The sequence below is a fragment of the Temnothorax longispinosus genome, chromosome 8 (assembly GCF_030848805.1).
Source record: "Temnothorax longispinosus isolate EJ_2023e chromosome 8, Tlon_JGU_v1, whole genome shotgun sequence".
Classification (NCBI taxonomy): Eukaryota; Metazoa; Arthropoda; class Insecta; order Hymenoptera; family Formicidae; genus Temnothorax; species Temnothorax longispinosus.
In genome coordinates this window covers 6,135,784-6,279,377 of record NC_092365.1, presented here as the reverse complement: position 1 = coordinate 6,279,377, position 143,594 = coordinate 6,135,784, and the positions used below count along the sequence as shown (strand labels likewise).

Here is a 143,594-nt window from a genome sequence, read left to right as displayed (position 1 = left end):
CTCAATTCTCCGTATTCTTTTCTCGTTATCCGCCGTTTTTCCCCGCTCGTATCATCCCCCTTTCCCGCGCCACTCGATAACTCCTACGCACTCGAAAACGCGTGTCATTAACTCGCCAATAAAGCCGCGATCGAGCGAATCTGCCGCGCGCGATTACGCGGCGGAATCGAGTCGGGATCGTTTGTCAGCATCAAGTTGTCGGAAAGAAATCGCGATGACGTCCCGCTTCTTCCGGAGGGGGAGCTTTAAAGGCCGAATAATCGTAAAGTATTTATGAATTACAGACGCAGAAGCTCGGATACATTGTTAAATTTGCGATGTGAAATTATGCTCAATTTGAGTTATTTTAATCATTGCTATCATTCCTGTTGCTAAATCATTCTTATATAGGTCGTCACTGCCCCTACTCAATATGTCGTTAATTTAACTAAAACATTAGAGTTGAAATAATACTGTTTTGTGTTAAAATAATAAATTTTAACACACACGTGGTAGTTAAAAGTAACAAAATGTTACTTAACTCAAGGGATTTGTTTAAATACCATCCTTTAATATTTAACAGTATATTTCAGACTATTTCATCGTGCTGCCGCTTTACCCCCCGTCCCTTTATGCACGTTAGGTGACGCAAAGTGCTAGCCAGATGAACCATGCATTTTTATGTGACTGAGACTTTGAACGGAGTTTCTTTTGTTTTCTTTCTATCCTTTTCACTTGCGCAAATGTAGCTTTGCTACTGGATTTGAGATAGAGCTGATTGGGTTTTCGATATTTTATAGTGAATATGCAGAATGGTGAATACCCGAATGGTGTCTTAGAAGTCGATCCTTTGACCGATTTTAAATAAAATGAAGGTCTCATCGTCTGTAGCGATCTTTCAATGTTTTGTATTCAAAGTTCTTAGGAAGAGAACTAACCGCACAATCTCTGCCAAAGTTTTTTATCTCTCGCATTCCATTATTTCCAACATAAAATTGTCTCTAAACTTCAAAGGATCCTTTCTCTAAAATCTTCCTCGTCGGAGGCAAATAAATTTCGATGATATTTTTCTCCGCGTTTTTCTTGTTTCGATGATAACAATCGTTGTAAAATACTTGATTCGCATACTTACATCGCATAAGTAAAAGCGCAATAGTGCGTTATCGTGCCAGGGAAAAAAAATCAATTTATTACTGTTTTGCGAACGCGAAACACGTCTGCAAAATAATCAAATTCACTTAAGGGAGGAAATGTTGTTTTCGAAAACGGAATACGAGAGAAAAATTTATTTCCCCGCAGCACTGCGAAGAAATAACCCACCGCGACGACGGAAGACGAGCGTAATGGCCTCATAAATTACAAAGTGCAAAACGAAACAATATATCGGCTGAGATATGCATCGCGGAGGAGAAAAGTGCAATTGAACTTATGCGGCGCGAAAACAACGCGTTGGCGGTAATCCCCCGCGGCCGCGTAAAACGTCGGCATTTAATGCCGCGGGTAAGCCCGAAAGCCGCCAATGAAATTGTATCAATTTCCGCACTTCGCTTTACAAATCAGCTTTCGCGGGCCGGGCGCGTGCGGCTTCACTGCCATTAGCATGCACAAACAGTGGATAGGGTTCCCCCGAAAATAACGAGGGTTATAATTCGTACGCGCGCCGATCTACCGACCTTGGTAATTGATATCGCCGCAAAGAAGCAACAAGCGGGCGAATAAAAAAAGCAGTATGTAAAAAAAAACGCACCCCCTGTACACACACATCTGTCCGATATTGAAGTCTGCGGAGTTTGGAGAAAGAGTAAAAGATACAGCCCGTCGATAAAATTAATTTTTCACTCGTGAAAAATCACAAATTGGTTATCAGCATATTCTGGGATATTATTAAAAGAAGGAAAGCAAGATCGGTTTAATTTTTTAAAACTATATCGCGATAAAATGTGGAGAAATTCTAGATTGAAATTATATCAAGAAGCCTCAGAGAGGAATTTTCGTCCTTCTGTAATAAGGGGGATACAGATATTAGTATTTTCACATATTGGTAAGTTGATATTAGTATTTTGATGTTATAGTATTGTATTTTTGATCTGTCTCAATGTCATATTTGATTAATTGTTGATTTAATTCGCGGTTTATTGAGAAGCTGCTTATTATTGCCAAATATATGCATTATTATTCATCTATTTACAATTCATTCGAGACCTGTGTGCAGCAAATTGTTCTATATATATGTTACTGTTTACATTTTACATATACAGCATAATACCTAATCAGACTGTGACTTTCGACAGTACTTGCATAATTAATGATAGATTAATGACTTGCGTAGGACCGAATTCGTATCAAGCTTTCTCAAATGTCGCTTATTTCGAAATTATTGTGCTGTATTATTAATAAGTGCGGCGAGATGGAAAACGTGATAATGTTAATTATATTAGTCAGTATATCTTCCATTATATTCAAAACACTTCTTTTTGCGGCTCAACATGCTTAATTTTGTAACAATCTATTACTTGATAAAATAACTGGGGAAATACACAAAAAGAAAAAGACAAATTGATAAGAAGCGTAGAAAATTGTAATTGGTGAACGTGCGCTGTTATCAGTGGCGCACTTTTTACGAATTGATAACAGTATCGCGTTGAAACTCGAACACCTGTTTTCGTACGGTGATTATACCGCTGAAATCATTACTAGTTTACGATCGTATTTCGTCCATTCGATAATTATAATTGTCTCTTGGGCGGATAACATAAATTATTCGCCGGTGATTGAAAGATACCCACATACCGCGTGTTCATTGTTGACCTTTTGACAAAGAACAAATGTTGTCCCAAATCGTCCCACGCGATTTCTGCCTGCGTCGCTGCAAAATGTTGCGCCAAACGAGCTAAACAAGACTTGCCGGGGAATTATAAGGTTGCGCTGTTTTCAAAAATGAGATCATGTCCCGTGCAGCCGGATTAACAAGAATGAGTGGTCGAAACTCGACATCGTACCTATCCGTAAACGAAGACGGATGCGAGTTAAGGTTGCCAACGCACGACATGTTGCTTAATAATTAATATCATCCTCAAGGCTGAAGTATCGCGAATATCGTGATTGTGTCATCGCGTTAGTTCGTATTTGTCTTCATTTATACGCGACTCACGAGCTCTAATAACGCGCAGCATTCTTTAGTCGTGTAATCCCTTGACAAACGTTGCTTTCTAATTAAGTTAACAATACAGGATGTTCTTGGCACAACCAGACGATCCGCATTCCATATTTTGCTATTCCAATTATTTATATATTTAAGATAACGTTAGTAATTTCTCATTGAAATTAACTAATTTTTAATTAACTTCGTTTTTGTTTTATACTTACATTATAAATTTTGTATTATTTATTATTCGCTATAAAATCGGCGTTTTGCTTGTATTTGCCTTATGTTTCAAATTAATTAACATTAAAAACTCCTAAGACGTTTTCAAATTTATTTATTTTGTGAAGTCAACGGTCTGTATAACACGATATCATCAATAAAGAAGTTAATGTATTTAATTTCTTTATTATAATTTTGTTGGGAGTTACGATTTTCTTAGGTGAAAAGATATATGGTTCCCGATGTTTGAGTTTGTCACGTGTAATCGAATCGATTTTCGAGTTACGAGAACCGGAGCCTTATTAAACGCGTATATAGCAATCCATTTGCATAATTTCCGCAATTACGATAGCCGCCAATTAACTAAAATCGGCTGTGTGCACGACATTATGATCGTGCCGGCCGCGTGTCGTCGGCGCGCTGCCTACTCCCGCCGAATGGGCTCTTTGATAAATTTTGTGTTAATACGCGCGAATATCAAGTTTATATTTCCACACATTCATATACGCGGATCAAATGACAAAACATGAATGAACGCGTGCGTCGTTTTCAGATATTAACAATGTTCCCAAACAATGTTATTTAATGATAACGAGATGCGGGAATATGAGTAGATTACCGCAAAATTTGCACAATTTATCAAGCGTTATATCGATTTAATTATCTAAACATTGCTAGAAATATTTCAAGTTGATGAACGAGAAGTCAAAAGGAATAAATCCTCGCAAAAAAAAGAAAAAACGCAGTTTTCTGCGTCGGCTACTTTATCGCAACTCTCTTCAACTTATTAAGGACGTTTTCACGAAGATTTAATATTTTAAATACTTCGAAAACGTGCGCACGCGCTTCACTGTCCCATATTTTATGTTGAACGATAGGGGCAACATACCCTAAGAGGAAACATACCTGGAAGCGATATTATTAACTGTATCGTTTATCGGGATAGCATAAACTGTCATTCGCGCTAAACTGTTATTATACAGTGAAACTTCTCGCGCGATAACATAATCGGGAACTTTCGAATATGCCTTCGTATCACTCCCCCGTACGAGGCCTATGTGGAGCTACACATCGATTACAATCAGGTTAAATGGCAAGCGAACATCAGTAACTCGCGTTTAATCAAAGTACTTTTTAATTAGATGGTTGTAGGCTTAGGAGGTAGAAACTTGGGATATGTTTACCGAATGCGGTAGAAAAATTCTTGACATTTTCTCTATAAAGTTTATGGGATACAATTTGGAATTTTTTGTAATCTCAAATTATACTCAATTTGAGTCATTTTTAACCATTCTTGTAGATCGCCACTGCTTCTACTCAATATGTCGGTAATTTAACTGAAACAATGTTAATTTTTTTTAAAATAAATTTTTTTGGGAAAATTTTTAAAAATAATAATTTAAAAAAAATGTAAAAAAAAGAATTTCATTGTGGTTAAATGTTTTATGGTTACAATCGGAGCGACTATCGCACGACTCTGATCGCCACTCTGATCGCAACCATAAAACATTTGTTTAACCATAATGAAATTCTTTTTTTTTTCTTTGAAATATCTCAAAAAATGCCTCAATCTTTTGATCCTTTACGAATCTTAAGCCTTGCAGATTGTGAATCCTTTCCGATTCCCAATCGTGCAGACCATTAATCCATAAGGATCTTAATCGGGAAAAATTTCTTAACGAAGTATATATGGGACGAAGGCCGGGTCGGATTCGAACCACGGACCTTGGTGTTTGTAATCATTCGCGTAGGCACTGAGCCACGCGTCATCTCAACAATGTTAATTTAATTAAACTAATAGAATTAAAATAATACTATTTTGTGTTAAAACAATAAATTTCGACACACATGATAGTTAAAAATAACAAAATATTATTTAACTCAAGGTATTGCTTTAAACATTTAATATTTAATATTTAATATTTAACAGTGTACAATGCTTAAAAATGTACATAGAAAAATTAAAGTAGGATAGGTACGCATATATTGAATTAAAAATTAAAAATTGTATAGTGGGAAGCGGCTGGTCTGAAAGTATAAACAGAAGAAAAAGAACGCGAGTATCGATAACGAATTAAAATACTTTACACTAGCAAAGGACTTTAAGAGAAGGCAGAAATCTCTGAAGGGCTGGATTTCTACTGACGCACGCAATTGGAAATAATTTAATTGCCGTTTGCCAGTGTACTTGATGATGATTGCATATTCGCGTACGGAAACATTCCGTCTTCGTTTTGCATTTGTTAAACATTTAATTATTGAATTACGGACGTTTCTCTTCATGCTCTCTCTTACCACGAAATAATTTTAAGAGAATAAAATTCACACAAACTTCAATCATCAAAATCTTTTTACCATGCGTCGAAAGATTCTCATTTCGAATTACTTATTAGCGGAAGAAACAGAAAAGGAAATATCTTTGCGTACTCTATAAACACACTTGATTCGCAGCTAAGAAAAACGTTCGCGCTCGAGATATTCCATTGTAAGGTACGGATAAAAGTTTCTTGAGAAAGAGGGAGAGAGAGAGAGAGAGAGAGAGAGAGAGAGAGAGAGAGAGAGAAAAAGGCGGAGAGAAAGAGAAATTAATATACGTGCCGTTCGCAGATGCAACCTATTTATTTATTGATCCACATTATAAACGAATACCGGGAAATAATCTCGGCGATGTTTATGCCGGAGTTTCTTCCGGGGAACGAGGGAAATTCATTCTCGTACCTATGACGTATTCTAAAAACAAAATTCTTATAAAACATCTATTTACGGCATGTATGCTACGTGATCGGTTCAACTTCGTTCAATCACGTCGAGGATTGACACGGCGACTCGGTCGCCGATGGAGAAAAAGATGTATTAAAATAAATAAGCGTTAACACGGCTATTCCTGCCGTGGAAAAACACTTTTTATCCCGCCGTATCGCATCTTTTAATTTTTATTAGTTTTTTTTTATTTATCAATTTCTTTCTATTAAAGGAATAGATAACATTAACAAGTAAAAAATGTATCTATTTTTTTCGAATTTAACATTTCATAATTAATATTTATATCAAATCAAATACTCAGAATTTTTTATTTCTTATATATTTAATTTAAAATAATAAGATCTATTTTTTCGCTTGTCAAGGTTGTTTATCCCCTTAGTATCATTAGCCAGGGAAGTTTGTTTAGAAAATCTGGAAAGATTGTAAATAAAATTAAGTGTCTTTTCTTAGAAACTCTCGAAATAAAAATTCTCTCTATTTGGTGTTTTTTAAGGAAAATTTCGAAAGCTGGTCTTCTCCGCATATTTTGCGAGATCGAGATTCAGGCTTGAATTTACAGAGCTACAATGTTGTTTTACGAACTTTTGCAATTACCGAAACTTCTTAATGCGGAGAAAAATTCAGATATTGTTTGAAGTCTATTATATATAGCTTTAAACGCTTGCTTAAATACTATTAAATGACAGCTATAAATACCGTGCTTGCAGATAAGAATTCTGTTGCAAGAGAGACCCCGAGAGTTCCCCGTTATAAAAGAGGCCCCGAAGTCACAGCCGTGATAAATATAGATTACATCGTCGGCTAAATTGGAATCGAACAATTTTCCGATCTGATGGCGAACTTTACGCAACGATCAAGGTCCGCATCGGCTGCTCTATTACGTAACGCACGCGCGGGCAAAACGCCTCTCGTTTCGTCGCCGTCGGCGTCGGCGTTTAGCGGTAAAACGTAAAACGCGGTCGAACGCGATATCGTTTGATTATACGATATCGCGCAAATATTAGACCGATTTACGCTTGGCATTGGATAAACGAAATTCAAAATTAGACCCGGGCTTTGTACCGCGGCACGCCTTCAAAATTCATCCGACACAACTTTATCGCTCCGGCGCCGACCTTTCCCCTTTGTCGCCGCGTGCGGAAAATCGAGTAAAGTCCAGGAAGCGTGGGCAAAACCTTTGCCGGCCCTCGCAATAACCGAGAATGTCTCTCCGGTGAAAATAATAATACGACGCTGCAAATTGGCCGCGGCGCAAATGGTGGTGTTTCTCGCGTCGTTTTCGTCGCATCGGCAAATAAATAGCTGCGCGAATATCGATTTCGCGGAAGAACGGCAGCTATTTGACCATGGTGACCAAACGAAATGACCTTTCGTCGTGGTTCTGTCACTCATTAGGACGAGTCCTGTGTTTTTTTTGTTTCCTCGTAAAGATGCTTTTCCATATATAGTGTCGCGTAAAAATCTGCTGTACTTCATCGGCGAACGATCCGCTGCTTGCGCGAAAGGAGAGGAAGCCCTCTTCTATAACTCCTTATTCGTGTCGTCGATGCCAATTTGGCCACGTCGAACCAGTTAAAAAGGCTTAGCGTTGATTGCCGCGCACTTTGCGCTGCAAGCTCATTATGAGTTCATTAAAATTTTGTCGATAACTTAGCGCGAATCATTCTTCCCTTGGCACTCCCGATTATCCTTACGTACACCCTGACCTTTTAGTTAGACGGATAATTAATAACTTGGGAGTTATTAATAAATGGAAGGGCTATATGCGATTCGAAAACAACGCAGAAACGCAAGGAATCGCAAAAGTGTTCCTGTGACAAATTCATAATTCACGCGAGATAATATCTTAATTCTTTTTCAGACGTTTGTGCAGCGATCTTTAATTATCTTCGCCGTTCTCCTGTGCTACCACCAGTCCTGGGTCGGCGCGGTGAACTGCGAGTAAGTGTCCGTATTCATAAGCTTCTTTCTTCTCCCCGTGTCGCTGGAAGATAAACGGAACTGTAGGATATAAATCGCGGGGTCACTGTTGCAGGGACGAACCCTATCACCCGTCATGCCGAGGTTCACAGGCGAGGAAGCGCTTGGTACCCTTACCTGTTATGCGCGCTATAAACTGCGAGGAAGGAGACTGCAGGTTCCCCAGGATGAAATTCTTGATCGCGATTCTCGACGACGTAAGTAAAAGCTATCGTCATTCGGAGCTGGCGAAGTTGGAACATTCGTAAATGAGAGAGAGAGAGAGAGAGAGAGAGAGAGAGAGAGAGAGAGAGAAAAGAAGAATCTTAATAATTTAACCATTTCTCTCCAATTCAATCAATCTGTTTCTTCTCATTTTGCAATATTTCTGCTAAAATATAAAAATATAACTAAGCCAATATTTTAAAACTTTAAAATACTCGGCGAGAAAATTAAAATTTGTTGAATATTTAAAAAGTTTTACCCATTAATAATTAAATAGACGATTAAAATCAAATCCAAAAAAGGATGTTACAAAATCTGTCTCTTTTTCTCTCTTCCGTCTTCGTTCCTCTATTGAAGATCGTTTAATTAGGATTTGGATTTTCCATTTATTTCATAAATTTTAATAAGACTAATGCTTATTAACTCAGATATAATTAATTTATGGGGCTTTCTCGTTTATTCTAGACTCCCTATAGGAACAATGAAGTTCATCCTTCCAACTCCGAAGCCAACTCTGTCCATTCGCGCAAGAACAGGTTGCGGGTGGAGGACTCGAAGGATGCGTATCTGGACGACTATTGATTCGACGATCACTGAATATTATGTCGGCGTGATTCGCACAGAGATGACTGACCGATCGCAACTTTTCAGACATATTACTCGTCCGTTCGATTACTTTTTATTGTATTATCCAGCTTTATTCTCTCTCCACACACACACACACACACACACACACACACACACACACACACACACACACACACACACACACCGTGTTTTCCCTGATACATCATCTCTTCTCCTTTTTCCTTGTTTCCTCGCAAATCTGGCAGCGATAAATTTACGTGCGTACACGCATGTTGTTAGCACATTCTTGACATTCTGACTGTTTCGATAATAAACACTTGAACTCGCACAACGGAAAAGGCCAATTTACTGTCTCGATCTTGTAGAAAAGTAATTATAACATCCGCATGTGAAACAATTTGCGATGTCTTTCGCGTCTTAACCCTTTAAGCATCCCGTTAATATTCTTAAATGTGGCGTAGAAAGATGAACGTTTTAAAATATAGTGTCGAACGATTTCGATTCGATCGATTTCACGGGAATTAATTAGGCGGGAGTACACACAACTTGTCACTTAATCCCTTGCCCTTTTAATGACATATATATATTTCAGCTCGCCGTGCATTCTATCAATAATTTTGGAGACTGAGCGAGATTAAATTACCGAGCGTTATTAAATTTCAAACTGTCCTCCTGCGATTGTTATATATATTTCGGCGGATATTTAATTCACGCGCTGGGAAGGATCAAAGATCGTAAGGCTAATTGACTTGTATGTGCTCATCCGTGTACTTGTGTGCGTAAAAGGCGCGTGCATAATAAAATATACCGCAGGTGAGATCGGCCATACAAATCGAGTTATTGTACATAAAGAGATTATATGTAAAAGGATAATTATATATATATGTTGTTCCAAATTGTGTTTCGATTATATTTCAAATAAAGTATATGTACATACTTGATAAAAAACAAAAGGAGGCTTGTTACATTATGCGCTATATACTTTCGGCAGCTGAACGTGTGTATTCATTGCATCGCACAACACCCAATAAACTTCGATCACGGCATCGATATATTTATTGCTGTGGAAATTGTGAGTCTTTTTGGAGAAACGGAGCCTGCGATGTTATTGCGTTAATTGCTGTCTATATTTCTGCACGTATTACTTTCATTATTTTATTAATATGGCGATCCTCATTAAATTGAGGATTAATCAGACAGGAAGTCGTTTTGCAATATTTTATATGATTTCTACGATGTTGCATTATTATTTTTATTATCTTATATTATTTAATATAAGTAAATAAGATAATGAAATAAGGGTTAATCGGATATATTAAAGTTTTTTGTAAAGTTTTTTGAATTTGAGCTCTTCGAACTTGAAGATTTGAGTTTATTGTGATGCGATTCTCATCCATTATTTACTTTTCACAAAACATAATTATCTTTTTCCTAAAATTGAAATATATTCTTATAAAAAAAAGAAAATATTTTTATAAGATGGTATCCTTTTTATGACAATTGAAATTATTTTCTGCGAAAGAGGAAGCCGCATATATTATTTTATGTGCTGTGGAAATTGTAAAGAAATAAAGTCAGCGATATTAGCGATTGCTATTAGCTATTATTTTCACAGATTACATTATTACATTATGTTTATTATCTTTTTTATATAATAAATTAAGAATTAATCGGAAAGCTATTTTAAAATTAAAAAATCAGAAATTGCGTTTGAAATCCAAGATGGATGCGCGATCATCACAAGTTTAATTCAAATTTCACGTACAAGATGTCAGGTCGAGAGTTTTCCACGAGTGACGTACCCTAACCTCAAATTTTTAACGATGCAAGAGGTTAGAGGTTTGCTATAAAACCAAACAGATTGAAAGCACCTTGACTTAACCTCCACCAACCGGTGGAAAACGGAGTAAAAAAGAAAGAAAGGGAGAACCTGCTTCTAAAAATTCGTGATCGAATGGAAGGGTGAGTCCCTTTCAACAATAAACGCGTCAGTCAAAGCATCCGCGGCGAATAACGTCCTTGTCTCTCGCGATGAGCGTGCTCGTGCAGGGACTAGGTCGCCTGCGGGGTGCGTACCCGGCGTTGTTGAGGTTGAGGTTAGGCTGCGACAATTGCAACCGCCTGGATCGGGTGTTCAACGCCCTGCTGAAGCGTAAGCGCAGCAGCACCTCGAGCGCGGCGTGGATCGACCCTCGGGTCGTTAGGGCCCAGGGGTTCGTGGTCCCCGCCAACGTCGCCAATAGACCTGTCAACAAGGACGGCGTCGAAATCAGTCCGGACAGGATCCCGGAGAACACGTACGCCCACAATCTCTTCCTGAGCTCGACGAAGTACGCGGATATCGTGATGCGGCCGAGCACCACGTACGCTTACGTGACGAACAAGGAGGCCCTGGAGATCCTGGAGCAGGATTGGGGCTCGATGACCAGCGCCGAGTCGGCGTCCGCCGTCAAGAAGCTGTCCTACAACGTTTGCCACAACGACGATGAAGAGAAGATCGATCCACTCAAATACGCGAAGTCCTTCAGCACGTTGAACACGCAAAACTTGACGGACGACGATCTGATGACAATAATGAAGCACCTGGTACCGTTGAGAAGTCACATGGAGAAGTGTGATTTCTACAACAGTCTCTGCGGACGGATAGACAGAGAGTGCATAGTACGTTTCTCGCGGCTGCCCAGAGAAAAGATGTTGTATCTCTGTGACGTGATATATCAGATGGTGCCCAAGGTCTTTCAGCAATTCTATTCCCAATATATATGGAATTCCATTAGGCAACTAGGCAACAAACCTCATAAGCTTAGTCCCCAACAATTGGTCCAGATTCTGTTCTTTCTAAATATATACCGGAAGCCGCCTATAAACATGTACGAGCTCGAATTCCAATTGGAACGCTGCATGGAAGACTTGTCGATCAACGAGCTGGCTGTAGCGGCGTTGGGTTTCTTCAAGACCAGCACGAAAATCAGAAGCAATGACTTCTTGAAGCGTATCATCCGGAGGACCATAGACGAAATTGATACGGTGGAGACCGTGAGCATCGCGGGCATCATAAAATTAGTGCGGTAAGATAAATGCGACGTGCCGAGTACTCGCTAACTTGCAAACATCTATTTTTAGTCTATTTCACTTCCAGGTACAGCATGATGCTTGCAGAGGTCAGAACATTTGTAGAGTTACTGAAAGCTCTGACGCCGTACGAGCCGCGTTACACGTTGATGTCCCTAGCGCACATTGCGCAAGCATGCGGAAGGGTCGCCGTGTACGACAAAGAGCTCATGGACCGAATAATCGGGAGGTAAATTTTAATCCTGCTTTCGCTATTCTGCCATCGATATTCGTGGTAAATGATGCTGACGATTGATACAATTTCAGATTAAATAGGGAATTAAAAACCGCGAGGTTGAAGGACTTTGAAAGATTCTTTTATACTTTCTCTATTTTTAATATCGATTCGAAAACCAATGACGTCTACGAGAACGTGATCGAAGAATTAAGGGCCACTTGGGACACCACTCGAGCGGCCGAGATAGCAAAGTAATTATTATCCAAACACGATTTTATTTTAAAGTTGCTTTATTTAAACTACAAATCCATATTTTTCGTTTTCTGCTTCTTAAAAAGTGAGAGTTCTATCTCAAAGATATTCACGAGATTTTCCCACGATAGGTTTCCACATGTAGCTTCACGTATTCTAGGATTTTTGACGACACAAAATGTATATCCCATAGACCTGATCAAACTCGTCATGGCGCCCGAACACGTGAACAAGACATGCTCTGGCAATTACCATCATCTCTCGCGTGAATACTGCATGCTGGATTACGGCCTTCGGGTGGAGGTACCCGAGTACGATGGTCCATTGCTTAAACCCAGTATAAGTAGTTTTCTAGAGAAGGTACGCAAAGAAATCGATCGCTTACGATCGAATGGTTTGTCACGTATCGTGTAAGTTCGATGAAAAATAATACGTATTAATACATTTTATAATCCTAGAAATATTACGAATTGTATCTGAAGACTGGCTCGGCGGACTCGACTCGGGCAAATTTACTTTTCACGGACGTGCTGACAACATGTCAGGTATGTATATATGTATTGTCGCATAAAAGCTCATCTTTTTCTTTACGTGTATATTTTCTCATAAAGTTTTCTACCTTCTAACAGGAGTTGTTCAACACCACGTCGGAGATATCGGTTATTCGTGCGTTACCGCATTTTGTGACGCAAGACATTGTCTTCTGTATAGACGAGCAAAACCAGCTTGTACCATCAGAGACGTATTGGTCGCAGTTTGAATCGAGCGATATTAAATATGTGAACAAGCAGAATTCGAATATCAGGTGGATCGCCCTCGTCATGGGTCATCATGGATTATTGATACGGAATTGTCTTACGCCTACTGGATCCTTAGCCGCAAAAATGAGGCAATTATCCAAAATTGGCTACACGCCGATCATGGTAAGTTTTAGTGAGAAATAAATCAATCTGTGCTAAGAACGATAACGCAAAAATACAAAGCGCTATCTTTGTAATTTTCTGAACAAAAATACAAGTCTTAAGTTAAAAATTGATTCTACATTGATTAAATTAAATTCTACATATTATAAGCAATCTTGTTTTTTTTATTATATAATATATAATACAAATGTAGTGATATTGTGTAATTTAGCTAACACAATTGACGCTAATGCTTGTAAAATTGGTCTGATAATGTTTTTAATTAGAATAATTTAAATAGTGTAATCATAACAGTAACGTAAGAAAGTTTTAATTCTTTTTGCAGATATCATATGTTTCTTGGGACGCACACAAATCACCGCAGGAGAAACGTAATTACATCAAAAAGCTTGTGTTTCGAGATAATGCGTTAAAACTGTCCAATATTACATAATAGCGCGCAAAACACGTCGCAAATGGATATCTTGTACATCTTTTATTAGGAAAAATATTTCTTGTAATATAAAATATTTCTCATATTACATTATTGTCGGCGCGTATATACATCAATTTTCCTTATATTTACAAATACAGACGACATTGAAATCGCGCGAAGCACGATTCTACATATCGGTCAGAACAAATGCTTTCGTACGTAGGATATTTGTGGGGTATCAGGTCACGTAAGAACACGGAAATGTTGAAACAGATTTTTAGAAATAATTGTGCATAACTTTCTTCGTGTATTCGACAGTAACGAACAGTGTCGCGGTCGCTGGTACCGTTCTGATTAAAGTCGGCGTCAATCCGTTATACAGCGCGCCGATGCCTTCTTGCCGCGCGATATCCTTGAAAACTATCAAGGCGGGCGTTCTCAAGTTCTGCACCTATTTCAAACAAAACACAATTTCGTTGTAAGAAACGAGAAATATTGAGAAACGTCTCTCTAGATCTACAGCTTTATTACGACACCTCGGCTTTTCAGCGTCGAAGACGTACCTGTATCCTACTTTTAACGACGTCGGCTGGAAATATTGCTAGCCAGAGCATCGCGCCACCGACCGCACCAGCTACCATTGTCTTTTGCCAGCCAATATCATCGCTATTCTGACCCTTCGCAGCTAGCAGCTCCCTCGTGGCCTCGTAGCCGCCGAAGAAGAAGAAATAGCCCGGCATTTCGCGGGCTATCGTCGACGAGAGACCTGTAAACATTCCTTTTACACCTTGCTCTCTCAGAATCTGCCTCGTCAAACTCCACGGTCCTATGCGAGGTTGCTAAGGAATAACGGACGGTGTTACTAAAAAATTGCCATCGAAATATTTAAAACAACGTTCACCGGATTATTTACCGTGGATTTTTCCTTGCCAGTTGTCGCTTGCATCTGTTCAACTTCCCTCATAGCCTGTAGCTTGCACTTTATCAACTCCGTTGGGCACAGCGTCAGCGAGGAGAAGAACGCGGCGAAGAAGCCGGCCCAGGCGTTGCTGAAGGAGCTGAGCTCCTTTACGCTCTGTACACCTATAAAAAGAAAGAAGATTAAATTGGCTTAAAAATTCATATTCACATATAACAAATTTTACTGGGGATCGGTAAGTTTTTTTTTTTATAAATGTTTGATATAATTGGATTAATTATAGTGAGTTATTCCATCATAGTTCACGATTTACCTGATAAATGAGCGATTGCTTTTTGACATCCGCCGTATGCCGCGAACAACACCGAGTTCTCGGCTACATTGGCGACTACCGCCGGGATCGTTCCGGCGTACAAACCCCTTGCGATACCATCTGTCCTTAACGTACGCAGAAAACAATTTACCATGCCTTTGTACATGGACGGGAAGGTTTGCATCTTTACCTTCACCGTGTCCAACGGCTGGCCCACGTAGACAAGTGCTACACCGCCTATTAAATAGCAGTAGAATAATTTGCTTGTGTACGAAAACATATAGAGATCTTTATGTAGTGTCCCAAAACGGTCTCGCAAAAATTATTACTCTACTGACAATTAACAAGTAATCCTTTATTTTAAATATTTTTTCACATTTGATACGGTTGAAGTGCATTAAAATATATTTACTGTAAAGATCAGTAAACCGTTATCTTAATGTAAATTCTAGACTTGTTTACATAATTGATAAATAATTAACATAGTGATATTGATTTTTTGTAAGAATTTATCGGTCTATATCAATAAGCGAACATTTCTTGATAACGTTGGCGAATTGAACACGAGTATAAAACAATTTTCTTGGAAAGATTGCGACAGTTTGCGAATCATGCAAAAATATCAGATATATAATTTCTATAATAATGCAAAGTTTTTCGTTTTTCAGTGTTAGAAAATGTAAGAACGCGTCGTAGTGATTAGAAATTTATATGATTTAGCTGGGGTTTATCAGTCGGTATTTACGTGAAAGATAACATTGCAGGACTGATACTACCGTTATCTTTTCCCATCGAATTTACTACAGACAAATGTATATATGTATTGTTTATCTAAATATTAAGTAGATTATAGAATTTCACGATAAGCAGATAAACAACATTAGGCAATCAATTAATTACTGTGATAAATGCAAGTTGCAGCCAAATGATTAATTTTAGATTCGTCAATGAGAGAGAGAGACAGATAATCCAGGTTTTATACATATATTTATTAACGTTGAAAATGTTAATATAAATTTTAGATAAAACTTCCTTCTCTGAGAAACGAAGTTTCCAAAAGTTCTCATTATTAAATTTCGAAACTTTTTTATTCTTATATACTTTATAATCTTCCATCTTTACGTCAATCAATTCTATAAGCATCTTTTTTTTAAGACATCCGCGACTTTGTTCCTCTCGACTTTAGAAATGCTTTGCCGCGAGAGGAAAATTCATCTCCGCGAAGCATGACGCAATTTCCGCGTACGATCGAGTAAATTCCGATTAATTTAATCGATGATCGACTTGTCAGTCTGTACTATTTTGTTAGCATCACTGGAACAATCGATCTTTTGTTGTTTAACACATCGAGAGGAAGATTAGGGGTGACTTCAACCAAACTTCCGATCGACCCAATTAAGTCGACCAGATTATTGCACCAAAATTTCGAACTATTTAATTCGTCATCCTAAATCTTTTTCTTCGCGTCTTTATCAATTAAAAAGAATTAAATAAACAAAGATTTTATAATTTTTTTTTAGTAGGAAATTATAACTTGCATGTATTGCATGTTACTTGGTATTTGCTGGGGCTTTGCTCAAGTTAATCGCTGATTAAGCTAATCACTCTAATCGGAGCTTGGTTGGAGTCGCTCCGAATTAGGAAATTAACGAATTATGTATATTTCTCTATCAATGCAAATTATTAACTTTAATTTCGGTTTAATTTACTCTTATCCTTTTCTAATTCTTAGAATTTAGAAACATATAAAAAGTGAGTTGAACCGAAATTAAAGTTAATTTACATTGGTAAGTAATTGAAAAACAATTGAAAAATAAGATATGTTACGGACCCTTAATTATTGATATACAATAATGCCGTAACTAGCCTGCGTTGCGCCCGGTGCGAGCTCGACATTTTGCGGTCTCCTTCCAAATACTTTTAATTAAAAAACATTAATATAAAACTTTAAAAAAGAAAACAATCGCACAAAATATAAAACTAAATGTTATCTAATATAAAAAATAATGAATATAAATAAACATTAGAAATGCATTCAGAAATTTTGCAGCAGACAGTTCTGCCGGTCGAATTAATTGCCGTTTAAGTTAGACGGGTTTTGGTCGAAGTCTTGAATGCTATCTCGGCAGTAGGATCGGGGATCGTAAACGGAGAGATATCGGGAACCACGCGTGTGTGTGGCCAGACAGCCGCGGAGACGTTTACCGAGCGAACCGGCCAAGAAATCGATCGCGCCGTCCTTGATGCTTCCGCGGTCGCGTTCCGTCGACACGTGGACCACTTCCGCGCCGATCGGCCCGGCGACGCTGCTTGTCGTCATCGTCCGGGAGGGAAATTTCTTCGGCGCGGCCACGTGCTCTCGTCTTGAGCACGATAAAACAGACGCGATCGCCAGCCAGCCGCGCGCAACGAAGCGATACTGACGAATCGAGCGTCTCGCAAAGCGATATATACGTATGTATCTCTGTGGAAAAGAAGCTATTGATATCGTCGCCCTGTCGTTCACGTCTTGTCTTCAACGAGCAGGCTCGGCTCGAGAAATCGTCGGACCCTAGAAATCCCTGAAAGAATTTCCGTGATTCCGTCAAATCTCACATTTTATTCTTGTTTCGACGAAAGAGAGAGAGAGAGAGAGAGAGAGAGAGAGAGAGAGAGAGAGAGAATTATTGCGCCTTTATATTTTAGTATAGAAAAAAATCCAGAGTTGCAATAAAACTACCGCTATTATACAGTTTAAAATAATAAAATATTTTTAACAGCAAAAATAAATACATAATATAGATTGAAATAAAATTTAAAATTCTTGGAAAGAGAGAGAGAGAGAGAGAGAGAGAGAGAGAGAGAGAGAGAGAGAGAGAGAGAGAGAAGAATGTCGAAAACTGCTAAGATCAGCGTGTAAATCGGGCCCAGTTTCTCGCGCATGCGCGGTGAATACAGTAACAATGAAGTAGCTAATACAAGAAAAAAGATGTACATACCGTACATAATTAATAGCCTGTATATATAAAAATTTTTGAATTTAAGAAAATAGTAAAAAATATATAATTATAAAAAGTTTAATAATCTATAGTCAATAATAAAATTAAAGATACACTGAAAGAGAAAAAGAATACTAAAATAATGTCAAATAAAACATATTATGACTCAAAATAAGGTTTTATTTCGTAAAAATATTCAAGAATACCAGCGTACCTCTATTTTCTACCAGGATGAGGAGCTAATCATCCTTTAAAAATATTTTCATCCAGCCAAACATTCTAAAATTTTCTAATTCTACTTTTCTTAATAGTCCTTTCCATCACGCACAAATTTAAATAAATGTTACACTTACCTAATATTTAATCTATTTTCCTTCGACGATCGTGACAACGTCAAGATTTTCGCGCTCATTAATCCCATCATTTATACGTCACTGTTTTGCTACTCCTATCGCCGCGCATGCGCTAAAAATCTGACCCAGGATACGCGGCGGGTCGCCATGGAGACGCAGGGTCGCGTTCCACAATCATAAAAAGTCCCTAGACAAACATAACGGCTCGAATCCCTAGACTGTGGAGCGACGCGGATGATTTCGCGGCCGTCAGCGGAATCCCGAGTCCCGTCGATCCGCGATCGTTTCATGCGGGACGGTAGATCGCGCCGATCGCGGTAGATCGGATTTCCGCGAGATCGTATTCGTACAACGACGAGCGGAGCGTCGCGACACTCGCGACGCGAGGAGAGGGAGAAAAAGAAAAACAGAAAAGAAATCACCAGGGCGTCGCGGATCGCGGCCTGGTTCGCGGGCAGTTCCGGGTAGCGGAGAGACGCGGCCTCCCCCCCCCCCTCCGACGAACTCGACGTCGCGACGACATCCCAAAACATGAATTCGCTCCGCAGCCGCGATTGACATCCGACCTCTCTCTTTCTCCTACTTTTCTCTATTTCTGTCTAATCTCTCTCTCTTTCCCCCTCGTCTCTCGCACGAGGAAACGAAAGCGGAGTCGAGATCGCGTCGTCGCCGTCGCCGTCGTCGGAGGCCGGAGTCGCGCGGCCGACGGCTCCGTCGTTCGTCGTTGTCGTCGGTCGTCGTCGAGTCGCGAGAGCGCACATACCGAGAGTGGGCACCGTGCGAACGCGGAGAACGCATCGCGCGTTCACGTTGCGTACGCACAGTACGCACACGCCACGGACCGGGCACGGGCACAGGGTAGAAGCCGCAGAGGGAAAGTGCGCGCTGTCCGTCGGTCGCGGTCTCGGCGTCTCGCGTCGCGTCGCACTGTGTGCCGCTGTGCCGTCGTGTGCCGTGGCGATCCTCCCGAGCCTCCTCGTTCGGATACTGCCCAGCCATGATAGCTACCGCGAGCGCGTCTCCGCCGCGACGCGAGAGGCACGTCGCCGCGCCGCTCTAGCTTTAGGGGCCCGACCGACCGCAAGATGCGAGAGGTCCGTTCTTGGGAGAGCATCCTCGCGGTAAGTAACGGCGTCGTCTTCGTCGCCCGTCGTCGTCGTCGTCGACAACGACGGGCCACCCCGCGTCGTCCTGAGGAAAAAAAAAAGAAAGAAAGAACATCGCGCGGCTAGTACGCCTGGCCTCCTCTTCCGCCCCCGCCATTAGTCCCGTGTTCTCGCGTACGGCGTTCCGTCGCGCCGTCGACGTTCTCGGGCCTTCTCGGACGACGGCGGCGTCCTCCTCCGAGAGGAAGAGGACCGTTATGTTGACGCGCGCCCGCAAGGCAGTCCGCCCATAGGCCGCCACCACCGCCGCCGCCGTTGCCGTGTCCCGTCCTGGTCGATACGAAGGGACCCGACGAAGGCCTCGTCTCGTCCGTGGCGCTGACTTCCGAGGGGGGGATCTTCCAAAACCCCGATGCTCCGAGTGCTCCGAGCGCAAGGCGACGCCGTCGTCGCCGCCGCGGGGGATCGTTCGGCAGGACAGCGTGTTTAAAGAACCCACCCGCGACGGAGACACTCGAGCATCGGTGAACATTCCCCCCCCTCCCCCCATCTTCCACGACGTGGTGGCGCGGTGGAGTTTCGGTGGGTTTGGTTCGCCCCCGCGGAGGTTCAGGTTCAGGTTCAGGGTCAGGTTCGGGTCCGGGTGGCGCGCGAGGGTGCCCCCTCGCCCTCCCGTTTGCCGAGGGGAGCAACGTGGACGCGGCGCAGCGTCGCGAGGGGGAACTCGGGCGTGTGCGTTTAAAGGGCGGAGGGGGCGGCGGGGAGGGGAAAGGGATACAGAGTCGCTCTTGTCGGTGAGCCGTGCGGTGTTTTTGACACCAATGACACCTGAGTAACAGCTGGTAACAGCTGAGTAGGTTACGACTAGGCGAGGCGAGATGGTCGTTCCCTTCGAGAAACGTCGCTAGATCGCTCCGTACTCCGGAGTCCGGAAAGGGGGGACGGAGGGGGGGACCGAGTCGTCGGTCGGGAACCGGACAATGCCGCGCGTCCGTATGGCGTAGCGTCTTGGATCCTATACTTACGTTCCGTTTCTCGCTCGAGTGTGGACCTATAGGGAGTCATTCATAGACTCCGAGATTCTAATGGCGTTTTGCCAATTAAGTCGGTTCGCTCGCTCCGGAAAGTCGCGCGGAACAATAACGATGCAAGGTGCACCACCGAGCCTGACGTCCCAGTAGAGCTTGATCTGGGGTACATTAACCTTCAATATGTTAAAAATGCATTAAGGATACATCGAATGTGCATTAACCTTAAATCCGCTTGGGGAAAACCTGCTTAACCTATTAATGCGGTTAATTAGAGGAAGGGAAAAAGTCTCTTTGTCGCGCAGAAGCGCCCTCTTTTTTTTCGTCATCATGTTTCATTGTATTTGATTGTATTGTCTTTCTTTTCCAGTGAAAGTCAGCGTCGCAGAATGGTGGTGGACTACTGCGAGTCGATTCAGGCCTCAGCAACTGCAGTAAGAAAGCAGGAGCGAAGGTTAGGTGGCACGGTGGGTGCTGCAAAGATGCAGCCCAACAGCGGTGGAGGATGTGGAATGACACCTAAAGAGCTCTCCGACAATGACGACCTGGCTACGTCCCTCGTGCTGGATCCCTACCTAGGATTTACCACCCATAAGATGAACATCAGGTATACTGTCGTTCGACCAATTCGAATGTACAAACGTACAAGTTATCCAAATTATTTGCTAAAATTCCATTCCGTCTGACAGGTACAGGCCGTTAAAGGCGAACAAGGAAGAGCTGCGAAAGATCATCCGTGAATTTAAGGAAACTCAAAATTACGAGAAGGCGTACAAGAAGTTGATGGGTGGTGATTGGGGCGCGCGGCTACCCCACACAAAGTCCAAACAGCAGCAAATCAATCTGGAGAATCACGTAAGTTATTCTGCACATTGACAGATGCACATTGATGCCGCTTTCAAATCGCATTGTTTTATTTTAGCGAGAAACTTGCATCACTTTTTGATACAAGTAATAAATCGTGTGTGTGTGTGTGTGTGTGTGTGTGTGTAATAGTTATTGATTTTTACAGATCAAACGATACCTGCGAGTTTTCGATAAGGATTCCGGCTTTGCCATAGCGCCGTGCTACAGATACAGCTTAGAGGGACAAAAGGGTGCTAAGATATGTGCCACCCGTAAATGGATGAAACATGATAAAATTTCCTGCCTCGTCGGTTGCATAGCGGAGCTTAGTGAGAAGGTTTGAGCTTTGCAAAGTGTATAAAAAAGAAAATTTTGATGGAATTTTTCTCATTTTTTTTCCATTTAATACATATTATCTTTATTTATTGTATGTCTTTAGGAGGAAGCTGCGTTGCTGCATCCTGGGAAAAATGACTTCTCTGTGATGTTTAGTTGTCGAAAGAATTGCGCTCAATTGTGGTTGGGACCAGCCGCATACATAAACCATGACTGTAGAGCGAATTGCAAGGTAAATAATGGACACTCGACGAAATTCGAACGTGATTGCGTAAGAATTATTATGTAAACGCGAGAGTTATTATTTTCGCAGTTTGTGCCGACGGGAAGAGACACGGCGTGCGTCAAGGTGTTGCGCGATATCGAGGTGGGCGAGGAAATCACCTGCTTCTACGGGGAGGATTTCTTCGGCGATGGCAACTGTTACTGCGAGTGTGAGACCTGCGAGAGGCGAGGGACCGGCGCATTCGCGAGCCAGAAGCCGGGCGAGGAGCTGTCGTCTGGTATGCTACACGCGACATTTAAGGCACAAAGGCCGTTTGTCAGCTTCGTTCACTTATCTTCTCTTTTATTTTCTATTTTCGTAGGTTATCGTTTGAGGGAAACAGATAATCGAATCAATCGAACTAAACATCGGCAGCAGCCATTGAACAGGAACAAACAGCAAGTCGATACCGCTCTCACCGAGCGAAACACCGTTCTGGTCGTAAATGCGGCGGTTGCGCCGCAGTCTCTCAGCATGAAGGAGCTGCGACGCAAAGGGATTACAAAGTACGACGCCGAGCTGATCGCGCAAGGCTGCCGTTTCTCCGACATCAATCAGCAGCAGCCGGCGATCAACAACGGCGAGAATATGCTGCAAACTCGTCCCTCTGCAATTGCGACTTCCGTCACGAGGAGTCTCCGTAACAAACAGATGTGCAAGTTTGACGGCAATGCCGGTGACGGAAGTATCATCAAGAATACTCAGTCGCTCAGAGCGTCCAGGTAGCTTATTAGGCTCTTGCGCGCGATTAAATATTTTTCTTCTATTAATTTAATTGTAAATTAATTTTTTCTTCTTGTCTGTAAACGCTGAAGTAATAAATTCTAATTTTAAATTAATTTTTATTTTTTATTTTGTAGACTTCACAAGAGAACGGAATCGAAAAAAGGGAAAGTTGGGGTGAAGTCCGCGTCGTCCTGTCTCAGTAATCCCGCTGTGAAAGACACGGAAGTGGCGGATATCGGTCATCGAAAGGAGGATTCCGACAGACCGGTGCACAAGGAGAATTTGTATTCGCAATTACAAAAGCATCATCTGCCAAACGCATCGGAAATGGACCACGGTTTTTGCATGGAGCAGCCGCGACAGCGCACCGTGGCGGAGGAATCGAATGAAAATGCCTGTCCGCTGCGACTGATGGAGATAGAGGATACTGGTGAATCGAACGGTGATGGCGACTCTGCGGAGGATGAACGGGGAATACCGGATCTCATCGCGGAAGTCGATCCCGAGACAGTAGATAACGTTAATTCTTCCAGTTACAAAAAGGGACATTATAGTACAAATGCCTGTGATTCAATCCGATTAAGTTCCACGTCTCAAACTTATGTACAACGTTTACATACCGCGGAATTTATTCCCGAGGATACGAACTGTCGCTCGAGGGACTACCATCACTCGTCGCCTATGCGGCACAAGGAAGCCGAGAACGATCCTTATGGCGCGGCTGAGCAGGTGAATTGCGTTAACAAACGTTCCAAGTCTCATAGCAATCGGCTTTCTTCGACGGACGAGCAAGACGATCGCAAGACGCCGAACGAGGAGTTGTCTTACGAGTTTGAGGACGATGATTCGTCGCCGCCGTCAATCGAAGAAAAGAAAATGTTGCGGGCTGATTTTCGAGAGAATGACATTTTACACGAGACGAGTTCTCGATCGGATGACGAATGTTGCGATATAAACTCCGCGAAAGTAATCGTGGTGCAGAAATACGATGTGGAGAAAGAAGAGGAAAGTGAAAGTTGCGAGAGTCCGATCACCGTCGACGCGTCGGCGGCGAATCACTCGGACAGTATCGAATTTTGTGGATTGAACTCAGAGGGAGTTGTAGAGGCAGAAGTTGAGAACGATTTAAAATGTTATAGTAGTACAGTTTCGAATCAAGAAGAAGAAGAAGAAGAAGAGGGCGTCGTAACAAAAAGTGATGCGTATGTCGAACCTGGCATTAGATCCGGAATGGCGACGTTATGCGCGACGGAGATGGACTCCAGAATAAATATTACGGAAGGAAATAACACGACGGTCTTCAGTAACGTACAGATCACGAACTATAATAGCGATTTAACCGGCCATATGAATTTAGAGGACAATCGCCATTCTGCGTTAAAGAGATCGACATCCAGGCGGAAAGATCACGCCTTCGACGTGTCCTCGAAGTCATCTCGCAAGTTGCAGAAGAGACTTTCGAACGCCAAGTCCAAGTTCGGGATTTTGATGGAGAGTATGCAGGACGATTCGAAGAGTCACGGTAAGGGCAAGAGCAAGAATAAATCTACCAAGAGTCACAGGAGGGATCGGCAGAGATCGGCGACGGCCGAGATAGGGGAGGCCGACGATGATTCGGGCATCCAGGGCGATATCTACGAGTTCAGCGAAAAGGAGAGCAACCTGGAAGATATCGGTATACTGTCCATAATAAGACGCGGCAAGCACGAATCTCGTCACGCGTCCTCCGCTTCGATAGCGGTGTCGCCTGTGCAGGAGATGCAGTGCAATGACGAGTACAATAAAGCCGAGCCGCCAGTGCTGGTCCGGGAGGAACCGTGGCCTCCGACCGTAGCACAGAGCGAACATGGCGCAGAATCCAATAGTGTTCAGTCAAGAGGAAACTGTGATGTTGCAGTGAGCTTGGAACGGTAAATATGTAATGAATATATGAAGTTTATTTTTGTCATTTAGAACACAAGCGTGAACCAAATCTATAAATATTTTTCGCGAGAGATTTTATAAAGTTACTTTATAAAATTTTCTTTTCTAAACCGGAGGGATCTTTTTTCAGGTTGACAGCCTACGAGAGCAATGGTAGCGCGCGAAAATCAAGCACAACCCCGTCCGAGTGCCGATGGCGAACGAGCAATTCCAGCGATTGTCGAGTTTGTCCTGTCACGCCGGAGAGGACCGGCGGTCGGCTGAAGCTGACGCTGCGAATGAAGCGGTCGCCCGTGCTGGACGACATAGCCGAGTCCGGCACCAGCGGCATGAGCGAGGACAGCTACGAGCCGGAGTACGAGGTGCTGCGCGTCGAGGGATTGGAGAGGCGCAAACGCCGGAAGAAGCACAAGAGCAGGGACCGTGAGAGACGGCATAAGAAGTCGCGCGAATTGAATCTCGATCCGCCGCCGCCGCCCATGAAAAGATTACGCTTGATCCTCGGCAACGAGACACGTACCATCGATCTAACGCATTCTTAACAGCTATAATTCCACCTGTCCCCCGCCCCCGCTCCCTCGACTTGCCCCCCTCCCCTTTTCTCTCCATCGTTCATGACGCGCGTGTAATATCGATTTCATTACGATATATATATAGACTATCTTTTTAAACATAATTAAAAAAAACGAAAGATCATTCAGGAAGTTAAGCCTCCTCGTCCTACGACATGTGACAGCAAGTTCATATCGAACTTGAAGATACTTTTCACGATCAAACTTGATTTATAGTGATAGAACTAGCATCGCCACATTTTCTCCCTATCTTTCTCATTCTCTTTCTCATTCTCTCTCATCTCTCTGTCATCTCTCTGTCTCTCTTTCTCTTTCTCTCTTGTAGTCCACGTTATTTAAATCTTTTAGCAGTATATGTCTTATTCTTATAACAACAACGAATCTCTGAAGGCCTATCGAGATATCGTAAGCGAGAAAACGTGTAGGAAGAAGCTTTAGGTACGCGCACCTACATATTTCTCCCATGTAGAATTAAATTGAATACCGCGTACAAAATCAGAGCCATAGTACGTGAATACTTATCCAAGCGTCATACAGTTCTATAGATTAATAAAGTGCTCTAGCGTACTAAAGAGATAATTCCACTTAACGATTCAATTGGAGTCAAATCGAGCATATTGTTTTTCGAAATTTTTGCTACCCTTAAAGGATATCAGATTGCATGGTTTCCGAAAGGTCTCTTTCCTTTTTCTTGTATTTCTTTTCTTCCAGCTAATCCGTTTCTCGACAAATTGTATACGCAATACATTGTATCAACCTCGTACTTCGTGAGATAAGCATAGTCAAGTTGAATCTTACAAATTGTATCTCTTCTCGTGGAATCGTTTCGTAAAAAAAACATTGCTGCTTTCCATGGTACTCCGGAACGGAGAAGGACGTAGGAGGAGGATCCCTATACTTATACTATGTATAATAATAATTATCTAACTGACTAAAAGGAAATTTAGCTAAATATTAGTTAGCACTTATAATCACTATTCTCGAACGAAAGGTCAAAAATATCATGTGGAGAACCTTGTAAATATTGCTTATACATATATTGTAAGAGGTTTATATATATATTACCATATATATATATATATATTGTATTTCGGTGTATTACAATGTCTTTCGATGCGAGGTGCAGGCAGGCACCGCATTGCATATACCATTGTATACGGAACGCACCGATCACCCGATACTGTAGTAACGAAATATTAATAAGAAAGAGGGTTTCATTCGCGGCAACGTTTTCGTTATATTACGCGCCGTTTAGAATCAGAATGTCCACAATGCAAATGAGGGGACGAAACGCGCGATCACCATCTGTTCCACATCGCTTCTATGTTCGCGGACGAAAGTGTGATATACGTGAGGGTTGGAGAAGCGAAACTTGCGTTACTCGAAATTTTTTCGATATTAAATTAGAGCGCAATTTTATTCTGCAACAGATATAAACCAGATATTTTTTTTCTAATCCAATAACGAAAAAAATGCAGAATACAAGTTTCGCTTCTGTCGAGTTGGAAGGAGAGTAATATTGTTATTTCAAAAGTTTCAGTAAAGAGATCAGGATTTTCAGATAATAATTTAATCGAGATTTAAAAAAATTGTTACAAAGCAATATTACTTTATCTCCAATCCTGGCATCCAGTTTCTCACGTTGTTAAAACACTTACAGTAGAAATCATTGAAATTTTCAAAGTTTTTAAAATGTGATATCGCGTAAGTTTGAAAGAAGTTCCGTATGAAGTAAAAGTTATGCGACGCACACGCAATATTTGTTCATTGTACGCCGAGATTTAGTTAAAATTCTTCGATTTTACTTGACAAATGGGCCGTTACTGTCCAATGCCGTTAATATCCAACGCCGATCATTTGGTGTTTTTAATATGCAAATTATACACGATTAACAAATAATAAAAAAAAAATCTCGTTACGTTCCGAGCGAGCTATAGAGAAACGACTTTGCATTGTGTCGTATATATAGCAATGAAAAAACTCATACTGCATAGAATACAATAGGTTTATTGATTTTTTTTTCTAAAGAAAATTGTTTGAGTGCTCTAAGCTGCCACGCAGAATTATAGAAAAATTATTTATATATTAATTATTTATTGCACATTTAATGATAATAGATTAGTTATACGAGGATGATAAAAATGCATGGTAATTAAATTAAATTCAATTAATATTAGCCATTTTAATTGTTGTTTTCTCAATTAATGTTTACTATTTCACCAAATTTCTGAATGCAATCCTCCCCGAATCGAGCCCTTTTTTCTTATGCAAAGAAAAGAGGGAACTGTATATAGTTGTGATATTCATAAATCCTACAAAAGAGATAATAATCTTACTCCTTTTTTACTTACACGTTATATATAGATATCGAGAAAAAAAATTCTAAAAAAAAAAAAAAAAAATAAATTTACTCCAAGTCGTAATTTTTTTAATGGACAGCATACAGAATCGATTGCACCGTAGCATTAATTAATTAGCGATTGCTTAGCTTATTCCGAATTCTAACTCTGGCACATAGAAAGAAAATTTGACTGGAAAATATGAACTCGTGGAACATTAACCGACAGCAATTGATAAGAGTATTAATAGGAGATATTGATGGATTCGATTAATTAATAATTAGTATACTGATTGACTATTAATTCGTAACCAAATCGGTCAACAAAATTTAACAGCGAATAAAAAGAAATGTGTTTACCTTAAACTTTTTGATTCTCGATTAAAATAATTATTTATATTATATGTAATTGATTCCTATCGCATTAAAATTAAAGAGAATTAGACACCTTTTCATCGTTTAAAGATCACTTGAAACTAAAAAGGTCGAAGATATGTAATACGAATTCATAAATGAACATATGTTATTATCACATAATAAGCGCGATATAATTCGAGGACTATTCGCCGGCGCAGCTTCGCCGTGTAATCATAATGATCCTTTGTCAACGCTGCATGATCGTAGCGGCCCATTTCGAGAACGAGAGATTTTCATTTGACTTTGTCCCTTTACTCGCGATTTGCACAGCAATTGTACAGCCAGTCGTTACGCGATCGACTCGAAGCGTTTTCTTAAGGGAAGAAAATGAAGGAGAAAGGGAACGGGACATTCCCCGAATTTAAGAGAGGGAAATTTCTCGAAGCGTTTCTTCTATTCGCAACAACAGTTTTGCGTCGCAACATTATTTCCCGAATCAGCGATGTCATTTTCTTCGTTTTTCCCCTTTAGACCGTCGCACGCGTCGACGCTTTCTCCCTCATTCGTTATCGGCAGAATTTTTGTCTCACTGCCATTAGAAGAATGATGCTAATTCGTACGTTTCGATTAATCGCGAGAGTGTAAGGAGTGTAAGAAAAATCATAAGTCGCATCCCCCGCGCTGCAAACGATCATTGTTATTAGATGAATTTCGTGTGTGAATCATTGCGAATCGAGGAGGACGATATTTTGCGAGTCTCTCTTCCGAGAGCCGCCCGGCGAAGTAGAAAGAAGAAAAAAAGAAAGGAAGGGAAGAAACGAATTTCTTTTTTTTTCTCGTAGAAGACTCGCGACCGCGCGCGGCGCGTACATTGTAATTATACATATTATCTTATTTGTTGAGCGACAGATATATAGAAATGTACATTGTCATTATTATTTTCTACGGATTAAGGAACCATAATAAATGAATCGCATAAACGTAATTATGGTTTTCTCAATTCTTTCAATCTCTATCTTGGTTTTTTTTCTCTTTCAAAGAAAATATTTGAAAAGCGCCGGCCTTTTCCACTGTAATTGATCTTCTTTTTCCAAGATTAAATGAGAGATTTAAATGAAAGATTGAACCTAGTACAAATCAGATTTTGCATTTTAAACCTTTATAACTCTTTCTTCAAGTCTATTCAAATTTTACGCCTTACAGATAAAGTAAGTAGTAACTTTATGAATGGTTGGTGAAATTAATAGTATTTTACCTAAAAAGTGAAAATTTTTAATCGAATTTGGATCCGATTATTTATTGCAAAGTTTTACAGAAACATATACTCTTTACAATGAAATCCATATAATGAAAACAAATTTTAAACTATTTTATAAAGATGAAACAATATTTATTTCGATATTGTACATTATTGCTTCTCTGTTTCTATTTATCTCAAATTTTGTGGTCTATGCCTGAATTAATTGAGAATCATTATTTTCGTAATCATAGTGTTGTCAGCAATCACATGAACTTCTAAAAGACTATTGATCTTTAATAATATCTTATCGAGTTATATGATCACAATTTTGCTCATAAATGTACATAAATAAAAGAAAGAAATAACAAAGTTCCGATTTTTGAAATTAAAAAGATACACATATTTTTTAATACAATATTGGTAAAGCGTCAGACTCACAACTATGACGAACCAGATTCTCAAGTCCCATTTGATCACAGGAATTTTAATATTCCAAACTGCATCCCTCGCACGAGAAATTAACAACGGGACTCTCGTGCGGAGAAACTGGGCGACTAACTTCTTGCTTGCAATTTGTATTAGTTGATGTTGCCCAAGCATTCGTGTTTATGCAATCGTGTTCGTCCTTCAACTGAGCTAATTTAGCGCCATGTATATTTTTTAATTCTTGAATTTCTTGCAGTGTTATACACGTATCTCGTATATAGTTTTAATTTCTAATAATCCGACCGGCCAATTATCTTCTTTGTCAGTCTCCATCGACTCGGGCCACACCTAGCAACTGGCAACTGCTATCTGTACCCCTCCCTCCATTTGAATTAAGATACCGTGGGCTAATCCCCTGCATATCTGAACTTAAAGTGATTAAAAATAAAAAGCACAGAATACTTTACACCTTCGGATAAAAAAAGATTTTGATGAGTTTTTAGTATGTTATTGTTCTCTGGATAAGGGACACGTATTTTTTTATACGTGCCCATCATACACGTGTTTAAGGGATGAAGCACCACTTTGAAAAAAAATCGGCTTTTCTCTTTCGGGCCGATTATCTCCGAAACTATAAAAGATAAAAAACAATAAAAATAAAAAATAAAATAAAATAAAATAATTATTCTAAAGTGCTCTTCTCAAACCATTCAACTTTTGTTTAAAAAATTTTTTTATCTTTTATAGTTTCGGAGATATTCGGCCCGAAAGAGAAAAACCGATTTTTTTCAAAGAAGTGTTTTATCCGCTAAACACGCGTATGGACACGTATAAAAAAAATACGTGTCCCTTATTTTCATCTAGAGAACAACATAACTAAAATTCATCAAAAAAATCGGAGAGAGGTAGTTCCGTGTGAGTTTCCTTGTAAGAAGAAGAAGAAGATATATACACACACATATACATATATACATATTTACTATTTAACCTGGGAGGAGGAAATATATGTATATAGATTTATTCAACATTTTCTGAAAAAGTAAGGAGAAACAAAAAAAAATTTAATTAGAAAGAAGCAGATAAAAATTACTACGATGTAAACTTTATTTTTTTGATGCTGAGGTATAAGTCACCCCAGTATCGAAAAAATAAAGCTCCACACACACACATCACAGTAATTTTTATCTCAAAATCTCGGGTACTCGCAACTTGTGCGTTTGCGTAAAAGAGTCACGGTGCGGTCTCACTTGGCGCGAGACACTGCCGTGTCTCTTGATGTGCTTCTTTCTAATTAAATATTTTTTTTGTTTCACCTTACTTTTTCAGAAAATGTTAAGTAAATTTATATTCACAAATTGTTCTCAAATATTAATAAATTCTAAGAACAATCAAAAATATACAATATGTAATTAATAACAATGATTTTTAATTGGGGTGTAAAAATCATCCTAGGTGACTATTTATGGAAAAAAAAAAAATCAGGCATTCGTTTCCGGGTTAAACTGTATCATTGATTAAAATCATACATGTCTACAATAAGCGATTCCAAACGAGATGTTTTAAAGACATCTTAAAATAGTTTTAAAGATGTCATAAATTGGATTCTAAGATGTCTTAAAAGTACAAATGTCTTTAAACGTTTATGCGACTTCAAGATATTCTAATATTCTCTAGGGATGTTTCGACAATCTTGCTCAAAATTAGACTCGATCAATCGAGTCCATCGGATGAGTTTGATTCAAGCCACTTACACGCGCTGTCCGTCTCATTTTATCGCGTTTTATTAGTGGGCCAGAAGTGATAAATAACGCTTACCCGGGGGATACTAACAATGTACCGTCATCTACTAAAATACACGGCTCTCGCGCGGCTTTCCGGAAAGTCGATACAGTTCGACCAACTTTTCTCTCTATTATTGCAAAGCGCGCGCGAACAGCGAAGAGCCACGACAGGGCTCGTTCACGGGAATTGACTGCTCATCAGATAGGGAATAAACCCGTGTATGCATTCCGCGCGCGTAATATTCTGCGGGCGCGGATGATGCCTGCGGAGCGGAATTTTAACGCGACTTCCGGACTTCCCTCGCCGGCCCCGATCAAAACGAGAACACGTTACATCACGCGCATATCGCGTTTGTAAATGAGCGATCGCGTGTGCAACGTTGGAAATGCGTGTCGGCTGACGCGTAATACGCCTGACTGTTTGTTGCAACTCCGTATAATTATCTAATTTCGTTGCGCATAAGTAATCTCCGCGAGAGGGAAGGCGGCGCGCTCTCGTGTCGCATTTAAGTTTTTCCAAGTGGGAGCTTATCTCCCATCGCTTCGGGTTGATCTGCTTCCGAGTTTTCCCGGCGCGCGGTTTGAAGGAAATGGCCGAGAACCAATATCGAGATGCGAACTTCTATTTACGAAGAAGAAGAAGAAGAAGAAACGGCTTCGACTTTCCCGCGAGTAAGATCGGCTTCAATTTCGCGCTCTCGCGGTCGACGCGGTAAATTTAATTTCCCTTTCCTCGTTTACGTAGCCCCGAGAGTCGATTGATCTGCAAGGATCCATTCGGTGTCAATCCCGCGGCGGGACCGCGATTAAAAACGCTTTTCAACCGCTTCCTTTGGCGTCAGTGCTCGAGGGATCGAAATGAGAATCGCGCCTGTTTGCCGTCGCGGAAGAGAGGAGACAACGCGCGCGTTCGCTTCTCTTCGTCGGATAATATTAAATCGCCGGCGTGTACGCCTATTATTGCGTGACACTCGGTTATACGGGCGACGTCGCACGGATGCCGTTGTGTTGACACGCACACATCTCGCCGGGTGTGACCTACATGATTCCATTATGCAGCGCGAGTTGTACCGACGTTGTAGATGTAGATAGACGACGCGACGCGCGCAAAGAGGGTCGGTCTCGCGGCGAGTTTTCTCTCTCTCTCTCTCTCTCTCTTTCTCTCTCTCGGCGTAGCGTTTAGCAGTCAGGGACGTTATCCGTCGACCGATCGTATATTTAGGGAAGACCCCGAAGGTGCAGACCGCACAGCTGTCGCGGACCGCCGCGCCGGTAGCCGCTATAGGAAGCGGTTATCGGGGGAATGATTCGCAAATTCTACGTTCCGGACCTAGAAACAATTGCTCCGCCTTCCCTGATGTTGAAATGTTGACAAACTCATTATCGAATGCCAGCGTATTCTCATTGTTGCATTAATAAATTTGAATCAATGGTTAATCAAAATGAAACGTCGCGCCGTTCGGTAACGAACGCTGATATCAATGTTTTTACACTCGGGTTAGACATCGAGACACATTGAAAATGACATCGCGGTAATTACTCGCGTTGATTTTAATTAATTCATTTTCACCGTAGAAATATCTCCCTTTTTACGACCGGCGGAGATACTCTCCATACTTTTTATAACTTTACTGTCTCTAATTGCAATTAATGTACACGCATTTTAATTAGTCGCTCGAAAGTTTTTCCGGTCGTCATATCGATCAATCAAATTCGATATTAATTATTAATGTCTATTCGCCCAGGTTTTTTCCACGGTAAATACTAACGGATATTGGTCGCCAGGCAGTTCTTATTTTATCGCGTGGCCGTTTGCATTGCCAATGTTCTTTTTTTTTACGGATAATATTTCTGTCTCCGCGACTTTACATAATATCGGGAGAGGGAAGCTCAAAACAGAGCCGAAGAGAGACTTAAACTGTCCACAAACTATAATGTTTCTTACGGCGTAATTTCGTGATCGATCGTACACCCTATAAAAATACGCGTCCCTTCGTATACGCGGTATTGTACGCGATAACAACAACCGTAATGTTGAGCGACACTTTTCACTACGTTTTATTCTAATTTCCCTGAGACGTAATGTGTGTGCACTTCTACAAGTAATTATAATCTAATAAATTTTATCGTCTGACAAAAATTCTATTCGTGAAGTTTATATTAAATTCTCAATTTTCTACATTGTGTTTTACTATGATAATAAAAGGTCTGTTTGTTTTCGCTGCACTTCTGAACTAGTGCAAGATAGTGCAATAAGTTAGAATAAAATAAATATATATTTTCTCTTATTCTAACTTATTGCACCAGTTCAGAAGTGCAGCGAAAACGAACAGGCCTAATATCTTCTTCAGCAGTCTTTCTCTGATTTGTCACAAATAGTGCCTTGTTTGAATAAAAAATTATTACTCATTAAGTTTTTATTTAATCTGACATTATATTTATTATTATTTATTATTATTTAATAGAGATGTGCGAATCAAGGATTTTTTATTTTGAATGTAATTTTATGTCTTCTGTCGAATTCGATTCAAGTCGAATCGACAAAATTTCACTCGAATTGAAACGGGTCGAATGATTTCGAATCGAATCGTTGAAATATAATTTTTAATTAAGAATATAATTATTATTAGATTGAATTTTTTAACACGTAGATAATAAGAGAATATTTTAATGTGGAAAAATAATATTGATTATGTAATGTAAATTCTTTTTAAAACAAAAAGCATATTTAAATGTTATAAAATTGACAATATATATATATGTATTTGTATTCGAATCATCTAGATTCAAAATTTTCGAATAGTTATATTCGAATAATTATTTGGATTCGAATCATAGAAATTTGAATTTGAATAGTTCTCACATCTCTATTATTTAAGTAATTATTTGATTATATAGCAACATTTCTTCTTTAATAAAATTTTTACTTAAAGATGGATAGATGCAATTCTTATGAAACGTAAGAGGATCAGAAACGAGGCATTGGCACGTGAAATGAAAACAAAGCAACAAACTTATCTGATTTTTGATCCTCCATTTACCAAATAAATTCTGCTCTCGTGTACCGCTAAACGACGGAATTTGCACCCTTAAAATGGGTCGGACCAGAAAAGGCCAAAACTCGCAGAACGTAAATGGTTATTTCGTTTAAATTTTATCTTTTTTACGAAACTCACCACCATACGCTCTACACGAACCGTTGTATATACCTACAACGTTATATATAAACAATAATTGCACTTTCTGCATTTTGAGAAATCAAGATATACGATTATAAATAAAATTTAGTTATATATCTATACCTTAGAGAGGTAAAGCATCGTATCTCCAATTTATATCGAAACAAAGTTAATTTAATTTTTCTAATATATACCAGGCGCTTAAATTGTATAATATAATGCTAAAGAGTCTTATCCATTATTACTAAGATACAATATTCCTATACAACATTCTTACGGAATTTTCATACGGCTTTTTCTAAACATTGTATTAGTACAATTCAGAGAAAGTCGCATTGAAAATTTTCATAGAAATAATAAACTTTAAACCCTGTTTTCTCTAAATTTATAATAATGGAGATACGATTCTTTATACCTCTAAGGTACAGATATATAATTATATATAAGTTAGATATAAGTTACATATGAGTTGTGTGTATATAAGTTAGATAATAGCTATATATAATATTTATGTTATACAATACTTCGGTTCGATGTCGATCGAAGAAAGTGTAATCGTTGAATTATTAATTGACGGTAGATTTACTTAAACATTAAATAAATAAGTAAGAAAAATAGAAACTTTATATAAGAGCGAGAACTTACAAGTCGCCGAAGAATAAGTTTGGAGCGAAGACAAAAAGAAACGTTTTTACAAATATTCGACGGCGATACCAACAGGAAAATGATACCTCAATTGGCTCGCGCAAAAATATGAACAATTACCTTACGTAATTTACTTATACAGGGTATATCATAAGTCACGCCTTATCTCTGAAGAATAAATTAACGAAGTCAAAATAAATCGAAAATAAAGAATGACAAAATTACGTTTAAGTCTTCTTTAAAGATTTACAATTAAGGATGTATATCGCTTATGTTAAAATAGAGGGATGAAGCTGAAATTTACAGAGATTGTGCATTTACATATTTCAAAAATCTGTGTAAAATTTCCGATCGATTGTCTGACCCGTTTCCGAGAAATTGTACAGAAATTGTACATAAATATATAGATATATTCCCCATGTAAATATCATATTATATAGCTCTGCTCCTGTACAGTAAAAATGAATGGAATTTTTATGGTAAATTCTTCTATGACATCGAGAATTGCAATTATGGTTTTTTTTTTAATTTTTTCTGTTATATTTTTTTCAATTTTTAAATGATTTATTTAAACAATATCAAGTACACAAAAATGGAACAAAATTGCGATTTATACGCTTTTTTCTGTCTGAATGATAACATGTATACTTTAGAAGTTATTTGATTGTAACTTTTTGAATAAGGCTCAAACGTAATTTCGTTATCCCTTATTTCCGACTTATTTCGCTTTTGTTAATTTATTCTCTCAGAGATGATGGGACGTGATTTATGATACACCCTGTATATCTTACGTTAGATCGAAATAATCACGGCTCCCAGACCCCGCGCGGCTTAAGACCTGGGATAGTTGCACGGGGGTGTTTTTTAGCCGGTGCAAACCCGGCATAACCTTGGAGGCCGGCTCCAAGGTATGCGTCAGGCATTTTTCACCTCCAACGCAAAAAAAAAAAAAAAAAAAATCACGTGCGAAAATTTATATCAACAAGAATTCTACTCCAATTAATTTCCGTACTGCCGCCGACATATGTATCTAATTGTATTAATTTTAGTTCTGGCGTCCTCTCTTTTTCTCGCTCTGTCTTCCCCTTACGGGGGAACAACAATAATCGCGTTTCGTTGCGAAGGGCGAGAGGCTTTCGAAGGACGGTGCGCGACAAAGAGCCGGGGCGTTCTTTGCTAAATCATCCGCCTCTGTGTGAGTCTCTGAGAGTAAACTCGGCGGTCTCCCTTCACGTGGCGTGCGCGATCGTGAAAGTGGGTCGACTGAAATGGGTCGAAAATAAATTTTTCCGCCGAACGTCGTCGTCGTTCTACCGAGGAAGTGTTTTCCTTACGCGCGTGGTCCGTCGACTTACGCGTATCCCGATTTTCCTTCTGTCTCGTTCTTCTTGTACCAGCGCCAATCTCGCGTACCCTAATTGAACGAAAATCTCACGGGGGAGAAACACAATGTAAAAAAAAGCTCATAAGAAAGGAACGTTTTTTCGACTATTCTTGTTACTAAAAATATCAAATTATCATAAAAGAAATTACAGTGCGGTAACTTTGTTAACAACATGGTACTGATAATAATAACATCTGATTCAAGGAAAAATTTGCATTAATTATGTAAATTGCATTAAGTTTTGTAATCAGTTTTGCCAACCGCGGGGACCGCATTAGTATATATATACATATCAATTAGAATAAATTTTGTTGTAAACGTTTTTTCTACCGATCTTGATATTTATACAGACTAATAATTAATTTCACACATAAATTAAACAAGTAAATTGTCTGTTAAATCGATAGCGAGGGAAAAAAAATTTCGAATCTAGTTTGTGCGAAACAATATAGATATGTTTTACTACTGCGCCGTGTCTGACTACGAGTGTCACGTGCTACTGGCTACTCCCTATATGGTCCTTACCACTTGTCTGATTTCTACTAGCAATAACTACTGATATACTGGCGACACGGAGAAAAGTATCAAAACGTGAAAATAACGAAGAAGGAAAGGCTTTATGTCGAATTGTAAATTATCGTTGAGAACAACTTGAACAGAAATATAAATTTGACGATTAAAAAAAATGCAAATGAGAACGGTGAGGTCCTCAATTTTCTCCAAGGGTATCCCCGCGTAAAATCCGCCACTGTTTCCGGCACGGGGACTGGCAACACATTCACCACCGCCACCCTCGCCCCGCGCCGTGGTCGGCTATAGCGCTCGCACGCGCTCGCGTCGCCTCGCGGCGTCTCGCACCGGACCGGACGGGAGCGGGGGTGGGCGTCGCGACGCCAGGCGTCGCTGGCGTCGTGCCGGCGGCATATCGTCCGAGTGCGGAGAGCGTGGAGTGCCGTCGTGTGCCCGTTGTCGCCGTCCACAGCCTGTGCGTCGCGCCCGCGGAAAAAAACAGGGTTCTCCGCTCTTCGGCTCGCGCGCTCCGGATCGGACGACGTCGCCGTCGTCGACCCCCGGGATACGCCGGACGGAAGTCGACGTTCGTCGACCGGAATTTCGGGACTACCCTGGCGCGCGCGCCAGCGAGGGGAAACGTGTACGCGGGGCGAGACCCCAACGCGGTGGAATGCGCGTATATATAGGAGAAGGGAGCACTGGCCGTACGGGTGTTCGAGCGAGACAGAGAGCGGTGCAGTGACATCGGGGTTGCTCGCCGTGAGCCGCGAAGGGAGGCGAGGCCGAGGGGGAGAGGCAGCAGCGCAAGAGAGGACAGAAGGGCGAAGAGAGCTCGGGAATCGCGGAGGGAAGGAAGACTCGGGAAAGGGCGAAGGAGAGAGATTTCCCCCCGTCGTCGTCGTCGTCGTCCTCTCGTTGTTGTCACGAGAGCGAAAAGAGCGCGAGGGGGTACTAAAGCAAAAAGGCAGGAAATCCGGGGATCGAATCGTGGACGCCTCTTCGACATCGTCGTCGAGACATCGTCGTCGTCGTCGAGCACCTCTTCTTCTTTCTCTCCGGTACCTATCTCTTCGCGGCCGGAAGTGGTCGAGCGCGCCGGGCGGGAATTTCGTTGCCGGGAATTCCCCATTCGCGCTCCCCGAGACTCCGGTACCACATCGAGGGTGCGTGCCGCTCCTCTCGGGGATGCCGTATATGTAGAGGAAGCGCGTAACGCGCGCGCACGCACGCACGCGGTATCGGTCTTTACCTCTGCGCTCTTTCTCTCTCTCTCTTTCTCTCTTTCTCTTTCTCTCTCTTTTCTCTCCCTCTCGTCGGCGCGAGAAAGAGAACCGCGTATATATAAATATAATAGAACGCACCTAGATATCTATTTATAAGTTTATACGAAGCAGGAGAGGCCGCGAGAGAACTGAGGGACCGAGATAGCAGGAGGCGGCGGGATGGAGATGGAACATTGCGAGAAGAGGAACGGAAAGAGAAACTTGTAAAGATGAAAGGAGAAGAATAAAGAGAAAGAGGGAAAGAGAGAGGGTCAAGCAGAAGGAGAGAGCGAGCTGAATAGAAGAAGCGAAAAGGAGTGGTGGCGGAACGTGTGACGGTGGTGCGCCCGCGCTCGGTTTTCCCCACGTCTTCCATCGTAGTAGTGTACCGGTCGCCGTTCCTGGTGGCGGTGCTGGTGGTGGTGGTGGTGGTGGTCGCGATTGGTGGTGGTGGTGGTGGTGCTGATGGTGGTGCTGGTGGTATTGGTCTTGTAGTACAGTGGGTGCTCTCGCGCTGTGTCCAGGAGGTAGCGAGCGGTCGCGACGTAGCGCCACGAGGGAGGTGTTGTTGGGCGAAGATACACACGCGCGTCGCGCGCGTGCGGAAAGCCGCGGGAAGGGAAGGAGTGAGAGGCTTCTCAGGCGAAGAGGGTGCGTTGCGCCCTGCGTAAACCTCGCGGAAGCGGTGCCGGGTCGACCGAGAGGCCGGCACGATCGAGAGGACCGGAGAGGACCGGAGCAGACCGCAGGGACCGGAAACGGAGACGGAGGAAAAGGGCGAATCTCTCGTCTCTCGCACGGGTATAGAGTGAGGCAGTGAGCCGCGCGGCAGCAGGTCTTGCCGAGCAGCGATCTTGCGGGGCCGCGCGTGAATACGAGTGCGAGTGAACGCGCGGATATGACGAGCGGATACGCCCGGCGGCTCACGTGATACGCAACGCAATCATCGTGCTCCGCCGCCGAGGAAGATATGTGGTAAGTGCGATCCTGCCTCCTCCTTACCCCTCCTACCTTCCGCTTTCTCGAGAGGGTGATCGACGGTGGGATCAGCAGTCGTTTTCTCGGTGTCGAGGATCGACGGAAGTGGTGCTAGAAATTGACGGAAATGATCTTCGTGGGATCGTCGATGAGATTCTTCGAGATGTCGTTTTAATGCTGCTCCGCATGTCGGACGTCACGTTGTGCGTTTGAATCGCTTTGAGGAGACGCGCGAAGATCGGAAAAACTTACGTCGTGATCGATCAATCGCGAAATCCGCGAAGATCGTGATCTAGATGAAGCTTCTTAGACAGCATCATGTCCATAATCGGGACATAAGACGTCTTATGTCCCGATTTTGGACACGCGTGCTATCTGAGTTGTTGCTGAAACTCGTTGACGAATACACCCGATGTGTAATTGGAGGAAGATCGGTATCTTTTTTTTTTAGAATAGTAAAGGTGTTGGTAGGTTTTGAAAGAAATTTGAGATTGATTTGTTAAGTCAGTGTCACGTCATCGGGATGATTCGTTTTTGTTGGAGCGTGAGAAATACAGCGTTACGTCTTTTGGTGATTTTCAAAGGTCGATAAGAATCCCGCTTCATCGGTCACATTCGTTCGATTGTTGCACCGTTCGGAGGAAATTGGTGAGATTATATAAGACGACTATATCTCGTCCTCGCGTATAACATTTTGCGAGGTCGTTTAACTTGGCGGGACTTTACATAAAATAAGCCGGTTATTCTCGAATTTCAATATCGACGTTTCAATTTCTGATTTTTATTTTCGTTTCATATTAAATATTTTCCGAGTGATAAATAGATATATAAAATACAAATTTGAACACCACATGTCAAGAAGATAAAACCGTCTATAAAAAGAGAAAAGAGAATAAAAGTGATACTATATTTTTTATACGTGCTGCATTAAATACGATAATAAAACAATCAAAACCGGCATCCTAAAATAATAGCTCATCATTAAAATCATCTTCAAGTTCGTTAAAAGACGATTAAATCTAATTTTTTCTCAAATTAATATTATTAAAATAAAAATTAACGTTATTAAATTAAAAATAATATTCCTAAAGTTAAAATTAACGTTTTAACCTTTGAATACTCCATATCTATCAATTTTCGTAGATAATTATAGATAAATTGGAAATGCTGTATAAAAATTTAAATTATAAGGAACTTGTTTTTCTGATCACTGATATATATATACATATATCACGTAATCATCACTGACCAACAGATTATTAGCGAAGCAGTCGAATGGCGTGTGCAGAGACAGATTTGTGCACATTCAATACTTGAATCGCTCCGGTGGCGGTGGCAGATGTTTCAGTCAATACACTCGTTTCATAAACAGCGCGGTGAAAAAGTGCCCTGAAAGTTGCAGCTCCGAGAAGAAACGGCGCGTTGGCCCGGTTCTGAAGTTTCGCGCGCCGGTTTTACGGTAAACGTTTACGTTCGACCATACCGCAAAATTTACATCAAGATCCGTTTTTTTAAACTAGATTCCGGTGAACGTCGCTCCTGCTAACGCCGCCGCGCCGGCGAGACAATCGCCTTTCGTCGCGCGTTTGATTAATTCGAACAAAAACTCCAATCTATCATGAAACAAACAGACATTCGACGAAATACACAATGTCGATATCGTTATTTTCTTCCGACGCCGTGACGCTTTATCACGAGTTTTCGATTTCTCGCGTAGAACAAGTCTCGTGAAAATTAAAGAAGCATGTTTGAAAGAAGAATCGCGAGATCGTGTCATATTGGATTATATACAACTGATAAAAGATCAAAGAAGCTAAGCAACCAGGCTCTTGAGAAACGGATTCCAAGATTCATGTTAAGAAAGGATATGATATAACATTTCATGTGATAAGAATAATTCATGATGCGATAATTCTTAATAAATAAATAAATAAATTTAAAAGTACAATAAATGTGCGTGTTGTAACACATAAACATGTTACATATATGCATAAAATTTATGAAGATAATTGTTAATAAGAAATAGTACTTAATTACTTGACACAAACTTTTTGGGGCGTCCAAATACTTCTCAAGTGCAAAACTTTTGAACTGCTTCAAACGTTTAAACGCAATAAGTTACTAAAATTGTATTCAACTTTAAACGTTTCGCATTGGCGAAACTTTAAGCAAAATGCCATCCGTATTATAAGTCCAGCGCGCGAAGACTATATAATGAAGAAAGATCAGGTACGATAAAGCTGTCCACGTCGCGACAGTTTCAAAGGGAGTGAATGGCACTGCCGATTAAAAGGACTATTAAAAGGGGATAAGGAGTCTTCTGTCATCTGAGAAGAACGCTCGCGAGTGCAAATCGCCGAGTGACCTTGTGCCCGCGAGAGTCTCCCCGTGGAATGTGCCGGCTGGATTAATGAATTTCATTAAGTCGGCGGCCGGGCCGGGTGCGAGGTGCCTTAACGAGGGTACGGGCACGAAACAAATTGGCGAATTTCATTATGCTGTCCCCCAACCGCGATAATTTGGATACACAAACAGGGTCTGACAGAATCCCGTGTTTTTCTAGCCTCGCGGTAGTGACGGACGGCAGTGGACAGATGTGTTTTATAAAAGACGGACACACGGGATCCTCGAACTGTATTTTGCGCTCGTTATGTCATGAAGACATTTGTAAGAGTGCCTCAAAGGATTCCCCAGACAGCATCATGTCTAAAATCGGGACATAAGACGTCTTGAAGACGTCTTAGGCTGCGGTCCACTTAACGCTACAAATGCTTCGAAGCATTCCTCTTCTCTTTTCTTTCAATGAAGAAAGAAGGAAAAGAAAAATGCTTCAAAGCATTTGTAGCGTCAAGTGAACCGCAGCCTTAAAGATGTCTTAAAAATGTCTTATGTCCATGCAGATTTTGGACATGCCGCTGTCTGGGCCATATAACGATAGCACATTGGCTGCATATTGAATCAATGTGTGAATCAATGCCCGACAAAATTGAATTTTTATCACTCCTTCCATAAGCACACGCACATGTAATATTTCAACAATTTTTTAAATAACGATAAAGTAATAAATGTCATTTAAAAACCAATGATTAAAAATATTCCTTCTTGGTACACAAAGGGTGGATTTTTCATTTAAAACACTGGCGACCAACGTATTAAATAAACGCAAATATATTTATGATGTAACGGATGTATTCATCCATTTTCGATTGTACAAAAGATTAAAAGATTATTCTGTCGTCGTTTACCTATCGGCGGGAAATCACAGAATTAATTTGCAACGCTCTGCCTCTCTCTCACGGTTGCCTTGCGCCAATCCGGGGATGAAGCGAGTCGCGCGTCTTCTCGGCCAATTCCTGACGAGCTGGCCGATGACGGTAGCGTTTATTTTGCGCTCTAATGACAGATGCATTTACTCGGCTCGCTATGCACCGCCGACACGTGTCGCCGGGATAGAGAGAGAAAGAGAGCGGTATGCGCGCTATCAATATGCAGTTTGTTCGAACTACTACTACGTGCGATGCCAGCAGAGCTTCTTTACATACTCGGCGATACATTACCCGGCCGCCGTCACACAGAACGCAAACTACGTTTTGATTCATCGGTTAAACTCACCGCTCCGTCAGTGTATAGCCGCATCCGTTTAGCGATGCGGCGAAACGGGACACAAAGGACCGAGAAAACTCGGTCGGCTTCTCTCCCTCAGTTCTCCTCACTCGACTCGTGAAAATCAGCTCGCATAATCGCCGCACATTGTAAAAACAGTGGCGACTGTTAGCTGCGAATTTCTTGGCACACGTAGACTTCGCGCAGTTTAATCGACTTTCCATACAGTTAAAATGCGGCGTAACGAATTGCGAGTGAATTTTAAGAATTCAAGAACTTATTCTATGTAAATTATTCTATGTAAATTAGGGATGTACATTTTATTTAGTGGCGGGTTGTAGAAAAATGCTTCGGATTTAACGAGAGAGCGAATAAGGGAGTATTTAAAGAGCGGGGCATGCTTCCGGTAAGCTAAAGTGGCCATTAACGTTTTCGTCTATAGCTATTTGATGCACATTTCAGCAGGCTGCTCGCGCGCTGTGTATACACATTTAGATTTATCTAATAACAGCGAGCCAAAATACGTCGATAGTCTAGTGACTAGGTACGCGCCTGTTTAGTTGCGAATCGCTAGGCAAATTTAGCTTCGAGGTCAATCAACTGAGCCGTTTCGGGCGATCGGGACTGGAGCGCCGATGTCAACCGCATCGTTCCGTCAATTTAATCGAGAATCACGGTCGCCCGAATTTTGCTCGTCTCGCACAAATGCTTATATTTTGATGAAAAAATATAAAAATATAAAAAATATTCGCAACACGAAGAAAAACGATGCATGGTGCATTGGTAAATTGTGCACTCTAAATTTCTTAGAGTAATGATACACTCGAGAAAATTGAGTGACTGGTCCAATCACTCAAATTAGAATGACTTTTCACTCATAGGAATGAATTCTCTCACTTTTTGCTGTTATAGAGTGAAAAATGTACTCTGCAAAATGGAGTAACTATATGTACTCTATTTTGTAAAGCGAATATTTTCACTCTATATAATGTGGAGTGAATATTTTTATTTGTGAACACACACAGTGAGTGAAGCATGCATGGGTCTGTCATTAGCAAAAGGAAAACTGTCGTCTCGTTGTTTCTCAACGTTATTATTTTCCGTTGCGCGTGTACTTATCGGTACGAGACATGTCCGTGTCCCTTCATAAGGATATAAAGATTGTAATCAAGGGATACTTTATATCCTTAAACGTTAAATCGGTAAATGAACAACATAAATTGTTATAAGCATTTACCTCTGGATAGAAACATTGACATTTCTTGATATATTGATATATAGAGGTAAGTGCTTATAACAATTTTATGTAGTTCATTCACCGATTTAATTGCTATATAAAGAATGGTGCTTAGGTTAGATTGTGTTTCTAGAATAGCACGTTCACTTTACGTTCAGAGTTAAACAGTTCACTTTTGTGAAAAATGAATTTTTTTACTAATTAAGAGTGGCGGTATTTTCACTATCGGTTGAAGTGAATACTCACTCGTTTGGAGTTGGATTTTACTCTAAGAAATTTAGAGAGTGGGTGAATTTGAAAAACGTATTTGCTGTAAGCTTGTATTAACAGTTAATTTTTTTGTAGCTAATTATGTCGCGCTTGATTGCGAACGTTACGCGTGGTTACGCATGGCGTAAGCTTCGTCATTTCGGCCGTTTAATTAAGTAAGTAAATTGTTAACGTCATTTTACGCCAGGCAACGTCCTCGGTATCGCGTTCGCAAAGGCGAGTTCTGTTGACCTCGGGAATCGCGAGCCGCATACGGCGCCAGTGGGGTGCACGTGTTATGCATGTAGATCACAATCGTGAATACGTTCTCGCATGCATAATATTGTTACAGCGGCAAAATCATTTCCGCGATTTTTATGTCTCTTTCTCTTTCCCTGTCTCCCCCTCGGTGTCTGACGTCGCGCTCTTCCACGTGAAATGGGATCACGAGCCGCGCGAGTAATTTCGCGACGAGGATAGAGAAACTCCGAAGCTTTCGGAATTTCGCTGAAGAAACTTTGCGGTTAAAATTAATGAAATAAAGAAATACCGGTTTTTTGGTTTATTTAAAGATGCGTAAAAATTTCGTTTTTTTTTTTACGCGAAAGAGCATAAGAGGTTCCTTGCTGCGCAAAAAATATGGATTTGCGCGAAATGTGCAAGTGTGGCGGGTGGCCGAGTTGGGAGGAGCTTTTTCGAGAATAATGGGAATTTATCGTAGCGGCTGACAACAGGAATCGCTAAAAGAAAAAAAGCATTCGCGCAGTACGGTGCGGTAAAAAGGCGCGATATTTTCATACGCAAGTCGGACACGCGACGATAGAATTTTCACGACCCACCCGTTCCTGTTTCTTGACAAATTAATTGCCAACGTGCCGGCGGCGCGGTGACGCAAAGCCATAAAAAAGCCTCCGTCTGATGAATATATCATTAGACATTGAAGATAAGCTAGATGATACGAAAACTGTTTATTCTAAATAGAAGTTTATGAATTTAACGTCTTCGATTAATAGTTCGTGAACTGCTATTAAAATTCATAAAGCAGTTGTTCGATATTTTTTTTACTTCAGCGACGTTTGAAGACATTTATCTTGCTCCCGTTCCGCTTTTTGCTAAGTCTACATTAGGAATCATCATTAGAGAGTGACTTTAATTGAATTAGATTAGACTAAGAAAATGGCGCGCGAGATTGATGACCGAGACTTGCGCGAAGGCCGTATCGGAAGAACCTTTATCACGGTGGTAACCGATACCGCGCGCGCCTTAAGCTCAGTTTCAACGTGATTTAAGAAAGGCAAAGTTAATGGGGTGGATTTTTATAATAGCTCGGTTAACTGCGCGATTAAGTGTCCCATCGGTGTATCCTAACTCGGGACAAGTAAAGTCTCGGGGAGAAAAAAATATGGATGTCTAGGAGGAGAGGATGCGACGTTTAACATAATCCGCCGTTCGCGCAAGGCTGATCCGTGATATTGTACGCGGATGGAATTATGGGACTCTTTTAAATGTTACGGTTATACGACAAGCGACCGAGGAAATTTCAGTGCGGCAATTAAATTCATAATACGGAGATTATAAACTTCCGTCCTTCTTGATGCCTCTTGCCAAGCCATTTATCTTTGGATTATCATTGTGTTTCAACCTCAGAAACAAAGCTGATGTATTTGTTGCGTAGAAGCTATACTGTCTGATACAACGTTGAAAGGTTTTCTGGTTTACAAACATCGATTTTAATACTTAATTTTGGTAAAAGTTTATTTTGTTTCTATCCTCTTTTATATTTTCTTTACTTTCAGACTTTTGATGTAGTTATCCAAATTTTGGACGCTAAATGTATAAAAATAATACTCGAAATTCTGCAAAAGAGCATCAGTTATTGCAATCAAAGAACTTAGAATCTAAGAGTATTTGATTTTGCAATAAAAAGTTATACATGCATAGAGAATTTATACAAAATTATTCGAGACACGCTTGCGTATCTTCCGCTATTTTTACTGCCACTCTCCGTTGTGAAGCGAGTTCAATGTTCAATGCCAGCCAAATTTCGATGCCGACAAAATCGAAGTTTCGATTACAGACATTGCTTGTCTTTCACCTGCGGCCGCCGTCGCTGTCGTCGCGCCGCGCCGCCGCGACGAGCTAATCGAATAGGAAATAGTATTTCCTATTCTGTCAGCGCGATCTGCTACCTCGAGTCCGCCGACATTCCACCTCGGCGATATCGATCGACTTTCGGCGGAAGGAAGTTCTCGTGCCATTGAAGAAGCGGCTCTATTCCGGAAAATCGCCGCTGGGCGACGATGGTATTCGAAAGAAAACTATATATATAAGTAGTGACCAATTTTGCGGAAAGCCAGAAGCAGATGGCAATTCGAGATGGGAAAAAATTCTGGTAGAGTTTAAATTGTTAAACTACACTTTCAAATTGCGCTGCATAATTTTTATCCTCAGGAAATTTGAATCTTTTATTACAAAAATGTTTCACGTTGTTAACAAAATCGTTCGACATGAAACGCTAGAAGATGATGCAGGATAGCATAGGTAGATTGTTTGAAAATTGATTTTAAACCCTGCAGGAAATTAAATTTAGCTAAACTACAAATCGATATTTCCGTACGTAGTTACGCAGTACACATAGTGTCAATACAATGCAATTGTATTGTAATCTATCGCGATTAAAGACAGCAAACTGAACGTGGGAATTGGACATGGAAATGTCGTTGAATTGTTGATTCAATTTATAAGACCACGTAAAAAAAAAACCGGAGAGAAGCTTTACAGCACAAAATGCACGAGGTTTGCCGGGTGCCAATTATGAGAGAAACGATTATTTTCTCTGGCGATAAAAGAAACAGAAGCCTGTGCTTTTTAAAAGAAGAGAAATTGATACATGGAGTTTCTTGCGCAATCAGTGAGGTTTCTTCTGACCTTTTCTCCCACACACACACACATACACACACACACAATGACCTTTCCTTCGCTACGCAATTTGTGAGTTATCTTACAAATCACTTTGAATACGGAAGCCGTGCATTCTCGCTTCGAGAATGACGAAACTCGGTTTCTTGACACGGGAGGACCCACACGCGCGAAAGTAGGTCGAAGCTTCGGGAGGGTTGACAACCGCTGTCAGGGCCGCGACTGCTAAAACGCAAAGCCGAGTCCTTCGCTTCTTCTAAATCTAACTCAAGAACTCTCTACGTTTAATTTCGTCTCTCGTTGTATCGTATTTTCACGTAAGTTGACGCTCGGGGAGTGTAATCTGAAAGAGTAATTCTGTGTGGTAGGAAAAATCGGGGTGAGACAAAGCTATAGGCTTAAAGTTTTTATAGCTAGACTCGGTTGGCACGATAGATAAATGGGAATGTGCGAATAATGGGAAAATGAGACAGACATTCAGATCGGCGATGGGAGAAGGAGAAGGAGGCTCTTGAAACAAGGTCGAGCTATTCCGATAATGCACGTCGTCTATGAACTTTCGGGAGTCCCATTCGGGAGCTAGGTGGCAAGAAGGATTGATTATCTTCTAGAGGGAGAAAAAAAGGAACATTGTGCAATAGTACTTTGACACCCGATCGTTCTGACGAAAAAACAACAACGGCAAAATGATGGAATTTTTTTTAACGGCAAAAAGCGGGGAAGCCGTGCTCTCGGAAAAAAAATTGAAGTCATAGTCGAGAAGTAGCGCATCCTTAATCGTCAACAAATGTTTCAGCAAAATTCACAAATTGAAAAGTATAATAAATTATTGTGCTGGCTGACACGTGATCTTAATTAAAATATTTAAAAAAAACTTACTGCGCAGAGTTAACCCAAGCTTCCTTATCTTTTCAACAAGTTGGAAAACTCGCGCTACAGATTCACTTTTGCGCAAACGTAAGAAAAATAAAGCAGAAGAGGCATTAATATACAGACGTGTATATGTGTGTGCGAGCGCGCGCGCACACACACACATATACTGTTGAATTCATAGTGTTAAATTATACTCAATTTGAGTAATTATTAAGGTCGCCACTGTTCCTAATCAATGTATCATTTATAATTTAATTAAATGGAGTTAAAATAATACTGTTAAAATAATAAATTTTGACACACATGATAGTAAAAAATAATAAAATGTTATTTAACTCCAGGTATTGGTTTAAATTTCATCCTTTAATATTTAACAGTGTACACATATACCTTAGAGGTAAAGGATCGTATATTCCTTTAGAGAAAACAAGGTTTAAAGTTTTAAATAGGGAAATAATATATATTTTTTAGATAAAATAAAAGTAGTAACTTATTGATTTATTAAATCTTTAATAAAGTAATTTATAACTGACATGTTTAATAGTACAACTGCCAATAACACGCTGTACGTGGTTTAAAAATTAGGCACTACAAACATTTTCAATATGACTTTTTCTAAACATTGTATCTTAGGAACTAGTAATAATAGACATAAGTTGCTTTACCATTATACATTTAAGTTCCTGGTTATATTGAAAAATGTATTAACTCCATGTTGATAAAAATCGGTACAGATATAGGTTGATAAATAGATTTTTTTCGACGGATTAGGCGATATTACTCCAAAATAACGGGGAGTACATTTGTGCAAAGGCGATTCGGCTGCCAACATTATGCAAACGTCGGTTGCCAAAATGCAGTTTGCAGTAACGTTCGCTACAAAGTGTGACGGCAAATACCTATAAGGGCCAGCACACGAACATTGCCATAGTCTTACGTGAGAATCTTGCGTTACGCGACACGCAACCCAATCTTACGGCAACGCACAAAGAAAGAACGTAACGTAATTAGTCTTATGTTACGTACGTTACATTAAGCTTTTCTTCGTGCGTTGCCGTTAGATTGGCTTGCGTGTCGCGTAAGGTAAAGGTACCAATACCCGGACACTGCTTAAGCATAGGAAATGTACCAATACCTGGACACGTATCTGTGTGTGTGTCTGGATACCTTTAAAAAATATATAAATTTGTGAAAATAAACGTTTGGATATTATAACTGAAGTTTTAAACTACAAGAAAAAATACTTTTATCTTTGATTTTAATTCGCGTTAACTTATAAATAATAAAGGTGTCCGGATATAGGTACATGTCCGGGTATTGGTACCTTTACCTTAACGCAAGATTCTCACGTAAGGCGTATAAGACGCTACGGCAATGTTCGTGCGCTGGCCCTAACGTCGGCCTCCGTCGATTCGTGGCGGATGAATACTAGCGCGCGGAATGCACTTATCGGCGACCGGCCGAAACGAACTGTGGCCCCGGATCTGCAATTCCGCTGCCACGCGATTTCTTCAATCGCGCGACTAAAGTAAATCCGTGCCTTCCGCTCGACTGAACGAGCGCGAGCTTGTGCTCGCTATACGCCGGAAGCCGAAATCCCCGGGATCGGTCGTCGAGCGTCTGAGCAAACGCGAATTATTTGCGCCCAAATGCGCTGCTACAGCTACACGCCAAATCGCGCTCGTATCGTCGCACGTGACAGAGATTTTCTCGAGCTTAGTGGGATAATCGATTGCTCGTTCACTGGGCGAACTCGACGGAATCTATTTTGTTTTCTTTTTTTTTCAGGTTAAAATGGTTAAAATGGTTAGAACTACCACTTTCAAGGAAAGACCGCGAGAAAGCAAAGCATATCGATCTCTCCTATACGCTTTTATTATACTTTTATGATGCAGTCAAAGTAATGTCAAAATCAGTCATATTAAGCAAATAAAAAAATAACGTAAATCAATTAAAACAACAATTTAAAACGTATGTGCACGTATATATAAAAATAAATTAAATAATAATATAATTAACGTAGGAAAATTTATTTGGAACGTTAAAGTCAACGTCAAATCAATCTTTCGCAACCACGAGGAAGAAGGATGATCGCGGGAAAATTAAAATCACCGCGTTTGAAAGGGTTAATGCATATAATTTACTTGTTTGCCAGGAATATCGAGCCCTATACTTGAATCACGTAAATTAACAATCTTATCGCCGCCCTGTGATTTATTCGACGTCATCCATAGTTTTCTGAGGTTTCGTCATTATCGTTTTCCTTCGCAGGCTCAATCACTCACACCTTAATATACGTATCGTCACGTGTCGTCTCCCTTAGGAAAGGTGAAACGCCCGTTTTCTCGGAGTATCGCAGGCTAAGATCGTCCCAAATGATCTCGGCTTCGTGACCCAGAGTTCGAGCTATTTTTAGACGCCTCCCACTCGGTCTTGTACGTGCACATAGGCGATTCCCCCCCTTTTGCCATCGGCATCCTGTTATTTCACCCGTTCACGACAAACACTGTCGCTTTTTATAGATATTTTTCTTAGAAGCAACGTTAGATCTTTTTTATTCATTATTTCAGATCCACGACTCCGCTTGTTTATTAAGACCGGTCACGTTTTACCGTTTATCAGAAAGCCTGTTTAAATTTCTGGACAATAATTCATTTGCGAGATTTGGATTTGCGAGTTATAAATAAAATGATTCGAGAAAATCGAATCTCTATATTTTTACATTACTAATAATACAAAAATATAACTTGTTTCTTTATTTGTCCCACTTAAAAACAGCTGCTGCAAATGATTTGAACCGTAATATACTGCTAACATTATTTCTGAATAACGCCAAATGTCTCTAAAACTATATAAGTATGTTTGTAAATAAAAGAATAAACATAGCACCTCGAGCGGATCGGTGCAGCTGAAGATTTAAGAAGATAATCCGGTGATCCATCAATCGAACGAAATAAATTTCTCGCGTTGCAAAGATGAGGCGCGGCGTCGTTAAGTGTTTAGCTATTTATGTATACGTGGTGCAAGGTATCAACGTGACATATTATCGCCTCGGATAAACGTCATCGACAAACGGAGATCCTCGAATGAGTTTTCCGATAAAGCGACGGGGGGATGGGAGGGGAGGGGGAATATGTAACGCACCTATACGATATGTAATGCCATAATGCGAATAATACATAACTGCGCGAATATCTTCTCTCTCTTTGCGGCTGCGAAGGAACACACCGTGTGGTTATTTATAATATATCATTACTGCACACCTTTTACTTTGTTTGTCTAAATAAAATATGCAAATGTCACGGTGCCGTAAAGTCGCGCTCCGGTTGACGGAAAGATAAAATTGTCGGAAAATTAGCGGCGACTTTTTTTACCAGAGCTCGTCGCTGTACACTTCTCCGCGCAGCGCGCGCCATCACTATTACCGCAAAGTTTTCAACGATTTATGTTTATTATTAACGTATTTATTATTTGAAATTAAAGAATGGAATTTTATACGCGTAATATCCGTAAAGTCATTTTCGTATTCTCAAAGCGTGTATAATTCCCTGGAGAAATGGAAAGAACAATTTTTATGTTCTTTTCACGTAACTAATTTATACATTCTGTTGCAAGTAAAATATAAAGCTATCGACGTTGATTAAAATCGTCTCCGGTTCAAAATATACAAAACTGCCCGGGATTAAACGTAAATCGAGTTACTAGATCATCGCACGCGCATTTATTCCGACCGCCGCGACGTTGATTGCGATTGTGTCAAAGCGGCGAGGAGATTGTTATACGTAATCAAGAGAGAAAAGGGGGAGGAGAGAAAAGGAAAGAAAGAGATAGAGAAAGTGAATTATAAATCGTACTACGAGTGACAGATAAAAGAGCAGTTCGACGATCTTGACGAATCGCTCGGAGGGGACACGAGGTCTAGGGGTAAAAATATCCGCGGGAGTGCCGCATCGAGAGAGAACTTCTAAACGCGATGCATCGATAGGAGGATAGACATACGGCGACAGGAGGGAGATATACGCGGTTATATATACTATATTGAGCGGCACTTGACCGCGATTGACAGCGTCTCGTTAAAGTGATTTCATCCGGAGCGTATTATTCGTGGAGATGCAAAGACGATCGATCGAACGCCGCTGCCGCGACCGCTTCGGGCGACAGTGTCCGTGGAATTTTTTCGCCGCCGGACGAAAGCTGCGCGCCACGGAAACTGTATTTGTTTCTTAATAGACAGCTCTAGTCAGCGATTTATCATTGCTCTGCACGAAACATTACGATAATCATTATGACAATCAGATTCAAGGCATTTGTGAAGTAAATAAATGTGTAAAGTATCATTTTTATGATATAAACTGTTAAATTCATCGTGTCAAATTATACTCAATTTGAGTCATTTTTACACAGGTCGTTATTACTCCTGTTCAATATATCGTTAATTTAACTAAACCAATGGAGTTAAAATAATGAATTTCGACACACATGGCAATTAAAAATGACAAAATGTTATTTAACTCTATAGATATTGATTTAAATTTCATCCTTTAACAGTAAATAAAATGATATTAAAGTAATAACAACAACGAAATATTAAATAGATTAAATTAAATTGAAATTGCAATAAAAATGTGCTCGAATATCTAAAGTCCTCTCGCCCTGATTGCGATCCAGATATTTAAACATCACTGAAAGCCTATCCATGAGTCATTATCATTTAGCAATAGCTGCAATCTGCTACAACAATCGCGTACGTAAATTACAAAAATACTCGGTTCCCTGTTTCCGTTGCAAGTGTATTACAATTTCTCTGAAACAATAGCTGCTTAAATTAGCAGGTAATCCCGAAATTAGAGCCAAGCTGTCGGCGCAGCTGTGCCTAAATCCGATCGTAGATTTTGACTCTCGATCGTCGTGTCGCGTGAGACATGCAAATCGAGTCGCGCGCGCATTGTATCACGACGTACGGGATGCGCCCGCGGGAATTTACGCGCCTCGACAGCTGCGACAGTTTTCGGTGACTCCGAAACTGTGTTCGCGAATTTTTGGCGAATCATTTATTCGATCGCACGGCCAAAGATTCTCGCTGCATAATTCAGGAAATGCCGAAGTTCGCAGAAGCGACTCTCGAAAGAAGGATGTACGAGTACAGATATATACAGCACGCACGTACATACACACACATACACATACGCACATATATGTATGTGTCGCGTACGGAAGACGCGGAAGATAGGATTAACGGACAATGCGGATCTGCGGATAAACGAAGCCAGTATCAAGGGAATAACGCGAGATCTCGGGATCAATCTTAGTTAAATGCTATACGAACGTCGAGTTGGAAGGGTCGGATAATGACGCTTTGAAGATTTGCCCCATGCACTTTGGATGCGGATTATGCATTAGCTTTGATTGCATGTGTATAAAGGATCTGTATTAATGTTTAATGGTATATGGAATATGTAGGACATATTAATCTCGGATTACTTTGACGCATTAAATTATTGCGAAACTTGTTTTCATCTTTCTATAATTTATATATATATATAATATATGTGTACATCTATAAATAATTTTCAACACGTAAGTAATTGTGCGTCAAAACGGACAAAAAGGAAGCGTATAAGCTTCGCGATTCGTTATGACACAAAGTATACTTTATATTTTAAATACATCACGCTTAAATTGACCGCCGGATTAATATGACACTGATTTAATTATGCGCTTTCACGCGCTTAATTTACATATTTATACGATTGGGTTTATCTGTCCCATTTTATATTGAATAAAATATTAAATATATGATGTTACTGAATTGAAGCTGGATGAATTAATAACAAAAAAAATTGAATTTCTTTCTCTTTCTCTCCCGCATGGATAGAACGATATTACGACTTGCAATCCAAAAGAAATGAACGGCACACACGTCGTCTCGCGGACACTTAGCAGAATTACGCCAAATACTAGAAACTGTATGACTCATCCCTAGTTACGTGCCTCATTGCTATCTATAAATCTACGCGAAGGCACGCCTATTGCACGCTATTTCGTCATTCTGAATCACAGGGGCCCCTCGGCGCGCATCGCGCGAATTTTACGAATCATTGCATGTCGCGAATAACGAATAGAACGAAATCCTCCATCTCATACCGGTTTAAATAATTCGTACAATGATATATATAAGCGCGTTCCCTTTCCCTTTCACGAAGTTGGAGGAGAATTATGCTGCGAGATGCGCCGTTTGCTCCCAAGAACAATGGCCTCGAGAGGACAAAGTGACTGGAACAAAACGCAACGTAACGAGATACGCCGCGGAATATTTCGAGGTGATACAATTCGTTACCGAAGCATCCCGCGGCATTCTCACAGCGAGATCGTATTGTGCGGCTCAAAAGTAGAGAGAGAGATACAGAGACGGTGGAGGCGATTAGATCACAAGACAAGTTCACGATGTGTCGCGACACGGGAGGCAGGGACGAGGCGAGAAACTCGCCCGTAGGTAGAGCTTTCTAGTATTTAGGCACCCTAAATATAGCACGGACTCGGCTATAAATCCCCAGGCCCCCGGTCTCTCTCCCGCGGCCGTTGCGACGTTTCTTTCGGGATGAACGTGTTGCTCGGCGACGAAGGTTGTTTTGGGCATCTGCTGCGGCGACGGATGTGCTTGAAGACGTGAAGCGTTGAATTTCTTCGCGACACTTTCAATGATTTTTCCGAGGTGGCAAACGCAAAACAAGAAGTCAGAGTTTAATGATACTAATAATAAAAAAAGTGTGCAAATTAGAAGCTGCACATTGCTTCCTCAATTTTTTCGCTTATAAAGTTTCCTCTATAAGGAATTAGCAAAATTATTAGCATATAATAAATTGGCTACCTCATAGAGGAAGCCATTTTTTTTATTTTTATATAATCTTCACAGAAAATAAACAATAAATAAAGAAACTTAATTTGAATGAAAATTTGACATTTTCTCAACATATCGTTGTTTAATATATTGAGATTAATTTATTAGTTGGAAAACTCCACTTAGGATATAAAAAAATATTTATAAAAATTTGAAAATACATTTAAAAAAATTTCAATTCAAAATTGAATAAAAAATGAACCCATTTCATCAATTCTCATTAAAATCAAAACCAATCATTCTTCAATGATACTCTGCTCATTAAAAAAAATTTAGCCCGATATCTCAAAATTGTCGAAAGTTAGAACTTCCACAGACATTTTTTGAAAAATTGAAACTGCTTTAAAATATCTAAAACACTGTATGAATTTTTATTAAAAAATACCTATAATACACTGCTCAAAAGTATTTGCCACCTTAAAGAAATTTGATCAGAGATGAGTTTATTAATGCAATTTTAATGAAAAGGCCAATAATTTGCTACATGTCTTTATTGCGTAGGTAGTTTACATGTTATTTAAACAATGTTAAACAATGATTTGACAAGAAAATAACATTGTTTTCAATTTTCGCCTCATCAATGGCCGTCACGTTTTTTTAAATTACGGCTTTACACAGTTTTGACATCTTGTTGATTAATTTTGTAATTGATTTTTGGCTTCTAAATACATCAACGTGACGATCTCGGAAAATATATTTATTATTTGAGATTTTCCGTGCGCAAAATAATTGCATAAAATTAGGATGTAAGGGATACCAACATAACATTAGTTTTGTATAAGATAAGTTAACAATGAGTACATGTAACAATAATCTTCACTTTAAATTAAGTTTACTGCGTACAATCAGAATTTTTTTTTCTATTTTTTTCTGCAAGTGGCAAATACTTTCGAGCGGTAGTGTATGTATCAATATAACAAAATATTGTTTTAATAAAATAAACGTTGATAAAATAAATAAGAGTCTAGCTGTAATGCGCGTGACTCATTTTGTCAAATAATAAAGAGTGCATCAAAATAAAATAATAAACAATTGTATATACTACATTAATAAAATATTTTAATAGAGAAAATTAAAATAAATATACCCATATTTTTATACACGTAAATAAAACGTATTTATTACATTTACATATTTTTAATTGTATAAATTTGTGTAAATTTCTTCCAATTAAATATACGTTGTTATTTTTTGACTCTTGCGCTAACGTTTATCCAGCAAAACGCTGCTTTGAAAATTTGTCGTTTACAGGGACTTTAGACAAACATTTTCACGTGGCCACGTTCATCTCGAAAGAGAGATGGCCCGTCTATTCCAGAATTATCCTATCAGTCGAGGCTCGGCTTCAAAGGACCATTGTGCTTTTGGATTAGCGGTGTGGTCGGCAGAGAATCGCGGATTTACGGGACAGGTCGGCCGAATCAATCATGTCGACTCTTAAACACGCGGGTTTTGCGAGCTTTCCGCGGCAAGAAAATTGCTCGAAAAGCCGAACGCGCGCTCGTTAAATCGCGAAGAATTGTCCGCGGCAACGGCAGCGGTCCTCTCCACGAGCGATTTATTGTATGCGCGATAGCGGGATTACGGGGGTCGGCGAAAGCATCGACCGTTCGTATCGTCGCACGAACGTTACAATAGTATAATCTATTGATTTCTATCGCGAGTAATTGTCGTGTTACCGCGCGCGATTTACGTCCAATTTACGTGGGGATTTATCGTTTCCGACGCGAAAACTTGAAAAGGGTGGAATAAATGTGCCTTTAGATAATGTGTCCAATTTTTTACCGCAATCATGTTTGCTTAATGCGACTGTCTTATTTCCCGCACGCGTCGCGTCGTATAATCAGTAAAACAGCAGGCATACCGCGAGAGAGTTAAGGAGAATTTACGATTTAATCGTGATCCAAAGAATGGAAATAATCAATTGTCGCCGAGAGGTACGAAATATCTCCGACGTAAAGAATGAGAGAGCGGAATGAAATAATCTTTCTATTGTTTGAAAATATAAAAACCGAAGGTATATATAGCCGCGCGAATCTCTCTCGCAGGCGAATTAATCTTATTATTCCATTAGAGGCGCTAACAAATTTTCGGCCGCTCCCAACGTTTCTCTCGCAATCGAGAGAAATAAATGACCAGATTTTCTGCGGAGAATGCGCCCGCGGCTGATAGGTAGCAGCCCCGAGATCGGTAGGAAGGCTGCGCCCGAAATAATCGAGTTCTTTTCATTCGGCAACCCGGTTATCTTTTTATTGCACTCACGGCGCAATCGAAAGCCCGCGTGCGCCGCCCGCTATGCATCTACCCTTCTCGGATCGGGGGCGAGAGCTGCACGACCCCCGACGCATTGTACGCGTCGTTACCGCCGGCGGATTTGTACCGTCAAAGGTATAATTGCGTCGTTTGAGAGTAGCAGATTCTCAAATTACTTGGGATGTTTCGCTTTTTTCCGATAAAGAATGCGTGGGACTGCTAACTTTGCGTGTCTGCTGGGTTTCCTGTTTTTTTTTTCTGTTTTTTTCTATATAATATCTAATATATTTTGTTCTTCACACGCATTACGTCTAGAATCCTAATCTTACCTTATTGCAACATATTAAAACCGTGATAATTATCATATAAATTATATCATGTAAAATTCATATAATATAAATATAAACAATTTCGTAACTTGCCAGTGATGAATAACAATGTATTTCAATTTTTTCGACTTAACTGGCAAACGGGTTTCGTACAATCACGACGTTTCGGCCCTTGGTTTGGGCCCTTATCAAGTGAAAAACTATATCATCTGTAAGACTCGTCGGTTGACATCACAAGACATCCGTAATATATGAAGTTATTCCAGAAAGATCATAAAAATGTCTTGTGTGTCCAATAATAAGATGTACAATAGTCATTTATATCGATCGACCGACTGCGGGCCCACCAGTCGGTCGATCGCTTCCTTACGAACAGCATGTCACTCTCGGCTTTTATAAATGACTATTGTACATCTCATTATTGGACACACAAGACATCTTTTATGATCTTTCTGGAATAACTTCATATATTACGGATGTCTTGTGATGTCAACCGACGAGTCTTACAGATGATATAGTTTTTCACTTGATAAACCAAAGGCCGAAACGTCGTGATTGTACGAAACCCGTTTGCCAGTTAAGTCGAAAAAATTGAAATACATTCATATAATATCATATAAATTATACGATATTATATGATATTATATAATATCAATAATACAATATAATTTATTATATAATATAATATAATATAATATAAATTATTATATAAAAATCATATAATGATAATTATCAGCCGATTTATAAAATATACAAAATAATAAAGTGGCTCGCGAAACTCGCCCTCCTCCACTTACACTCAAATGCTAAAATTATTGCAACGCGAACGCAAAACTAAATGTTATATCTTCGAAAGTATTGATATTTACGCGTGCGTTTCGGGAATGCTTTCATGAGAGTGCACATGGCGCTTGTGAATGCACCGCGGTGTTAGTTCATGAATAATTACAATTTATAGGATACTCGCGATGCACTCGCGGTCGACCGTTACGGTGTCTCTCTTTCTCTCTTTCCCCCTTCCTCTTTATCGTCCCCTTTCATGAACCCCGACCTTTCGTCGCAGGTCACGGAGGGAGCTTCGTAACAGCCCAGTGCCGTAGCATGCCGGCGAGCTGCAGCAGCGCGTGGTGGTGCGCCTCTGAGACACCGCGTCGATCGGCGTCGATCGCCGCCATCTGCGTGGCTAGGCACCAACGATCCCTGGAGCGTCGTCGCCGGAGAAGAAGAAGAGCAACAACGTGTGATTGTCGTCGTAGCACAGGAAGCACGGAGCTCGACACAAGCGACCGATGAGCGCGGGGGGGGATGGGGGCTCGGCGTTGGGCCCGCCTGATCAGCTGCCAGGGGCCCAGCCGATTGCCGCGACCCCCTACATCGCGATCCCCCCCAACGCCGGCCAGCAGCTTGACGTCGGTGGCGCGATGGACGCGACGCAGCTGGCGAATATGCAGCAGCCGCCGCCGTCGCAGACGGGCCCCGGAGCCGCCGGCGGCGCCGCCTCCAAGTCGGCCCAACAGAAGAGGCCCGTCAGACGGGGGGGTAAGCCGCCCCCCGACAGACCGGTACGGGCGCTCTTTTGCCTGGCCCTCACGAACCCTCTTAGGAAGATGTGCATCAGCGTCGTCGAGTGGAAGTATCCTTTTACTATTGCTCTCTCGCACGCTTCTTTCGTAATTAGCGCGATAATTGCCGGCCTCTTGATGCCGGCGCGGCGCGGCGCGACGTGGCAGGAGAATTAAATATCAAAGTTCAGAGATCGCGTCCGATATCAGCGATATTTGCGAAAACACTGCTGACATTAATAACGCGTTTGACATTAAACCGCCTCCTCTCCAGATTGACCCTAATTCCATGTTCGGGCGCGATGTTGATATTAGGGTCAATATTGGCGATAATCTGTGACAAAAGGGTTAACGCACGCGAATAATCGCTCTATGTATTTTCCTTAATCGGTTCGATTTTATCAACGTCATCCCGCAGACCCTTCGAATGGCTCATCCTTATGACGATATTTGCGAACTGCGTCGCTCTGGCCGTTTACACGCCGTATCCTTATGGCGATTCCAATCTGACCAACCAATACTTGGTGAGTATTTAACACGAGTATATTTAGCATTTGTGCATAATTATCACTCTCGTTTTTAACCCTCCACGTTTTTTTTGCACCCTCGGAGTGTATACGTCTGTCACGTTTAATGCTATTATTCCCTACTTTAAAGTATTTAAAAAAATCTCAAAAAATTCACAAAACATCTGTCTTGTAGTTGACGTTTTTATAGTCATTTTGATAAACATTATTTACTTAATATTTTTTGGCAGGCTTGCAAGTTTTACGAGCAGATATTACTTTGGCTCGGACGCCATAGACCCACGTACACAGTCAGAGGGTTAAGAATGCTTAATATCTTGGGTGTTTAAATGCCTAAATAAAATTATAAAATTTTTTCCAGCAAACATAACAAAAAAAAAGTTCCCTTCCTTAATGAAAACCAATTCGATAATGTCCATGTATTGTGCATCGTTTTAACGTGCGTCCTATACGCGCAAAAATAGAAATCTTGAAAAGGACTAAAAATAATCGCGAGCGAATAGCAATCATCTCGTTATAAATGGCGCCGCCGGGAATTCCTTTGTGCGACTTGGCCGAATGTGAAATAAAGCAATTTTACTGATTGTATAATATGTACGTATATGTATATATACGCGCGCGCGTATATATGTGTCTAAATCGAAGGGTGCCTCTTGCAACAATAAGAGTGGCGGTTCCGTTCAACGAACCACACGAACCTCTATCGAGTTATCGATTCCGAGACGGCATGCAGGGTTGCTGGCATGAAACTTATTCGAGCTGAAAGTTCAATAATTGTTCAATCTTGCTCAACATCGGCGTGTATGCTGCCCCGGCGCGGCGCGCCATAATCGGAAAACACAATTCACATGTAGGCCGCTTTAGCGCGAGAATTAATTGAGATTACTCCCCTCGGGCACCTCAAAAGCTCGACATTTCTAATTACCGATATTCGGGAACTGTTCGGAGCTCGTCCGCTGATAAGACTCGTGGAGATTCGCGGTTTGCGACAGAAACTTTATACATGTGGGGATTTGCCCACTCGCCCGTGCGCACAGAGAGGCTGCTCGATAACAACTCGAAATTCAGTTTTGCGTCATATTATGCGCGTGCTAAAGTGGAATCGCGCCGCGCCGTTGTCGTGCCTTGCCAAAGGGTGTGACTTCGTTTTGCGTCACTCAAAGGGCATCCCCCTTGCGCTAATTAGTACCGGGAGGAAACTTTGGAGAGATTAGGCCAATGGGAAATTCGCGGAAAGCCTGTGTAAACTGCCTGTGCAAGCTGCCAAGTCAACTGTGACAGCTTGACGTTCGTTAATTATAATTATCGAACGGAAAAATATCGATTTGTACAAGCTCGTTAATTTAACTTTAAAGAAAGCTTCGATCGAGATTGAGACTGAATATACTTTCAAAATAGCCAAGTGAAAGACATAAAAAACTGTTTCGAAGGTAGAGAGAATCCACAACAAAATCGGGATGTTGTGAAATTAATGAAAATTACACAATCTTACTAGTAATTTTGCAAAACCTTAGGTTCTGTCAGTGAAATTCTCAGTTGAAATTTTTATTAATTTATATTTATAAATATGTTATATAAATTATGTTTATAAATATAAATATAAATATACATAAATATATAATATTTATATTTGTAAATTATATATAGTTATAGTAATAATTTTTATTTATTTTACAAAAACACGGTTTTTTAGATTCTCTAGGGATTTTGCCTCCCCCCCCCCAAAAAAAACGAATTACACGAAAGCCCTGCGACATGTATACATTTAACTTTGATACGTCAGTTGGCATATTGCGTGCAAAATATGACATTCAAATTCTTAATAATTAAATAGCAAATGTCTTTTTCAAGAATTTTTTTTGTAGTCAACTATTTACCGCGTATTGAAATCTTGTAGAATTGTGTTCTATTAATCTATTTTTTTTCACATTGCATGCATTTTCTATACGATGTCACTTTCTTAGCGTCCCCGGAGAAATGGGGGGACGGCGAACAACGCCCGGGAGGAGATTCGAATTCGCAACTCCACAGTCACAAACTCCAAAAAGTCGCAAATCTTGAGATCAATCTCGACTTCTTTCAAAACTTTTTCATTGTCCGCCCGACTCAATCGAGGTAAAACTCCGGCATCGGAGTTCGATATCTTTTATCGCCGCAAGATTATGAAACTATATTAGAAATTCGCAATATTTGTAGCTCCCGAGCGTGGTGAACATTTTCATGAATATCTATTATTTTTTTAAGTATAATAGAGAAAAATCTAACTTTGTAATTTGGTCCGCGTTAATTCACATGTTGAGTTTAAAAATGCAAAATAGCATTCAGCATTTCGGTTAGGAAATCCTATGTCAATTACTTGCCATGACTACTGCGCTATATTAGATAAATTAAATCTGCTATCTTTAGAAAATAGGAGACTATTTTTTGACCTTACATTTGTTTTTAAGCTTCTCAACCACTTTACTGATTGTCCGGATTTGTTGGAACGTTTCTGTTTTAACATCCCGACTAGAGAATTAAGACAGTACTCCATCTTCCACATCGGGTATCACAGTACTTTGTATAGCGCAAATTCTTGTGTAAATAGGCTGATAACATCTGCAAGTAATTTCTTCAATAGGGTTGACTTTTTTGGTGGCTCTGCATCAACTTTTAAACGAAATTTTTCTCGTCTACTCTCGTAACTTAAATGCTCTTCATACTATGTTGTGAAATTTTATTGCTCTTGTACGCTAAAGGGTTTATTACCCGTTAATAAAGTTTATTTATTTATTTATTTCTTGGAAACATTACTTTTTAATTATAATAATTTTAATAAAACAAGCAATTTCGATCGATTGTAATATTTGATTATAAAATAGTTACAATTAAAAGGTTATAAAGTGCCGAAAGTTTCTCTGTCTCTCTCTCTCTCTCTCTCTCTCTCTCTTTCTCCCTCTCTTTCTCCGAAAATATTAACTGTATGTAGAGTAGCGAAATGATACGGGGCAAATCGAACAGTTTAATCTCTTACGGGCAATAAAATATTCGTTAGTTGAACGCGATCTGGCATTTAACATCAGCAGCGACGGATTTATTATTCGGCAAGGTACACTTGCGTAATATCTACCTTCCTGGCCTTGCCACCTGCTCTTCTCATATTTCGCTTATATGACGGGCATGTGTATTAACCCTTGTGTGACCAGGTAGAAAATTGCACGCGGTGCAGATATACTACAACGCATTTTCTAATGAAAAATACTGTCGTAATAACGGAATGTATACGGAAGCATGATTTGAAGAAGAGATAATTAATTAAAGGGGTTTAATTTATGTTTATGGAAACGGACTTTAGAGAATAAAGCTGATGAATGACAGATGAAAAATATAGCCGCATTAATTCTGTTTTCTTTCATTTCTTTTTCAAATAAAGTTATTTAATCATATAATTGCGATGAGGTTTTTTTACATTCATTAAGTTTAGAGTTCAATAAAATAGCGAATGGCGTGTAGTACTTTCCAGTGAAAAAAACGTTACGCAGTAAACGCTTGAAATTCGGGCACAAAGGCAAAGGTCTTTCGAGTTCGTCCGAATGACAGTGCTAGATAATATTTATGCTCCCAAAAGGATAATAAATTCGCAAGTGGAGTAAGTAATAAAGCATACGAGAAGACAACGCGACCGCCATCAAAACTTTCTCGGGAAGAAGGGCTCCTCATACTCTACTTTATATTCTACTTCGCGTCTTCAAAGTGATGTAACGGCTAACGGCGCCCACGTGTCACGCATGGGCGAGCAACACGGGCGGCCGGCGGTATAATGCGCGCTCGAGCCTATTTCAGCGGGCCAATAATCGATCGATTTCGGAAATTAAACGTAATGGATGCTGCGCAGGAAAAGGAGAGAAAGGGAGAGAGAGAGAGAGAGAGAGAGAGAGAGAGAGAGAGAGAGAGAGAGAGAGAGAGAGAGAGAGAGAGAGAGAGAGAGAGAGAGAGATAAAGGATTCGTGTCCTCTCTGTGGCCGTATTCGCGCCTTTCAATTCCCCTTTTAATCATCCACCACCCCTGTGCGCCTTCTCTGCAAAGGCCGCAGCGGTTCTTTTTTCCCCTACCTCCGATGTGTACAAGCGAGAGCGTTCTTCAGCCTTATTTTTAACCCGCCGCTTCTTCCTTTTGTTTCGCCTGTTTTTCTCGCCAAGGCCTGTGCCGTTCTTATACCCCCAAGCCCGCCGCGACCATAACGCCATGCGTCGATTAACCCTTTTGCGCGACGGCCAACGATGCTACTGATACTACTGTCGATGAGTCACGCTGAGGAACGATCGAGATCGAAAAATGAATTCTACACTCGTCAGTGCGTTTTATAAAATGCACGTCTGCTTTCTTTTGTTTTCCGATTAAAATGTATTCTTTATATATATTTCTTTTTGTTACATATCATTCCCTACTTTATAAATCCCATATATTCAGTGAAATTATAATAAATCTTATGTTTGGTAAATAGTTGACTACAAAAGAATTTCTAAGAAAGAAATTTGCTATTTAATTACTTATTAAGAATTTAAATGTCGTATTTTGCGCGCAATACCACACGGAAAAAAAATTTAGCTACTATAGCAAATCTATTCGTATAAAAATATGGGATAAGTAACATTTTTTGCAGCGAGAGCTATAATTTAGCAATAGTAGCAAAATCTTTTTGCAATTATTATTAAATAGCAAAAGGTTCAGCAAAACTTTAACAAAAGGTTTTTCTATTATTGCAAAATTATATAGCTCCCCCTGCAAAAAATATTAATTATCCCATATTTGCTATACTAGCTAATTTTTTCTTCCGTGCAACTATCTCAAAGTCAGATGTGTATTATCAATTTTATCAATCCTGCAAAATCGATCATCTGTCATTAAAAAAAAAAGATACATAAGGACAAGTTCCAGAGTGTTGTACAGTTTTGTATGGCTGACATCATAATTAATGAATTTCGGTGCTCCATATAATGAGTTGGTCAAAGTTTCAAAATTTGCTCAAGTTCTTGCCGGTCTATTCAGCGCCTAATTGCATTAGCGCGAGGTAAGAGATTTTCGAAGAAAGGAGAGAGAGAGAGAGAGAGAGAGAGAGAGAGAGAGAGAGAGAGAGAGAGAGAGACTCGAGAGAGAGAGAGAGAGGACGAGAGATAGAGGAGACGATAGAAGAGAGAGAGAGCGAGAGACGAGGGAGAGAGAGAGAGAGAGAGGAGAGAGAGGAGAGCACGGAGCCTCGAGAGAGAGAGAGAGAGACTCGACTTGCAGACGAGAATCCGTACCAAGAGAGCAGAGAGAGGAGACGCCTGAGAGAGGAGAGAGAGAGAGAGAGAGAGAGAGAGAGAGACGCGAGGGAGATTAAGAGGGAGAGGAGAGAGAGAGGATACGAGAGGAGAGAGAGAGGAGAGAGAGAGAGAGAGAGAGAGAGGAGACGAGAGAGAGAGAGCACGAGAGAAGAGCAACAGGTTTTGCAATGTTCGCGTTTGTAAATATAAAAAAAAAATACCGCGTTCGAGTCCCTGAAAAAAATATCGGATGTCGACACTCCTTTTCTCCTGGTGCGTTTAACAGCGATCACGTTCTTGTCGTAACTCGCCGGTAATCCAACTGCAACCGCAACGCCGCTGTTCGTGCTTTAAATGTTTAACGAAGACGTCCTGTTTACGTGAGCGTGAAACATTGTCTCCGCGGTCTCGTGCGTTTTTAATTGCAGTCCCCGCCGCCATTTGTCTCCGCCGCTTGCTTTTAATTGCCACCTCCGGTTGACGTCGCGCCGACGACGTGTCGTAGGGTCAAAATTGCGAAAGTGTCTTATCGCTCGACGCTTATCAATCAAAGTGGCCTCTTTCCGGCACTAAGACAGCAGCACGCACACATGCACACAGGGGAGGTCTTTCTATATTTGTAACTTTTCCTCAAAGGCTCTTTTAGAGGCGATCGATCTACACCGTCGCATCTCCCATCATATTTTTCACGGCGATTTTTCCTCTGGTGTTGCAGGAGAAGATAGAGTACGTTTTTCTTGTGATTTTTACGGTGGAGTGCGTGATGAAGATCATAGCTTACGGCTTCGTCGCGCATCCAGGCGCTTACCTCCGCAACGGCTGGAACTTGCTGGATTTCACGATAGTCGTGATTGGGTGAGTATGTTAACCTTGGAACTCTCCACGTTTTTTCCCCTTTCTGTCTATAAATAGATCTAGTTCTTCTTTGGATGAATTTTAAAATATATTAATTGAATCTATTAGAACTAAATATATTAAATATGCGAATATAAAGGCTCCCGCACAATCAAAATTATAAGGAACAAGGAACGGATATTAGCGATTAGGACTAAAGAATCAGTAATAAAGCTGGATGTACAATGAAAAACAGAAACGGGGAATAACACAGGCAATAGATTTTTAATCTGTCAAAAGCCGTGCATCAATGCTACACCACTTTATTCCTGATTTCTTATTGCTAATATCTGTTCCTTGTTCCTTATATTTTTCATTGTGCGGGGGCCTTAACTTTTCTCAAATTTTTATTCGCCGCCACATTTCTGGAAAGAGATATTAGCCGGTCATTTCTCCCCAGATTCATCCGTCTTCCCATCTGAATTTTATAATAAGGGGGAAAATTGCTTAAAAATGCACGGCCTTGTGGCATCATAATAATATCCCCGACGTCGTTTTATAATAAACTCACTTTTCCCCAAATTCGACCCAACGGTGGGCGAGGGCCGACGAAGATAGTACCTAACAATCTATATCGAGTGCAAGTTAATTGGATCAATGCCGACGTAATCGATAATGCGTGGCGATCATATACACTTTGACGGCGGATAGTTTACACCTGATGATGCCTTCCCAGTGCACACATTGCCGATGACGTTCGACGAACGCTAAGGCGCACCGACAAGTAGTACAACTTGAGTTTGATGCTCGCTTATCGCGGATATAACATATCGAGCACAACGACGAGCAAGCTACTTCCGTGAAATCTGATATATATTATATATTGAATATGTAATAAAAAACAAGTACTGCCGATATTTTAATTACTCTGTGTGGAATATTAATATACAACAATTTAATATATAATATATATTATATAAATAATATAATTATAAATTACTATTATAATTATAAATATTATAATTTGACACAAAATAATTTCGCTTTACAAAAAACGTGGCGAAAAATATTCGACAGTATTTGTTTTTTGGCAGCCTAAAAAACAAGTACCTTTATCAGTAGAGCTTTTAATATTTATAGGCGTTAAAAGCGAGGCTCATAAATAATAAATAATAAAGTAATTTCGCGTTCGCTCTTTATATATCGATTATACTAGTTGAAAGCATCTAAACGAGGTTATTCTTCGCGGAGTTATTGTATTTTCGTGTTTTTTTGTATACACATTGCATATATTTAAAAAGGCGAACTCTGAAAATTGTAAAACTCGCGCTGCGAACAAACACGGAAGCTGCGTGTCGTATTTATTTCATAAAAACGCGAGTGAGCGTCTGAAGCGGCGGAAATAAAATTGATTTAAAACGCCGAGCTTCAACGAGCGAGTCAGTTCGGCCATGCATTTCGCCGAGTATAAATAAAGTGAAATTGACGGCGCGCCGAACGAGAGAGCGAAGACGGCGGCGGCGCCGGAAGGAAGGAAATATTACACCGAAAATCCGTTCTCCCCGCGTCGTTGGTCGTTTCGACGAACTGACTGAACTGCCGACCGAATTATCGTGAAGCCATAGGTGGGGAAATCAGCGAAATAATTCCACGCGCGTCCGCCGGCCGATCGGTCGACATAATGTCGCGGCTCATGCGTGTAAATTAAATTCAGCCCTGGATATCGGGGATTGAAATTTTACGAGTGCCGCTTAACTTGATAATACCCTAATAGGGTCTGCCCCTTTTCACATGGCCGAGCGCTGATAACTCCCACCACAATTAGTATTTCGCGGACCGGTTCTATGTTCTATAAGTGGGATTTTACATTCGCGATCGCTACATCGCATATGATATTTATCGCATATTTATGCGGAATTTTATGAAACGCGCCTCTTGTTTCCTTGAAAATAATAATATCGTGTTCCGTCAACGTTCAAAAATTTACGGACTCGCTTAACCCTTAAATTTGTGCCACGAATCTTTGTATCCGGCCGATTTTTTTGAAACTTTGTACTCGGGGATTTTTCGAGTCGCTGATTATACGAATCAGAAGTCAGAATTTTTAAATTCTAAGTGGCCGATCTAATATTCCAAAAATTTTTTAATTTTCATAAAAATCAGTATTGACGGAGTTTTTTTAGGTCGTTGAATCTGAAGGATACCATTATAAGAGATATTTAAACTATTTATTTGGATTTACAGTAGAAAATGTTGATTTTTCTATATTTTTCAAAGAATATTAATTTATATAATAAAACAACGTAGCGAAAAAAACTGACAAAAATCTGAAAAATACTTTAGAGTGTTCTAAATATGTGCCTAAATTCGTTTCGATATTGATAACAGTTTAGTAGAGAATCAATTTTTGTCATAAAAAGCATAAATTTTGACTATTTGTTTATTTATAGTAATTATGCAAATAAAAATTTACAATTGTCTACTTTTTTTTACTTGTTTATGTACATACTAGGGACTCTACAAAAACAAGAAAACCGGCATTTAACATTATAAAAAATTCGTTAAAATAATGTAAAACTGAGGAAAAAAGTGGGACGCTGAGCGCAAAGGGTTAAGGCGGCTTCGCGGATGAAAGGCATCAAAAATCATTAAAATGCGATTGCGACATCCCTTGTCACGCAAATGAAACGGTACCATATAAGCCTTCTGAGTTATCGACGCGGGGTCTCGATACGTCCTTACGCAATTATTCCTACCACGATACCGTGTGGCGAACTATATATAGTGACGTAAATAATGGTACCCTATTTACGCGCGATCATCGATTTTTACATAATAAAGAGACGAGAGAGAACCCCGCACGGACGCACGCACGTAACATGCGAGCGTCGCGTAAAACGCCGAGGAGTTTGGCAAATAGAGCATGTCGGGCCACCCCCCCTTCTCCCCCGTTGTTTTCCCGGTTAATGATCCGAGAGAGAGCGATGTGAATTTTATTTTCGCAGCGAGAGAGCGCGCGCGGGATTGTTCGCGAAATCTATCTCAGATTAACGGCGGACTCGGATCGACAGGCGTAACTATAGGTACCTGTTTCGGAAGGGAGCTGTGTATCGCGTATATTATATCCGACTTGCCATCCGATAACTTTATCAATTTCGGTTAACGACACGGCGAATCGATCCATCTTAATGTCCCGCGGGAGAGAGCACATCCGGCACATCTAGTCCCTCCCGCTCGAGAAGCGACCATTACGCCGGGGGCCATTATTCAAATGACATGGAACCTAATGGAAAATGCAGCTGCCGGTGCAACATTTGAAATTGTCTCATCCGATTCGATCGTTTTCTTTCCGGTTGACGGGTCCGCTCTGACGGGCTCGTTTGCGATAACGTCACGCTCGTCAAACGTCGCGTATAATTTGAAGGCGCGAAAGATTGCGCGTATTGGAGGGGGGGGGGGAAAGCTTTTTTCCCTTTTTCAGCGAGTCTTGTTTATTGGGAAAATTTTTTTTCTTTGCCCCTCTCCCCCTCCTCCCGCTTTTTATACCTCGTATAAATGTTCTCGTAAATGCTGCCACACGGTGTTTATAGTGCTATTAGCCTTGGCACATAAAGCTCTTTTCTTCAGGGACAAATTACGTTCCGGGAAAATGACTTTCGCGCGCGCAGCCTTCATTATCTTAAGTCTCCATTTTATCGTCAAGTCATTAATCCCCGTCTGTTGCATAGAAACATTTTTTCTTGCGTTTTTTTTCTTGCAGAATGATAAGCACAGTGTTGACGATACTTATGAAGGAGGGTTTCGACGTCAAGGCCTTAAGGGCGTTTCGTGTTCTGCGTCCTCTCAGGCTGGTTTCCGGCGTTCCAAGTAAGATCTCCCATCAAAACATTAATATAATACACGTGATTGAATGATTTCATTCGTGTGAAATAAACAGAGAGAGAGATTGTACTAAAATTTAACAAAATTTGGACGCAATTTACGAATGTGATGTTAGTAAAATCGTATAAATCGTAATTCTTTCGCATAAATAAAATATATTTTATATAAGCATGGCTCAAGCGCGTGAACAAGTCTGCAATTTAACGTTTTGACTATGCATAACGTTATCACTGAGGATGATCTCAACGAAGATCGAAACGTCTGGTTTTTATGTATATTATTGACTAATTGTAAGATATATATACGCTTTATTTTAATTTTTGAATATGTTTACTTTATATAATATTAAAGATTTTTATGTATTCAGATATATTATATTGCGTTTAAACATATCAAGTTAAGACCTATACCTGCGTTTATTAATATATATTAGACTTTATGGCTCATTCAACAAGTTTTTACTCTTTGAGTTTAATTTTTTGTAAGCCTCTTTACATATTAGCTAGTTATTAGTTTTTAAATATGTTTTAGTTCTTTAAAGGATTAATGAAAACGAATTGATAAAAATAAATTCATTTGCATAGGTCTTCAAGTGGTCCTAAACTCCATTTTGAGGGCGATGGTACCGCTTTTGCACATTGCTTTATTAGTTCTCTTCGTCATCATCATTTACGCCATCATCGGCCTCGAGCTGTTCTCCGGGAAGATGCACAAGACGTGCCGCCACAAAATAACCGGTAAGTGCGTGTCTCAGGATTTCTCCGATAAACATTTAATGGACGATGCAACGTTCTCGTGGCGGCAATCGCGGATCGATCCTCTTAAATTTCTATTATATATCCCGAATCCTTCTGGGAAGCTTAGCTCTTCAAAGGAACTCAGATTTTCTGTCTTTCTAACGTTATTTTGCAACTAATTTATTTGACGTATCATTAAAAATTAACTATTATTATATTCAACATGATTCTGCGTTAAATTCTTCATAAAATTCAAGCTAAAATTATCTTCTGAAATAAATGTTTATCTTCGAAAGATTTTATACATATGTATACAATGATTGTGTGGAAAAAGATATATTATGTATATTTTTATATGTACACTCAGTTCATGTAACTTTTCTAAGAAAAACTACGGTTCTCTTTTCTCATATAAAAAAAAATAGAATGCGTATTTAAAAAGCTACAACGAATTCTTAAGTAATCACAACACCCAATTAATCGAGACTTTTTGATGCTGGCCTTAATATACAAAAAAAATTTATCTGCATTTGGCATTCCCGAGGGATTGTCTCGTGGTGATTGGAACGAAAAAAATCGGATATTGGAACCGGAGAGGAGGGGAATTTGGCGAGGACCCCGGGGGGAACTCCCGGCTTAGCCTCGAAACACACTTTCCGTCGGGACAGCTATTTTAGATATGATTCAACTGTGAAACACAGACGCGAAACTAACGTCTAATTATTATTATTAGCGCGAGAGGCGCGCGCGCGCGCGAGAGGCGCGCGCGCGCGCGAGCGACGAACAGCTGATTCACAGGAATGTGTAAAATAGCGTATGGATGCTGCCGAGCCCGGGCGATACGAAAACTCTGAAAGAAAAAGAGAACAATAATTTGCAATGCCCTCGCCAAACTTCTTTCTTACAAACTTGGAATTCTTTAGTTTCTAGTTTCTATGTCTATACACGAAAACCGTCCAAGTTTAATTTTAATTAAACTAAAAAAATTATTCTACCTATGCAGAATTCACTTGCATTAATTAGTTAATAGTTTATTTATTTGTGTACGTTGTGTTTAATCATTTTTATGTAGACACACAAGATATATCGCAGAGAAGCGAACGTTAATTTTAACAATTAATTAGAATAATTACTTTAACTTATTAAACTTAATTTATATTAATTAATCGGTACTTTATCCGCGCTTTCGATATTTCTCTGTCCCATATTTATGTATTATTAATAGGGAAACCAATTAGCTAGCAAATTATGTCCATTATTTTAATTTGATAGGAGATACAGATACAATTTGCAGGGCTGACGGTATCAGCTCGGTATAATTTAAAGTTTAACAAAGCAACGAGAGTTTAACAGAGCTCCTTTAATCGACCTATGTACACATCGCGAGAAGCGCAAGAAAGGCCGATAAATCGCCTTTAGTAGTAGTGGAGAAAGGTACTAGTCTCAAGCCGCTTTGCATAAGGTGTACGTAGAAAAATGTGCATACATTTTTAAGTGTTATCATGATACGTTAAACTCATTTGCTCGACGAATCGAGCCAATTAAAAGTTTCAGCGCAGAGTGCCGACCTTATTATCGCCCCGCGACCGCCGTTATCGCTGTCGAGAATTAAAAATTCGATTCCCCTTTATATCGCAGGCGAGTTAATGGACGGTCCGATACCATGCGGCCCCGGAGGCTACCAGTGCTCCCGGGTCGGGCCCGACTACGAATGCAGCAAGCGGTACTGGGAGGGCCCCAACAACGGCATCACGAATTTCGACAACTTCGGACTGGCCATGCTCACGGTCTTCCAATGCATCACCCTCGAGGGCTGGACAGAAGTGCTTTATAATGTAAAGTCGCTGCACGAGTAATCTTTCATATGATAATCTTCTCTAATCAAGTATTAAGAAGAAAAATGCAGATGCAGATTACGCTTTCCGATAGCATTCTATACAGTGAGAAAAAAATGTTGTTAACTTGACTAAAATTTTCAACTGATTATAATTTTTTTAATTGAAATATTTATGTATTTAAATTAAATGCGACATATTAAATCTAACATGACGTAATTTGACTCAAATACTTAAATATTTCAATTAAAAAAATAATAATCAGTTGAAAATTTTAGCCAAGTTAACAACATTTTTTTCTCAGTGTATTAATTCGCATTAAATACATTGGTGATTAGATAATTGTTTAAAAATCTGAAGAGGATTCTTGGATTCTAATTTAGAAGACCCAAGCTCAAAATTAAACTGTAGCGCCATACTTTTTTTTATACATTAAATAGCGACTTTATCCATACATCTTTTGCAAAACCTTCAGATATATATACTGCCAATTTTATAAATATATAAAAAAGAGAACAAGCATAATCCTTCGACAAGCTAAAATCTACGTGTTTTGTCTAGATCGAGGATGCGATGGGAAGTTCGTGGCAGTGGATATACTTCATTTCGATGGTCATCCTTGGGGCTTTCTTCGTGATGAATCTAATTCTCGGTGTGTTGTCCGGGTAAGTGTGGAGAAAAATTTTGTTCCACAGACAGCCATTGTCACGGAAGAAAATAAACAAAAATAAATCTGGAAATCCGATAATTGCAGTTCTTATTACTTGATTAATTAAATCTCACGAAATATCGAGAATAATAGATTAATTGAATATCGCGTACTTTATCTACGTTTAGATGCGACATTTACCGATATAACGGGATAATAAGCTTTCGAATTTCCGTGATCCCCGAGCGATTGTTTAAGGAACGCTTTAAGTAATCCGCTGAAGCGGCTTGTGACATCTATCCTCGCGAAGTTCTTGCAATCCTTGATGAAGGGGGGGGGGAAGGGAAAGGCAAGGGAAACGAGATAAAAATATCTCTTTCTTAGGTTGATACCTACATATATACACGCACACACTCCATTGCGTATCGGTAAAGGATGCGCGGCTAATCGAGGCGTGAAAACGGTATCGATGACAAGCGCGATTTAACTTTCTTCCCTTTTTACGTTTTATCCGCTCCTTAACGCCACGCGCGTAAACACTCTTATTATCGGCGAGCATCGCAAAATGCACGTTTGAAATACATTTCGAAGACTGCTCGAAATCAAAATGCCGTGACGTTAAAACGTTAAAACGTTAAAGAAATAGATGTTTTAATTTAAAAAAAATCAGGTAAAAACAGCGCTGATTAATCACGCAATTAAAATTCAGCTTAACAGAATACGAAATTTTACATATTAAAATTCATGTCGGAACGATATCAAACCTTCGATCGAAATACATCTTTTATCAAGAAGCGTTATTCCTAGGATAATTAGATCCTTAGTGTCACGGATCGATTCCGTTCTACTTGGCGCATAAAAGAAGAGAGAGACTATGAATGTCGAAGGAGGCGTGTTTCGCTGGATGTTTCCCGACACGGAATAGACCGTATTTACACCGTCCCCATTCGAGCGAGATCGAAGAAGAGCGCGCGGGCAAATAAAGACTCCCTTTTCACGCGCGTCTCGATTTCCGTTTCATTGCCTTTGAATGTTCCAATTACGCGTCTCGCGCGCGCCGGTACCTCTAATCACAATGCGATACGACGACCGTACGTACATGTGCACTTGTCCCGCTTTCGTGCAGTGAATTTTCCAAGGAGAGAGAGAAGGCGAAGGCGCGTGGCGACTTTCACAAGCTCAGGGAGAAGCAGCAGATCGAGGACGATCTCAGGGGTTACCTCGACTGGATAACGCAGGCCGAGGACATCGAGCCGGAGACCGACGAGCCAAAGCAAGATGGAAAAAGTACGTATGCGACAAAGAGAGGTGAAATTTTCCAAAATAAAATAAGCGTGTTCATTAAAAATAATTTGGTACAATTTGATGTGACGTTCTACTATTACAAGTAAGAGAAAATAGAATAAAATTAATTATATATACATAACAATTTTGAATAAACAGGAGAATTTTATCTAATTGCAACATGTTTTGTATACATCATACATTTATGCAAATACGCGTAGTGCGTAAATTAAATTCGAGAAGTTACACCAAATCCAATTTCACGTGATGAAAACAACTTTTCCCTCCCCAGTTGAAGACTGCTAATTAATTGAACTGAGTTTGAACGTTTAATATTACATATATAGCCAAGCAGCAGAACGAAATAGAGAGCACGGACCAATTGGAGGGTGACGAGGAAGGGATCCAGCAAGAGTCCGTTTGGAAGAAGAAGAAACGGGATTTAGAAAGGTAATTCGCGACATTTAAAATCGCCTGTCAAAATCTTCGATCGTTAAAGTCATTTAATGTCCATTTTAATAAATAAACCATTTCTCGCGATGATCATCGACGCAGATAATTCGACCGATCTCAATGATAGACCTCGAAAAGTTCTTTCTCCGAAATACGTGCTTTTATCGAGGAAACGTATTCGAGGAAAGTAGAGATCAAAGCGTCATTTATCTGACGAGCTCAAAGATCCCCTAAGCGTTTGTGTACACGAACGAGCGTGAAGCTTAAACTCTATACACGGCGCATTGTAACGCGAATATTCCGCAGAGTGAACAGGCGGATGCGAAGAGCCTGTAGGAAGGCTGTGAAGTCCCAGGTCTTCTATTGGCTCATCATAGTTCTGGTCTTCTTGAACACCGGTGTTCTCGCCACGGAGCACTACGGTCAGCCGGACTGGATGGAGCACTTTCAAGGTAAATACCGGCCACGTCGCTACTACCGCGGAAATAATGTCGACTTGTTGTTTGCTTTAATTATATAAACCGACCCCGGCGCCTTCAGTAATACGTTTCGTAACGCGAGTTTTCTTTCTTTTTTGCCATCAGAAATCACGAACATGTTTTTCATCGTGCTGTTCTCCATGGAGATGATGTTAAAAATGTACAGTTTAGGTTTTCAGGTGAGTGACTCTGTCGCAGCATTTCCCGATTCTTCTCGAACATTGATATTACATCATTTAATTAGTGTTTATTACTTATAATTGTTGAATGCATCCTTATTTGAACTCCTTGAGTGCAACACCATTTTCCTCGCGTGGTCCTAAAATGCCAAAAACAAAAGATTCTCGAAAATTAATGGAAGTTTATGTAGAGGGGTTTTGATGGCTGATGAATTTAGAGTCAAATTCAACAAAAAATGTCATAAAACTGTTTAAACATATTTTTTCAAATATGACTTTAAAATCACGTTTGACACGCCCAAAAACTACTAAATGTATCTTATTTCAGTCATTAATTCATTGTAAAATTTAATATAACAAAATATCTCAAAAATTTTCATTTTTCTAATAGCCATATCTTTTTTCTGAAGCAACATTTTGCAAATTGGATCAAAAATTGTGTTCAGTACACCCAAAAACCGCTAGTCACACCTTGCTTTAGTGATAATCACTAGCGACTCTAATATTTCATGACGAGAAAATGCATTCTCGTGGCACGTCATCGGCAGTCAAGGGGTTAATAAGATGCGACAACAAGACACGTAGTATTTTCTTAAAACACGTAGATAAAGCGCCTATTAACTCTCAGGTATTGTAATTTATTCCGCAGGGTTATTTCGTCTCGTTGTTCAATCGTTTCGATTGCTTTGTCGTAATCGGGTCGATCACCGAAATGATACTTACGAATACACGTGTAATGCCGCCTCTTGGCGTTTCCGTACTTCGTTGCGTCCGGTTGCTCAGGGTATTCAAAGTAACGAAGTGAGTACCGATCAGCCAGATCTTTTTATAGTCGTAAATTTAGGTTCAATTTCTGCAAGAACTGTGCCATCGATATTTATCGTATAATACGATACGTCAGTACAGTTTAAAGAAGATAAATTTTTACGCGCGAGATAAACGTGACGTGCGCGATAAGAGATGTGAGTTATCCTTCTCTTTGCAGATATTGGAGATCACTGTCGAATTTAGTGGCCTCTTTACTAAACTCGATACAATCGATCGCCTCGCTGTTGCTTCTGCTTTTCCTCTTCATCGTGATCTTCGCGCTTCTGGGCATGCAGGTAGATTACTCAGCGTAAAGTATTCGTATAAACAACATAACGAATGTAGTCGAATTTAATTTATTCTTTATTCTTCGAAATCTCTCTTTTAAATAGGTCTTCGGTGGAAAGTTTAATTTCAGTCACGACGAGGAAAAGAAGCGTCAAAATTTTGACAGCTTTTGGCAGAGCCTGCTCACCGTATTTCAGGTATCTGATCACTCTCCACGATGGAGAAAACTCGAAACGCAATTCTGTAAAATTGCATTGCTGATTTATTACGAAGTTTTGACTTCGAGATTGATTTGATTTCTTACTTTTCGCGTTCTCTATTTTTCTTCTCCGTTCCAAAAATAATATGCGATACGCTCGGGGCTTCTTGCATCTCCAGATATTAACCGGCGAGGACTGGAACGCTGTGATGTACGTCGGGATTCAGGCTTACGGCGGCGTCAGCAGTTTTGGCATGCTCGCCTGTATTTATTTCATTATCCTCTTCATATGCGGTAACTGTATCCTTTAGCGAAATAGACGACGTCTCGGCGATAAAAACAATTGTCTCTTTCCGTTCTCGCGCGCGGCGTTAATATCGATTCGGTCTGATTTAATAAATTTTAATCGATCCTTGACGAAGATAGCAACGCAGATATTCTCTTGAACGTGTTCTTGGCTATCGCCGTCGACAATCTCGCCGATGCCGAGTCCCTGACTGCCATCGAAAAGGAGGCCGAGGAGGAGGTGAGTTTGATTGTACATACGATAATGAACATGGATACATAATGCATCATACTAGATTGCCGATGACTTTGAGCGTCAGATATAACGTGAATTTAATATATACGCAATGTTTCGTTAAATTCACTTTATTCGCGCTGAAATATTGTATTAAGAAAACTACTTTCTCTCTATTTTATTAATTAAACCATTTCTCATTGATAAAAACCGCGGCGTATTTTTTAAAGACCTACATTATAATAATTCTTGCTATTGCTTGTATAACAATGTACACAACATATACTAGAATGATCTTTATATATACAGCACCTTGTTTTTCTATTGAATGACACATTTTTCGATCCTTCCATTAAATTAATGAAGTAACACAATTATATGCTGTCTCTCGATATAAGAAAGACCTTGACACGAAAGAACGTGGAAGCAATAAATTGTGTGTACACGTCATCGCCTTTCCGCGAGAACCGTAGAATCACGTAACTCTTGAACGAGCCGTTTCTTTCGGATTTTCATAAACGATCAGGCTAATTCGGCCGAGCGGTCTCTCGAGAGAAGCGCGTCTTTAGTCTTTATCTTTACGTCGCATATAGCATTTGCGAGAGGTAGATATCACGATGCGCATTACGGACAATGCGAGCGCGCTCGAACGAATCTGAAGGCTGACGACGACAAGACGTCGCCTATTCCGAGTAAATTAACGTCGCGTTTAACGCCGACGTGCGTGTAAAGAGCGATAAAAATGGCTATTGTATTGTAATTCTTTTTCTTGGTTCGGTCAAAATTTTATCACGCGAAATTAATCTCAATAATATTAATTCGACTAAGAGACATGTAATAATTTTATAATAAGAGACGCTTAATAATGTCAAACGCAGTATCCTTTAAAGTCAAACACAGTATCCTGGAATCCTATTTATTTTTAACGATAAATAACTTCGTCAACGTCAAGCTCTAATTTTATCTCAAGCTGAAATTGATCTAAATTGACGCGGGACTCAGTCAAATTAATACGGGCGTTATACGGAGACCCGGAGAATTGCCTGTGTGTGTGTAACGTCGGACTTTCTTCGTCGAATGTGCAGCCGTTGCAATTCACCAAGTTACGCGACGCGAGCAACGCAATTTTACCTCGTAGGGTAGTTTAAAACCGCATCGGCGAAGTTCGAAAGCTGATTAATCACGCTTGTGGATAACGACCAACAACATTGGGGGAAAAACTGTTGATTGCGCGGCGAAAATATGATCACGTGAACTTTCTTTCAGGCATGCGTTCCTTAACGTATGATGCACATCTCGTTGCATTCGTGAATTCACAATGCGTTATCCAATACGCAATTTCATATGAATTTAGTAGTTTTCTAATTCTTACGTGTCAAGTATACTTTTGTAATTGTCACTCAGAAGGAAATATGTAATTCTACTTAACGTCTCGTTCTCTTTTTAATAATAAAAATGGAACGAGACGTATGGAATTGATGTTTAAATCAAGTATTGTATTATTGTTTATGCCAACGGCGCTTTTATAAGTAGTAAAAGAAGTTTGTAGCTTCGTTGCTGCGCGAGCTGCACTTTTGAGTCACATGCAATCAGATCGTGGTAATAAAAAAAGGGTTTATTGCTCTCTCTCTCTCTCTCTCTCTCTCTCTCTCTCTCTCTCTCTCTCGCATCGAACTTTTTACTGCCAATATTCATATCGCGTTTGTCTTTCGACTTTACAACGCGTAGAAAGTGACACTGACGAATCCGCCAAGTGATTCGGTCAAAAACAACAGTCGGTCCTCGTAAACAATGGCCAAGTTTTGCCTAGGACAGGAAAATTAACGAGATATAATTGACTCGGGGGAATTTGGCGCTACAATAACAGCAAATCAAATATTTGTATATGTACTGATGTACTTTATGTTAATATTTGTGAACGCGTGCATTATCGACTCATAGGACGAGCTTTGCACAGTAATAATGTTAATCGTCGGGGAAACATATGTGTATATTGGCTATAGAATTTAATTAGTTTGAAAAACAAATATATTACTTCACATTATTTAACATGAACGCATTTCGACATGATTCTTCGATAGATCTTTTAATTAATTCCGCAGATTATTTTTTTGGTAATTGTAATAAATTCTACACTGTGTTTGGAATGCGGAGACCATTGAAATCATAATTAAATTTTATTGGTTAAACTACTTTTACTTTCAAGTAATGCGTATTCATTCTGTTTCAATAAATATTATTGAATACGAATGAATTAATATAAATATTATTCTATCCCCAGAGATTTTCTTCTTGGCATTTCCCGTTGCATTTCATTGAGGTATTTTCTGTGTACGAGAGCATTTCCCGTTGCTACTGATTACGCAACCGACTGTTGTTTTTGACCGAATCACTTGGCAGATAACTACCCTCCTCCACAGGCGGAGAAAAATAAATCTCGCAGCGGCTCACTGGCAAGGGACGAAGTCAGCGGCGAAGCTGGCGATGACGGTGGCGAAGGGGGAGAGGACGAGGAGGCCGCCGGTACAGATCTCGAACACGATCCTAACGAGACAATGGAGGACTACGAAGCCGCACTCGATACCGAAACGTAAGCCCTCTCTCATAGCGCGGTTGGAATTTGTAATATAACGATGTGCGTTACTACATTTAATGAGATTAGAGAGAGCATTGTTATGCACCCCTCCCCTTGTGCAGCGTTATTATGAGCTTGTAAAGCTCGAGGGGATTCGCGAAAATCGATAATCATGGCTCAAGAAGTATAAGAACACGCAGCGGAGCTAAGGGCACTCGTGATACACTTTTGCACAATGTGCACTTCTATCAATTTTATTTTTTATCCTCAGACCGATATCATTAGAAAGCTTAGCGTCTTCAATTGTTACTTAACGTCAAATCTTTATCAAGTACTAAATTCTCTTAAAGATAATTGAACTTTATCTTCTTCCTCCTGCGACATATATTGAAAAAATGTATTGGCTTTTATTTAAACGAATACTTGTCTACGTTCTATAGATTTATAAAGAATTTATGCCGGCGAGCCGAGTCTACAAAAAGATGTCTATTTTAAAAAAGCAAATTCAGAACGCAATCTATATCGAGTAATTATCGCTAATTATGCAGGTCGGAGAAAAGCGACGATATGAATACGCATAAGGTGCGACTTAACGTCGAGTCCGACGAGGAAATGGAGGAAGAAGAGGAGGAGGAAGATGGTGAGCCAGAAATGCAAGGTACGTTAGTTAATCTGACTTTCAGGAATTAATAACTGAAAGAAAATTCGTTCCCGATTCATCCAATTATTTCGAGATCCCATCAATATTTCTACTGCAAGAGTTGTGAGGCGAGCCGAAATAATAATTCGGTAGAATAAAAACAAGAAAAGAGAGACTAATTTCTCTTGCAGATGACGGACAGGAAGTGTCGGCTAGACCGCGAAGAATGTCCGAGTACAACATGGCCACCAAGAAGGAACCGATCCCGGCCGGTTCGGCATTCTTTATTTTTTCGAGCACTAATAGGTACAGAAAAACTTTATTTCAGCTTCGCCGAGATAAAAGATATATAAAATAGTTCGACGAAACTTTCTCCGATCTTTTCATTTCTCGGACATCTCTTTGGCAGAGGCCGCTTTAAATCATATTCCTTTTCGATCGTGTTTCCGCAGGTTTCGCGTGTTCTGCCATTGGTTCTGCAATCACAGTTACTTCAGCAACGTGATACTACTGTGCATTATGATTTCCTCCGCCATGTTGGCCGCCGAAGACCCACTGAGACAGAAGTCGGACAGAAATGACGTAGGTATCGCGCCGAAAGACGAATCGATTTTTCATGCCAAAATGCCGTTAAAATATCCGTTTCATCGGGATTTTAACGCAACTATCGAGATCTCCGTTTAATGTCTATTTCTATCAATGTAGGTTAATTGTAAATCTCGATTTAACTTACTTTCCATCTTTTTTTAGTTCAAGTGTTAGAAAAAGATAAAAAGTAAGTAAACCGAGATTAAAATTAATCTAATTTGGTAGAAATGGGCATACTAACGAAATAACTGGTTGGTTACGCTTTGTTGCAGATACTGAACTACTTTGACTATTTTTTCACTACCGTTTTCACGATCGAAATCTGCCTCAAAATGGTCTCGTACGGCTTCATCATCCACGAGGGCGCGTTCTGCCGATCGGCTTTCAATCTGCTCGATCTTCTCGTCGTTTGCGCCTCTCTCATTTCCATGACACCCATGAAGTATAATCTTGTTCTTTATATTATTATTGTTTACATTAATAAAAAATCAATTACAATTGTAATCGTGCAAAAAGAACGCAAATAAGGCAATTCAATTCTCTGAGGCGGAGTTTCATTTTTAAAAAGTTCGATTGCCCGAAAGATTAGAGGCATTTTTGTTCTCGTTATATCTGTCGTGCTTTGTACTGATGCCGTTATTTATTGTATACTTGCAGCACTGGCGCATTCTCTTTCATCAAAGTGCTTCGAGTGCTCCGTGTACTGAGGCCGCTGCGTGCCATCAATCGCGCCAAGGGATTAAAGGTATCTCTTTCATTTGTCTCACCTGTTTTATCTAAGTCCGCTAAAACCGGCCCAATTCACAGCATACGCCCCGCCGTAGTATACGTAATAATAACGCCAGACCGTATAATATGTACACACAGCCAGCTAGATTACAGAGTCGCTCTCGTTAGTCCGACGTTGATCGCCAAGCGTGCGCGAAATTGCAATTACTCGTGTACAAATGGTGGAAGAGCGCCGAGGTAACTTCGGAAAAGTCACGTTGACGGCGAAATGAGAAATTACATTTCATCCCTGTATACAATATCGAGAATTTTTCTTACGCGCGAATATCGTCACTACGCGAAAATTTATTTACCGAGATCGACAAAATATTTATTTATCGTCAATACGAAATTAATGCAACGACACCTCCATAGATTTTCTCCATATATTGCGAAGAGACATTGAAAGACGTATACTTCTAGTTTGAATTAAGAAATTCGTCTCGAGTATCTTTGTTTAGAATTTTAATGAAGTCCAGATTCTCTGCTGGCTCTCCACGAGAAGAAAGCTACACGAATTTGACGGAATGCGACCAGAATGCGTGTTAAAAGATATCGTTACGAAACGAAACGAGCGTTATAACTTTTATTTCGGCGCGGCGCGCACAATTTCCATCTCACTATCACGAAGGGCGAATATATATTGTGATTAATATTGTGAACCCAGCACGTAGTACAGTGCGTCATCGTAGCGGTAAAGACTATCGGAAACATAGTCCTCGTCACCAGCCTCCTGCAGTTCGTGTTCGCCGTCATTGGCGTACAGCTCTTTAAGGTAGGATTATCGGGCCCCGATACCGACACGGCCCCGAGAAAATCTATCCTCCGAACCTCTTATAATATACACTAGAGTGACATATAATATATTACCAGTCGATACCCCCACGACAACACCTTAAGAAAAAAAACCCTCTTAAAATCTCAGCCTCAAATCCACCCCTCTCTTTTTCTCTCTCTTTCTCTCTCTCTCTCTCTTTTTCTCACTCTCTCTCTTTTTCAAGATCCGTTTTCAGCATTTGTTCATTCGTTTATCCACACATTTCTTAATATGCCAGAAATTTAATTCACCATCACCAAATTCATTACTACTGTTACGACTACTTTAGTAAGCCTTTGCCCGACATCTCGGCAGCTTCTTCGACGATTATTTCTTCCGCTTAATTGTTGCAAAAAAGCACGCAGTCGAATCTAAAGATCGCGATTGACTTAGAAGTAATTAAATCCGATGGAGAAACGCGACTAGAAAAGATTTTCCTGTCCTTTTCGAGAAAATATATCGTCAATCGAGACTGACGATTTACGTACTCCAGCTTTTGCTTTGTAATTAGATCAAATCTTTTCATCGTCGATAATTATGTGTTTTCCATGTCAAGTCCCTGCACCGCTCTCCTTGGATTTTTGCCGATTTTTCTCACAGATTTTCAAACACACGCACGCGCGAGACTTTTGTCACCGTTTTTTGCGCACTCGATACACACGTGTGAATACATATACTTTGAGTAAGTTTTATCAATAACCGTCGCGCGCGCAGAGAGCTTTTTTCGTAGAAAATCTACTTCGTTATCGATATGGATCGCTGGTTCGCGTGAATGAGGAAGAAGTGATGTTGCGGAATTAACGAGCGCATCGTCCAATTAGGTGAAACGTCTATGTCTGAATCTCCGACATCGACAAACGGCGTCGATGCGCGCGGCACGTGGAAAATAATCGTCGAGGGGCACGAGCACGAGGCGAATGTTGTTTTTTCTGACAGATGCACCTCTGGGTATACCCTTCTCCCCTGTGAAAAACAAGCTGTCTTTTGCGTCTAACTTATACTCATAATTGGGTTTCTTGTCTCGACACTCTCTCCCCGAAACCTCTCACTGGGACCACGTTTGTGTTCTTTGTTCCCACTGTATATAAGATCTTTTATGTCAAAGCGCCCCATCTGGCGAAGGCCAGCATGATCGTTTGCCTTTATTATCCGATAACAAATCGATTTTACATCGACGTAGCTTACGCCGAACTTGGGGATTCTTCATTTTACCATTATATTATGTTACTTCTTTAGATATAAATTGTATATTTATAAAGATTCAAATCGACGTCCATTTGAAACTGTGCCTTGGAAAATGTTTTAAGTGTGTGACGTAGGAGAGAGAAAATCAATGTTTGTTGATGGAAAGTGTATATCGCGCGTGTAATGAAATTTCTCTTCGTAGATTATTATAATTTTGAATAATCAGTTTAATTTAATTTTATTTTGCTATATTTTGCTAAGTATACGTAGCTCGAGACCGGGTTAAGTACTCTTTAGAAAAGCGCGCGAGTGAATTTTATTTATTGTTAGAATTTATCCGACAGGCTATCCATCGAGTCAACCAGATTATTTACATTCTAATGCCGCGTTTATGTTTAAATAATAGAAATAACGCATCTCTCTCACTCCTTCTCGCTTTCTTTCTCTCGGGTTTGGTGTGAAAACAGTTCTCTCAGTGGCATTTTCCACGTACCGATGTTTAACTATGTAAAATATCATTCATCGTTTTCCTTCACTATATAGCATGGTTTTCTCTTCATGATGACGATCTTAAATCGCGATAAAATTATATCGTATATGCATGTTGTTTTAAACATTGAACAATATTTTCAGAGACTGCAGTAGATTAAAATTGAATCATTAATTGTATTTGTCGATAGCTTTAGCGAGGAAAAACCGCTGTTATTTCATGAAAAATAAAAAGGGGAAAGAAAAACAAATACCGTTTTCGTCAAACTGTTGTCCACAAAAATGAAAGCAATTCAAGAAATATTGCACTTCGCAGCGATTTTTTAAACATACGCGAATGTACACGATTTTATTTAGAGCCATAAAAGAGAGATAATAATTTTGTTACCGATAATACTGATACACGATACGATTTTTCAACACAAAATTTTCTTTCATACGTTTCTTTGTCGCTTCGACATCGATACATTTGATTCGATATATTTCCACTGCTTTCAGAACCGAATAACGTTCAATCTAGGCATGTACCTCGTTTGAAGTATTTTGACGACCAAAAATTATCGCACGTTTTAAAAAGTCAGTTACATGCGTAATAAAAATAATTGTAGCAACAATAAATAGTTCATATATAGTGTGTAATTGAGAAAAGAGAAAAAACCTAGTATGTATGAAGATAGGTCAAGTAAATTAAAATTCTTGAATAAAATTGATAATGATTTTTTTTTAATAGAAAAGTTGGTAGCTGTAATATTTTTCCAATAACTATAAATATCCAATAATTATCAAATATATATATTAATATTTTTCCAATGACTATCAACTGATTAGCCCTCCGAGAACACACCTATTTTTTCATTCATGTGTAGGGTCAGATGACCCATGTGTTCATTTGAAAAAAACGTAATTTACGAAAAAATTTTTATTTTTTTTATTTTTAATATTTCTGGCTAAAAATTTTTCTGGCAAAAAAAAAAAAACATTGTCAAATTGACTTTTTGTGTTCTCGGAGGGTTAGTTACATATATTTTGACGGTTTTGCAATAATTATGTTTTCACTAAAAGATCGCGGTGTTATTCCATTGGTTTCAATTACTTCATTTGCCCTCTTATCATAGTAAATCGTGCCACGCCGATGTAATTTAATATATGCATATATATAGTGGACGAGTGACCGGGGGGAGATGAGACGGTGGCTCAAAAGCAGATCGGGGATGATAGTCGAGTGTGTAAATAAAAAAGAAATGAGAAAGGAAAATCGGCTTTACGCAAGACCTAACATGCCTTTGCTCTTTCGGCATTGGTTTTCGTTTCTTCGTTTTTTTACCCCCCCTCAACTGGACATACCTACGATATACCTGTTTTATATATTATATATATATATCTCTCTTTCTCTTTCTCTCTCTTTCTTCTTTTTGCCATCACGAGACTTTTTGCTGCTCGAGACTTGATAGACTACATCGCTGTTCAGACGATACGAAACAGCCACGCAACACACACATACGCACACAGATTACACGCATTCTCTCATATCAGACGCGAATATCTATAGTGAATAAAAAATATTCGAACTTTTCTTCTGGAAATTCTTTTGTGAAGTTGCTGAGACATTCCTCGTTTCAGCTTAATTTATCATCTTTCTTCAACTTTGAAGAAGAACAAAGTGGCACGCTCCGGTGATCACGCTTCGTGCAGTTTTTTTTCTTCCGAAAGCTGAAGAAAGTCATCAAAGATGTCGATTCGACGACGCGGATGAGACGAATTCAAAACCGAAGTGGCGAATGTCTTAAATAACATTCTACAAAAAAACTTGCAGTTCTTTAAGAAATGAGAACGGCGCTGGGATATAATTATTATTTACAGCGCCAGCTCGGAAATTTCTCGATCCGTATCTCGCTAGATTTACTTTAAGAAATTATTGATCTTATATAAATAAGAGATAATGTTAATTTAATTGCTTGTGATATATTGAGAAAGCGAATATTTTTTATGCATTGAGAGGTAGATCGGCACTCGGAAAATTGCGCTAAAATTACCAAATTAAGTAAATAAAAACGAAAAAGTTTAAATATGTCATCTTAATATATCTCAAATATTTTTATTTTTCTCTGAAACGTACGCTTATTCGTATATATAGAACAATATAAATTATTAAAATCTTCATATAACGTAAACGAAGGAAATCTGTCTATAAAAATATATAGCTACTTTTATGATTATCCAAGGCAATTCTTCAACGTTGTGCCGACCTTCCCGAATACACATATACATATAACTCCCAGGAATAAGCACACACATACACACATCTGCGCGAGATACAAGCAGGCCAATCCAAGAGTATACTACTAAAATTCCTTTAATTTTCATATTTTTACACGCACATACCTACCCACCCATCAAAAAAGAAATATAAAAAAAGACTCATGCAGACTTCGTGATTTTAAGACTGGTAGTAGAGGATGTTTTTGAGAATTGCATGCTTGTGCCGGCTAAGCATTGCAGTGGTGTGCCGCTATATTAACACGAGAGAGAAAGGTGGAGGAGAAGAGGAAAAAGGGCATTGTATTTCTCCATAAGCTCCACTCGCCGCGGGACTTCGCCATCGGACAAATCGAAAGGGGAAAAGATCACGAAAAAGCGGTCCCTATACACGCGCGCACAGACCCATAATTGCTGCAAAAGGAAGCACCACGGCAATTTCCTTCTCCGTTCGTTTTCAGTATTATAGGCTTTGGAGATCGTCGATCTCGATTGTCCGATTTTATCTCGTGACTTTAGTTTCGTTTTCCGACCGAACCATATAAAATGCTACGAGTGTTGTCGTAAAATATTTCACTATTAGAACGATAAATAAAAAAAAAACAGAGAAATACGGAATGATGTCACACAGGCAACTGTTGTATGACTATGAACATTTTCAAATTCAGGATGATTGCTGAAATTAAATTTTTAGAAATTAAAAGCGAAGTTCAAATTTCTAGAATTGATATTAAATGCATGGAACGTTTGATTGTCGTGATTGACGGGGCAATCGAGATCGATTATATAAATGGGATAAAATCCCGTTCGGATAAAATCGGATAAAATCGGATAACCTTGCTTATTAGGCGAGCTCGATGGAAGCGGCTAGGCGAATCAATGTCGGTCAGGCTAAATCAGGCGTTGCACACACACAAATCGAATTTAATTGCATTTAATTTTATATACCGCGGAACTCTCCTATATACGACCATCGTTTCTGCAATCGCGCGCTTGATACTTTATCGAACTTGCTCGCGCGCTTCTTCTTGCGAAGTTCTACAAGTACCATTAATTTTCCAACGCCAAAGTATCTGCGGAGCTTAAACACTTGCGAACAAGAGAATATAAATACTTCGTAAGAGATATTAAGGTTCTCCGGGCAAAGGATACGATCATTCGCCGTTAAACGCGATCGAACCAGGGTAATATGCAGAAAGATAATGTTCCGCGAAGCTGATCGAGGCTGTCGGAATGTGGAATTCGGCGCTTATTAGACACGATAAAGGAAGATATAGAGTAACGTAGAACGTAGATTAGTTGACATTCTAGGCCATCTTTATATATATTAGCTTGTTCTGATTATTAATCTTAAGCGGAGACAAGTCGTTCAGCCCGACATTATATCTATCTATCTACTTATACCTATCTATATATACATATATATACTATATCTATCTCTCTATCTGTCTATCTATATCTCTATATACATATATATATTTCTCTCTCTCTCTTTCTCTCTCTCTTTCTCTCTCTATACATATATATATCGCTCGTAGTTTCATGTGTATCGATCGCCCTACCATCACATGCTCCTTCACACGCACACACACACGTACATATTACAAGTATGCGACGCAGTATTGGGTGTCACAGAAGTAGCTAAGCGTAAGCTAGCCCCGCGAGTTAATTCGCAAATGCCTGGTTCTCGTTCGACGGGGTGAAAATACACCTCAAAGGCGGACTGCTGCCACAACGTAGCTTGCAGCAGTTGTGCAGGCGTGAGAAAAGGCAATAAATGTTGCGGCACTTGATGCCCGGCGCGACGCGCCGCCGGCCGGAGTCTGAGGTGAAATTTTTATGATAGAGTTTCGCAGAGAGTCGCGGAGGTTTTTCGGCCAATTTCGCGATCTTCGAGAAACCGAATTTCGGATGAGCTCATTCCCGAAAATTGTGTTTACGGCAAGACGAGATTTTTTTTCGTGTTGCATGCAGGATATACTTTTATGACGGACGAAAAAAAATTAGATATATAGATATTTATATATATAGCATTATTAATCAGTAAAACATGAATAATAACATGACATCCGAGTTATTGGATTTATTTCTTCGTAAAATTTCGTTTTTCAATTTTAACTTTCAATCTTCGAGATCTGCGATATATATATATATATATTCGAAGTGATAACGTTTTATTATAGCGGCAAATGCGAATTTCATCGAGAAACGAGCGTTATCCCACACGGGGGATCCACGAATGTAACCGAGCACGCTCGTGATCTCACACTTGTAAAATCAACTTTCGAGGAAAACGCCGAGGTTTTTCCCCGCCCAAAAGTCCCATAGGTGCATTGCCGAGAAAAAACATCGAGCACTGATGGATGGATGGCGAGGGCTTAGTTCACGCGATGAGAGCAAAAGGGATAAAACTAAAACAAAAAAAAAGAATAAAAGATAAAAGAGAGAGAAACCGGAGATCTCTGAGAGAAAAGAGAGCTCCGAGGAATCGAGAGGAAATCAGAGGAGAAGCTGCGCAACTTTCAAAGGGATCGATCAAGTCGTGTAAGAAATCGCCGCGCGTATAAGAAATTCGTAGAATAAAAACAGATATATATGTATATATATATACACCACATACAGGAAGAGAGGATAAATCGAGCTAGCGAGGGCTATATAAAATGCTACGAGCGACTGAAAACGCGAACGAGACGATATTAAACGAGTATGATATAAAGGAAAAAAAAAGTTGAAAATCGTGGCGAGAACTTCCACTATCCGAACGGCCCCACAAATCCCCGCCCCTGCCCCCGCCCCCGCCCCTCAGCCCCTTGGAGTGATGATTACCCAGGCCACCCTAAATTAATGCTACTCTATTTTTTTTGTTTCTCTCTCACTCTCTCACCACCCCACGTGTTCCCCGCTGTGCTCGCTCGCCCTGCTCGTCTCCGCAACCGAAAAACGCTACGTGAAAAAGTACGTAGTGAAGTGTGTGATTGTCGCCATTAAAACGATCGGCAACATTATGTTGGTCACCTATCTCCTACAGTTCATGTTCGCTGTTATCGGGGTACAGCTGTTTAAGGTAAAGAGACATCCAGCCATCCACTTAGAAAGCTTACTAAGCGAACGAGATTGCGTTACCACTTTCTATCTCTCTCTCTCTCTCTCTCTGTTTCTTTCTCTGTCTCTCTATCTTTCTCTCTGCCTTCCCGTACTCTCCACTATATTTTCTTTCTATCCTCTCGCCGCCGCCCGTCGCACTTACGTTCACTTCCGTCGCCCACGGCGACGGTGGTAAATTTCCGGCCGAGCACCTTCGGCGACCGAATTTTCCCAAGCGAAATACGGAGAGCGATGGGAGATAGGGTGTAATGGTCGTCACGCGGAATCGCAAAACATTAATTAATTATGCGAGATGTTAAATATTCTTTCTCTCAAATGAAATTTTTATGGCAATATCGGATTACACGCTTGATCGTTTTTTTTAAGATAATTTTTATTCGGAATGTTAACTGTAAATTACATCAATTTAAAATCAGAGATTATTATTCGAAAAAAAATAAGAACAAAGCGTTAAATAATAATACTACAACTGAAAATAATCATAGAAAGTTTGTCCTATCTGTCTACTCTGTATTTTGCAATATTATAATTCCCAGCATCTTCCTAAGTTTTTCTTTGAATCAGACTTAAGCAATAAAAGCTATTTTATAACATTGACTTTTTTTTACATTTTTCTTGACATTTAGAAAAGATCAAAAACACTCGTAAAGTTTGCCTAGGTCTGTTCCAAGAGTCGTTCTTTCCCACTTTACTTTTAACGTTCTAAACCGTACGAGGGAACGTATCAGCAGCGAGGCACATTTTACAGTATCGAAGCGACTTCGGACATACGTTGCGAAGCTTCTAACGTAATAACGTGGCTGTGGAATGACACAGACACGTTCCGGCGAAGGGAAACTTCCTTCCCGAAAGGGGTTCCTTTTGCCGCGGAATTATCTCTGCCCGATACGAGGCGCATTATCTGATTATCCGCGCGGCGTATCGATCATCGTGCTGTCGATCATTAATTATCGCGGTATCGCGCGCGATCCTGACAGCCGGAAGGACACGGAAACGATGACGGATTACCCTTTCGGATATATGCACGTGTGCATCTCGTTGCTGCCGATATTTCTCTCTCTCTCTCTCTCTCTTTCTCTTTCTTTCTTTCTCTCTCTCTGTACATCTCCCCTTTTACATCCTCGAGCACGGTAACGCTGTTATTAACAATATAACGCTTTTAACCGAGAAAAACCAGGCGAGATTGTCGTGTAATTATACGTCGACGTGCAAACTATATATATATATATAATATATATATCTATATATTTTTTTAAATATATATATATATTTATTTATTCGTCACACACCAACGATACGCATATCATATATCGTACTCCCCTTTCCTCCCGTTTAAAGATAGACCCCCCTCCCCCTAAAAAACCAGGCATGCCAGTTTCGCTATATGTGAGAATGAAGCTTTAGTCGTAGTGCATGCTGGCCGTCCACGTGCACCGAAACCACGAGTTACACGTGATGACGTGACAGAACGAGGCGAACTTCGGTGTAGCGGCACCTGATACACGATAAAACAGAGTCAATTAAATTATGACAAATATTACACAATTAATAAATGCAAATGGACTTATCATTAATGAAGACTCTTCGTTGTTGTCAACAAATTATCTCGAATACCGATTTATCTCGCGTTTATTAATGCTTTGTTAATATTTATGACATATCTTCGCAAAAATGGTCGAAAATAACTCGAACAGTTTTATAGCAATTTCAATCTTCTTCACTTTTGAAAGATTTAAATGATTTAAATAGTGACTTTTTTTTACGCCACGACAAAAGTGAATAATTAATCGTTCGTCTCGTTTTGCCACGACTATACACCAGTTTTCTCCACGACTCACACGATTCCACGAGGAAGAATAGAGACTGAACTTAGGGCTTAGATGAAAGATAGATTGTTCGAGCAGCCGTAGAGAGATATCACACAGATGTTATTCGCAAGACAGCGTTGTGTCTCACAGTCGCAAAGTATGAAATAGCACTGAAGTTACTCCCACATGCGGCCCCGATCGGGACTCGAGGCGCATTAGCGGGTAGCTCCCCTTAGATGTTACGCACAGAAAGTTTCCGACGTACTTCCGCGTGTTTTGCGCGAGACTCTCTGTCGACTTTGCTACACATATACGTTCATATATTCACGCAGCGGAAGCGGAATGAGACGGCAAGTGTAGACGGAGCCGGTCATACGATTCCCCGTGTGAGCGTTGTTTTAAAATCGATATTTACTCTGCCTTCGCGAAATTGCGGGGCTCTATTGAAATTCCGAGTTTTGATTGAACGCGGACGCGCGGGCAAACGAAATACTCTCATTCCGCTTCCGCTGAGTATAACGCTTATTAATGTAGCAAACAAGTCTGCTTGCATCACGACGATGTAATCGCCAACAGGATATTCAAACAGGGACTTATAAAGTCAGATTATATACGCTCGTGGTTACGGTTCGCCCTGGTCACAAACGTGTTGCATGGGACTTCGGACAATGTTTTTTTTTTTCGGAGACGCCAAAGTGCGCAAGCGGTCATTTTTGACACGAGGCGAGAAAGGTGATATTGCGCTGATAATCGGATTTACAAGTCGCGGAATTTTCACATTCCTGTCTATCTTGATCGCGAGTACCTGTGCGCGTATAGCTATACTCAATCCGACAAGGGACGTATCACAGCTGTTCGGAATCGATTTCATTTCTCTTTGCAATATTTTGATAATTGTAAAAATCTAAGAGACAAGTCTCTTTTTATACGTGTCCGTATTGTTTCACCTATTAAGCGTCAAAATGAGCATGTATAAAAAAAACTATATACCTCTTAGAGATTTTTGTTTAATGGTATATATTTTTTAAAGAAAATCAAATCAGTTTTGGATAATTGTGATATGCCTCTTGAGAGATTCTCGTGGATGATTCTACGAGGATATTACCTTGCCAAAATACGAGTTATATTCTATGGTTAGATATTAAAACTGTATTTAGAAGAGAAGTTCATTCAGGATGCTTCATCTGGCGAAGCTATTTGACAAAATAATATATAGCGAAAAGTGAGTATGACAGAAATATGATATTTTTGCAGTCAGATGGAACAGTTAGTTAAATATTTCTTAGGAAGGTGATAAATTTTGTACGAAATGGAGCACTGGGTCGTTGATGTTGGATGAAACATCTAACGCGTCACATGTTGATATTAATTAGCATACATTCGTAATAATTATTCGCCAATATTTCACGAATCTGCTATTTCAAATTTTATCGTCTCTCCGTTAAAATTATGCATATGTATCGAAACGTTCTTGCCGCGAAGGTGAAAACCATCAAGAGAATTAATAAGTTATCGAAACGTGGAAACATTTTCGAAAATGAGGTTGCGAGACAATATATTTTCTAATAACAAGATAATGTCGTAGCGGATAATTGCCTAAAATTAACGGCCTCCTAGGGTGTTCTCTAGTAATCATTAAAGAGAGAGAGGGTAATTATTATCGGAAATGAATTAAATTTGTCGGCGTTTGCTCAGGGAACATAAACGTCGCTCGACGATGAATATTTTAATGTCGCTCATAGTGATCGTTCATTCTATAAGCCGCAGGAACGTTTTTTTTTTATATATAAATACAAACATCGCTTTTTATCAACGTATGCAAAAAGAGAGATACGTGAAAAGCACGATATCTGAGTCAGGAGACACGACGTGACGGGAGAAGAAGAGAAATTAACGTTAAAATAACGAGATAGGAGAACAGGGAAGATATGTATGTCGCGATTACGACGATAGTGCTGCTTCTGCACGAGCCGCGGGACACGTACGACGCCTGTGCTTTTTTACTTGCAAGCAATTATGGATTACAAAAAGAAGGAAGGAGGCCAGGAGGGGGGAAGAAGGGCGAGGGGGAGAGGGTGGGAGGGAGGGCAATCGCAAAATCGTCAGCTATCACGCTGTTGTCGGCGCGGGAATGGGAGGTGGGCTCTGCGTTGTTGTTTCAATCTGTTTCGTTATTTTGGCCCGCACCAGCTCGTGTTATACGTAGGTGGCAATTATAGTACCAATTTGGCGCGTCACGGTGGCCCATTGTTCGTGCTTTTTTTCCCATGTCGTGTCCGAGCCCACGCGAGCGCGCGCCATGTCGACGGATAATGGAGCGATCACAGATTTCATCGAGAGCATTTTACATGCGCGCCGCGCATCTATAGATCGCCATCAGCTCTTTAAACCGTCGAGGTGCAATAATGGCGCGCCCGCTGATGAGAATACAACACCTCCGCCACGTTTCCGAACATCTCTTTCGGAAAATGACACATTATTTTGAATAATTGCTGGGTTGTTACGCAAATTCGTCCGAGATTTGACGACAAAGTTATTTAGAATTAATATTGTTATTTATGGCTGATGTTTATGTTGTTGAACGAGATATAAAAATTTAACTTATTGATCTCTCTAGCATTAAAATCTTTTCGTGACTTTGTTTTTTTTATGCGGAATTTTGATATCGATACATGAAACGCACAAGCGACAAGGACGGAGATGAATCAATTTGCGCGAACGTGGAAGTTCGGATGACTGGAGAGGGTGTTCCCCCCGCGATTATTGCACCGTCCTCGCTCCGTCCACATGGTCGCGACGCGGGTTTCAAGGCGAGGGGGGCGAAGGACCCATTCACCGACACCTCTCCCTCAGCGTGCTTATGCACTCACTATGTCCGTGTTCACCACCAAGCGCGACGAAACGCTTATTTATAACATGGACGTGATCGCGGAAATCATCGCGAGGAAACCCCACGCATCGCCTCCGTACATTGTTGTACATATGTATGCACGTGCCGACGTGGAATGTGTCCTTTTTTTTCCATATACCACGTTTTTGCCTCTCACGTTAACACCCTCTTATACTTTGCTCGATCACGTCTCTCGTTGTTGCTGCCGCTGACAATGCTACCGCAAGTGAATGGCCGATTCACAGCTGATGTGTAACCCGTCATGCTGGCGATCTTTGAGATTTTTTATTCTACACGAAGGATTCAATTGCGACGAGGCCAGAGATATCGAGACTCTCTTGTAGCAATTTTATTTATTACATAACAGCAATTAAACATTGAAGCATATATGATGATTATATGTATAATGCGTTTAATTATATTTCATATTTGACGGATTACAAATAACAGATAATTACTCATATGTATACGGAACCTATTTGCGAAAAAAGTAATAATTTGTTTAGCCTGGTGAATGGCATCAAGTTGAATTTCAAGAACGCTAGCGTGTCGTTCGCAGCTTTAACATGTTGCGTAAATTCTAGTCCCGTATTAACGGACACGTTAACGGTATTAACGGCGATCGAAATTGACGAACTTCTTGTATTGTGTAGGGCAAGTTTTTCTATTGTTCCGATGCATCGAAAATGACGAAGGACCAGTGCCAGTAAGTTCTGATTATGTTATAAATTAATAAAAATAGCTCAATTTCCCGTAATTGTTAATAAAGTCCAAGAATTGCGATCGAAAACCACAAATATCTTTAAAAATTGTCAGTAATCTTGTGCACATAACAATAACGTACTGATAAAAGAGCATATCTCCAATTTGAAAATATATTACACGTAATGAAAAGAAAATTTTTCTCTGTAATGAGCTTTCTCATTAATTCACGGACAATTGAAAGGCCACATTCGATAGGCCACACATTCAGAATACGGTGCAAGAAACTCTCCTTTCCAGGGGTACTTATTTGGAATTCGAAGACGGTAATATTAACAGGCCGGTCATGAAACTCAGACACTGGGATCGGCAGAGTTTTCATTTCGATAACGTTGCGAAGGCGATGTTGACCCTTTTTACGGTCTCGACTTTCGAAGGTTGGCCATCGTAAGTATATCTTGCATTGCGTTCGCAACGAACATTGTTTCAAGATTTACGTATCTATATCGAGATACGTTAAATACATTAAATACGGTACGAAAGGCTACTTATGCAAACTTTGCTTTTACAGCAATCTCTCAATGTCGATACAACAAAGTTTCCATTAGGAACTCGTTTCTTATTTTCTTGCTACTTTCTCTTTCTTGCTATTTTCTCAGATCTTTCAGACAAATATCTTTTTTTTTTTCATATGTTATTTCGATAAATGCGTAATTTTTTTAACAAAATACTAAGAAAATGGATAAGTAGGTACTGCAGTTCTAAATGCGAGATGTCAGATAGCTAACGTCGTCTCTCATGTATGCTAACAGACTTTTAGAGTGGTCGATCGATTCGAACAAAGAAGATCATGGACCAATTCATAATTTTCGGCCGATAGTGGCCGCCTACTACATCATCTATATCATCATCATTGCGTTCTTCATGGTGAACATCTTCGTCGGTTTCGTTATTGTCACCTTCCAGAACGAGGGCGAGCAAGAGTACAAAAACTGCGAGCTCGATAAAAATCAGGTGAATCACACGAGTATATTAAATTAATGGGTTAATTGTGTTCAAATTATAATTAGCACTAATACCACGACGAGATCATGCATGACCCTAAGAACATTCCCAATTTCAATAAACTCTAAAGCAAACGCTTCGAAATATGCATTGTATTAAACGTTACATTAAATTGTAATATTTGTGAAAATAAAATGTGATACAATCTTTATCTCAAAATTAATAAAAAATAATAAACTTTAAAAGAATTAGAGTATCACTATTTACAATTTCGTTATACAATTTTCTTCAGCAATAAAATGCTCAGAACTAAGATTATAGAACTAAGTCATACGAAGATCCCATTGTGACTAGGGCTGGTGTTTTGCTTCGAAGGCTTCGATATTCAAACTTCGAAGCTTCGACATTACAATCTTTGAAGATTGAAGTTTCGAAGTTTCGAACAATCAAAATTATACAATTATTAATTGAATATAATAGTACCTAATAGGCACACATTTATAAAATTATACGACAAAATCCGAATAAAATGTCTAATGTTGCAATTATATCGCAAATATATATTTTTCGAAGCTGTCGAAGAGTAAACAGCATTAATCGTTATCATCATGGAGGATTAATAGTCGCTTCTTTCTGTAGAGAAATTGCATCGAGTTCGCGCTGAAAGCTAAGCCAGTGCGCCGATACATACCGAAGCATCGAATACAGTACAAAGTCTGGTGGTTCGTCACCTCCCAACCGTTCGAATACACGATATTCACGCTAATTATGATCAACACCGTGACGCTCGCAATGAAATTTTATCGCCAGCCGGACATCTACACGAATGTCCTGGACGTTCTCAACATGATCTTCACCGCCGTGTTCGCCCTCGAGTTTGTGTTTAAGTTGGCTGCGTTTCGATTTAAGGTGTGGGCTCGCATCTAATGCGTAATTTTATATTTCGCATTTTGTTCAAAATGTTTCGTTTTTAAATTTCACTTTATACGCCAGCGTTGATTATGCTTATAAACGAGCTCGTTATTAATTTGCAGAATTACTTCGGCGATGCGTGGAACGTATTCGACTTTATTATCGTGCTCGGAAGTTTCATCGATATCGTTTATTCGGAAGTTAACGTGAGTATCCGTTGCGCTCGACTTTGATCGAGCACCCGGGGCAATATTCGTGATTATATTTGAGAGAGGCGGAAGTATAAAACTGCTGCGCTAAACCATTTTGTCATCGTTGCAGCCTGGATCCACTATCATTTCCATCAATTTCTTCAGACTGTTTCGCGTGATGAGATTGGTGAAACTGCTGAGCAGAGGGGAAGGCATCCGAACACTTTTATGGACGTTTATCAAGTCCTTTCAAGCTCTGCCCTATGTCGCCCTTCTCATTATAATGCTCTTTTTCATTTACGCTGTGATAGGCATGCAGGTAAGCAACGCCGATCGATGGAAAAAAAAAACACTGCCTGTTTGAAGCACATAAACGACGGTAATTTCAAATGAGCGCTTCTTTTCAGGTGTTCGGAAAGATCGCGATAGACGATTCTACGGCGATAAATCGTAATAACAATTTCCAGTCTTTTCCACAAGCCGTGTTGGTTCTGTTTAGATCGGCAACAGGTATAAACAATTTTATTTGGCGTAAAATATTTGATATTGAAAGATGAAAATGTTACGATTGTGCTCGAACTTTCGTATTAGTTTTCGCTTAGCAAAAATCGATGTGCAATTTCTTCAATAAAATTTTTGACAATTAAAATCTGCAATCGTAAAGTATTGTACAATTAGCCATTGAAGGTGAGCATAGTTCTATTGAAAAAAATCATGATCGAATGTTTGCGACCGTAGGCGAGGCGTGGCAAGAAATAATGATGGCTTGTTCGTCACAAGATAGCGTTAAATGCGACTCCAACAGCGACGAAAGCGACAAGAATAGTTGCGGGTCGGACATTGCATTTCCTTACTTCATATCTTTCTACGTGCTCTGTTCGTTTCTTGTAAGTGCATCTCGTTCCAATTATCTCCGTCTCGCATTATTTTTATTTTATTATTTAGATCCTCGATATAGATCCTCCTAAATTTAATCGTGCGTATCTCTCGCGGAAAACAGATCATCAATCTCTTCGTCGCCGTTATCATGGACAACTTCGACTACTTGACGAGAGATTGGTCGATTCTCGGGCCGCACCACTTGGACGAGTTTATTCGCCTGTGGTCCGAGTACGATCCCGATGCCAAGGGGCGCATCAAACATCTGGATGTGGTAACGTTACTAAGGAAAATATCGCCGCCCTTAGGTTTCGGAAAGCTGTGCCCCCATAGAGTAGCTTGTAAGGTTAGTAAATGACTCTAATGACATAATTACATAATTATAGATCTGTAGATTTATCTACGATAGCCTATCTGCCTTGTATTGATACAGGGAAAATATTATTTTCTACAAATAGCTGCATGTTTTTATTCTATATTAATTATTTTGTTTTCTCCGCATTGTATTCGATAGATTATGACTTTTGCTATGTGTCAGGTTCTAATAGAAAAAACTGTTATCATTCGTATTTAACGAACAAACAAAGAGAATTGTTGCCTAAGAGAATTTAACACTATATTACCAAGGAGGTTGACGGAGAGAAATGACCCATTTGACATTTTTAAAATAATTTATTAGTTATTTTTAAAACATCTTAATTTCTGAAATTTAGATGATTAATTTTATTAATTTGTTTTCTCTTTTTCTTTTCTAAGATTTCTTTGGTAGAAATAAAAATATAGATTAACCTCCGGTAGTTTCTAGTGTTAATAAATTAACGGAATCGTCCCTAATATCGATATTAAAAAATTCAGAGACTCGTCTCGATGAACATGCCGCTGAACAGCGACGGCACCGTATTGTTCAACGCGACCTTGTTCGCCGTCGTAAGGACGTCGCTGAAAATCAAGACGGAGGGCAACATTGACGACGCGAACGCCGAACTCAGGGCGGTGATCAAGAAGATCTGGAAGAGGACCAGTCCGAAGCTTCTCGATCAAGTCGTACCACCGCCCGGAGGTGAGCGCGTTTTCCTTCCATCGTGAAATTTGTTTTTATTCGCGGAATTAAATTTACACTTCGAATCGATCCTTCCAGTGGACGACGAGGTGACGGTCGGCAAGTTTTACGCGACCTTCCTCATCCAGGACTATTTCCGTCGATTCAAGAAGCGCAAGGAACAGGAAATGAAGGACGGCGACAGAGATTGTCACAATACTGTGACGCTTCAAGTGAGTTTTTTTTCAATTTAGGAGAAATGTGTTTAGAACTTAAGGATCATATTTGGATATTATTTCATATATAATAATACTTGCAATTTCAATTTAAAAGGCCGGATTGAGAACGTTACACGAAGCTGGCCCCGAATTAAAACGCGCGATTTCCGGCAATTTGGAAGAACTCCTCGACGACAATCCGGAACCTATGCACAGGGTAAGATCAACGATCATCGTATCTTATAGGTATCCCGAAAAGCTCAATAAATAATAATTATTAAAATTAAATAACGTTAACGAACTTGGCAATAAAAGCCAGATGCTGCAATTAGTATGCGCGTATATAATTTATTATAATATAGTCTAGTTAAATAAGATTAGCGCAAGTTTCGACCCTTTCTTTGGGTCATCCTCAACGCATAATCGGAGCTACAATTGTCGGAGTTGAACACAATCAAGTGGTTAATAATTAATAATAATAATTTCTACAATAGCACATTACGCGATTGTTAATATTTTCAGAGAAACCACTCGCTCTTTGGCAGCGTGTGGTCCAGCATGCGAAAAGGACATCACAGCTTCCACAGGGCGAAATCGCTAAAGGTCAACTCCGCCGCTGCGAAGGCACGTGATGTTTTGACGTATAGAATTCTCTCCTGTCGATTGCGTACTAATTAAAAACTTTCTCGCAGGCTTCCCCGACCAATTCCATAGATTTTCTACCGTATGCCTCGTTGCGAAGGACCGCCGTCGCGGATGTCACCAAACAAATCGCTCACCAACTTGTGCCAAATGTAGCGAGGTAATTATTTCACGTATTTTGATTAAAAAATTGAAAATTAATCTCTTTGATAATTTCTCTTTATATTTCCGAATGTTTTTATCCGTTATTGAGTTCTTTTACCATTTGCAAAATTTCTTAAATGTTCAAAATAAACGCTCTATATATCTTTAAAACTTTATGTCTACTCGATCACAAACGTTAAAATTTAATTTTGTGATGTCAAAGTGTTAGAACAACAAGAAGCAATTAAACTGACCCAAAATACTCTGGTTATACTTTAACAAAATGCGTAAAAAGAAACATTTATCTTAAAAGTTTTCCCAAAATATCTCACAAGTGGCATCTAGAGCGTTGTTTATATTTCTTTCGAACGCTTTTGTTAAAAGACATTAAAATTGTGCTAACTCAACTACATTGATTAATTAGTTATATAGTCGATTAATCAATTGCTTGTATATTGACGCGTGAAAAATGTATCGTACAGTGGTCTAAGTGACGGCGCGATGAACCAGATGGGGACCGATCTGCGATTGACGGGCGTCGAAGAGAATATCCCTCTGAGACCGCTCGCTGCCTTCGGCAATCCGGCGCAACCGACGTCTTACAAAGTGGTCGAGTAAGTACAGAACGCGTACAGAGCGAGCGAGCGAGAGATAAATTGCGGCGAGTGTCCTGTTTCTGTTTAGACCACATCACGTCTCGTTCGTGTGTAATCGACAGTTATTATTTCCCACGACGATTTATATCTTCTCTCTGTCTCTCGGTATATCACGTCACAGTGCATGCAGGACGCTCATCGGTTTGATTTTTTAATTGGTTCATTATATCACGCGAAATAATCTTCCTAAATATCCATATAATCGAGGAAAAACGCGGTTGTGTCACCTTTTATTTAATTACTTTCTTTTGTTAAGCGCGCGCGATAACGTATAGAACAATAAACAAAATTTTTATGCGACTTTTAGCTAAATTTTCCCACACTTGCAACAAGTTATTTGTTTCGCCTCTTAGAGCGGGTCGATTCGTATCATCTCTCATTATCCCTTTCGCTTTTCTGTTTACTATCGTACCGTTTCAGTGGATCGGGTAGCGGTAACTATCTCCATCCCAATAGCGAATATGGTAAGACAAGTTAGGGGGCGATCAGTAGCTGGCTTTCCATCATTTTTTTCTGTTTGATTCGCATTGCTTGCTCTGCGCGGCTGCATGCGTCTTTCATTAATTATGCCACGAGAATCCCGTTCAACTATATATTTCACGAGAAATAATGACTCACGTAAGAAACACCGGTTAAACGGGAATCGATTTGCAAAGCTGCGAGAATAATCAGACGCGCTGGCGGGTCACACATGTATTTCGAAATGCAAGGAGAATGCATTTGGGTCCCGCGCGCGGTAATTTATGTCCGGCTGATCGCATGTTGTTTGTACTACTACTATTACTACTAATTGTAGAGATTATCGCTATACTTTGATGATAATGCTTGTTGAGCGCCTCCAAATGCCTCGATAAAAAACCTGGCCGACTCACAAACAATAATAATATTCTTCAAAATATTATCTTTTAAATTGTCCTGAATCATTTTATTAAACGATACATATGTTTCTTTTTAAAAAATCTTGAACAATTAAATTCATTATAGAAAGTGAAATAAATAATAAATGAGAGATCTGAAATGAGAAAAGGGAAAATTTTTTCCACATTAGACAGACAACCATTATTTATCATCTCAAATTAACAAATTTGTTATGAAATCTAATGTTTTGTGTTCTCCCAGACGGCAGAGAATTTTCCTACTCCGTTTCAGACTCCCATTTAGAGCGTCTTATTTCAAGTAAAATGTCTCGAGGCTTTCGGGGGTGCGTTTATCTGCCACGCATTTCACGTACTAAAAAACGGCCGTTACGCTTTTCTTTTCTTCCCTCCTGCCGTCCTACTCCGCGTGTGTGCGTGTGATGCACGCTCGTGCAGTCTTCAGGACGGAATCGAGCGGCAGTTGACGCCACCCACGCCTCCGCCGCGACGGAACCCACCGTCCTCGTCCACCGGGACCCCGAGCACCGGCACCGCCGTGCACACCCCCGTCGCTGCAGCGGCAGCAACGGCAGCAACGGCAGCCACCGCAGCCACCGCAGCAGCATCCGCGGCGGCCGGCACGACGAGCGGGTCGAGCGTCGCGACGACGACGATCACCGCGTCGTGCACTGCGAGCGCGAACACCTCGACCACCGCGACGAGCTCAAGCCCCGCTTCCTCGTCAAACGGGACGAACTGTTATTATACCTATGCGTCGCGGGGCTGCTGTGTCGATTGCGCAGTTTGGAGCAATCACGGTACGGGAAAACGCCGGTTCAGTCGGTCGCTAAGACTGCCCTGTCGCTGTGCTGGCGTTGAGTCTCACTCTCCAATTAATTAATTTACTTAGAATTCATTTCACTTATCCGATAAAACCAAATTCTCTTGGGTATTTAACTATTCATAAATAAAATGAATGGTAAAAAAATTGAAAGTTACTATTAAAAATAGTGATTGACGTTACACAAAAATAATCAAATTATTGTAAAATTATACAAGTTAAAATTTTAGCTTCTTGTTTTTTAAAAATTTCATTCAACAAAATTTCGTCGCGTTCGCCAGCACAGTAAGACTGACTTACGAAAACTTAGGCGCGACTAGGCTTACGCCCCATTGATAAAACGTCCCCGTGTCCTCGCACGCAGCCCTAGACGACTGCAACGATGAGGACACGTCAACCGGAAGCGGATCGAGCGATTCCGGCAGGTGGAACCCGCACTCGGAGGGCGGCGGCGTGGCGCGGGGCACGACAGGGAAACCCCATGTCACCGTGCTGGGCGGCCGGTCGTCGAAGCGCCGGGCCAAGGCCCGTCGCGACGCCGCGACCGCCGGTGGCAAATCGGCACCGGCGAGCTTCCGGTCGCGGGACGCGGCCGCCGCAGCCGCCACGACGACGGCGGCGGGATCCGCGACCGGTGGTGCGGCCGCTACGTCGTCGGGTCCCCCCGGCACGCGCACCGTCGCCAATGGCCTTAAAATGGCACAGAACCAGGCGATCGCCGTGGCCGGCTTCCTCGCCGACGTCGACTCGCGACAATGGCGCGTCTGCGCCTCCTGCTTGTCGCACCGAGCGTCGTCCTACCACGGCAGAGGTGACTAAGGCACACGCGAGTGAATCCTTTGCGATCGCGACACATTATTTTTCCAAACGATCGAAATGACTTACAAATTATATTTTATCATAAATTATCCGATATTCGATCCAAAACTAATATTAGTGATAATATATTGTGATTATGTAATAATAATTGTTTTATCGCGAGATATATCACTCGAGATAAACAGGAAAATTATAATTGTAATATACATAAACGCTGTTATGATTTATAAATTCTATTTGTTTCTAACTTTTGTAAAATAATGCAGTAATTATGCACGGAATTTATCACGTCAGATAATATTTTGGCAAAGAGAATAAAATTGAATTAATATTCAAACTATTGATCGCAAAGGATTGATATCAATGAAATACACCGATGCACCATCAAATACGATCAACAATTCTCTTATTTCGTTATGTTTAGGATTTCATTAAATTCAGTTCTTTGCATTATATATTCATGCTTCAATTTTTTCAGCAGTTCTTGATAATTTTTAAAAAATTTCTCTAGTTTTTATTAAGGCACATAATTATTATTTAATTTCTAATCAAAGAATAAGTTTAATAATCAAAATTTGCTTTGATGTAAGATAATTGAAGCAGTCGAAATCATTTCATCGAATGGAAATCAAATAAACCTGACATGTAAAATCTACACTGCAAATCCAAGTGTGTTATTTTCACACGCATAAACTAAAAATGACAAATTTGACTGAAGCTTTTTTTACAAGTTTCTTGCGTGTTATACTACGTCATTTAACATGTTTAATCGTATTAAATTAAAAGTTAATACGTTCAATCGTGTCAAATGACGTGATTTAAAACAAGAAATTTGTAAGAAGAGCTTTAGCTAAAATAATACACTTGGATTTGCAGCATATTTACAATCAGGCAGTTCGATGCGTAAGATACAATCATTTTTCATTCAAACAACCCCTGCACGACAAAATCTCCCGAAAGGGATCGGCACAAAGAACAATACGAAGAGAGACGTGGATATGAAGCAAAGTGTTGCTCAAGGTGGTCAACCGCTGCTCGAAGCACGCGCTCTGTCAGCTTTCGAACTAACAAGTCTTGTTATATCTTTACGCTTTATTCTTAACTGCAATTCGACCTGTACACCTAACACCAGTAATCTCGTGATGCTTGAGAGAAGCACTCGTATGTCACTAAATCAGTTTGTGTATACGCTATGCTCGCTAACGCAAAAAAAAGGCCTTTCGGCAAAAAGCAAAATCGAAAGCGATAAAGGAGGCAGGGCGTGACTGATTCGAGCTAACACTCTGACGCCTCTCCTCGTTCGTCAGTTTCCTGGGCCACTGAGAGTAACGGAAGCGTCGGCGCAGAGCGCCTGTCCCACAGTATGCCCGGCAGTCCCGCGGACCGGAAGCCGAACTTCGAGGTCATTGGGAGCGCGGAGAGCCTCGTCGGTCGGGTGAGTTTCGGAATAAACAGCAGTATATAACTTAGAAAGGAATAATTTGAAACGTTTAAAAAATAATAAATCGTTCCTTTTTTCAACTTTTCAATAACATCCGCGCCACGTGTCGGACTTTTCAGGTCCTGGTGGAGCAAGGTCTGGGCAAATACTGTGATACGGATTTCGTGCGATACACGTCGCGCGAGATGCAGGAGGCGCTGGACATGACGCGCGAGGAGATGGACCAGGCCGCTCACCAGCTGCTCCTGCAGGAGCGGCGCGGCCAGCCGTTGACCTACCAGCTGCAGCAGGGCACGGAGGAGCAGCAGCCGCAGCAGCACCTGCAACCGTGGAGCGGCGGTCAGCGACCGACCACGACCGGCATCGGTTACCAGCCGTTGCAGGAGCAGCCACCGAGTCAGCCAGCCTATCGCCCGCTGCATTCTTCTTCCAGCTACCGTCGCGGCAGTAATCGGCAGCAGCAGCAGCAGCAGCAACAACAACAGCAGCAACAACAGCGACAACCGCCGTCCTAGCAGGACGAGAAGGTCGCCGCGACGCGAACATCGTCCACGTAACCCGAAAACTCCTACTCCCCTTCGTCGGGAGTAGTCGTCGAAGGACCGAGATCGTCAGTTAACATGAAGTAACTGCGCGAGAGGAATTGAATCGCCGACCTCCTACGGGATCTGAATTGATCGCGTGAGTTCGGATGGATTCAGACCGCGCGGGGCTCGATTGCCGTTGTTGTTGTTGTTGCTCGAAGAGGATAAGGACGCTTTATAAAAACTGTTCTGAATATGTATAGCTGTAGTTAGGTACGGATCGAGAGACGCCACTCGAGAGACAAAACGCTGACTTACAATTTAGTCTAGGGGAGGGAGAAACGGGGCGAAAGTCGCGACGAAGGGCGGACCGGCTCGACGTCGAGATGGTCCATCCCGTTAATGGACACCAATGAACGCGTTTTTTTCGTTCGAGCGAATATTTTCTAACCGAACGCGGGTGTTCATCCGGCACTTTTTGAGTCACGCGAGTCGCTCGCGCGCGATTCCTAACTTGGCACGGATATCCTTGAGCGAGATGCGTGCAAGTTGGACGATCGCGCGGAGCAAGCTGCTGTTCGTTTAGGCACAAGAATATATAGACTTTTAAGATGTATTTTCCCGCGACGGAGGATCAGGACGATCGAGAGTCGTCGCGGCGCGGAGCTTCATTTTTTTGAACGCGTCGAACGACCGCGAGATTAAAATCGAGGGAGCATCCCGGGACCTGCAGGGGCTCCCGACGGAATTGAGTTTTACTTCTCTAGAAAACTCTTCTAGAGATTCGCCATTGTTCCCATTTAACGTTGATCTCCGTTTTCTGTTCGATTCGTCCCGATCAAGGGCGAACGCCACGTGTAGAAAATAGACGAATTAAAATGAAAGAAATAGGAAATTCTATGAAACTGTAAGCTTCTCATTATCAATTTTAACGATTGGCTTTGAAATTTTTGAAATAGTATTTAATTTGATCTGTATAAAAAGCGCCTAATTGGGAGCAATTAATTAGACATTCAGAAAGTGAGTTCTTTCCTCAGGATTTTAAGATATATATTAAATAAATTCCGTACAGTATCGGTGTTAAAAGACACGAAAATCGAGAAATTTATAAAATTGTGAATTTTCCAAACTTATCATGTCAAAGATTAAGTCGAATCTTGCAAAAATGGATGTCTCTCAATTATCTTAATTCGTCTATTTTTGCGTCTATTTTTTAGCGACATGATATTTTCTTTTACAAAACTCATCGCCTATTTTAACTCTTTACGACGCTTTATAGAATCTCTATTATTATCTCGTAAGAGTGTTCTGACGTAATAACTTTTTATCAACTCACCATAATTTTCCATTGGACAGTAAAAATCTCTCTTCTAGACAGACAAGCGAAAAAGTTAGATAAAAAAAACGCTAAAATAAAAAATTCGGGTCGTAAAGAGTTAAAGGAGAATGAAAGAAAAAAAAAAAACACGTCGGCAGATGATCGTTCTTACTGTTCTCACAATTGATTACTCTCGTTGTCCTTGTTCCGATGATTACCGGTTACTAGCACGATAATTACGACTCATGATTCATACGTATATAAATTCTAGACAAGATAACAAGTGCCTAAGTATCTATAACTTCTTTCGGACCAGAGAAAGACTTTTATCAACTTAGACAAAGTAAAACGACTATTATTGCGAATTATTATTGCGCGAGGAGAGAGAGCTGCGAGTGTGTTGTACACTACTGATGAAATGTTGTGACGATATATATAGATATTATTATTCGTATTTGTAATTGTGTACATAACACCGTATGCGCGCGTATATTTCCGCTGAGATGCGTGAGGATGAATGGCCGATAAAACTAGCGCTGCGAGAGATTCGAGATTAGAATATTAATATAAATATAAATATATATAAATATATATTATATCTCTAGATGGCAATCTCTATACAAACGAGAGTAAAGGGGGGCGGAGCGGGGCGTAACGGAGACGGGGATAAGTTTTGATGGGGTGTTGACGCGGAACTTTTCCCCTCTCGGAGAAACGCGGTCACGCGATATATGGTTTTTATTACGTAAAGTGTAAACTCGAACGTGAAGACGATCGGATATGCAAAGATCTGAATCACGAATCTCTTTCTCTCTCTCTCTCTTTCTCTCTTTATCTTAATCCACGATTACACCCACTCAAGTGCATGCTCAACGATACGGAGAGCTTTATAAAGAGCCACTTCATAGATATTCCCGACAGTCTCATCTCCGGGGGACGCGCGCCGCTTACGAGAGATTTACCGGCGATTTTTAATTAACGACGAGTCAAGCGAAAAGTTTCGCTTCAATCGGCCTCGCGTTTGGCCTCGAAAATATTCTATTGTGCTGTGAGAGATTAATATAGCAGTCCTCAAAGTTTGCTAATTTTGAAAGTGTCCAGTTAAAGACAGTCAATCAAAATAAAAAATCGTAAAATGATTCAAAATTAATCAACTTTTATACACAATGTATAATAATTAGATGTACACATTGACTGCAATGTTATAATAATTGTATGAAATAATTGTGTGAAATGTGGAAGAGGATGTGAGCGAAAAGTTGCTCGAGAGATAATTGAAGATGCCTTTGTGCGAAATCTTTTTTGGAGTAAATCGTTTGGAAATAGCGCGGGTCCCCTTTCACGCACAGAGTTCACTCGTAAAAAAAAAAAAAAAGAAACCGCAGCCGACAGAAAACCGCAGCAGCCACAGTAATTTTGTCAGACTTTTTAAAATCCGATCACAGTATGTAGAAAATCGCGTTATCGATGTGTGTGTCATTCGAGTGTGACTTTGGGCTTTTACGCAGAAACGTGAGATTGGAAACCGGAGGGGGTGCGTAGACACTGAAACTAACTACGTAAATGTTAACTTATAGACGTTGACAAATTTTTAAGCTCTCGTAAATTTTATAAGTATCTCGTCAATCGGCGTGGTTCTGGAGATTTGTCGCGTAATATGCTTCGATTTTTTTTCCCGTTTGTATACTGTGTCAAACCGTAAAAAAGAAAAAAAAAAGAATGTAACGTGGAGTAGAACCAATTAGAGTCTAATGCTTGATGGGAGAGAAACCTCAGAACTCAAGAGTTTCGCCGAATTACGGGCGAGCGCCGAGCGATTGACAAATCGGTTTATTGTTAACTACGGACTTACTAGTTTGGAATACTTTCAGAATTACGTCCCTCGGCAGCCTTCTGGGCTTGTCTACGACCAATGCGAACTCCACTCTCTCACGCATCCCACACAGCACAGGATATTTTGAAGGACATTTGTGCATCCGCTGGATATCCACCGGATATTAAATATCCACTGGATATCCACCGGTTATTGAGATATCCTACTTTATCTGTAGGACGTCCCTCAGATAAAGTGTGCTGTGTGGGATCTTCACTTCGCGAATTTTTCTTACGTATAACTCGCCGATCTATTTCCCCACTTTACATTATATTCTTTCGTATATCGCTTTGCTTTATCCTATAATGCTGTGAGCCAAAGAGCCCCTGCTTGCATCGACGATCGATTCGTAGATCGCACGATGTACGAATGATCGAAGATTTCTTTCTTTCTCTGATCTTTGGTTCTACCCCTTTTAATCATCGATTTGCATATCCCACGTTTGACGCTCTATATATTAATTTCATTATCGATTATCCTTCTCTTCTTCCATTTAGTTTCTTCATTTTAAGTAAGTGATAACGCGAAACCGTTATTATGAAACATACAGTGTATATATAAATATATATATACACGCACGTACATATGCCAAATTTTTAGAGAAGAGTTGGACGATGCTGAAGCAGCAAGTGTAAATTACAAAAAACTACGGGTCCGTAAACACGACCACAAGTAGCGGCAGAATTTTTTACGCTCTGTAAGGTATAATATAGATCGCCGTCTGTTCCTCTCGTCTCTCGCGGACGGAAGAGATACAAAAGAAACACAAAAATAATATTAAAAAAAAGTAAATGGAGCGCTACACGGTCCAGAACCACTAATGTTTAAAAATCCGAAGTCTGTTTATATCTTATGATGTCTGAATAAAAATTGTCATAGCAATTAAAACCCCCGTGCAATCGATCTTTCTCGCTCATAATTTATGCACATATACGTATAACGTGCGTATTTCGTTAGAATTTAACACTAGAACCAACCAAAGCAGTCAAGATGACTAGTTTGTGGGATGACGCGTGGCTCAGTGCTTAAGTACGCGAATGATTAGAAACACCAAGGTCCGTGGTTCGAAACCGACCCGGCCTTCGTCCTATGTATTCTTCGTTAAGAAGAAGTTTTTCCCGATTAAGATCCTTATGGATTAATGGTCTGCACGATTGCAGGGAATCGGAAAGGGTTCACTCTGCAAGGCTTAAGATATTCGTAAAGGATCAAAAGATTGAGGCATTTTTTGAGTTAAGTGCCATACCTATAACCTAAATTAAGGACCCTAGCGGTCCAATGGCTGACGGCACCCCAAGTAGCACAGCAAGTCACAATAAAGTCAAAATGATGTCAAAATGACTGCAAAATGACGATTTTTGATCATTTTACCATCATTTTGACGTCATTTTGATCTTATCGTGACTTTCTGTTCTCCCTGGGACGTTAAATATTTCAAAGAAAAAAAAAGAATTTCGTTGTGGTTAAATAAATGTTTTAGCACACTTATTTACAGAAAAATTCTGTACACAACAGTGTACAAAATAAGTGTGCTAAAACATTCACTCAGCCACATATAAAATTCTTTTTTTTCCTTAAAAAAAATGACTAGTTTGTAATTTTTCATCTCAAATTTATAACGGTGCATTTTTTTGAAATTTTCCGTGACTTTTGTTGTAAATGATTAAATTTATTTTTCCCCTTTATCTTTTTTTTCAAAAGAGAGATATATATATATATATATATATATATACTATTTTTAAATAGCAGAAATAGATATACCATTAATTGTTGGTAGTTCTATCGTGAATAAAGTTTTCAGGAAAAGGAAAGATATCGGCGTTGGATTCTCCAAGATAATCGTCTGGCGATTAAATGGTGAAACTAAATAAGATAAAAAATCGATAGATTATTTAATGGAAAAAAAAAAAAAAAAATTGCGAGATGGGACACGCGGCTTCGTTTGTGCGCAATAGAGTAGTTAATTTTTCAACGTTCTAGCAATGCTTTCTTCGTTAACGGCTGTCTTTTTATACCGTTTTACAATGGGACGAAATTTACAACGAAACGCGTCATCGTTCTGTTTACGATAAACAGTATAATAACTCATAATAAAATTAATAAACTGATAATGCGAAACATGCACGTCGTATATTATTACGAAGTTTAACGTAAATCGTATATAGAAAGACCAACATTTTCCATTTAGTGATACTGAAAAAAAGATCAGGGAGGTCGAGAATATAGCATAGTTAAAATCGAGAGAAAAATGACGAACCTGCGATTGGAAGAAATCTTTCCAATCAGCTGAGAGAAAAAGGAAGCGGACGCGAAATTTGTCGGAGTTTGCCTTAAAATATTTTTCGCTCGATTTAGGGCCACTATTTTCAACGTCTGTTAACTTCTAACCGACCATTAATTATTAAAATAGCCAACTCCTATTGGCTATTCTGATAACGGTCAATTAGAAGTTAACAGACATTGGAAATAGTGCCCCTTAGAGTGTATTCTGTATAAATATGCATAAATATAAATGTACGTTTTCATAAAACGCGCGGAGAGCGGAAGATACAGGATTTAGCAGGACCAATAGCGTATTTTTACTGTATTAAGATTGTTTTTCAACCTATTTGTTACGGACAGTGCTCGATTCGTTTAAAATAAAATTTATAACAGCCGGGAATTAATATTAATTGTAATAATTAATAATAATAGTAACGTCGGGTAGTGTGAACAAAGGGCGCGAACCTTTCCGATACAAGAGACGGTGTTTAGCGTGCATAATAATGGAACAAAGTGCACAATAATTATATTCATCTACCCTGATGTTAGATTTTAGTAGCGTACAGATACTGCAGACTCCTCGAAGGACGCATCTTAATTATATTTTGCCGTTCGCGTAAAGGACCCCGCAACGGTCATGGGGGGTTTTGGCTCCCAGTCAAATTTAACAATAATGTAGGATAATTTAGTTCATAAAATGCTGATGAAAAGTGTCTATAGGCAAAAAGCCCAAAAATGGACAGTTTCCGAGATATAAGTCATTAAAGAGTGGAAAAATGAGAGTTTCAGGTTTCAGCTAATGGCAGTTTGCAACAGGCTGAATGCCATGCTTTCACTAAAACATTTACTTGATTGCTGAATGAATTATACTTATGCACAGTATGCGTGTTCAAAACGTTTTTCTCTAAAATGCTTAGTTTTTTAAAGAAAAGGGGTGGGCGGGTGATCTCAGACACCCGGTATATGTTGCATACATGTCATTCGATGCAATGACATTATATTATGTATGGTTTGATCATTGACTTGACTATGTGAACACGCATACTGTGCATAAGTATAATTCATTCAGCAATCAAGTAAATGTTTTAGTGAAAGCATGGCATTCAGCCTGTTGCAAACTGCCATTGGCTGAAACCTGAAACTCTCATTTTTCCACTCTTTAATGACTTATATCTCGGAAACTGTCCATTTTTGGGCTTTTTGCCTTTAGACACTTTTCATCAGCATTTTATGAACTAAATTATCCTACATTATTGTTAAATTTGACTGGGAGCCAAAACCCCCCATGACCGTTGCGGGGTCCTTTATAACGGTGCGTAACGCCGTGTGTTTCAATATGGAATAATCTGAACTTGGAATGTTGAAATATAGGGTGAAAAAAATAGGAAATAAAATTGAACGGTAACTGAAATGAGATTTCTTCATGAAATCCTATCATATCGTCCTCGAAGAATAGTTTTCTTTTTTTAGTAATAGAGAGAATAGCCATAAGATTTATAAAATATCATTCACAAATATATCAGAGAAATAACATTATTTTCATAAATCAAGACAAATCGCACGAAAAATGTTTGCACTTTGACAATAATGTTTCTTTTTTTTTTAAGGAACATTATTGCCAAATTCTTTTTTTTTTTAGAGATTAAATAATACTTTCAGCCATTTAAAACGTTTATATAATTATGGCAAATGAAGGATTCATATAATCAGGATAAATAAAGGATAAGTACTCACGGAACGGGATTACGGATCATCGACGGGCATTTTTATCCAACAGACACTTTTCAAAACATTGTTGTTTATTTATAAAGTCCGTCGCTCTCCTCTGGCCGTTGCTTCTTTCTGGCGGGCGGCAGCAGCAGCAGCAGCAGCTCCTCTTTATTTTACAGTACTTACAATATGAAGTGTAGGTCGGTCGCGAAGATTTATGTTGCCAAAAAAAAGGAAAAAAACTACACACAGAGGATTCTCCTGAGTTATCTTCATAGAAATAATGGTCGGGTAGCAGCACGGCTTCAAAGGTACCTTCAGAGTTGTTACAGCGCGTCGAAATAAAACTATCGCGGAATCGACTGAACAAAACACGTCGAATTTCTTCTGCATGCGTATCGGCTGTAGAAAGGCACAAGTATGGCCAGACCTTGCATCAAATATTTAAGGTAAGGTTCTTGTCCTCCAGTCTTAAATTTCGTTTATAATTTTCTAAGGAAGTAATTAATTTCGAGGAACGAAATAACCGTCACTATCGAAATCACGAAATTGAACTAGAGTTCAATAAGTTAAAGAAGGAAATTTCGAGCTTAGCGTGCAGTTAATATTATTTTGTCATCTGCGCCGCCTTCTTCGCTTTCACTAGCTCGACCAGTTCCTGCAACAAAGAGAAACAAGTGTAGAATTGTAGCTCGGTTTATTATCCGTTAAGGTAATGTAATGCTTGATGTAATTATTTCAAATGTTGTCTTTTCTTTTTTTCCTTTTGTTCTAAAAAAGGAACTTTATAGTTGAGTATTCATATAACAATGTTTAATTTAATATTACATGAAATTTTGAGATTGTATACTTGCATCTTGCATTGTGCAATTATAATGATTATGTAATGTGAGGGAATGAGTACTGAAGAAGACTGACAAGTGAAGTTGAATACGTTTACCGTATTTATTTTATTTACGAGTATAATTTATTTTTAATATAATCTCTTGAATTTAGTTCGTATTGTTGGCCCATTATTCCCTCATATTGATTTGCGTAAACGAGCCTAACATTTCAATATAATGATATAAGGTAACACGTTTTTTTTTTTTTTAATGCTTACCTTGTATCTTTTCATGCATTCCTTTTTCGTTCTAGTGGGTATACACGCCGCGATCTGATCCCATCTGTCCGGGACTGTCGTGGGATAAGTTTTCAGTGCTTGTTCCAAGAGTTTTTGTTCACCCGGTGTCCATGGGGCCGGTTCTTTTTTAATCTCCTTAGGTTCAGCAGCTACGCCGTTCGCGATTGGATGATCAAGGCGCTCTGTAACGGCTGGCATTCTTTCTTCGATAGCTTCCTTGCTTTTTTTCTCAGCGATGAAGTTGTCGAAGGCTTTCTTATTCGCTTGTTCCTTTAAGCTCGATTTGCTAAAGTCGGTCGACTGTAGACTCTTGGCCTTTGCCAGAACTTCCTTGGCGTCGCGGGTGACTCCGCTGGTGGAGCCGCTATGTTGATTAATGAAATTCGCTACTACCTCCCAACGTTGATTGGTACCGGCAGGAAACAGATTAACCGCTTTAATCAAGAGTTGCAAGTCGTTCTCGCTCCAGGGTGCAGTGTAGGTCTTGGTCTGCTTATCAGATGCGTTTCTCGCATCGTTACTGATCACATTTACGCGGCGTTCTTCCTCGATTCTTCTCTCAGCTTCTTCGACGACGCTCAAAAACGCGGTTCTGCCATTGGCCTGAAGATTCTTCATCGCCTTTTCCAGCTGCACGAGCTTAAACAGTTCACATATCTTCTCTACGCTCTCCATGTGTCGGAGACTCTCTTCCGAGCTTTCGGCAAAGTAATTGTTTGCCTTGCAAAAGTCCCTGAACGCCTTTCTTTCTTTGCGCAACGCCTTCTTTTGTACTTCTCGTTCTTGCTTCAACGCATCTTGCTTCGCCCTTTCCTCAGATTCTCTCTTCTCCCTCTCTAATCTCTCCTTCTCCGCCGCGTCCCGTGCTATTCTCTCTTCTTCCAGTTGCCTGGCCTTTGCTGCCTCCTGCTTCGCCCTTTTCACCGCGTTCTTCTTATCTCTGTCCTCTTGCTGGAATTTCTTTATCCTAGGATCTACATTGTACGCCATGTCCACTAAAGTGCGTATTCGCGCCATCTCCTCTTTTTTCCGTTTCGCTCTCGTGGCTTTGTTCTTCTTCTCGATCCATTTGCGCATGTCCCGGCTGCAATTAATTTCGTCGTAAAAACACTATGCTGCAATTTTCCTCGAAGAGGAAACCTTGTGATTCGTCGTACTTACTCTTGGCCACTCTCCTTGTCTTCCTCGTCGAGGTACGAGTACTCGCGCCAGGAATCGAAGTCGTACCAAAACGAGTAGAACTGTTCTACCTTCTCTCGCGGCGTGAATGGTCCGCCCAATCGCGGCACAGGCTTCTTCGCGGACCAGCGTGAGTTATCTTTGAAAGCTCTACCCAGCACCTCGTAAAAATTGTTCCGACAGTCCTTCTCGTCCGGCAGACTGTCGTTGAAGTAAGGATCCACGCTGTCGTAGCTACGCCTCTTCGCTTGACTTCCGAGGGTTTCCCAGGCGCGCGTTATACAAGTGAAGTAATCGTCGTCCGGTCGGATTTCCTCACCCATCGCCTTGCGCTTATCGGGATGGTGTTTCAATATCTTCAACTTGTCTGCAATCCACATATTAGACATATCCAAGTTGTTGTCAACTTCGAATCAACGTTTACATCTATAATTTCCTTTACCGGGCATACTTTACGTACAAGCTCTCTTGATAAGATCCTCGGTCGCTCGATGCCTGAGATCTTTCAAGCCTAGAACGGCGTAATGGTCCTGATCCTTCCAGTCTCGCGGGTCCAACGACCTGAGGTACTCGAGATCGTCCTCGAACTGATACTGGGACAGATCCTCCTCCTCGTCCGACGACTCCGAGATGCTGGACCGCGTGAGGCTGCGGTGGAACTGGGCTCGCCATGCCTGTGCGGTCGAATATAAAACTACCGGACCCGCTGTGCCGGCGTTGGCCTTGCCTGCATCTGTAACATGTCGGTCTTAAAATTTGTCTCGTAGAAAAAGGATCGCGAAGAATCCTTCGTCACGCGACGCGATGAGAGATAATTATGCGCCGAACGAGATCGCAGATGGACTATCGGACGCGAAGTCAGGTGTACGCGTAAAAATCGAATATCTCTCATGGACGATCGTCTTCCTGGAATTACGCGAACCAGAAATTCCCTTCCCGCGATGAGAAACGAGCTGAGCTAATTGATCGACACCCAGCGAGCTAAAGTTTTGTGAAACGCGCGAGCTCATCCGAAAAACCCGCTGCTTCCTGACACATCTAACCAATCCTAACCTCTAAAGGCCGGTGTCGCGCGATAGGGAGACGGCTCACCGGATATGGAATTGAACGCCGCGGAATCCTCGTTCCCGCTGCCGTCCGTCATCGTCGCGTGTGATCTTCGCGACGAGCTGGTCCTGAAATCGCACACAGGACACAGGACACGCGATAACGGCTCGTCGATCGCGCTATGTATCCCCCGAACTCACGAGCACGAGCATGCAGTGCATGAATGCCGATCGCCGCGAGCGCCAGCTCTGGAATCCGCCGCTAACTTAACTCGACCTTCGAACGGGTGGAAAGCGTGGGAACTTTTAATAATCTCCTGTTCACGTTACACCCAATATCGGCGATACAAGATTTGTGTTCATCAATGCGGATTAACTTTCGATTTAATTTACTTTTTATCCTTTTCTAGTTTGAAGAATTAGAAAAGATAAAAAAATAAGTTAAACTGAGATTAAAGTTAATCCGTGAAAATGTACATATTGTTAGTGTTGCTTGAAATTCCCGAAAATTCCTGCACTTAAAACGAGATAAATATATATATTGGGCGTTGGAAAAAGAGAAAGCAAAAATGCCCCAAGTGCAAAAAGTGCAAGCAATACGCGCACGCGCGATAAACCTAATTTAAAAGTTCTCAGGAGGGCGATTTCGAGACAAAAATATTCGGAGAGCTTTTAATATCGTTTTTTTTTGTATTATTTGTATATCATTTTTATTCAATAATGCTCGTAATTAAACAGTGCTTTAATTAACAAGGCATATGGTTTCGATTTAATGCGAGTGCGTACATGTACAAGACGGAAGGCACGTGTTTATCTCGCGAAGCTTTTTGCCCCGTCAGAACTTTTACATATAAAATGTTCTTAGATAACTTACAGATAATAATAAAACGAGATACAATCGTGTTCGCTACGTTTCCTTGCAAGCTCGATTGGACGGAAATCTCGATCGCGAACGAACACAAACTTTTTTTTTTCGAACTTCGACGGTTTTATTTACTGGGAAGACGCGGCAGGGGATTACGTGAAATGCAAATCATTTTCAACTGGCAGCCGTATCCCATTCTTTGTTCATAATCGGTAATAAACTGGCTTCCGATAATAAGCGAATTACTATTTACTTATCACTCGATTGTCCAACGATCATTCTCGCGCGGGATTTATAAATAAATATGGGGAAATGGATTTCTCGCAACGCTGCTACGAGAACGTTATATATCTTTTCCTTCAAGTTATAATGCATAAAAGAAAATAAATTAGATTTATAGAGCAATGTTAATAACAATAATAGCCACTTGCGACTCGTCAGTCATGTCTAGAATAAAAGTATCACTAAGGCATTAAAAAGGGAATGATCCCCAAGTGGAGATAGGAAAGCTTCATCATCGCCAATTATCGATCTATTGGTTTCCGGGAGATGACAATCGCCTCTGATACGGATTCTGAAGTAATCGCGGAGAACATTCGATCACACGTAAGAGCAGTGCATCGATATAATCCTCCAGATCGCTGAGTCTCTTGTTCTTCTCCGTGACTTGCGTCTGTAGGTGCAACGCCAGTTCTATTAGATCCTGTAAGTGAAATGTTTTGTTTAGAATAAAACCATAATTGTCTCGCAATGGAAAACTTGTCTCATGAAAAGAAAGTGACGACTGCATGCTCCTCTCAAATAATAAGAGCTCAAATTAATTAATAATAATAAATAAATTAGACTTAAAAAGAAGTGATATTATGTATCGATATTTACTTCTCTCGATTTGCCCTCGAACTGGTTAAGGACCTCGTGCGGCAGGCGACTCTTAGAATTCGCGGCATTCTTAACGGCATCCTCGCCGCCGATGATGATCCTTTCGGAAGACAGGCGATTCTCGTCGTTGGCATCTTTGAATTTGTTCTCCTTGTCCTTTTTCTTGTCCTTCTTCGCGTGCTTTTCCTCCTTGGGACTTCGTGGGTCGCATTTCTCGTCCTTCTTATCCTTCGACTTATCTTCTTTCACAAGTTTCTCCTTGCTCGCGGCGAGCTTCTCCTTGCTTGCGGCGAGCTTCTCCTTGCTCGCAGCGAGTTTCTCATCCTTATTCCTCGGATGAAGAATTTCTCTCGGTGCCGGACTGGGCGGTTCCGGAAGATCTTTCAATCTCGATGTGACTGGTGATGATGAACGAATAGGCGATACGTCGCGTTTGTTATCCTGCGGCTCATCCACCACGATTTTAGGCTTGCTTTCCCATCTGACAAGCATAACACATGCAACATTGCTTTATTATGCTCCACACGTTTTACTTAATGAATCTATTCACTATATTTTTATTATTGACGTAATAATTCTCAGTTACTGCTAAGCATTTACCGGATTATGCGTTCTTTTTCTATTTCTTCTATTTTTCTCCTATTTCTTTTGAAGATAAATATCTTCAAAACGTCTTCAAACACTTTTACCTTTTAGGCACGCTGCTCGCTTGCTTGCCGTAGAGCTTCAAGCCCCACTCGTCGTCCTTCGTCAAATTGTCGACCTTCGACAGATTCGTGGCGGATGCGCTCATGGCAAATCGCGGCGGTTTGCTCGGTGCGGCGTTAATTGGTGCCGGTGGCGTGTGCACCTCTCTGAAGACATTGCTCTGCGAGCCACTTGAGATACCGTTGGCATTGCCGCTGTTAACACCAGGGGGCACGGGTGCGTTCAGCGACGAAGCCGAGCTTTTATGAGACAAATCGTCAAACTATAACAGAGTAAAGTAATTAAAACTATGTCCAACAGACAAACTTATTTTAAATATTTGTCCAATCCATTGTTTTTATCCATCTGTAATATATACATACTTATCGAACAAATAATAAAATTAATCAAATCTTCACTCATCCTTAACTCAGAATTAATATAATGGTTTTAATAAAACGTTATTACAAATATTAAATACGAATATTGACGATATCGTTAGGATAGCTAGGATTAGGCTTGTTTCCAATTACCGTGAATTCATCTTCATCTTCGCTGATAACTCCGGGATCAGCTTCACCTGGTTCCTGTCGTGTGATTTTGAATTCGCGCTCCTCCCTCTCGTCCAGATTACTTCCATCGAGCCGGTTCTTGCTCTTGCCTTTAACTTTGTTCCCAATTGATTTGGCTAATTTTTTCAGGCCTTTGCGCTTCTCAAGGCTGCCGATGCTAAGCAAACTGCCGCCGATCGACTGCGCGGCTGTGGACAGTTGTCCCAAGGAGCTTTTGTGACGCTCCTTCTTACTTAGGTCGGTCAGACTTCCAGCCTTTACGATAAAGCCGATCTTCACCTCGAGCTCGCCTCTCTCTTTCGTGTTCTCTTTGCCTGGTTTGCTGTTAAGAGCGTACCTACAAACGCATTTATTCCCTCACAAATTTATTGACAACAAATGTATATCTATTATATTTTAATAAAGCAAATTTTACATTTTCTTAACTCCAATAATAAAAATTATTTTATCTGTTAAAAATATATGTCACATAAAAATTACAAAACGTCACAAATATGTTTAAGGTAAAAATTTATGTTAAGGTAAAGGTGAATTCAAAAAAATAAATACTAACAACAAATAGCATAAGGATGAGTTATAAAGTGTAAACTCTGCTATACTACAAGAAGAAAAAAATCACATTTGACCATATCAAATTGCCACACAAGGTGAACGGTCGATTATAGCATCACGCTACAAGAATGCAAAAAGGCATGCGAGTAATTAATGAGGTAGGCGATACGCCGTAAACGCGACGGTTTCTCTTTCCCGAGAGCAATTTTCCCGTGGGCGGGAAGTGTAGGAGAGATTTGCATGAGACGCCGCAATTTGTGCAATTAACGCTATCGCAAACGCACCATCTGTTCTTGGGCCTCTCGTACACGTCGAAGCTGGAGAGCGGTATGCTGACGGTGCCGAGGAACTCGTCGACCCCCACGAAGTTGCGGTGCAGGGCGGTGAGGACGATTTCCGCGGTGTTCCCCTGTTCCGGGATCAGCAGCTCGCATTCCTCGTGCCATTCCACGTCCTTGGTAGCCTTCTGCTTCACCGATGTCTGGTACTTTTCCTTGCCGAGTGCGATTGTCACGAAGCAATCGTTGGTTTCTGCATACATATGTACATTCACAATTCAACGTGTTGTTATTTCTACGACGTGTGGGCGCGGAGGATCGGTGTCGACCGGGAGCGAGGTCGGGAGATTAATGAGATGTGTGTAACGGGAATTAAAGATCTCACCCGGTAAGAGAATACGTCTGCTCTCAATCGTCGTAGAAACGTCGTAAGAGTTTATTACTTACGTATTCGCGGCAAAAAGGAGAAAATTCTCGATCTCGATTTTGGTCTTAATTGGAAAGCATTGCCCCGACTGGTTTGTTCATATTTATCAGTTTTGCATTTATATTAATAAAAGAAAATAATATATAGGTAGAAATTGATAGAATTGGGGTAATGCAATTCTCTTTTTACATGCAGGTAATGGAAAGTAATTTAATCCGACAACATATGACGCGCTATCGACGCGCTTCTAAATATCCTTTCCGCAGATGGAAACCTACCATTAACCATAATATATGGTTCTCTCGTTAGCAGTACTGCGTTTGCTCATTTTACATTGCAGCTAAATAAATATAGTAATGTCACAACGCGTGTATCGCGAACGCGCATCGGGAAGTCATTAACTCGTCGCGCAATTACACTGATTATTAGGTCGAGAAGATAGCGTACGCGCTCACGGCCTCACGTCGCGTCGCGTCGTATTGGTTGCAGTTGGAATATCAACTTGTAAAAGTTAATTCGACCAAGCATTTTAAAATACACGTTGTAAAATTTCTATGTAAATTATTTCCTTCAAATTGACAAAATTTAATGACAAACTTTATAATTTGCATTTATCTCATGCTATAAACTTTTTATTTTTACTTCCCTATTTTTTGAGTTTACTAAAATGCGTGTAACACATCTTTATTTTATTTTGAATATTCTTCACAGAAATGTTGATATACTTTCGTTACTTGATTCTAGTAGGCCATTGATTTCCTAATAAGTAAAATGACATAAAATTTTGCGACGGAAATTCTGCTGAGGCAACGGAATTATATATTTTCGCTTTGGAAATTCGAGTTTCAGTTGATAGACGACGACGTACGAAAATTTGTGCGTATTGTTTTGCAAACTCAGATTGCTTTGCCAGCGAAAACCGGATGATTCATGACCTAAAATAGCCGCGAAATACGAGGTCACTCGGTATCGGCGCGAACACGCGAATAACGTGCAGAGAGGTAAGAAACATGATGATGCACGTGTTGGCAAATGGGAGAAAACAAGGCTGGATGACAGCTGGATTATTGAGATCTCAAGATGTTATCGTGTTCAGGTCTTGTTCAGGATGCTTCGGGCATTAGGAGATTAAAGGCTTTTTATAATTTAATTAATTTCCCATACTTTAAATGTTGCACATACTCTGCATTTAGCGTGTATCTTGTTACATATATGTATATTTAATAAATTCTTTTGAATAAAAGAAGCGTTGTCGAAGAAAAATTTGCAAGTGCAATCGAAATAAAAATATCATACTCACTGTGTTTTCCTTTAGTCAGCAAGTCCTTGGCTCTCTGAACTGTAAACAATGAAAACGAGATGTCAGTAATAAAAAATGCAGAATAAGTGTCGAGTTATATCAAACGACATGTCGTGCTACAATTTATGTTACTTTTATCTAATACGTTCACGTGCTGAAGTACAAAGTAAATCGTCAACTAGATAGATTAAATTTGATTGGAATTAATCTTTTGCTTCTAAGCTGCTTCGTATTATTACAATAATATTAACAATATGCTCGTAAATAAATAAGTAGATATACATATAAGTGCAACAAACGCTATATGTTCAATAATTCCATACCACGCGCTCGCATTTAAATATTAATGCATTTAAATATAAAACGTAGTAACGTAGCGATCAGTCATCGTGAAAATAGAGATTTCTTTAACACCTCTCGTGTAGATCTATTTTTTTTTCTTCAATCGACTTTCCACCCGTGCCCACGAGAAAATCTCACGTTATGGCTTTCGCGCGTAATCGCTCTCGCTTATATCAGAGTAAAAGCTGCATGTATATATCAGTTACCGCCCCATTGATTTCGCAATTTCGAGAAATCATCGTGTTGTTATCAGTTTTTTATCGTCGTTTATGCCTTCAATATTAGCCATAATGGTATTTAAATATATAAGGAGAGAGAGTATCAATTTAAATACAACAACTAGCAACATTTTAATATCTGTACGAACGATATTTTAAAGTAGCACACTAATTCGTAATATATGTATGTAATAAAATAATTTATATTTAGTTTGCAATTTAGATCTTGTTTGACATATCAACTAGGTGTGACAGTGAAGATAAAATGAGAAATGTGCATGCGAATTAAGAACCTTATAATAAGCGATCGAACTTGAGTAAATTTTGAAATGGGTGATTTAACTATGCACGTCAAATATATGCAAATGGTGCATCGTGGCTGTGAAGCTTGTAACCAAGAGAGAGATTCACGAATCAAGCCTTCGTGCAATTTCTATGAAACCTTGACCGAAATACGGAATTTAAACAATGAAATCACACGCTTACAGCACATTCCCAGACATTTTCCGGCAATTTCATCGCGCTACAAACGAAGGTCGCTCCTTCTTGTAAAAGACTTTTTCTCATCGCGCATCTTCAATCGAGATATGTATAAAAAAAAAGAAAATTAGTATATTAATATATGTTATATTTGTGTGTGAGAAAGATTAAGATGAATTGAAGTAGAAAGCCGAAGACATTTTGCTCGTTTATCTTCTCGATATTAAACTTCAATAATTTCAGTAATATGCTCCGAGTTACTGTATCGTGACATTGGCCTTTACAGGTGCATCTTTGTGAAACTTGAAATCCGAATTTACTGCATAATCCGCAAGATCTCGTAAAATGGTCGCGGAATAAACGTTTGCGATAAAAAAAAAGAAAAGAAAGAACCCGCGTCTGTCTCCTCCATCCGTAATCCGTTAGCTCGTAACACGGAGCGTTACCGAATAACTGTCGGAGGCACTTCCTCGTTCTCACACGCGCAACGGCGATGAACCATAATGGATGTGCGAGGTACGAGGAGGAGGCCAACGTATTCCCCGATTTTCTCGTACACCGAAAGAAGAGAAGAGCCGAAAGAGAGATAATTTCTCGTCGCATCCTCCTTCACGGTCGAGTTAAGGTGCGATTTCATTGACGCTAGAAACCAGCGGCAGCGTCAAGAAAATGTAGTGGGGGAAGAAATTCTGTTGAATTTTGCGGTACGCTAAAAAGTGGATACGGTCTGAACTTCTTCCCCCACTACATTTTCTTGACGCTGCCGCTGGTTTCTAGCGTCAATGAAATTGCACCTTTAGAGTTGAGACGGACTCGAAGTCCCCGTCGCGATGAAGCCGCAGTCAAATACCGTTTAGTCTGATAGATGGAAGCATTTTTCAATGCTTCGTGCGTCTCAGCAACGTGGCCGCGATCGCGATGATCCGACGATACGCGGCTCTCGACCGATCCTTTTCTTAATCCGAGAAGCTGAGGCTACTTAAACACTCCAGTGTCGAAAAAAGGCACAGTAATTTTAATGTGCTTCCTTCGTTTTTTAAATATTTTTTTGGTTTCTCCTTTTTTTGAAAATGTTGAGTAAATCTATATACATATTGTTCTCAAATACTGATAAATTACAGAACAATCCAAAATATGCAATATGTAATTTTAATAATGACTTTTAATTGGGGTGTAAAAGTAGTCCCAGATGACTGTTCATGCAAAAAAAAAAAAAAATAAGGCGCCCGTTCTCGGGTTAAGCCTATCCAAAGGATTTTCTAGGATGCACCTTCTCTCGGGTTTATCGTGAATTTCTTTCGAGTAACCGCGTTAGTTTTTATAAGACTATTTCGTATTTTTTAATTCTGTAAACTCTGTAAGAATATTTCAAACAAACAAAAATAAAATTAAGATTCCAAGGTTTTCAGTGTTTGAACGTGTCTGCACGATCTTGAAAGGCATATCCGGTCCGATCGGTGAAATACTTTATGCAAAAGCAGAGGAAAGGGGAGCACCGAATAGCCGCTAAACATGCTTTCACGCGTCGCCTATTTTGCAGCGAGATATACGAAGGAGCTAAAAACTTGTCACTCGTGGAAATCGCAAGACGGATTTGTAATTATACGCACACAATATGTGGCACGAGAATCATTATTTACTCTGCTATGATTTTAGCACATGTCGTGTCTCTGTTATTATAAAACGATAAATGAGAACGTATCTACAATTGCACACGCCTTCACGCAAGGTTTTGAAAAACCAAGGTATTTTGAAAAATCTATTTTTATAGTCTCTTCCGCGGAGAAATATTCTCTCTGAGTGGGGAAACTTTCTGAATTCGCACCTGGTGTCGTTGACCGTTTCGAAGACATGTCTGGTTTTTCTTCCCCCTATGCATATGTCCGTTGTAACGGCGAGTCTCGGCCGCGATTACTCTCGATTTGACACCCGCTAACTAAACGCCCGAAGGTAAAAGTTTCGCGCGTGCTAATTAAGAGGACAAGTATGCTAACGCGCGAGCACGCTTTCGCGAGCTAAACCGCAGTAACAGGGCTTTTTATCTTATAATCGATTCGCGGTGAACGGTGTATCCTAATTAAACAGTCTGCAAACCGCTCACCGAAAGTTGGAAGACCGCAATGAATTATCGATGATTAAACTGTTGTGAAAGAAAGAAAAGATAACGAGAGAAAAGATAACAAGCGAAGAAAGAAAAAATTCCTTCAGGAAATTAGAGAGAAATTATTTTGAAAAAAATTTAGATTATCGGAGGCGATATGCGTGTGTTTAAAAATCGACATTAGATACAACCGATGAGTAACATAACTGTTTTGAATAGCAGTACACAGGATGCGTCATTTGATATATCGCCGAGGAATATCGCACGAGGCTCGCCGCATTCGAAAATTTCAGTAAGTAGATTTCAGCACACGATAAACTCTTTCTCGCAAGGCAATAGAATATTCAACTAGGCAAGTAGAATCAGCGTATTTCCGCGAGTTAACGTTTAGCACAACGATGCGTCCGCATAATCGCATTTAATTGCTGTCGGAGTTAATTGAAATTATTACTAGAAGTCGTTACAAACCAAAAAATTATGATCCTCTTACGATAATCTTAAGAAGTTAAGGAAATGATAGAAAGAGAGAGAGAAAGAGAGAGAGAGAGAGAGAGAGAGAGAGAGAGAGAGAGAGAGATAAAAACAAGAGAGATAAATATATAGTTCTTCAATTAATCATCAGAGATAACATCGTTTCGCGAATTATCAACGGTGGAAAAATTATACCGCGTGTATGCTTTTTATAAGACGCTCTTTTATTGTCATGCGATTTAAGTTTTAAAGCCCATTTTAGATAATTTTTATTATTTTAGATTATTTCTTTATATCACATATTTCAATGTACGTCATATGTATTTAAAATTATATATTTTATATATGTGTATGTTCTAAATTGTTTTCTCCTCAATTGTTTTTCGTATTATATGGCACATAAGAATATAAATATAGAATAGCAATTTGACTTCTCTGACGCAAATAATAAATCATCTAAAGTGGACTTTAGAGAATATTGTTCTCCAGCATTAACTCTATATAAAACGTTATGTGACTTGGAAGTGTGTATCACACATTTGCTTCAACAACGACATAACTCAAAAATAATAATTTTCCAGAAAATAAGTTTGAAAATTTTAATTTATTATAACTGTTCTTTCTGTACCATTACTCAAAATAAGCCAATTTTGAGTTATGTCATTATTGAAGCAAATGAGCGACATGTGTCTATATTCGTGTATATCTAAAACGCATATCTATATTTTTTAAGTCTAATGACTTAATTAATGTTTTCTATTTACTACTATTTGATTTATTCCAAAAGGAAAAGCATGCGGGACGTTTGCTGAAAAATTCTCTAAAAAAAATCTTCATGAGTTCTTATACATTCTTATACATATAGTATCTTTTTATACTAGTCTCTTTCTGGAATTTCCTTTTTAAAGTCAATGTAATTATATCCTTGGAAAGTGTCCAGATATCCGACGCGTGACGAATACAAAGTGAGATTCCGCGATGCGATTGTGTAATTCTTTCTTTCATACGAACAAAACAAAGCCAACTGGCCAAATTATAGAGGGTCAACTCTTAAAAGCGAAAGATCTAAAAAGCCTTGTGTCCACGATGCTATTAGAAATCGCTCCGAGATCTTGTACGAAGAAAGAATTAACCAATCGCATTGGTCAATTGCCGAATTGTTTAAATGTGATTGGTCAATTTTTTCTGTGTCCGAGATTTCAGAGCGATTTCTAGTATCGTGGTCGATCGCGGGCGCGCGATGCAAAAGAGAGAGAATTGTTCTTTTTTTTCGAGCGACGCATTCTCAGACGTATTTAAATACGTCGCGTGCACCACGGTGCAACGATGACGCGATGACACATCGCGTAGCAGCGAAACGGCATATCTCTCGCGCCTTACGTCTTCTTCGATTCGAAGATAACGAAAGATATGAAGCAGACCATTCCCATGACGAATCCTCCGACTGCTATAAACCGCGGTATATCGTTTACGTTTACGTTACCGATAAGATTAGAGCTTTACGAGGGATAAGAAGTGATTTATTTAAACGAGGGATCTACTTGATCTCTTTCGCACAAAAGGGAGTAAAGTAGAGTAGTGTTGTCTCCTCGAACTCTCGTAAGTACGTCCTATTCTTATCTCGCGGTCCCTCTCGAGAATTCCCTTCTTAACGTCTCGGAACGTCTTGGAAAGTGTCCAGATATCCCGTTCGGGTGACGAATACGCGGGTAACGTTCGGCGAAACGCGGTTTCTACGTCTCAACGACGCGACGCCCCGGGCTCGGACGGTCTCGGATTACGTTCCTGAGCGGCAGCGGCGGCGGCGAGGCAGACGAGGCTGCGGGGTTTCGCTCGCCTAGTTTTCCGCGAACGCGAGAGACACGTAACCTCATCGTAATCCTCGTATATACGCGCATCCATACGTCCTCGCGTAGGTAACAATCGGAATTACGGCACGCATTCCACCGCGCGGCGTCCGAGCGTCCGACCACCTGTCGAAAAGCATTTATACGAAGAGGAGAGGAGAGGAGAGAAGAGGGAACGAGAGAGAGGGGGGGAGACATCGTTACGACGTTCCGTCGCGTCGCCGCGATATCGCCGCTCGCTTACCTGTCACCTGAACGTGCGTCGGGCTCCACATTGTGAGATTCCTCGGGGCTTCCTGCTACCGCTCGCCGTTTTGCACTCGTCGATATCCTTACGCGACGATGACTACGACGACGACGACGCTCTGACGACCGCGCGGCGCGATGCGAGGAAACGTTCGCATCACGCGGTCGTGGCTCGCGCACTGGCCAACCCAAGTCCCAACCGCCACGCTCGCTCGACTCTCCGCAGTCTCCGCACTCCACTCCGAGAACCGACAGTCACGTCCAGTCACGTCGACGGCCGAACATTCACCGCGCGCCTCGCTCCGCGACGACGACGACTGTACGCGGCGCGCTGCCGCGCCTTTGAACAACCGCTACGCGCGATCGACGCGCCAGGTGCGGACCCAGCGGACCGAACGGGACCCATTTGCGCGGTTACCTTCACGGCGCACTGCCGGGTGCGCGCAAAAATCTTTCTATTCGTAAATAAATGAATAATCACGCTCGTGTGTATCAAATACTAAAACGAAAAAGGCCAATAAACGAGCAATGATAGTTGTTAAATAATTAAATGTATATATTAATTTAATACATATATTTAATTTATTTAACAACTATCGATTCGTTGCTCGTTTGTTGACCTTTTTCATTTTAGTGTGTTTTGTTCATTCGTAGCTAAGAAATCAGAATTAGAAATGTATTTTTAATTCCGATTTCTAATATTTAACATTTATTCTTATTTCTAATTTGTGCTCTATTGTGCGTATAGGACCTATAACGCTATATTTTTTGCACTTAAAATGCAGATGAATGTAGGTACAATGAGATATTGAAGAGAAAAAGATGAGAAAAAGCGTTAAACTACATAATAAAGTTCTCCCTGGGTAGTTTACTTACAAATTAGTTTACCGGATTTAGTCCCGAGTATACTCAATGAAAAATGTATAGAGATGATAAATCTAACGTTAAAGTATATACGCATATTAGGTTTAATTGCGTAGCTTTGGCCTTCGTGCCAGATTTCCCATTCATCTCTCATACGTCTGATTAACCATATCCTGAACGAAGCGTTAATTAACCCATTCGTGGCCTGCGATCGTCACATCGATAAGAATTACGCTGCCACAATCATGAGAAACGCTTCTCGTGTGTCTCGGATTCTTGTAGTACAGATATAACCGTGGTATAGTAATCAGCACATGACTTTTGTCCGAAAGCGACACGAAATGACAAGAACAATAATATTAACACAAATATATTATATGAATGCAATAATAATTAACTTCTTAGTTGAAATTCTGTCTTAATATTTAGAACCTAGATAACGATTCTTTTTCAGCAACATTTTGAATTCGTGTTCAACAGTTGCTAGTCTAGACTAATAAAAGGATCTCGAATAAAAATCATTTTTTCCAAATAATTGATCGTACGTTCGCACGGAGTACACTTGACGGAACTGTCGCATTACGGACGTGAAATTATGTATCCATATGCATAAGTGACATAAAAGGTTGCTCGATACCTCTTTCAGCATATTCGACATTACATATTTATTTTTATGCAATACGTATTGTCACTAACCTAAATTTGCAATGCGCTGAGACGAGCGATTCTTATAATCGTGCAGCGATCGCGTTACAATGACATAATAATTTTTAATGTTCCAACGATAGCTGTGTTTTAGTCCGACATTTATCGGCTCGCAGTTTTAAATTGGAATATATATGTATATTCGTCGCTTGTAATATATAATTAAGCACTAAGAACGAGCTTTGTTCGCTAGCCCCTTTATGAAATTATTAATAAGTTTTTGCCGCTCTATGTTGTATTTTCTGCATTAAATAAAATATGTAAAAAATTCAACTGTAAAAAACACAAATCTTATATATGCTTACATATGCTCTAATTGACGGTACCGGTCGTGATTAGCGCAGGAAATGATCGCAATCACTGATAATCAATGTTGATTGTATCATTAGTTACAGCAGACACGCCGAAGTTTGAACAGAAAATATTGAAATCTTCCATAAGATCGGTTATTCTTGCGAACTATTTCGCGTATGACGATGTCGTTAGATTAATAAGAAATTTTACAATGCAAAGCTAGGCATGTCCGTCATGTTTGCGGAGCGATCAGGGAAGATGATTACGGTTACAAAGCTGCGCTAAGTGGTTTTATTACACTTTATTACGATATTCCGCGCGATTGCCCACAAAGATTGCGGAAGAACGGAAGTGGTGAGGTGATACGCTGCACCGTGCATCATTATGCTCGTCATTTTGCAATTATTTAATAGAGACTTCGGCTCTCAAGACGGTCGGGTACATTTTCGATCGACATCAGCCCGCCAATTTTTGTTTTGTGACAAAAACAAACCGTAAATTTTACCGTAACCGTTTCAAATCGAGTATGCTAAAAATAGTTCGTCGGATTGAAAATATAGTTTGAATTCAGTATTCATAATTGCAGTTAATGATTTGTATTATTTTTAAGGTATTATATTTCGATTTATGGAAATAAAATAATACATTACGCGGATTTTTTTTTTTTTAATAAAACAATTTGTAGAATTTCGGATACTTTCGTCGGTCACAAAATGTGTCGTGCATCTTTCCCGATAAGCTATATAAGATTCGAGATAATTCTTATCTCAAAAAGAATTTATACAATGCTAGCAATTGATTATGACGTGCTGAAATTTTGAACTTGACTGTCGAGGAACTGCTGGGAATTCTGTTTGGGTTCTGATCGGTTGCATGTGTAAATGATGCTCGGTCTGGCGGTTGGCTGGGATCGTGGCGCTTTTGAAAATCTCATTGTCTTCGTTGGTGATGTGCCTTGGTCCTGCAGTCGTTTTCTTCATGTCCGCGTTTCTTGCAATAGTTGCAATAGCTGCCCTCCTTAGGTTGAAACCGAGGTTTTTTAAAGGCTTTATTGCATTGCATTTGCAATTTTCTTAGCTGGAGTCCTCCTTCAACTATTTTAGCTTTAGAAAATGCCTGATTCAGAGTATCCAATTCGAAGGAGTACAAAAAACTTCCAATTTTCGGTTTTATGTTGCGGCAAAAGACCTCAATTGCCTTTTTTTGATAAATTTCCTCTTGGATGCGACTAGGTATAATCCCAGTTTTTCGTGACTTGAGCGTAGTAATGATCTCGTTATGAATTTGAAAGAAACGATTTATGAAGTCGTCGACAGTCTCATTATGTCGCTGGATGCAAGTGTCTCTCTGAACTTCCAATACAGAGAGATTTCGGGATGGCAATTGATCTTTGTGTCTGTCTATTTGTAGCTCTTCTATTTGATTCTTTAAATCTTGTATCGCGTCTGTCATTCGGGTCATTTTGTCCAGTAATAAGCTCAAAGTGATCGCTTGTTCGTGAGAAGGGCTTTGTGCGTGCGACATTGGAGCGGTTACGAACATTTTTGATTTTAATATGTTAGTGTCCGTATTTGATTCCGTTGAGGTGTCAGAGGTAATGATTTTTCCTCTCTGTAGCTTGTCCATATGATTCGGTTGGATCCAGTAAGACAAGATAATCTTTCTTGGAAATAATTAGCCCGGCCAGTATAGCGTAAAAGTGCTTGGACTTCACTGGCTTTTGCATTAATCCGCTGCTATCAATTGTAAGATTTGTGTTAATTCTTATTCCAAAAAAAAAGAATTTATTTTACTACTTCACACACAGAAAAATAATCATTCTACAGCCAAGAAAAGCACTTTCTTATTTTATTTTACTTTTTTTAAGTAAGTTTTCTTACAACAAAGAATATTTTCTTGCTAATAGTTTTCAAATATCTTGACAAAAGTCGTTGAAAACCAGAATATTGTTTTAAGTAAATGTAATGCTTATAATGATTTTATGGTAGATTTGCGGATTAAGTATTTGATATGCTTATATATCCACAAATCTACCATAAAGTCATTGTAAGAATTACATTTACTCAAAATAATATTCTTGACTTGTGTTAAGATATTTGAACAGTGTTAAGATATTTGAACAGCCTTTCCTTGGCTGCATGTAGAATGATTATTTTTCTCTGTGTGCACTTACAATAATCCTTAAATTTACGCAATAGTAGTGACTGTGTCGTAAGTCGTAAGTATATAGCGTATTGAGACCTTCAGGAACTGTTGACGAACTACTTGGAACTGTCGTTGCAGTTCCTCCTTTTATAGAGCCCAAAAAGGATTTATCGCTTTTCCGGACAGTTTTTGTTGGTCTAGGTGACTCATTCTAAAGATTTTTGTTTCTACAAATTATCGTAAAGGTATGCATTCTATAGATACGCGAACGATAATAATCACAAGGGTCTATCGCTTTTTCGGGAAAAAGTCTATTTAGTCTATAGATATATGTATATCTTAGGTGTTTTTCCAGAGTTATTGTAATTCTCCGTTTGTATATATACGGCGTTCGAACCAAAATGATATCTGCTCATAACTGTAAACCTTGCAAGCCTGCCAGAAATTACTAAATAAACGATGTTTAACAAAGTGACTATAAAATCGTCAATTACAATGGGTTTGTTTTCTATTGCTGAACTAGTGCAATAGAAAACAGACCCATTGTAGACAGATATTTGAATTTTTCCAAAATTTTTATAATTAAATTAATTTTTTTAAATTTAAGGTAGGGAAAAATAGTGTCAAACATGACAGACCGACGTATACACTCCGAGGGTGCAAGAAAAAAACGTATACAGACGGAGGGTTAAGGGTATACATTTTTAAGGTAGGTGAATGAGGGTCATAAGAAAGCAAATTTGAATAGAATATCGCTTGCAGATTGACATCAAAACTGCATTGAGTTCGTATTCCATTTGCAGAACTTTTAATTGTCGACATAGGCTGCGTTCGGGGAGCGCACTATTAGCGCTATTTGCTTATTCTATCCTTGTTCTACACTTGATGAGCGATAAAGATAGAATGATGCAATAGCGCTAATAGCGCGCTCCCCGAACGCAGCCATAATCTGATTGCCAGCAGAAACTGAGCGAAAACTGTCATTTAGTAACATTCTAAATGAAATATATCATTAAACTGATACGAAACGGCAGGTCCTGCTAGATTTCTGCAATTAATTTGCTATTCTCATATTCTACTAGCAGATTTCTGTTATACTTCTACTGACATCCTACTGACAAACTTTTAATGGATATTATACTTTGCAAAATCTGTCTTTGACAAATTTGGCTAATTGGATTCGACGATGTTCGGAAAAAAAACACGTGTGGTTGTGTAATATTAATAATATTAACTCTTTGACGTTTAATCGCGCCTCGAAAGAATGTCACTTTATAATTATCGCGGATACGCGAGTTTTACAACTCTTTTGTCGTGACGCAATCATGTCCGCTTAAATCGACAGTATTACGCCGACGCTATTGCATCACGATCAACCGTATTACATCATCACGCGACTCAATCGTCCGCGTTTCGCGGAAAAAAACGTCAAATCAGCATATACCTACTCGTCGAACGCGCGTCGGTAATTAATCGCAACAGCCAAAGCCCGTATCACACTAGCGGCTCGCGGCGCGACTGCGATTGCGTCTGCGATTGCGACTGCGATTGCGATTGCGACTGGCTACTGTCCAATCATATTGCAGCTGCCGCGGTGACGCAGTTTACGCTTTTCGTTGATTGGAATTCGTGTGACCTGTCGCAACAGACTGAACAAACCAACGGAAAGCCGGTTGTTACTTTTGTTACATGCCATTACATGCGATAATATGCGGCGTAGCTTTTCTCTCGATACCTTTGCCGATGCCGATGCCGCCGTGTTGTATCTCCTGAAAGAAAGGCTAACTGAGTAAAGGAATCGTTTTCCTGATCGCCGACATGGAGCTCACCGACGATAATTTGGTAACGTTGAGCGAATATCTGAAACACACACTCTCATCCCAGACGTGAATGTCAAACGTCCAGGTTGGTATAACCTACAAACTTATTATTTTTGTGATATTTTAAACGTTGTACGCGTGTCGTACGTTAATATCCAATTTATATTTTAGCCGAGAAAGTTTCTGGAGTCGGTGGAAGTCAATCAGAATTATCCTTTACTACTACTTCATTTGGTGGACAAGTCTGAGATTAACATCACGATTAGGATTGTCGGCGCAATTTAAAAGAATTATGTTAAGCGCAACTGGAAAGTGGTTGGGTTTTGGGTTTATATTTATTTATTTATTTTAATGTTCTTACATCGTATGTTAGTTTACTATTGCGGAATGTTATTTTAGGAGGAGGATTCAGTGGATCGTATACATGCCCAAGACAGAGATGCCGTCAAGAAACTAATCGTTAATCTGATGTTACATTCACCAGATTCGATACAAAAGCAGTTGTCTGATGCAGTATCTATCATTGGAAAATATGACTTTCCGAACAAGTAGCCAGAATTGATTGATCATATGAGTCCCTTGTGAATTTTGTACTCAGATATAATGTATTTAACGATAGTTAAACGCTACAATAAAGATATGTTTTGAGATCTCAATGGTACATATATACTTTTCTGTTAATTTTTTTTAGTACAATATTACATAAGTACAATATGAAAATAAGCCATAGAAACATTTTATGTATCAAATAAGTGTTCTCTATAAAATAAAATATATGTTCATGTATTGTAACAATTCCTCTATAAAATAAATATTACATAAGTACAATAAGAAAATAAGCCATAGAAACATTTTATGTATCAAATAAGTGTTCTCTATAAAATAAAATATATGTTCATGTATTGTAACAATTCCTCTATAAAATAAATTAACACTTGTTTAAATGTCTCACTATAATAGATAATATTTACTTTATCTTTGGATAAGAAAGCAATAAAAAATTAGGAATTTGCATTACAATGACATAGCCGAAAAAAATACTTATTTAATAACTAATTACTTAATTTTAAACTCTTCAAAACTGTGTTAACAGTTTCAAAATTTCATCTTCACACTTTTTTCGATTCTCCGGAGGTAACGAACGAAGCCTGATTTCTAAGAATAATGCCAAAGTATGAGCTGAATCATTGATTTCAGGTTGAGGAAGAGATAAAACTGGGTCAGGTTGAGCCATCTGTTTCAAGGCACCTACAGCCTCCTCCATTATTGATGATTGTTTTTTCGTCTTCAATCCTCTCTTATAAAATAATTGCTGTTGGTTTTCTGATGATCGCTTGTTGGATACAGTAACAGAATTTTGTTGTTGTTGAGAAGATTGAGTGATGCTGCTGAGTGCAAAATTAGATGCCAGCCTTGGGAGAGATTGAGGTGACGGACTCTTTTCTGGTAGAGGTGCAATTGGTTCAAAATCGCTACATACAGATACACTAGAAGAATTTGGATCAGAAGATGTCAAGTGTGTACTTCCTACATTTACTTCAGGTGGAATTATCGCAGATTCCTGAAAAATAATTACAGATACATATAGAATTAGTTTCTGTACTGTGATTTACCGAAATTGTAAAAATATCATTTTTACTTCGAAAAAAGAAATAAAAAGAAATAAAAAAAAAATAACATAATGGCGATTACTTTAAAAAATAATTTACCTGCAATGCTTCATCATAGTAGATATGTAGTGTATTTTGTGTACATGATGTATTATCATTCACTTCATCAATGATTTGTGAAGATTCTGAATCTGATGCTGCAGTTGTCTCTAGCTGGATGGGGGAAATATTTGATTGTGAGTCTCCTTGGATACAACTCTTTTGGAGAAACATTAATCTCTCAAACAGGTGCCACTTGGGCTTGTATATATTGTCTGTGCCAGCTCCACTGCGCTTTGATTCTTTCATAGCTTTTAAATTTCTTGCAAACGTATCCTTCATGTTTCTAAAACGGCTTGATACAACAGCACCTGTAAATAGCATCAATAAAAAGCCTATTACATAATTTTATTATTTTAATTCTGCATAACTTTAACTTATTAATATATTTTCTACAAAAAATTGTAATTCTTTAATCCACTCCAATATAAACTATGAGAAACATTAATATATATTAATTATTCATTAATTATAGGTTATGTTAGTTAATATTAAATTAATTATAATAAATTATAAATAGCTGATAGTATTGAACCGATTCACTTCTGATTGTGAGACATACCTGTGAAATCTGAACCCAACTGCTCGGTTATTTCGTCCCATGCTGCAATCTTGAGATCTGTTCGTCTGTACAAGTGGCTTGTACAGTCCCAAAGAAGTGGTTTTAATTCCACAAGGTCGATCAGACGGTAATCTGTCTCTTTCGAGAAATTATGTTTCGGTGGCATTGTGTGACTTTCTATCTGCTTCAATATCACAGATGTTCAATATTATTGTTTTCAACACGGTCGTATACACGTGGTTTTCACGCACTAGCACCACATTGCACCACGTGACCAAATCGGATTCTGTGATTGGCTGCGACTGTGACTGCGACTCGAAAAATGGATTCAAAGCCAAAAGGCAGTCGCCAGTCGCAATCGCTGACAGCTACCTTTTTGATTGGCTGAAATAGAATCGTAATCGCAGACGCAATCGTAGTCGCGGCCATATGGGCTTTACCAAACGGCAGTCGCCAGTCGCAATCGCTGACGCCAATCGTAATCGCTGATAGCTACCTTTTTGATTGGCTGAAATAGAGTCGCAATCGCAGACGCAGTCGCAGTCGCGCCGCGAGCCGCTAGTGTGATACGGGCTTTAGGGAAACGTGTCTGATGCATGCGTGCATTAGAAACGTCGCGTTTCAGTGCAACACTCTCACATATATGTGTTTAATTTCGGGAGGTATAGAAAAAATGTAGCGATTGATTTATCGTCACGTTCAATTTTTAACGCGCCAAAATGTTTCTCTCGTAAACTTCTCGCAAATCTATACGCAATCCGTTTATTGCCGATAAGTTATCGTGGATAGATTTTTTTTTCTGAAATCAGGATTCCGTGCGAGCGAAATCGTCCGGGTAGACAAAAATCTAACGCGAAGCTGTTTCCGCGTAACTCATGGACGCTAGCTTATTTGAAAATATTCATCGAACGCGATTTTACAAGACTATACAAACTCGAAACTAGTTATTCCGCCTTTGTTTCACAACAAAAGTGCAAATTCTGCGGTATAATGCAAATTGTAGTATAATGAAGCCGTACATATTACAAATTATAATATTCATTGAATGACTAAAAGTACAAGGGATATTCGAAGCAATGGCCTAGTTTACACCGATCACTTCATACGCGTATTAAATAGTAAATAACTAGTAAATTAGTTTGATTATTGGCTGATCAGCTCAAATATACCATTTGATACGCGTATCAAAAGATCGGTGTAAACTAGGCCAATGCATCGAAATAAGTCATACTTTTATACATATTATAAGCAGAATGTTGTATGATGTCTTGTACTCGTATGTAAGCAGAAAATTTATAAGGATAAACGAGATAATATTTTTCGGGATACTACATTAAGATGAGATTGAAAAGGCGATAGATGAAATCATTATTTAGTGTAAAAAATATATACTTTGTTTTAATAGACTTATATACAAGTTGTATTTGCAATATTTAACAATTTGATAGTTGCCGAAAGAACAAGATGTACCATATTGTTGATAGAATAAATATCGCATATCTTTCTTCTAATTCTCACTTACGTATTAATTTAAAAATATATCATATAAATAGTCCAAATAAAATTACAAACCATATGTTGGTCGATATTCTAAAAAAACTATGACTTATTTGTTTAGTAATGTCACTTAGATTTTCTAATATTTAATGATAACTTCATGAGGAGGCAATCAAAATTTATTTTGCAATGGCGAATCCCACTCGGTCGTTCCCCATGTCAAATACGGTGTAGTACCGACCAACAAATGCATCGTCCAAAACCCACTTTATACCATTAACCGGAATAACATCTCGGAAGGCGGGAATGCAAACATCTATTTCGCCTCCTGTGATCTATTAAATATAGCATGATATTTCTATTCTAAAAACAATTTAAAACTTTATATAATAATATTCTTTACCTTCAAGATATAATCTTGACCAGTGAGTCGAAACGTCTTACCACCTATGACGAAATTGATATCGGGCAATTTAGAATCTCGTCGCACTCCACCTTTAAACAAAGGTCAATGTTAGTAATTCATATTAATAATCCGTAATTTACCAAAAAGTTATTAATTTGTTTCAATAAATTTATTTAAGGTAGTTGAAATCTACCATATATTGAAGAAAAAGATAATCAATTACCATCCCATGATCAACACCGATCTCTATGTTAAGAGCTGCGATAGTCTGCGGTGGTCCACCTATCATAGAAGCGCCCGTGTCGACGATAGCTTGACAGCCTTCCGAGCAAGAGGTGTAATTTTTTATTTGAAACCTACAGTGGGATAGCATTACCAATTAGCTGACATATAATCGGTGGTTAACATACGTATAATTTAGAAAAAAAAACTACATACTTATCCATGGTAATTTGCCAGTATTTTTTTTCAGTAACATTAACATACGTAAACTCGCCCTCGTAATGGGAAGAATCGGTGCCACCCAATATCAGTTCACCGCCGATCACGTCCGTGTGATTTCTGTATGGGTTGTATATTTTTTACATTTGCATTTTACATTGCATGGAAAGACAAAGTATGTAATTAAAAAAAATAGTATTAAACACACGTGAGGCATACGGAAAGATACATACCGATTTAGATAGAAGCTAAAAATTGGTCGGGACACCACGTGCTTATCAATCATGTTTTGGAAGACAGTAGGCTCTTCGAAGGTAGATAAGGCTGGATAACACATTCCCAGAACGCCGTCGCATTGTGCATGGTCCCAAAAACTTGTCGAGAAATCGAGCGCTTCTCCGAATGTCTGGAATGAAACCTTATTAGTGGACCGAATTTTTATCAAGGGTACATGAAATAGGGGTAGAATTTCCCGGGGAGTGCCATAAAGTGTATAGTTTTTCGTTACCGATTTTCTGGAAACCGATTTTTCTAATTTTTCTAATTTTTCGGGAAATAATCGACCGAATTTAAAATAATTATATATGAAACAGAGGTAGAATTTTCCGGGGAGTGCTATAAAGTGTATAATTTTTCGTTACCGATCTTTTTGAAAACCGGTTACAAAATTTTTCCAATTTTTCGGAAATTAATTGACCGAATCTTAAAAAATTATATGAAGTAGGGGTAGAATTTCCCGGAGATTGCCATAAAATATATAATTTTTCGTTACCGATTTTTGGGGAAATCGGTATCAAAAAATTTTCCAATTTTTCGGAAATTAATTGACCGAATTTCAAACAATTGTATATGAAGTAGAGGTAGAATTTTCTGGGGAATGCTATAAAGTGTATAATTTTTTGTTACCGATCTTTTTGGAAGCCGGTTACAAAATTTTTCCAATTTTTCGAAAATTAATTGAATCTTAAAGAATTATATGAAATAGGGGTAAATTTTCCCGGGGATTGCCATAAAGTGTATAATTTTTCGTTATCGATCTTTGGGGAAATCGGTATCAGAAAATTTTCCAATTTTTCGGAAATTAATTGACCAAATCTTAAACAATTGTATATGAAGTAGAGGTAGAATTTTCTGGGGAATGCTATAAAATGTATTATTTTTTGTTACCGATTTTTTTGGAAACCGGTTACGAAAATATATGAAGTAGGGGTAGAATTTCCCGGGGAGTGCCATAAAGTGTATAGTTTTTTGTTACCGATTTTCTGGAAACCAGTTACCGACCGTTAACGATCTTTTTGGAAACATAAAGTGCTAATTTAAATATTGCATGGGGGCCTGGTTGGCCGAATAGCCTAGCACCGTCTCTGGACAGCTTGATTATAATGATAAATGTATAATGTAGATTTTTACATTGTTTAAATTCGCACAACGCAGTCGTGATTTCGGAATTAATTGTCAAAGTCTTGATTGACAGAACAATTATTTCGTCTTGGTTTTTTTGGGAACCGGTTATAAATTTTTTGAAATTTTTTGGGAATTAATTGACCAAATCTTAAAGAATTATATATGAAATAGGAGTCGTGTGTCAAAATTTTTTTAATTGTTGGAGGATAAGTTGAATTTTTTATTAATGAATTGATTTTCTTGAAACCGGTTACGAAGTTTTTCCAATTTTTCTAAAGGGGTTTTCGATTTTTGTTTAAAAAAATTTAGGTACGTAATTGTTCTAATTTCCTCAAATTTCGAGATATTAGCTGAATTTTTTTAAAGATAATTTTTCGTTATTTTTTTAAAAACAATGCCCAAATTTTTCTAATTTTTTGGGGATGGCAAAGATGTGTATAATTTTTTATAACCGACTTTTTGGAAACCGGTTTCAAAATTTTATAATTTTTTGAGGATGGCTACAATGAGTTTATAGAAAAATTGCTAATAATAAAGGGGTTTCCGATTTCTGCTCCAATTTCCATAAATTTTAAGATATCAAGCTAAATTTTTTTTATGGATAATTTTTATAGATAATTTTTTGTTACCGATTTTTGAAACCGGTTACGAAATTTTTCAAATTTCTCGGGAGTTAATTGATCGAATTTCAAAGAATTGTATATGAAATAAAGGTAGAATTTCCTGGGGTTTGCTATAAAGTGTATAATTTTTTGTTACCGATTTTTTTGGGAACCGGTTACAAAATTTTTCCAATTTTTCGGGAATTAATTGACCAAATCTTAAAAAATTATATATGAAATAAGAGTCAAATTTTTTTTAATTTTTGGAGGATGTTTATTTTTTTATTAATGGATAATTTTTTATTAAGAATTGATTTTCTTGAAACCAGTGCCAAAATTTTTCTAATTTTTCGATGATTTCGAAAAAAGAAAATAAAATAGAAGAAAATGAAAGAGAGTTAATAATGGTGGGTCAACGGAGGGTAAAAACGCGCGAGGCACGAGCAAAAATAAAATTTAAAGACTTTAATATAAAGGATTACATTTTTGAAATATTTGACAATATGCTAATCTGCATCTATTATATTATCTATTATTTTTTATTTTTTAAAAAAGAATTCGAAGAGATGTAGGTTAGAGTTTGAGGAGAAAGAATATCAAAGGTGCTCCTAATTAATGAGTGAGTTTGGGGAAAGGGGAATAGATTTTGAGCCCGCGCGAAGCGCGGGCGAAAAATCTAGTTATTAATAAAGTGTAATTGCGCGCATTTTTTTTTTCGAAGAACGATAGCAACATGTGCTTTTTAGAAAATTTTCATAGATTATGACTGTGATTAGAATTAAATATCATTTACTTGACAATGACTTACGATTACGTCATCATTAGATAAGTTTCCGTACACTCTGCCATCGTGGTAAGGAATATCAAATGTAAGTCCGTCTTCCACGTATGTGGTGGAGTTTGTATTATCATATTTATTATGTTTTACTGCAAAAAGTAGTAAATAAAATTAAATCAGTTAATATTAAAGAATCTAGAAATATAAATTTTTCTATATTAATTTAAATATATATAACTATAACAGTAGTTAATCATATATATCATCATATATGTATATTCAGTTAAATCATCAAATATATTTATGTTTATATTTTTTGCTTTAACATGTGAGCTGTTTTGTATAACATTTATTTGCACACTTTAAAGTAAGTGTGCTAAATAATGTAAATAAAAGAGTATGTAAGTATGGAACTTAACTACATAATATTTACCTTATCACTGATTCGAATCTTTGAAACTGTTGCTTTAAAGATTTTATAACTTTACTTGAAATGTAAATGGTCTAAATGGATCAGATACAATTCTACAGCATTATTGTTATCTTATATTTTTATTTGATATCAATCATTAAATGAGAAAAAAATAATTAAGATTATTTTAATACTTGAAACATTAATTTTTTAAATACAAATGTACATATAGGAATAATAAAATATCGGGGAAATAGCGATGTTACGATATACTTACAGCAATCAGGTTGGCTGACGTTGCAGTTTTTGGATGGTACCCAGAGATCTGAGGAACCAGTGTCGAAAACTATTTTAAATGTCTGCGGTGGAGTTCCAATTTCGATAGTACCGTAGTATTGAATATTTAGGTAATTAATCAAAGATACGTTTGCCGTACCCGAACGGAGTCGTATCATAGTTTCCGTCGAAAATTTTCCAACAGAGGATGTCTTGTGTAACGGAATTCTTGAAGCAACATAAAAAAATTTCCGTTATATTATATGCGTATATGTATCATATAAACGCGAATGTATGTACATATATCGTACAACATAAATACGAATTTCAAACACTTTATTTGATCATTTTCAAGCAATTCTTATTTAAAAGCTATTAAAGTCTCAACATATTTTGACATTAAGAAATAAATGCTACCTGCATATATTTACGCATTAGAATGTAGTTAGGTATTTTAAATGCGAATTTCTCTTTTCATGATGCTAATCTCATTTAAAATAAGATTTTTGAAGGAATCCTCAAAGCATCTCTTGTAATTAGTTTGCTCACTTTATTCCGACTTTCAAAATGCGTTTTTCTTACATATTTGATACAATTATGGTATTTGAAATTGATTTGATAATTATTTATCGCGAATTCTGCGGCGATTCCAAGATGTTGGAAGCGCGATCTCTGTACGGTATTATCATTTATCGTGTCGATTTAAATATGGATCGTTTGAATATAACATGTACCTACCTATGCAACTCTGCGTTGATTGACGCGAAGTTGATTACCGTGATCACCATCATCGTCACGAAGAGCCGACACATGTTTCCTAAATTTCTCGGCGACTGAAGCTACAAAAGTCGAAATTGTTTTAGGACCGTTATAACTGCGAGTCAATCCACAAGCGGCACGTACAGACAAATAACAGGTAGTCAAATTGCTAAGCGTTCTCTTATATACAAATGTGCGTACATAGCCTTGTGCTTATAAGAAGATGAGCAGAAGGGCAGAAAAACAAACGAAGCGTTTCAAAGCTTTGTGTTCGAACGATATTAGAACTTGCTTCGAGATCTCGGATGGAGAAAAAGCATTGACCATGCAATCATATTTAAGCAATTCGACAATTGACCAATGCGATTGATCAGTTGCCGAAAATTTAAGAATTTTATCAACATAAAGAATTTTGTCAGTTTCCAAGAATTTTCTAAATTGTCAAGAATATTTTACATTTCCAAGAATTTCTCGAATTTCTGAAAATTGGGGCTTTCAAATCCGAAAAATCAAAAAGTTTCGTGAAAATTAAAAGTCTGGAAAATTGACAAAGTATTGCAATATATAATTAGAAATAATCAGGAACAAGGTGAAATAAATCATAACTTCAAGCGTTTCAATTCTCTCGAAAAGAAAACGAAAGAAGAATACGACGTAGAACGTCTTATCTCGACGCGATTGTCCTTTCGTCTTTTTTTCATTTACGATGTCAATTTGCACGGAGTTTCGTTTGGCAACGTGAGTAATAAAAGGGGATGGAATAGTGTAACTATTAAAGTTCTGCATTTTTTAAAATATTGATTACTTGGTGTACAAGGTGAGGCATCTGGAACGTTTTACGAGATACATTTGTCGAAGGAATATTACAAGTCACTTCGTGCGTCCGCTATGTGTAAATTTTGTACTTTTTTTCCTCCGCTACACGTCGAAAGATGTGTGTACGTGTTTGCGTGAACTAAATAAATAATCCGCAATTAACGAGGAAGTTGTATTGCTACGATGGACAATGCGCACGACCGAAAAACGTTGATCGTTAACGATATCGTTAACGATTTTTTTTATTATTCACACGATTAACGCGATATTATAATGCGATCCAAAAATTGCATAAGTATAAAGTTCGCATCGAAATGAATCAAATTCTATTGTGTTTTTCCAAATTTTGACAAATAAATGACGAGTTTCCAACAATTTAGGTACGTCAAACACGACTTGTAGAAAAACGTAAATTTCTTCAGTTGCATTACTGTTGCAATTGCATATTAAATTTTAGTATACGTTTTTAACATAAATCCTTGTTTCTTACGCATTTTGACAATTTTTCCCGATGCCAATTGATATCTACGTAAAAAGAAAGGTAGAAAGAAAGTAGAAGAGATTCGGTCGGGGATGTTTCACACGCGAATATATCTCTTCAGTCGTTCTTTCTCCGCTCGAGTCGTTTTGCTCGAGAATAAGCGTCAGAGCTACTTTAGATAACAACTGAAAGACTTCTAACAATTTTTGCAATCTTCGGATGATCTGAGTGACAGTGACTCGACCGGGCACATTTTGTATGTATACGTGTATGTACGTGTGTAATTAATTTTTGTGTCATTAACGTGTCTCCCGGAAATTATGCCTATGCGTGTCAGCCTTCGCGCCAATAAATACAATAATTAATTACCGATAAAAATAAATACGAAGCAAATAGGTAATTAGTCAATGTGGCGTGTTCGTGTGTGTATATACATATATATCTATATGTATATATATATATACATATATATCTCAGCACGTGTATGTCGCATGGTCGTAATGCCAATTAGAGACGGCCGTCTGTCGCGTATATTGCTTGCTTGGCTCGGCGAAACTCCGCGTCGCACGAAGAGAGGGTAGATCACTCTAAGCGTTTTGTCGCAAATATCGTGACAAAAACAAAAAAGAAAGAAAGAGGTAACCGCGTTAAAAAAGTATCCGACTCCCGTATATCGTTCAGTCGATCGGGCCGCGCGTGACGGGCACGCGTTTGCATAGATGTTTAATTTCAAACGTATTAAACTTTTT

At 39.6% G+C, this 143,594-nt stretch overlaps 9 protein-coding genes and 1 long non-coding RNA gene across 20 annotated transcripts in view; 5 read left to right on the top strand and 5 right to left on the bottom strand.

Moving 5' to 3' along the window:
- The window catches only part of LOC139817126 (uncharacterized), a 12,686-nt gene extending 3,624 nt beyond the window's left edge, over positions 1–9,062 (top strand). Inside the window, exons 2-4 of the mRNA XM_071784949.1 lie at positions 7,968–8,047; positions 8,142–8,283; positions 8,756–9,062. Coding sequence (XP_071641050.1) covers positions 7,968–8,047; positions 8,142–8,283; positions 8,756–8,872 — 339 coding nt within the window. The 3' untranslated portion in view covers positions 8,873–9,062. The remainder of the gene's footprint in view (positions 1–7,967; positions 8,048–8,141; positions 8,284–8,755) is intronic.
- Positions 9,063–10,675: 1,613 nt separating this feature from the next.
- On the top strand, positions 10,676–13,863 carry LOC139817124 (uncharacterized). The gene is made up of 7 exons (XM_071784945.1): positions 10,676–11,946; positions 12,018–12,179; positions 12,257–12,418; positions 12,551–12,779; positions 12,878–12,964; positions 13,049–13,342; positions 13,668–13,863. The coding sequence occupies exons 1-7, from the start codon at positions 10,910–10,912 to the stop codon at positions 13,773–13,775; spliced, it is 2,079 nt and encodes a 692-aa protein (XP_071641046.1). The 5' UTR covers positions 10,676–10,909; the 3' UTR covers positions 13,776–13,863.
- LOC139817125 (mitochondrial ornithine transporter 1) lies at positions 13,486–19,223 on the bottom strand. Of its 3 annotated transcripts, XM_071784947.1 has the most exons (7): positions 19,084–19,223; positions 18,321–18,507; positions 17,195–17,550; positions 14,990–15,226; positions 14,671–14,840; positions 14,321–14,596; positions 13,486–14,208 (listed from the first exon to the last, which is right to left on the bottom strand). In XM_071784947.1, exons 3-7 carry the CDS (start codon positions 17,307–17,309, stop codon positions 14,035–14,037), a joined length of 972 nt encoding a protein of 323 aa, XP_071641048.1. In that variant the 5' UTR covers positions 17,310–17,550; positions 18,321–18,507; positions 19,084–19,223; the 3' UTR covers positions 13,486–14,034. The 3 variants fall into 3 exon arrangements, with proteins under 3 accessions (XP_071641048.1, XP_071641047.1, XP_071641049.1); XM_071784946.1 differs by lacking the exon at positions 19,084–19,223 and having other exon boundaries at positions 18,321–19,066; XM_071784948.1 differs by lacking the exons at positions 17,195–17,550; positions 19,084–19,223 and having other exon boundaries at positions 18,321–19,066.
- An 83-nt stretch (positions 19,224–19,306) lies between these two features.
- On the top strand, positions 19,307–28,802 carry Hmt4-20 (Histone methyltransferase 4-20). 3 transcript variants are annotated; one of them, XM_071784942.1, is made up of 9 exons: positions 19,307–19,441; positions 20,825–21,061; positions 21,144–21,309; positions 21,467–21,637; positions 21,740–21,868; positions 21,950–22,139; positions 22,224–22,623; positions 22,762–24,537; positions 24,681–28,802. In XM_071784942.1, exons 2-9 carry the CDS (start codon positions 20,844–20,846, stop codon positions 25,090–25,092), a joined length of 3,462 nt encoding a protein of 1,153 aa, XP_071641043.1. In that variant the 5' UTR covers positions 19,307–19,441; positions 20,825–20,843; the 3' UTR covers positions 25,093–28,802. The 3 variants fall into 3 exon arrangements, with proteins under 3 accessions (XP_071641043.1, XP_071641045.1, XP_071641044.1); XM_071784944.1 differs by lacking the exon at positions 19,307–19,441 and adding an exon at positions 19,709–20,008; XM_071784943.1 differs by lacking the exon at positions 19,307–19,441 and adding an exon at positions 20,292–20,620.
- Positions 28,803–37,915: 9,113 nt separating this feature from the next.
- Ca-alpha1d (Ca[2+]-channel protein alpha[[1]] subunit D) lies at positions 37,916–109,177 on the top strand. 6 transcript variants are annotated; one of them, XM_071786679.1, is made up of 44 exons: positions 37,916–38,043; positions 38,380–39,222; positions 58,650–59,219; positions 59,567–59,672; positions 65,677–65,816; positions 69,556–69,662; positions 70,262–70,414; positions 72,053–72,249; positions 72,811–72,914; positions 74,025–74,185; positions 74,530–74,632; positions 74,942–75,087; positions 75,220–75,293; positions 75,943–76,094; positions 76,279–76,396; positions 76,493–76,585; positions 76,767–76,887; positions 77,022–77,113; positions 79,528–79,697; positions 80,231–80,340; positions 80,514–80,628; positions 80,775–80,904; positions 81,183–81,352; positions 81,568–81,655; positions 82,346–82,453; positions 94,882–94,934; positions 95,231–95,377; positions 95,743–95,944; positions 96,575–96,844; positions 96,970–97,053; positions 97,169–97,357; positions 97,446–97,548; positions 97,777–97,925; positions 98,039–98,263; positions 98,773–98,977; positions 99,056–99,189; positions 99,290–99,391; positions 99,697–99,798; positions 99,867–99,976; positions 100,443–100,574; positions 101,930–102,291; positions 102,679–103,125; positions 104,441–104,568; positions 104,694–109,177. In XM_071786679.1, exons 3-44 carry the CDS (start codon positions 58,876–58,878, stop codon positions 105,087–105,089), a joined length of 6,642 nt encoding a protein of 2,213 aa, XP_071642780.1. In that variant the 5' UTR covers positions 37,916–38,043; positions 38,380–39,222; positions 58,650–58,875; the 3' UTR covers positions 105,090–109,177. The 6 variants fall into 6 exon arrangements, 5 of the variants coding, with proteins under 5 accessions (XP_071642780.1, XP_071642781.1, XP_071642782.1 ...); XM_071786680.1 differs by lacking the exons at positions 37,916–38,043; positions 82,346–82,453 and adding an exon at positions 89,382–89,489 and having other exon boundaries at positions 38,341–39,222; XM_071786681.1 differs by lacking the exon at positions 37,916–38,043 and having other exon boundaries at positions 38,341–39,222; positions 104,480–104,568.
- A 3,155-nt stretch (positions 109,178–112,332) lies between these two features.
- LOC139818140 (dnaJ homolog subfamily C member 2) lies at positions 112,333–116,128 on the bottom strand. Its single transcript, XM_071786684.1, has 5 exons — positions 115,656–116,128; positions 115,024–115,296; positions 114,546–114,930; positions 113,364–114,468; positions 112,333–112,919 (listed from the first exon to the last, which is right to left on the bottom strand). The coding sequence occupies exons 1-5, from the start codon at positions 115,705–115,707 to the stop codon at positions 112,869–112,871; spliced, it is 1,866 nt and encodes a 621-aa protein (XP_071642785.1). The 5' UTR covers positions 115,708–116,128; the 3' UTR covers positions 112,333–112,868.
- A 141-nt stretch (positions 116,129–116,269) lies between these two features.
- Rip11 (Rab11 interacting protein) lies at positions 116,270–127,210 on the bottom strand. Its single transcript, XM_071786685.1, has 7 exons — positions 126,873–127,210; positions 121,170–121,208; positions 119,449–119,695; positions 118,574–118,949; positions 118,043–118,323; positions 117,354–117,834; positions 116,270–117,177 (listed from the first exon to the last, which is right to left on the bottom strand). Exons 1-7 carry the CDS (start codon positions 126,901–126,903, stop codon positions 117,007–117,009), a joined length of 1,626 nt encoding a protein of 541 aa, XP_071642786.1. The 5' UTR covers positions 126,904–127,210; the 3' UTR covers positions 116,270–117,006.
- Positions 127,211–131,359: 4,149 nt separating this feature from the next.
- Positions 131,360–133,352, top strand: LOC139818143 (uncharacterized). Of its 2 annotated transcripts, XR_011733398.1 has the most exons (3): positions 132,283–132,787; positions 132,874–133,017; positions 133,102–133,352. It is a non-coding gene; the product is annotated as an uncharacterized lncRNA (long non-coding RNA). The 2 variants fall into 2 exon arrangements; XR_011733397.1 differs by having other exon boundaries at positions 131,360–132,787; positions 132,874–133,352.
- Positions 133,353–133,384: 32 nt separating this feature from the next.
- Positions 133,385–135,644, bottom strand: LOC139818142 (uncharacterized). The gene is made up of 3 exons (XM_071786686.1): positions 134,974–135,644; positions 134,412–134,722; positions 133,385–134,263 (listed from the first exon to the last, which is right to left on the bottom strand). The coding sequence occupies exons 1-3, from the start codon at positions 135,137–135,139 to the stop codon at positions 133,778–133,780; spliced, it is 963 nt and encodes a 320-aa protein (XP_071642787.1). The 5' UTR covers positions 135,140–135,644; the 3' UTR covers positions 133,385–133,777.
- A 479-nt stretch (positions 135,645–136,123) lies between these two features.
- Positions 136,124–141,678, bottom strand: LOC139817919 (lysosomal aspartic protease-like). The gene is made up of 8 exons (XM_071786215.1): positions 141,528–141,678; positions 140,791–141,017; positions 140,132–140,250; positions 137,551–137,723; positions 137,315–137,437; positions 137,100–137,232; positions 136,874–136,965; positions 136,124–136,805 (listed from the first exon to the last, which is right to left on the bottom strand). The coding sequence occupies exons 1-7, from the start codon at positions 141,599–141,601 to the stop codon at positions 136,918–136,920; spliced, it is 897 nt and encodes a 298-aa protein (XP_071642316.1). The 5' UTR covers positions 141,602–141,678; the 3' UTR covers positions 136,124–136,805; positions 136,874–136,917.
- Positions 141,679–143,594: the final 1,916 nt, after the last annotated feature.

Excerpts from the sequence above, each read along its gene's own strand:
- LOC139818140 (XM_071786684.1), bottom strand. The coding sequence starts at position 115,707 with ATGACGGACGGCAGCGGGAACGAGGATTCCGCGGCGTTCAATTCCATA. Across the intron at positions 115,297-115,655 it reads GGCGTTCAATTCCATATCCG|ATGCAGGCAAGGCCAACGCC; the intron begins GTGAGCCGTCTC and ends GACATGTTACAG. Across the intron at positions 114,469-114,545 it reads GACAAGGAGAGTGGCCAAGA|CCGGGACATGCGCAAATGGA; the intron begins GTAAGTACGACG and ends AATTAATTGCAG.
- LOC139817124 (XM_071784945.1), top strand. The coding sequence starts at position 10,910 with ATGAGCGTGCTCGTGCAGGGACTAGGTCGCCTGCGGGGTGCGTACCCG. Across the intron at positions 12,419-12,550 it reads CGAGCGGCCGAGATAGCAAA|GTTTCCACATGTAGCTTCAC; the intron begins GTAATTATTATC and ends TTCCCACGATAG. Across the intron at positions 12,780-12,877 it reads TAAGTAGTTTTCTAGAGAAG|AAATATTACGAATTGTATCT; the intron begins GTACGCAAAGAA and ends TTATAATCCTAG.
- LOC139818142 (XM_071786686.1), bottom strand. The coding sequence starts at position 135,139 with ATGCCACCGAAACATAATTTCTCGAAAGAGACAGATTACCGTCTGATC. Across the intron at positions 134,723-134,973 it reads GTTGGGTTCAGATTTCACAG|GTGCTGTTGTATCAAGCCGT; the intron begins GTATGTCTCACA and ends TGCTATTTACAG. Across the intron at positions 134,264-134,411 it reads ACTATGATGAAGCATTGCAG|GAATCTGCGATAATTCCACC; the intron begins GTAAATTATTTT and ends ATTATTTTTCAG.
- Ca-alpha1d (XM_071786679.1), top strand. The coding sequence starts at position 58,876 with ATGAGCGCGGGGGGGGATGGGGGCTCGGCGTTGGGCCCGCCTGATCAG. Across the intron at positions 72,250-72,810 it reads GGACAGAAGTGCTTTATAAT|ATCGAGGATGCGATGGGAAG; the intron begins GTAAAGTCGCTG and ends TGTTTTGTCTAG. Across the intron at positions 99,392-99,696 it reads ATCCGGAACCTATGCACAGG|AGAAACCACTCGCTCTTTGG; the intron begins GTAAGATCAACG and ends TAATATTTTCAG.
- Rip11 (XM_071786685.1), bottom strand. The coding sequence starts at position 126,903 with ATGTGGAGCCCGACGCACGTTCAGGTGACAG. Across the intron at positions 121,209-126,872 it reads GACGCACGTTCAGGTGACAG|TTCAGAGAGCCAAGGACTTG; the intron begins GTAAGCGAGCGG and ends CATTGTTTACAG. Across the intron at positions 118,324-118,573 it reads AAGATGAAGATGAATTCACG|TTTGACGATTTGTCTCATAA; the intron begins GTAATTGGAAAC and ends ACTCTGTTATAG.
- Hmt4-20 (XM_071784942.1), top strand. The coding sequence starts at position 20,844 with ATGGTGGTGGACTACTGCGAGTCGATTCAGGCCTCAGCAACTGCAGTA. Across the intron at positions 21,638-21,739 it reads TAGCGGAGCTTAGTGAGAAG|GAGGAAGCTGCGTTGCTGCA; the intron begins GTTTGAGCTTTG and ends GTATGTCTTTAG. Across the intron at positions 24,538-24,680 it reads GTTGCAGTGAGCTTGGAACG|GTTGACAGCCTACGAGAGCA; the intron begins GTAAATATGTAA and ends ATCTTTTTTCAG.
- LOC139817125 (XM_071784947.1), bottom strand. The coding sequence starts at position 17,309 with ATGACGACAAGCAGCGTCGCCGGGCCGATCGGCGCGGAAGTGGTCCAC. Across the intron at positions 15,227-17,194 it reads TTTCTTGGCCGGTTCGCTCG|GCGGTGTAGCACTTGTCTAC; the intron begins GTAAACGTCTCC and ends GCTATTTAATAG. Across the intron at positions 14,597-14,670 it reads CTGGCAAGGAAAAATCCACG|CAACCTCGCATAGGACCGTG; the intron begins GTAAATAATCCG and ends GTTATTCCTTAG.
- LOC139817919 (XM_071786215.1), bottom strand. The coding sequence starts at position 141,601 with ATGTGTCGGCTCTTCGTGACGATGATGGTGATCACGGTAATCAACTTC. Across the intron at positions 141,018-141,527 it reads ATCAACGCAGAGTTGCATAG|AATTCCGTTACACAAGACAT; the intron begins GTAGGTACATGT and ends TGTTGCTTCAAG. Across the intron at positions 137,724-140,131 it reads TATCTAATGATGACGTAATC|ACATTCGGAGAAGCGCTCGA; the intron begins GTAAGTCATTGT and ends GTTTCATTCCAG.